General features: G+C 37.5%; 10 protein-coding genes, 1 non-coding gene and 2 pseudogenes across 13 annotated transcripts; 4 read left to right on the plus strand and 9 right to left on the minus strand.

Annotated features, from left to right (window-relative positions):
- Positions 1-11,262: 11,262 nt before the first annotated feature.
- MMD1 (RING/FYVE/PHD zinc finger superfamily protein) lies at positions 11,263-13,855 on the minus strand. Its single transcript, XM_089626438.1, has 3 exons — positions 13,510-13,855; positions 13,009-13,252; positions 11,263-12,911 (listed from the first exon to the last, which is right to left on the minus strand). The coding sequence occupies exons 1-3, from the start codon at positions 13,802-13,804 to the stop codon at positions 11,339-11,341; spliced, it is 2,112 nt and encodes a 703-aa protein (XP_089482564.1). The 5' UTR covers positions 13,805-13,855; the 3' UTR covers positions 11,263-11,338.
- A 2,661-nt stretch (positions 13,856-16,516) lies between these two features.
- LOC149406824 (U-box domain-containing protein 21-like) lies at positions 16,517-18,012 on the plus strand. Its single transcript, XM_089609029.1, has one exon. The coding sequence runs from the start codon at positions 16,565-16,567 to the stop codon at positions 17,879-17,881; it is 1,317 nt and encodes a 438-aa protein (XP_089465155.1). The 5' UTR covers positions 16,517-16,564; the 3' UTR covers positions 17,882-18,012.
- A 7,645-nt stretch (positions 18,013-25,657) lies between these two features.
- Positions 25,658-34,277, minus strand: LOC149406825 (potassium channel SKOR-like). 2 transcript variants are annotated; one of them, XM_089609049.1, is made up of 14 exons: positions 34,047-34,277; positions 33,591-33,900; positions 29,713-29,937; positions 29,481-29,544; positions 29,050-29,389; positions 28,398-28,693; positions 28,171-28,251; positions 27,875-27,973; positions 27,486-27,707; positions 27,194-27,382; positions 26,951-27,026; positions 26,548-26,842; positions 26,350-26,471; positions 25,658-26,125 (listed from the first exon to the last, which is right to left on the minus strand). In XM_089609049.1, exons 2-14 carry the CDS (start codon positions 33,854-33,856, stop codon positions 25,860-25,862), a joined length of 2,541 nt encoding a protein of 846 aa, XP_089465175.1. In that variant the 5' UTR covers positions 33,857-33,900; positions 34,047-34,277; the 3' UTR covers positions 25,658-25,859. The 2 variants fall into 2 exon arrangements, with proteins under 2 accessions (XP_089465175.1, XP_089465182.1); XM_089609056.1 differs by lacking the exons at positions 33,591-33,900; positions 34,047-34,277 and adding an exon at positions 31,323-31,364.
- An 8,829-nt stretch (positions 34,278-43,106) lies between these two features.
- On the minus strand, positions 43,107-47,954 carry LOC149406826 (zinc ion binding protein). Of its 2 annotated transcripts, none has more exons than XM_089609079.1 (8): positions 47,696-47,954; positions 47,521-47,613; positions 46,804-46,903; positions 46,127-46,313; positions 45,510-45,744; positions 43,788-43,863; positions 43,640-43,686; positions 43,107-43,539 (listed from the first exon to the last, which is right to left on the minus strand). In XM_089609079.1, exons 2-8 carry the CDS (start codon positions 47,607-47,609, stop codon positions 43,356-43,358), a joined length of 918 nt encoding a protein of 305 aa, XP_089465205.1. In that variant the 5' UTR covers positions 47,610-47,613; positions 47,696-47,954; the 3' UTR covers positions 43,107-43,355. The 2 variants fall into 2 exon arrangements, with proteins under 2 accessions (XP_089465205.1, XP_089465195.1); XM_089609069.1 differs by having other exon boundaries at positions 47,521-47,629.
- Positions 47,955-52,004: 4,050 nt separating this feature from the next.
- LOC149406827 (17.5 kDa class I heat shock protein-like) lies at positions 52,005-52,692 on the minus strand. Its single transcript, XM_089609091.1, has one exon. It carries the CDS (start codon positions 52,609-52,611, stop codon positions 52,153-52,155), a length of 459 nt encoding a protein of 152 aa, XP_089465217.1. The 5' UTR covers positions 52,612-52,692; the 3' UTR covers positions 52,005-52,152.
- Positions 52,693-55,998: 3,306 nt separating this feature from the next.
- Positions 55,999-56,741, minus strand: LOC149406828 (17.5 kDa class I heat shock protein-like). Its single transcript, XM_089609103.1, has one exon. It carries the CDS (start codon positions 56,630-56,632, stop codon positions 56,174-56,176), a length of 459 nt encoding a protein of 152 aa, XP_089465229.1. The 5' UTR covers positions 56,633-56,741; the 3' UTR covers positions 55,999-56,173.
- Positions 56,742-58,104: 1,363 nt separating this feature from the next.
- On the plus strand, positions 58,105-58,241 carry LOC149406829 (small nucleolar RNA Z247). Its single transcript, XR_016301853.1, has one exon. It is a non-coding gene; the product is annotated as a small nucleolar RNA Z247 (small nucleolar RNA).
- Positions 58,242-65,567: 7,326 nt separating this feature from the next.
- On the minus strand, positions 65,568-66,283 carry LOC149406830 (17.5 kDa class I heat shock protein-like). The gene has a single exon (XM_089609114.1). It carries the CDS (start codon positions 66,172-66,174, stop codon positions 65,716-65,718), a length of 459 nt encoding a protein of 152 aa, XP_089465240.1. The 5' UTR covers positions 66,175-66,283; the 3' UTR covers positions 65,568-65,715.
- Positions 66,284-76,883: 10,600 nt separating this feature from the next.
- LOC149406831 (18.5 kDa class I heat shock protein-like) lies at positions 76,884-77,673 on the plus strand. Its single transcript, XM_089609126.1, has one exon. It carries the CDS (start codon positions 76,997-76,999, stop codon positions 77,453-77,455), a length of 459 nt encoding a protein of 152 aa, XP_089465252.1. The 5' UTR covers positions 76,884-76,996; the 3' UTR covers positions 77,456-77,673.
- Positions 77,674-79,129: 1,456 nt separating this feature from the next.
- On the plus strand, positions 79,130-79,759 carry LOC149406832 (uncharacterized). Its single transcript, XM_089617808.1, has one exon. The coding sequence runs from the start codon at positions 79,130-79,132 to the stop codon at positions 79,757-79,759; it is 630 nt and encodes a 209-aa protein (XP_089473934.1).
- A 763-nt stretch (positions 79,760-80,522) lies between these two features.
- LOC149406833 (cytochrome C oxidase assembly factor) lies at positions 80,523-82,396 on the minus strand. The gene is made up of 3 exons (XM_089609137.1): positions 82,203-82,396; positions 80,952-81,256; positions 80,523-80,812 (listed from the first exon to the last, which is right to left on the minus strand). The coding sequence occupies exon 2, from the start codon at positions 81,226-81,228 to the stop codon at positions 81,013-81,015; it is 216 nt and encodes a 71-aa protein (XP_089465263.1). The 5' UTR covers positions 81,229-81,256; positions 82,203-82,396; the 3' UTR covers positions 80,523-80,812; positions 80,952-81,012.
- A 7,903-nt stretch (positions 82,397-90,299) lies between these two features.
- On the minus strand, positions 90,300-91,859 carry LOC149406834 (uncharacterized; annotated as a pseudogene).
- A 406-nt stretch (positions 91,860-92,265) lies between these two features.
- On the minus strand, positions 92,266-96,418 carry LOC149406835 (uncharacterized; annotated as a pseudogene).
- Between the last annotated feature and the right edge of the window lie 14,681 nt (positions 96,419-111,099).

Here is a 111,099-nt window from a genome sequence, read left to right on the forward strand (position 1 = left end):
ACCGAATTAAGTCAAACTTCTTAGAAGTTTATAGGCTCAAGGGATATCCCAACAATTTTTTGAGACGAGATATCCCAACTCAGACTCGTTCGGATTGTTGGATGTACGCATTGAATGATGTATTTATTTAAATATAATGCAAACTGAATCAGAATGGAGAAGTTCTGGTGGCATTGTAAGTTAATTTATTAATATTATTATTGTTATTATATGAATTAATCTTGTATGCTTATGATATTGTATTTCTCTACAGGTTTGCCTGATCGAATAATAAACATGACACACATAAAAAAAAACTTCACAAAAAATAAAGAGAAGAGAGTATGACACAAATGACCGTGATGACAAAAAGGTAATTTCTTCACTATTGCATTTACTTATCTATGTAATTTCTTCAAATAGTATACTTTTGAATATCACCTGATTTCCACAGGAGTCAAGGCGGGTTCGGATGGCGAAACAACATGAATGCATCACCGCAAAATTGATTAATGTGTTCTTTCTAATTACTAATCTACGGTCCTTTTTAATTACAAGTAGCTCGAATTGTTTTTTACCGATTTGTTTGTAATTCGCATTTAGATTCCAATGAAGATTCAAGAGAGAGAGAGAGAGAGAGAGAGAGAAAAGCGTTCCGGAACACGAAAAGGGAATATGGAAATCGGACGAAGAATATGATAGGTGGAAATAGGTACATCTTCTTGGGTTTATGATCATATACATATATGTTTTATATTCATAATGTTCGCTTGCTAATTCAATTGTGCGTGCCCTAGGTTCTAGGTAAAGGGCTAATTAGTTGCTAAGTTGGTACATTTTCCTGCTTGGCAAGTTGCTAATTAGTTAATAGCCCTTACTGTTCCCCTAAATTGATGAATGTGTTTATAATCGCAATTGTTTTAGACTAGTATTTTGTTGTTGTGATTGATCGGATGGGAATGAGGAATTAGTCGTCCTAGAACAACCGTGGATGTCGGTACGTGTGGTAAGTGATTAGTATCTATTTTGGTTGTTGTCTCTAATATGACATGATAAATAAATCCTCATTTTTTGTTTAGTGACTGATAGTTGCAATGATCAAATTATGCTTTTTATTTGTTTCAGAGGGCTCCCTTAGTGACAAATGCACTAGTAGTGTAGTGGCATTGAGAAGGAATCTGAAGAGGAAAAGTATACGTTAAAGGTGTACTATGAAGACTTTGATAAATTTGAGGTAATGTTGATTGTATAGATTCGTAATTCGATTTTACACAAAAGCATGTATAATTAGTGTCTACAGGTTTGATCAATCGAAAAATAAACATAGAGAAACTTCACAAAAAAGAAAGAGAAGACCGTGATGACAAAATGCCCGTTGCAATGGAATACGAAGGCATACGCAAAGAGATGATGACTGACGTTCTCGACAAATTGGTTGAATACGGATTTGAAATGATTGACCATGATCAGAGGTGCAGAGCAATTAGTGACTAACAGAATTTGACTAATCATAAAATGAAACCTGAGACTATAAGGGTTCATCTTATAGAGAGTGGTGCTGTAATTGTACGCATCACTCTCCATAACATGGTTCCTCATCGTTTCTAGTTCCATTCTATGATTCGTCAAATTATGTTCAATCACGTATGATCAAGGTCAATCACTTCAAATCCGTATTCAACCAAATTATCTAAAACATCAGTCATCATCTCTTTGCGTATGAACCTCTAAGAAGTTTGACCTAATTCGGTACACCCTGTTGATTCCAAACTCCTTCCCATACGCATTTATCACCTTCCATATATACATCAGTCTTTATCTTTGTTTTCTTCAGCTCCACATAATATTGCGAAGTGCTGACCTATGATGCCACCCGATGCATCTTTCACATAAGACTGTGTAATTTGTTTGGCTCTAACCAGATCAATGATTCCCTTTTAATATGAACAATACAAATTATATCAGCAAGTATCTACGTAATTTTTATATGAATAGAATTTTTAACTTCAAAAATATATTAATTGAAAGAAAAATAATAGAAATTACCAAAAAAATTCTCGGTTTCTTCCGATACGTAGAGCTCGTCAACTTCAAAACCTACATTAAGGACCACTCTCCATAAGATGATTCATTAAGGTCTCTGGTTCCATTTTATGATTAGTCAAATTCTGGTAGTCACTAATTATTCTACACCGCTGATCATGGTCAAGCACTTCAAATCCAAATTCAACCAAGTTGTCTAGAACGTCAATCATCATCTCTTTGCGTCTGACTTCGTATCCCATTGCAGCGGGCATTTTTCCATCACGATAATCTCATTCAAAAACTAAATTATATTTAAAAGAAGTCTCTTTCCACATCTAGCAACTCCTCCCGAACCCACCTTGACTCCTGCGGAAATCATGTGATATTCAAAAGAAGACTATTAGAAAAAAAAATACATTCATATGTATTTGCAATAGTGAAGGAATTATCTTTTATCATTACGGTCACCTCTGTCACTCTCTTATTTTTTGTGAAGTTTCACTATATTCACCATATTTATTTTTCGATCTGTCAAACCTGTATAGAAATACAATATCATTAACATACAAAACTAATTCATATAATAACAATAATCATAGTAATAAATTAATTCACAAGGCCACCAGAGTTCCTCCGTTTAGATTAGTTTGCGCTCATACTTAAATACACACTTCATCGTTGTTAGATCCTTCAACGCATACATCCAATAATCCGAGCGAATATGCGTTATGATATCTCGTCTAATAATATGTCAACGCGTTTGTTGCGTTGAGATTGTTGGATGAGATATTTAAACGTAAACTCGCTCGGATTGTTGGATGTACACGTTGAATGATATAACAATGATAATGTGTGTATTTAAGTATGAACGCAAACTGAATATGAACGGAAAAGCTCTGGTGATCTTGTGAATTAATTTATTACTATGATTATTGTTACTATATGAATTAGTTTTGTATGTTAATGATATTGCATTTCTCTACAAGTTTGACAGATCGAAGAATAAACACGGTAAACATAAAGAAACTTCACAAATAAAGGGAATAGGGTATGACAGAGATGACCATGATGACAAAAGGTAACTTTTTTTTCACTATTGTAAATACATATTAATATAATTTTTTCGATGTCTTCTTTTAAATATCACTAGATTTCCGCAGGAGTTAAGGCGGATTCAGGAGGAGTTGCAAGAAGTGGAGACTTTTTTTTAATATCACTTGATTTTCGAACGAGCTGATCGTGATGACAAAATACCCGTTGCAATGGAATACGAAGTCATACGCAAAGAGATGATGATTGACATTCTAGACAACTTAATTTAATATGAATTTGAAGTGCTTGACAATGATCAACGGTGCAGAATAATTAGTGGCTACCAAAATTTGACCTAATCATAAAATGGAAACAGAGATCATAAGGAACCATCTTATAAAAGTGGTGCTCTAATTGTAGGCTTTGAAGTTGACGAGATCTACGTGTCGAAAGAAGCCGAGAATTTTCTGGTAATTTATATTATTTTTTTCTTTTAATTAATTATTTACTTTTTTTTTAAGTTAAAAATCATATTCATGTAAAATTATGTAGATACTTGCTGATATAATTTGTATTGTTTATATTAAAAGAGAATCATCGATCTCGTTAGGGCAAAAAAAATTACATAATCTTATGGGAAAGATGAGCAGGGTGAGATCATAGCCCAGCACTTCGCAATATTATGTGGAGTTGAAGATGACAAAGATGGAGACGGATATATATATATATATATATATATATATATATAGAGAGAGAGAGAGAGAGATAAGGTGATGAATGCATATGAGAAGTAATTTGAAATTAATGGGGTGTACCGAATTAGATCAAACTTCTTAGAGGTTTATAAGCTCAAGGGATATCCCAACAATCCTTTGAGACGAGATATCTCAACGCATACTCGTTCAGATCCAACACAGATTGTTGGATGTACACGTTGAAGGATCTAACGATGATGTGTTTGTTTAAATAGTGTAAACTTAATCTGAACGGAGAAGCTCTTGTGACATTGTAATTAATTTTTTACTATAATTATTGTTATTATATGAATTAGTCTTGTACGCTGATGATATTGTATTTTTCTATAGATTTGACAGTTCGAAGAATAAACTTTGTAAACATAGAGAAACTTCACAAAAAAAGAACAAGAAGATAGTATTAATGACAAAATGTAATTTCTTCACTTTTGCATTTACATATAAATGTAATTTCTTCAAATAGTCTTCTTTTTACTGATTTCCGTAAGAGTTAAGGCAGGGTTCAGGAAGAGCTGCTAAAAGTTGAGAGGGACATAACCACTACCCATACCCATGGAGAAACAGTAGAGACATAACCCCAGAAATGAGAAGAAAAACAAAGTCTAACGAATATATAAACAATCTGTCTTACGGGGGGTGGCAATTTGGTCCGGACACGAAACACGAAACGGTTACGACACGATTTAAGGCAGATTTGGATCTCAATAAATGGGTCGGTTCTTAATTGGATCGAACACGCTAACACGATTAAATAATGGTTCAAAACGACACGATTACGGTAACACGATAAAAAACCGATTAACACGATTATTAAATGGTCGACACGAAACACGATTACGACCCGCACGAATATGATCCAATTAACACGATTACGAGTAATAGCACGATTACGATCCATTTAAACACGATTAATATCATATATGTCAAATTATAAATTTATAACTATAAACATAAAATTAATATTAGAAAATATGATGTAATAAAATAAAGTATATTCGTATAAATATCAATTCACGTATGATAACATATACTCAATAGTATATCAATTGACTTAACGAGAGCAATAAGAAATACAACTCATATCGAACAATCACAATTACTATAGTCTCATAATAACATATTAAATTCAATTTTATTTGATTTTAATTTTAATTCAATTTATATCGAATAATCACGATTCACAATCACAATAACTATAGTTTCATAATAATGTATCATATTCAATTTTATTGAATTTCAATTCAATTCAATTCATATTGAAAAATCATAATTTAAAATTGACAATCACAATAACTATATTATCATAATAACGTATCATATTCAATTTTGTTTTATTAAATTTTAAAGAAAGATATTCAATTTAATCTAATTCAATTCAAGGAGCCATAACCAATTGACTTCATAATTAATAAGAATCATATATATAAAGTTGTATCATCATAAATAAATAAATAACACATATAAATCAATCTACTAAATTAGTTTTGACATTTATATATATAAAGATACTCAATTAGTATGTAGCCCAATGTTGCTTAATAATTTTCATAACCCACGTTTCATTGTTAATAACAATTTCATGTTTTATAGTTAATTTAAAAGAAATTAAAAACTGGCTTTTATTGATGATTTTATATCTCGTAATTAGGGATTAATTATATTTAAAAAAATTAGTAACAAAAAAGACAACTTACGTTTATTTTTTAATTTTGAATACGTTAATCATTTGATAATAAAAGACTATTCATTTGTAACAAAAATTGTCCATGTAATTTTCAACTTTTAAATAGACTCATCAAATTTTTTGGTCAAATTGGGTCAAATTTTCACTAATTTTAGGAGGAGGGAAATTTTACCTCTAAAAATTTCGTTTGAAGTTTGAAGAACTCAAATTTTACTCGACTAAATTTTATAAGAAAAATTAAAAGTCAGATCTCTATCTATCTCTAAGAGTCTAACTCATACCTCTCCACCTCTCTCGCACTTTATCTCACTAATTCTCACCGACCTTTTCTCTCTCCTTCTCTCAGTCTTTCTCCACCATCTCGTGGATCCTCGCGACGAGGACAACCGAGTTCACATCAGCTACAACGCCGGCCCAAGCCATCAACTCCGCGACTCTCTCGCCTCTGAACCCGAGCCCGAACCTCATTCAGCCGCCGAGCACGAGGTTGAAGATCTTCGCGTCGGGTCTCATCGGCTCTATCCATCGGGACAGGAAACTCGCGACGAGGCACGTCCCGGGCTTGGTCTTCACGAAATGAAGCACGATCAATCGAACGACGTTCATCGGAGGCGACATGGAACGCTAGATCATGGACACCTTCTCAGTGCTCGACGACCACCGTTCTCTCTGCCATTCTCTAACACGCCTTCCATGCCATTTTGTGATGCAAACTCGCTGCGGCCTCTCTTCGTGTATCAAAAGATTTCGAGAGGTTAGGATTTGTTATTTGGGTTTTTTTTTTTTGAAATTGTTCTGCTCTATTTGTTTTTTTTAGCGTATTCGATTCACGGATGACTATTTGAATTCGATGATGAAATTTGAGTCATGAATGACTGTTTTGTTCATGCCATATGTTCTGTGATTTTTCTGCACAATAAGAACAAAGTTTGAACCGAAGCCATGGAACATAAAAGGGCAAACTTTCTGCGAAGACAGCACCAAGAGTGGTGAGAGTCTTAATCCTTTTTTTTTTGTTAAATTTGGGAACATAAAAGGGCCAGGGATTCAGTTCGACGATCCATCTTCTCAGAAGAAGTCCCACGTCGTGAATACGTAGATTATAAATTTTAATATTATGCAAGTTAGATACAAAATCTTCAGATAAACAATAATGTGAATATGTAGAAGTAGAACGTACAATATGTTGTTTATGATATAGTTTCACACAGCAAGCTCTCAAAATGTTCAAAATGAGCTTAGCCTAGCTGATCAGTGTTTCGAACTATTTTTCTAGTCTTATTTTTTTTTTTCCCTTGAACAGATCTTGAAGGAGATGGAAGTGGTAAGCCAAAACAGAGTAGAGCTGGGAAAAGTTGTAGAATTTGTGCTTACATATTTTTTAGGGAAAATATAGGGTGTCGATCTGAGTATTTGAGCCACTACAACACTACTCCATCTCTGTTCAATGTAACGGCTTCACCTGCGACGCGGTCTTTTCCACCCCGTCCTTCGCAAACGTTGTTGACGCCGTCCAGTATCAAATTAAGCCAAATAGAGAAATTGAGTTGCAATATCAATGTCTAGTATCTTAATGTTATTATAATGAGTTCGGTATTAGATCCAGTCATCCAAGTAGTAAAACAACTTCATGCTCTTCTACAGAGTGTCCCTTTTCGTAGTTATGAGTCCAAGTTGATTAGAAAAACTAAAAGGAAAAGTCGTATGCAAATGAAATTAATATCCACGTGCATTATGAAATGTTCACGTGTCAGTTTGCTGTGTTTGCAATTGAGAATTTATAATAAAAAATTCGCTCCTCTTTTGACAGGGTGAAACAGATTGTCCATTCTACCTCAAAATTGAAGTTGTAATATATTTTCTTCTTAGATTGAGATCAGTAGATTTAGATAACTGCATTATGTAATTCAAGTTTTTTGCATGGGCTAAAATTAATCACATTTTTATTTTATTTTTGTGTATTGGATAATTAAGGTTAAATGTTTAGAAACGATTAAAACACGATTAAATAACTCATTTAACACGATTATTAAATGATTTAATTTAAATGGATATGGATCTTTGATAAAATAAATGGTCGGATTTGGATTTAAATTTTAAACATGATTAATAAATGGTCGGATTTGGTTTTAACGATTTTTTAGGAAACACGATTAACACGACACGAACACGAAATTGCCATCTCTTACCACTATGAGTATTATCAAATACCAAGATTCAGACACTGATCATACAAACTAATTAAAATAGTGGTTAAAGCACATAAAATTAAAGGTACGGAAGGTGAAACAACATGAATGCACCACCCCAAAATTGAAATCGGTTTTTTTCTACGTCGAGAGATAATCTAAAAATTCAATTCAAAATATCCAGACAACAATATCTACCGACTTAAAAATGGAAATAAAAATCGTTTAATTAATTAACAAAATAACATAATTATTTTTTATATAAAATAAATAACGAAATGTATTCAGTAAGGACATATTAGACATTGTAAATGCTGTTCCAAGTGCCAACTCATCAACATGACCATTCGTTTCAAAATTCCTAAACGTCGGGCTAAAATTAAATTCTGAAGTTTGATGTGACCCAGACCCAGTTGATTATAAAATTCTATAACATAAGGTATTCTTTAAAAAAAAAATCAACATTTTCTCACTATTGCATTTACATATTAATTAATTTCTTCAAATAGTTTCTTTTGAATATCACCTAATTTCCGCAGGAGTCAAAACGGGCTCGGGAGGAGCGGCTAGAAGTTGAGAGGGACTTCTTCAATTTCTTTTCTTCCATTTCTTACCCTTACCCTTACCCATGGAGAAGCTGCGTAGAGACGTAACCCTAGGAATAAGAAGAAAAGCAAAGTCTGCTTTACTACCATGAGTATTATCAAATATCAAAATTCAAGCACTGAACACACAAACTAATTAAAATAGTGGTTAAAACACTTAAAATTAAAGGTACGGATGGCTAATAAATACACTTTTAGATTCAGTTTTTCCCATTTTTTTCAAAAACTGACAGGTGTTTGATAAGCTGTTTATAAAACAGTGATTGCTGGTAACAAAAACTGATTTTGCGTTTGGTAAAATAAATATATTATAGTAAAAAGACTAAAATAGACATAAAATAAATATTTAACAGTGCTATGGATAATCATGTGTGGATATTAAAGTAATTTTATATCAAATACAAAAACGCTTTTTCTAAAAGCTAAGATTCGTAGCTTTTGTGACTCATGTACAATTTTTAAAATCGTTTTTGAAATTTTTTCTAAAAACTGTTTTACCAAACAATAAGATTGCATTTTGGTTTTTGCTAACAGCAAAAACAGACTTATTACGCCAAACACGCCCTATATCTCCCGCTTAAAATTGGAAACAAAAATCGTGTAACTAATTAACAAAATAACATAATTATTTTTTATATAAAATAAATAACGAAAAGTATTTATTAAGGGCATATTAGACATTGTAAATGCTGATACAAGTGGGAACTCATCAACATAAGTCTTTGAATTTTGAATTTTGATGATTCGGTCTTGAGCTCTCCAGAAGGACTAAAACTCTGTCGAGATAATTCTTTAGAGTTCTGATAAATAAAAAAACAGAACTAAACAATCGTTAGACACCACCCATTTTCCACTTCCTCTGTTTTTTAGATCTATAAACACAACATTTTTTTTTTCTTTTCCGGTTGTTTTGGTTTAAAAACAAAAAAGCTTGCCCCAAGGCTTTGACATAGCCAAAATCAATATAAATTCTGATGTAAAGGAAACAAAGAGAGAGAAAGAAAACGAAGAACAAATAAAATAACACATTTATACCCTGTGTTTTAGTGAAATGTCGAGTTTAACCCTCGGTTTTCAAAAATGTCGAGTTCATACCTTCTGTTTAACTAAAATGACGAAATTTTACCCTCTGTTTAACTAAAATGACGAAATTATACCTTGAAATGAATAACAGCGTCACAAATCTCCTTTTCATTGATATTAACTCTTATATAAGAAAAATCAAATCAAATCTAAATCAGTGCCCTAACTTCCAAATTCTCAATTTTGAAATAAAAATAGCCTTAAATTGAAATTAAATAATAAAACTCATACCTCCTAAGAAACGACTTCATTCCGTGTTCGAATTGTAACTCTAAATCCTGGATTCTCTGTTCGAATATGCGATTTTGATGACTATCAACTATCGATGTTTACCTCTTTGCCTCTTTCTGTGTTCTTCACGATTAAGAGATTGCTCTTTATTTTTTTAGTTTTTAAGTAAATTACATATATGGCGCGAATGAATAAAGATAATTGGTCTTTATATATAAATATTATAGTCAACGTCAATGAAAAGTCAATAAAAAGAATATTCGTGACACTATTGTCTATTTCAGGGTATAATTTCGTTATTTTAATTAAAAAGAGGGTATAATTTCGTCATTTGAGTTAAACAGAAGGTATGAACTCGACATTTTTGAAAACCGAGGGTTAAACTCGACATTTCACTAAAACACAGGGTATAAATGGTGTTATTTTCCCTAATTTCCCTTGTTTTTTTCATTCGTTTTTTTACATATGGGCATCGTATACCTCTTTCTCTGTATAAAAAAAAATTATAATAAGTTGCCTTTGCTGGCTCTTTAGCTCCAATTTAAGACAAGACCAACAAAACAACAAAGTTAAAAGCTTCAAACTAACTAACATACAACTCTCCAAAACCAAACATGTATGCCAACACGCAAATTAACCTGACCTCCCTCGCCATCCTCGAGCTTAGCGATCCTCCGGCTCGGCGGCGGCTGGTAAATCGGCATTGCTCGATCGATCGGTGTTTTTGATAAATTAGGGTTTTGAGGAAAAAATGTGTATTTTGTGGTTTGAGAGGGTTTTGTTTTTCTTTCTTTCAAGACTTTTTCTTCTTTGAGCGTGGAGTCACAATCCACATCCACGGGACAAGAAACGTGTGGTAATTAAATCAAAATCACAAATCTCCCTTTTTCTTTTTCTGGTTAACAAAAGAAAAAAAAAAGAAAAAAAGGAAAAATAATAGCGAGGAACAGAGAGTCAAAGATACCTTTCCTTTGTTCTTAAAAAAAACCAGTCACACTAATCTCTTCTCAGCTGCTCTTCAAGCTCGACGAAGAAATAAAGAAGAAAAAAAAAGTTCGACATCATAGAACTTTAAGACTATACGCAGAGGAAAAAGAAAAAAGAAAAGGGTTTTGATGAGAGAAGGAAGTAGAGAAAAAAAATGTCCCCGAATAATTGAGAGATTGATTGGCAAGTATTCAAAAATACACGGAAGATGGAATATGAGCGAGAGAGAAAGAAGAGAGAGAGACTGGGGTGGAGGAGCTAGCAAAAGTGGGGGAGTGAAGAAAAATATAAAGATAAAACAATATAAAGAAAAAAAAAATGAACGGAGAGATAGAAGAGAAATAGATGACTTCTTTTCACGTGACCATACACTAACAGTGTATGAGAAAATAATGTAAGGACACACACACAAAAATGATATTGACAGGACAAACGTACAACAAGCGTGACATTTATTCATTTTTTATACAATCAAATTTGGGCTCTCAGCCTCTCACTCTCCCCATTTTCCCCCCCTTTCAAATTTCTTTTTAACTTCCACACATAATAGAGAATTCCGATGTCCCTTCACAATTTCTTTCAAATTTCAATTGTATTGGAGACTGAAATTCGAAACAAGTAAGAAAAACAATATTGAAACAATTTTACATCTAGTACAACAAATTGTCTGTGAAAGAATGTATGTTGTGTAGTAGTAAATGTACAGTTTACAAAGCTGTAAAAAAGAATGCCTAGCTATCATTCACAAAGAAAGAAAGAAAAAAATCTTTAATCGTAGTAATCCTTGGGACCCTCGACGGACAACCGGCGGTCGATGATGTCGGAGTCGAAGACGAGCAATCCGTCGGCCCAAGCGGCGGCGGCGTCGTCGTACGATAAGACGCGACGGCAGCGGTCGGGCGGCGCGACGAGCGAGGCGCAGCAAGCGGAGCAGACGAACAGCGGCGGGACGGCGTCGGCGTCGTCGATCCCGCAGCAGCGCGTGTGCTGCCACACCTCGCACACGTCGCACGCCACCATCCTCTCCCCGTCGTCGTCGCGGGCCCCGCACCCGCACGCCACCTTCCACGCGTCGCTGCCCCCCTCCACGTCAGCGTCCCCGAGCCCGAACCCCCGGGCCCGCAGCTCGGCCCCGGACTCCACCGCCCCGAAGAGGACCTCGTCGTCGTCCATGCCCTCGAGCCCCTCGATCTCCGTCACCGTCACTCCCTCGGCCGCGCAGTACGTGTCCCTCAGCGCGCTCTCGATCCCTTCTTTCAGGTCCTTCAGAGTCGAGTGCAGCGGGAGATAGACCACCTCTCCGTCGAGGAGCCCCGTCCCGGCCAGCCTCGCCAGAAACGCCAGAAGCTGGTCCTCCTCGTCGTCGAACGGCCATTCCTTCACGAAGTGCTTCGTGTCGAGAACCGTCCGGACCGCCGACTCCACCGCGGCCTCTTCCTCCGGGTACTCCATCAACACGTGCTTGTACAAAAACGCCACGTCGCCGTACACGTCGCTCCCCGGGACGACAGCTGGCGGGCGGAGATTTTTCGGAGGCGGCGGCGGTAGCGGTGGTGGTGGTTCGGGCTTGGTTCCGACTTCGGTGATGGTGTACTCCAATATCCTCGTGGCGGGGTTGACTTCGCGGCGGACGATCTGGTCGCCGACGAGGACGTTGTTGAGGGACTTGAGGACGTAGTCGAGCAAGCCCGTGTCGCCGATGTGGAGCCTCGCGGCGTCTCGGACGTCTTGCCTAGTCATTCCTCCGTTTCCGAAGTGGGTGTTCTCTTTCTTCTCCTTGAGAGCGCCGACGATGATGTCGGCGGCGAATTCGAGCCTCCTCTGAGGCCAACGACTGTCCATGTTCGCGACCACCGTGTTGAACCTCTTGTACTTCCCGGGCTTGCTGTCCTTGGCCGCGGGTCTCGGATGGGCGATCGATCTCGTGCAGGGCTTGGCGGCGGGGAAGGGGTAAGAGGAGGCGAGGGGTTTCGTCGAGAGGGATGTGATTGTCGGTATCTTTATCACCATCGTGATTGGGTTTTGGGATTTCACCGTGAGCATGAACTTGAGGAGGTCGTTGAGCGTCACGAGCAGAGTCTCGCTGCGGTCTCTGTATATCCGGACGATCTGAGAGATTTCCCGAGCTCTTTCGGTCTCGGAGAAGTCTTCGACGATCTTGTCGAGTTCCAAAGAGCAGAGGGTGTCCAACGCGCTTCTGTAGTGGTGCTCTTTCACTCCAAAGCTTCCATGGCAAAAGCTGTATCCCCATCTTCCGAACCAGGGGTGTCGATACGCGACGCCGTGAAGGAGACGAAGCTCCATGTTTCGCTTCTTCGAAGTGTCTGCTACGGTTATTTTCCTGCGTAACAGAAATCAGTAAGTAATCGAACCGAAAAAGAAAAAAAAAACAAAAAATTGCACAAGAACATGATTTCAGTTTCGGCTGTTATTATTACCGGGCTTGAAGGGTGGTGCAAATTCGGTTCCAGAGGTCCATAATTTCCCTTCCAAACAAGTGCCTCGAACCTCCTTCGACCCCGTTGATGCTCAGCAAGTGGCCGAAGCCGTTGCAATGAATGAGTCCGTGCAAAAGGTGTGATTGGGCATCGAAAACGCTCTCATCAAGAGGCTTGTTCCAACAGCTATCGTCTGGGATCAAAAAGTGGTATTTTCTCTTGCTAACGTAATGGCCACTCCATCCTAAACAAACAACCACACCAGATCGGGAAACACCCATTAATAGAGAAGAACTCGACTAGGGCAAGAGAAACTAGAAATGATCCTCGTGAATTCCATACCCAGAAGCAAAAATCAACAAAAGATTTCAGTTTTCATGTACACATGCTCTGATTTCTAACGCCGCAATATTAGAAGTTCGTCGAGATTTTTCAAAAACCCTAAAACCCTAAATCAGAATCGACAAACCTTAGTTCATGAATCAAATCAACTTAAGCTACCTGTGCATCGGCATTGATCACAGTAGGGCCTAGGAGAGCTCTCGGCTTCTTCTTCAATGGTGTAAAGAGGGACGACAAGGCTTCGACTCTCGTGAGCAAGAAGAGTACACCAAATCGGCATTCCTTGCACGTCGTAAACCTCGATCTCCGCGCATTCTTGAAGAAACATACGAACTTTGTCTCTGAACGGGCATTTCGGAAGAAGCACAGAGCTGGGTTCGCCGAACGCTTGAAAACCGAAAACCTTTGGCTTTCTCTTCCTCTTCTTGCAAGCTTCGATTATCGGAATCGACATTGCCGATTCGAAATCTCCGCGTAGGGCTCTCCTTTTCTTTTCCCAGAAGATTCAAGATTTAGCGTTCATGGGGTTCTCTGGGATTTTAACTGATTTTTGGAGTTTGTTAGAGCAAGTGTTGCAACTTGTTAGTTATGGACTTTCTCTCTCTTTATGTTTTTGGTTTGCCCGCTCAAATCTTCGCAAACTTATATAAGACCGATTTACGCTAATACCCCTAATACTCATACCTCGCTATCGTTAGATTGAATTTAAAACGCATGTCGTTCTTTTTAACTTCGATAAATAAACGTAATTATAAAATTTTACAGTTCGATTTGATATAATGCATTATTATAAAAACTTAAATGGTAATTTAAGGGGGTGTAGATTCTTGCATGAGAAATTTTGTAAATTTTAGCACTTGTTGCTGAAATTTTTAAAAAATCGGTTTTTTTATCTTGAAAGTGGTGTAACAAATTACAAAAAACTGACACTTTTGACAAAATACCTTTAAATGCAAAAATAAAAACATCAACCGGTCCTAAAGAAGTATACAACTAGATGCAATTTCTTTTCAAGCTTTGTGCTTGGCTAATCGTTGGGAGAGTTTTCTTCATTATCTTAGTCGTACTAAACTTGAAGGACAAAGAGTACTTTGATTTTCACAATAGCTTTTGGAGATGTGTCTCTAATTTTTAACTATCTGGCCAATTAAACAAAGGTAGATTTTCATAGAGACATAGAAAATTAGGTTGTATAAGATAAGAGATTCAATGATATTACCTTATCTTATATAAGCCTCCTGTCCAACTCCTATAAAATATTTATTGTGTATTATTTGATAGAGTGAACTTGACCGAAATCCGTTGAAGCGCATTATTTTTTTATTTGAGTTACATGTCTATTTTTATTTCAGAGAACCTTTAAATTTGTTGTCCGGCGAAACAGAAATCGCCCGGTCCCTAAGACAAGGGCTGGCCCTGACCTAAGGCGGGCAAGGCTTGGTCCTTGGGCCTTCAATTGGGTTGAACAAAAAAAAATTATTTTACACTTTTTGCCTATTTTTAAGAAAATTTATATTTGTTTGCCCTAAAAATTTACACTTTTAGCCAATTTTCTAAAAAAATTACATTTTTACCCTGAAAATTTAAATTTTTATTAGTATTATAGGTCCCCAAAATATTGAATCGCCTAGATTCCCCAATGAAGAGAACCATCGACGTCGAGTTCATCCTCAGAAAAATTTCTTCCGTTGGTCACTCGCCGAAATTATGAGGATTCGTGACCGATTTTTCAATTTTAGTTTATGAGCTCGTGTGTCTAGTGGAGTCAATTTACTCTCATTTAAAAGAATTTTTTTTTTATACTCTATGAATGCTATCATTGTTATAAGCATACATTGTTTTATAGTTTTATAAATGTATATTTACAAGTATACTCAAAATTGAAGGGTATTTTGGTTATAAAATATTTGAAAAACGACATTTTTTATATGTTTTGAAATAATTGTTATTTTGAAAAAGAATCTTAAAAAAATATCATTAGTTTTGTAATTCTCCAAAAGGAAGAAAAAAAAAACCCAACTGAAAAGAAGAAGCAGTGACTCCAAATACAGATACTACATCAAAATTCAACAAAACCGAACGAGCTGGAAAGAGCATTAGAAGAACAGATTTGTAATTAGATTAATAGAATGGATCTTCCCGCCTACTTTAGCTATAACTATAAGTAGAAGTTGAGGCTCATTGATTGAGGACAATTGATTCTTGAAGACATTTCACTCAAAATCAGTTAATTAGATCTCTTTCAAGACATCTTTAAGATAATGGCGATTCGTTTAAGGAATGAAGATATATCCAAACTTTAATAATTATTTTGCCTGCCTATGTAAGATTGAAATCTGAAATCTGCCTTAAAAAAAAAAAAAAAAAAAAAAGTTAACTAAGCTTAAAAAATAAAAATAAAAAATAAAAAATAAAATTTCTAGCGACAACAATATTTAAGATAGCTTTTCCTTTCCTTATTGCGACTTCTTTTTCAATTTAGCATTCATAGTAGTATAAATCGGATAAAATCAATAGAATATATATAATTTGGCATGGTTTGATTTTTTTTTTTTTTTTCATGTGGTCCAATATACTCTAGAAATTTTACGACCCAAGAGGCACCCCTATGGCCCTATCTATAAGTAAAGGAAAAGTCCTAGTCTCGCCCTGACATAAAATTAATTCCAAAAGTCGGTCGTTTATTAGTATTAAGAAAAAGTTCGAAACTTCGAATATATATTGAATATATATATATATATTTTATTAATTTTGATCCAACGGCGTGGAAGGCCTTCCAAACTGGCAAGTCAGACCGACTTGGCATTGATAAAGATCAGTCCAATTGACCAAGTAGATTATTGACCACACAGAGCCAAGCCATACCCGGCCAAGCAATTTCTGCCTTCAAAAAAATTTTCTTCCACAGTATACTCAGACCATAACACACCAACCTGTCAACAGTTGCCAATCACACCCTCTTCTTAAAATAACACTTTTAATTTAATGTAGTATTATTAACACGGCATTCAAACATTCACCGGTCAATATTCAAACATATGCAAGCTAAGAGAGAGAGCGCTTTATATAATATTACTATTTTGCCCCAAACCAAACCTGCCCTCTTTTTTTGACCGCCACAAACGGTCCGCGTAGTCAAACAAACACTATATATAAAATTATAAATACCCACAGCTCAACGCACACATAACAATCAAATCCATTTCATTACAACATGAATCTATCAATGAGAAGAAGAAGAGACAACAATGGCACAGCGATTAGGCCTCAGAGCAACGAATACTCGGAGATCGACGTACCGTCTCACTACCGGTGTCCGATCTCGCTCGACCTGATGAAAGATCCGGTGACGCTCTCGACGGGGATGACCTACGACAGAGCTAGCATCGAGAAGTGGATCGACACCGGAAACCTAACCTGTCCGGCGACGAACCAGGCCTTGGCGAGCTTCGATCAGATTCCGAACCACACCATCCGGAGGATGATCCAGGACTGGTGCGTCCAGAATCGCTCTCGCGGCGTCGAGAGGATTCCGACGCCGAGGATCCCGCCGGCGACGGCGGAGGTCGCCAAGGTCTGCGACAGAATCGCCGCCGCGGCGGAGAGGAAGAACGCCAAGAGGTGCGGCGAGCTGGTCGCGAAGGTCAAGGCCTGGGCCGGAGACGGAGATCGGAGCAGGAAGGTCGTCGCCGAGAGCCGAGCGGTTTTTGTCTTGTCTGCTTCGTTTGAGGCGTTCTCCGGCGAGGAAGGAGGCGATTTGGCGGAGGAGATCTTGTCGGTTCTGCCGGGGATTCTCGGCGGCGATAAGTACGGGGAAGGGAGAGCCAGGCTCGCTAGCGACGCGTCGTTGCGTCGATTGGTGTCGTTTCTGCGCGGGAACGACCTGTCGTCGAGGCAAAACGCGGTACTGGTGCTCAAAGAGCTTCTTTCCTCCTCCGAAGCCATAGCCGAGCCTTTCGCGAGAATCAAAGGAAGCACCGAGGGTCTGGTTGGGATCATAAAAGAGCCGATCTGCTCTAGAGCGACGAAAGCATCGCTGACCGCCATTTTCCACATGATGAAGAAGAACAACAAGAGCACTGTAACAACCGCTTCGTCGTTCGTCGAGCTAGGATTGGTTCCTCTCTTGCTCGAGGCGATTCTCGAGAGCTCGGAGCGAGGCGTGTGCGAGCGAGCCGCGGCGGTTCTGGACCGGATTTCCGACGCCGGAGAAGCGAGAGCGGCGGCGAGGGATAACGCGCTGACGACTCCTTTGGCGGTGAAGAAGATTCTTAGGGTTTCGGATTTCGCCACCGAGTGTCTGGTCTCGTTTCTGTGGAAGATTCTGGCGATGGAGAGCGACGGCGATGCGGTTGTGGCGGCGTTGGAGGCCGGGGCTTTTGAGAAAATGCTGTTGATGTTGCAGATTGGTTGCAGCGAAAGGTGTAAAGAGAAGGTGAACGAGCTCTTGAAGCTCCTCAATCTTCATCGCCGGAGATTGGATTGCGTCGATGTGTCGGTGAATATGAAGTATATCAAGAGATCTTTTTGAGCAAATTTTTTTTTTTTAAAGAAATGTATACGTTACATTACATGTACAAAACCATACACAGGATTCAGAACTGTTGAGAAACTATACAGTAGGTCATAGATTTTAATTAGCTTCCAAGTCATTTTTTGTTCTCTGTACTTACACAGTCCATTATCGCAAATCAAATTCGTTGGATCGATTACTGAATTATTGCATTATTGTTTCAATTAATGATGACGATAGACCAAAAAAAATGAATTTTTAAAGAAAAATTACACATATTAAGCCGGTTAAGTTGTTAGAATTGCAATTTATCCAACGTCTCAACTAAGTTTCAAATGTAGTCACAATTGATGACGTGATTTTTAGTAGCCATGTAACAAATCACATGTTTCTCCTTAATTCAAAAATCCCCTGAATATAACATGTAGCCAAAGTATAAGCACAACTAAATATTGAAGTTTTAATACGCATAGAGCTGATCGAGAGATTAAATTTTTCTTTCATATTTTGTAGTCAAATTAATTGATATTGAAATGTCTAGAAAATAATATGTAGTCAACGTTTTGGCTTAGTCAAGCTTCAACACTCTGTTGCGATAAAAGAGGGTTACATAGCTCACATTTGACAAGTCAATTTGAAATTCAGAAGGAAATATATCAATAAATGAATTGATAAATTGTAATCGAATACGTGAGATCATATAAATTAATAAAAAAATGATACAAAATAAACCGAAATAAACAAAGACTTACCGAACATAAACAATTTTTAATGAGAAACTGATACACGCAATTAAAAAGAGAAAGTGCATATGTTTGAAATCAGCACAAAACAAACATGTAGACATTTATTTACATAAATTAACTCTTATCAATCATAATTAACTTTGATCGAAAGAATGATACAAAAAGAAATGTAGAGATAAACCAAAACTTAAACCTAGACAATATGAATTACTGAAAAATGATACAAAATAAACCGAAATAAATAATAACTTACCTAACATAAATGACTTTTAATGAAATAGTGATATAGAGAGAAATTATTAAAATATACAAATAAATATGAAAAGAGTTATTTCTATGTTAAATAATAAGAACTGCATTACAAGGCGAGGTTACAAGGATTTCAAGCGTGTTGTTTTCAAGGCGAGGTTCAAGCTTAGTTCCCGTCAGATATAACACGAAAATACAAGACGAGGTTTGTTGCGATTTTTCCGTACGCAAGTGCACGTAGTCGCTCAAGTAGTAGAGTTCGTAAGTACGAGTCGATCCCACGAGGAAAATGTTTAATTAAATTGACAAGATTACTAGCACGAATTGAACCCAATGATTTGATGATTATGATGGTTATAAAAAACGAACGAAAATTAAAAGCAATTAAAATACGATAGATCACGATAATGAGAAAGCAGGAACTATGGCTTCACAAGTTATTCCTATGGTTTGGATTCGGAAATTAAGCACAAAACACACACTCTTATGTTTGCTAATCACGCTCACGATAATGGTAATCTAAGATTTCTCTCGAACATCTAAGAATCTAAACCTATGCCGGGATATCTTCTCTCGATCTCAACCCCTAAAAATAATGGCTAGCATTAAAAACAAGAACGTTCACACGACTCCGAAACAACCTAGCTATGTCTAGCCTAGGAATGTATCCCGGTAATTTAATCCTTGTGCACGACTAACCTAATCTCTTCCGAGCATTAAGCAATCCTAATATCATGAACACGGTAGCTAATCGAATTCAAGCATTACACCCGGAATTAAAATAAACAAACACTATAGAGCATATGAATATTAATTTGACATGATTGAATCCATAACCATATTCCTAACTTGCTACACCCTAGCCCTTAATGAATTTAGTGCATGATTGAACGGAGAATAAACGGCGATAAATATAAAGCAATCATGAATAAAAACTGAATTATATTAATAAAAACGGGAGTTCCAAAGATTCAGAGATTAGAGATGAAAACTGTGAATGATGAAAACGAGAATTGTGGCGACGATGATCCTCTCTGAACGTTTCTTCTCTCCCGGGATTTTTGCGGCCGAATCAAAACAAAACTAAAAACAAAAGCAAAGATATGTTTCTGAATAAATTAAAGTGTTTTTGTAGGTTTCCTACGTTTTTCGGAGCTCATATGAGCCGTCGGATGTGATCCGACGGCTTGGATTACAATTAAAACGCGCAACAAATAAGTTGGAATCGTGTCCTGTGCGCCGCACACCCCATCCTGTGCGCCGCACAGGTCTTTCTGAGCAGCCTGTGCGCCGCACACCCAACGCACAGGCGAACGCACAGGGTCTTCAAATGGCTGTGCGCCGCACAGGGACCGCACAGGGCAAACGCACAAGACTCTGTAAGTTTGTGCGTTGCCTCGAAGGTCCGATTCACCTTGAACGACCTATCTTGAGCTCCGGGTGTCGGAATCGAGATCCGAAAGATGTTCTGAACTCCTTGTGATTGCCCCGTCGTCCTCGAATACTCTATTTGTCATTTTGAACCTCCAAACTCTGAAAATTAAGGAAAAACACTCCAAAACACATCAAAATGCTCTCGAACCAACTTATTTTCACGTCCGAGAGTGTAAACAAACACGTTTATAACGCGCTTATCAAGGTTCAAGCTTAGTTCCCGTCAAATAGGGTATGTAGATGACGGTGTAGAATGTTGAGAGAGATGATAATTGAGAGAGTATCAAATGAGAGGAATAATTGTACTTATTGAATTACAACTATTTATTAAAGCTACATGAGATTGGAAAAAAAAAATGAGAATATATGTAGTAATAATTGCATGGGAACTAAGTAAATGAATAACTACAATACTAGTTCCAAGGTAGAGACTATTTTTGAGGTTGGGATATTCACGACGTTTGAGCTGAGTTGAAATGAGATCAATCTAAGCTATGATTGCTGTAAGTTTCGTAGTACTCATAGTCTTCAATCTTGTATGGACCCCATGATCGACCAGACTTTCTCCAAGAAATCGATAAATCCAAATCATGAGACGTATGAAAAGAACCGTTAGCTAGTAAATTCGATATCTAGCTAGGATATGAGTTTGTGCTTGACTCGTAGTAGTGTTTGAGCTCGGAGGATGAGTAGAGCTAGCTGGACTCGGAGGGTGAGATGAGCTCAAAGAGTAAGGTATCAAATTCAAAGAGTCGTCAGCTCAATTTTCCCCTAACCATCAAAGTAGGGATTCAGCTCTTGAAATAATGATATCTATTGAGACAATAAGTTTCTTGAGAGTTTATTCATAAATTTTTTACCGCTTTTGAGGAACTCAAATCTTCTGTCGACTTTTGGTGTCATTCCAATCAAAATAAATCAATTTAATCACTTTAATTTATTTTTACATAAACATAAATTAATAATTAAATAATATGATGACGTGGGTTATTATAATTGGAAGGACACCAAGGGAGACACCAACAAAATATAGAGGATTGGGGTTCGTTTTTTAGTAGAGAGTATCCAAGAAAAACATATTTAGTGGTTTTGGATCAAGTTTTTATTCAAGCAAGTGATTTTCATTAGGGGTGTAATCGGGTTGGGTTAGTAGGATTTTTCATGTGCTATCAATCCGAACCGCTATAACTAATTTTTTAATTTTAAAACTCAAACCAACCCGATTGAAAAGTAAAACTAAACCAAACCAACCCAAAAATATAATCGGGTTGGTTTGGATATGTTTTGTTAGATTATAATTATCGACAAATGACTTAAAACTGGCATAAAAATCATATATGTATATTATATCTAATACGTTATGTTAAATAAATCAAAATTTTCCTTATCTTTAAAAAAGTTTACATATTAAAATAAAAATTACGCATATTAGTAATTACTAAATCTTCATGTATTCGCAAATAATAAAGTATAATACTGAGTATTTTTTATTTAATTATAATATTATTAAAAAAATGATATTTTTTAACAATAGTACATATAAAATATTTGAATCTTAAAAAAATTAAATGATTAACACCATCGGGTTGATTTGGTTCAACCCAATCTCACAACTATAAAAAATCAAACCAATCCGAAAAAATTGCGGTTTGGATTGGTTACAACCCAAACTTCATCGGGTTTTAATGGAGCGATTTAAAAAAGAAGGCGGTTTGATTTAGATGATCGGATTGTTCGGTTTGGCGGTTTTTATGAACACCCTTAATTGTCATAGAATCTTTTAAGAGAAACTACACAAGTGAGCGCAATTTTTGGATTAGAAGTGAGATACCGAATCGTGATATGAAGAAGCCATAACCATAACGTTTTAAGAGGTCATTAAGATTCGATTGATTTTTCTTGTTGTTTATTGTTCTTGTTATTATGCACAACTTTTAAATTAACTTCAAGTTGAATTTTCAATATTCCGCATATGATAGTAGTAGTTCAATAATATATATCCAATATCGTTCAAACATGATACTCTATCACAACCCTTCTTCTAGTATTATTATTATTATTATTATTATTTTTTGCAGTTTGTCTTATTCATTTTAAAGCCTAGATATTTAAAATAGCAAACGGCCCATAACCAAAAACTTTAGGGAGATTTGCACCAAAGTCACTTCTTATGAACAAAATTGCATCTATGTCACCACCAAAAAACGTGTTGCAAGTAAGTCACTTTTATTTATTATTAGACCAAAATACCCGTAAAGTAGAACCAGAGTTGAATATTTACAAAACAAAAGTAGACTAGAAGAAGAAAGTAGAACCAAAGTTAAATATTTACAAAACAAAAGTAGACTAGAAGAAGAAAGTAGAACCACAGTTAAATATTTATAAAACAAAAGTAGACTAGAAGAAGAAATCGATAATCTGAAGTGCCTCGACTCCGACGAGGATTACGGCGGCGGTGGCCTCGTCGGAGCGGCGCTCGGCTCGGTGGTCGGAGCTTGAGCTAGAAAGATAAGGGTTTGGGAGGGAATTTGATGAGAGATTAGGGTTTAAGTGTGGATATGGATTCTTGTTGGATATAAAATAGAAGGGTAATTAAGACATTATATAGGTGACAAATATGAAAAAAAAAAAAGACACAAATGTAATTTAGACTCATTTGTGGTACAAATGAAATAATGTGTTGTTATTGTGACTTCAACCGCAAATTCCACAAAACTTTATGAATATTATGCATAAATTAAATTTCCAAATGTCCAAAAATAATCTTAAAAATGAGATGTTTGATTTTTTGCGAGTAAGAGTGTTGTCAATGGTGCCCATAAGAAGACTTGTAGTCTTTATTTTGTACATTTGATATAATAAAGTCTCACGAAGACTCTTGCTTGTAATTGCTTATTTATTTAATAAAAAGTTGAAACGTTCATTCATTATTCTTTGTCTGTTTGAAGCTTTATGATAAAACATTAGTCTTTAGTCCATAAACAAGCTTAACAACTTACGAAGAGACAAGTGTAGAATTGCATGAACAAACTCTTCGTAGTTTGCTTAAAACGATATATTCGCAATCTAAGGGTCAAATGACTATTGACCTCAGTACGATTGTTAGGAGAATCTATGATGTCTGGTTATGGGGCATTGAGAGTTGGAGACTCTATAGTTCTTCTGGGTATCTTCCGAAGGTACTGAATTGACCAGTGCACTTCTAGAGACAAGATAAGAACAAACCATTTAACCTCTTATGTCTCGAATTCACTGCGTATGAATTGCATCATGCTTACCTCAATCCTGAAATGAGACATGCCATTTCACAGCTTACATATTCTCATTTGAGAAAGTCAGAGTTCGGACTCACTATGTGATTCTGAACAGGACCTATTGGTGAAATACTAAATTGTGAAGATGTCATGAGTAACTTTGTGAAGTTCTCATAGATATGGAATTCATGTACAAGATTGCTGAAATGCAATGTATATCACCTCATGTTTTGTTCCTTAGAATGTGAATAAATGAACTGGCCAGTGTCCAAATTGAGTCTTGACTCTTTTGGATGAAACAATGTGACTTGTTAGCTCCTCGTCAATAATTTTTTCTAACTTATTCACAAGCGACAAAGGAGTAGAGGAAATAACAGCTAAAAGGGTAAAATTGTAATTTTGTAAATCCCGACTAGCTGATGATATTCATGAAGGGTAAACATATATTATATTCAGTGGATCCACTCATCATAATTAGGTTGAATTCTTGAGTAGAAAATAAATTCATTTGAACCGAAAGATTTTCAGTGTCAACTCTTTAGTAGAGTCAGTTGACATTAAGCTAAACTTGGAAAAGGGTTGTGAACTTTTGAGTCCAAGTATTTAGCTCAAGCTTTGTTCATTTGGATCCATGAGGTCACTGTCACAAATCACATCGAGTAGGAATAGTTAAACTAGAAGCTAAGTCAAAACAAGAACGAGACAAGTTTTACGAAAATTGTCAAAAGGGTATTTTTGTCTTTTTGGACATAGGATGAAATGAATGTCAATAAAATTTTTTGACAAGGTCATTTGATGGCTTAAAACCACTCGGCCAAGATTAAATGAATTGGGCCTTGTGGATTAATTTCATTTCATAAGAATTTTATTGAAAATTCTTAATGGGTCTTTCTCATGTTATCATGAACAAATGAAGAAACTTCTAGAAGCTCCTTCTAGAGAGACTTGGCCGCCCAACCCTAAGCAAGAAAAAAAGAGATTATTTTGTGCATTGATGTATGAAGATATTTGCCAAAAGAAAAAGAGGAAACAAATTTCCTATGCATGGCAAGAGAGAATTCGGCCAACATGAGTAAAGAGAGAAGCAAAACAAAAGAGGAAACAAATTCATGGCCTTCTAGAAGACTACATGGCCGTGTGACATAAAAGGGAATAAGGCAAATATTTGCTCATAAATATGTGATATTCTATAAGAGGAAACTACTTTTATGAAGGTAATCCCACCCTATAAATAGAGGCCTCATTCTCATTGTTTTCTCATCCCAAGTTTTAGAGATTGAGAGCTTCTCTCTCTAGCTTGGCCGAACTCCTCTCTCTCTCTTGTTTTCTTTCGTTTTTGTTTTGGCACCTAGGACCTCATTTGACCTAGCGCTTTTAGCTCTTCGACTTTGAGTCTTGTTCTCGAGCCGTCGTGTTTAAAAGTGTCCACTCACTAATTCCTTTTCTCTCGAGTGTTGCCGAGGAAAGAAAAGAGACGTGCTGCGAGGGGAGACGAACGTTGCAACTTTCCAAAAGCTTCTCAACGTTCAAACTTCTAAAAAGGTTAGTAAATTTATAATGCTCATAATAGTTTTTATTTACGTGTACTTGCTCTTTATCTAGGTTAGTAAAATCGTTTTACTTGTCAAAAGAAAATTTTTAAAATTCCGCCGCTTACCCGAAGCGTTAAACTTTTTCTTAAACCCTAGATCAATTCCAACAAGGAGGACGAAAGGAGATAATTGAATTAAAAAAAAACAAAAATTTAGCGATATAAACCACATAAACATAAGCGTTTGTGTTTTAACTAACGTTTTGTAAATTTTTCGTAAATAGCCAAAAACTATTGTAAATATTTCGTAAATAGTCATTTATTATAGAGATTTACTCTGCGTTTTTTTATTATTTTATAACGTAAATAGATTTACGTGACTATTTACAAAAAATTAACGAAACGTTGGCTATTTCAAAATTTTTAACGTTTCATATGATTGGATAACCACTTGACAAAAAAAAAAAAAACAAGAGAGGACGAGTTCGATGGTGTTTATTTTGAAGTACCCATACTCTATTCAGCGTCGATGGTATTGGTTTTTGTGTCATGAAGGCCATATTGACTAATTCTTTATTCATGATGTTTAAAAAAAAATCTTCTTTTACCATTGAATTCGTATTCTATATCAATCAAGTTCTTAAAAGGAAAACGAAACACGAAAGGAACTCCGCAGCATAAATGAGGATAAGGCACACATATACATAGATAGATGGTGATACATTTTCTTCGAAGGATGTCATCGTCACACAATTATGGTGCGAAAATTAAAATTGATTATTTCATCCGGAATGTGTCTCACTTTCACCTTCGCCGGATAAGTATAGCTTCTGACCATCATTAATCAAGTCCACGTCCAAAATTTTACCACCATCTTCTGTTAAAATATAAGTAGCACTTGAAACAGAGACTTGTAGTTTCTCTCCTGATGTTTTGATAAGCTCTTCCACCGAATTTGGGATCCACAAAACGATACCCGGTTTTCTGTCTTCTTTCGGATCCCAAGGATGGAAAGGGAACACTGTGCATTTCCTTGGGTGCAATTTCTCTGTAAGAACAATCGGATTGATCATTTTATATTGTCTCTAAATGTTTAGTTTATAGACTATAATGCTTATCTTAATGTTACTACAATTAACTTGCGCGCCAATTAACTCCAAGAATAAAACCTCACTAAAAAAGTGGTAATAAATTCGTACTTGGTAATTATGAGCAATCTTAAGTTTGATTATGGTATGTTTAGAAGCATTTCTATGAAGGTTTTGTCTATACCCGTGATTTCTCGAGCAAGATGTGGGAATTCAGACAACTGAGCGGACTTTGCTTCTTCGAGTAACTTGATCAAGTTCTTGTTCCCACACATCCTACCTTCATCGAGCGGAGTGTTTCCCCATCTGCAGCGTGGTAAAAACAATGTAACTTAAGATCAATGATATCAATGACTTGGGGCAAGGAGTTTCATGGCGATACCTGTCCTTCGAGAAAACGCTAGCCCCGCTTTCTATGAGAAGCTTGGCCATCAAGTAAAGTCCTTCCGTGGCAGCTACGTGAAGCGGGGTTCGGTGGTCATAGTCTTTGGAGTTTGGATCGATGCCATTCGACAATAATCTTTTGAGGAAATCCGAATCTCCTCTCGCCACAGCTGCACATAGAAAATTGCCAGAGTTTTCTATCTTCAAGGAGGCACCTTCTTCAGCCAGTAAAGAAGAGACTCGATCGTGCCCGTTCTTGAGTGCTTCCAACAACGGGGTGTTACCGAAATTATCTGCACATGATAAGGGAAAATAACATTCGTCACGCTTTTGAATCCAATAAATTAGTGGTAAGAAAAAAAAATCATATGAGAACCACTCTCATTGGATCAGAAACTTACCCGTCGGGTTGACATCGACTCCTTCTTGAATAAGAAGACGTGTGACGTCTTCATATCCTCTCGACGCAGCAAGATGCTATGTCGAACAAAACGTACAAAGATACAAGAATTAATATTAATTATAATTCTTCAAGAGTAGTAATAGAAAGCTAGAAATGCAAGTTCTGATTCATGAGACAACTTAATATAAGAGCCGTGCCAAGAATTGCCGAATGTAAATACAACGTCTGATTCTACTCTTACCAACGGTGATCGTCCATCATAATCCGTCTTGTTTGGGTCGGCACCGGTTCTAATGAGACCCTTGAGCTGATACAGATCGCCATTGTAAGCTGCGCTGTTCACCTTCAAGGCGAGTTCAGCTTCTTGCTTTCCGATGTGGAATGTAATGTCAGACTCCAGTTGCTTAACTCGTGCATTAGAGTCTTTCCCCTGAAATCGAAATACATTTGGCAGAACCATGTACACAAATTAATAAAAGGGTCTGGCCATGCACTGTGTTACGTCTCGAATTAATGACACAACAAGGCGTTACCTCGAGAAGGTTGTTCAAAATTTTGCGTCCATCTTGAAAGTAAATGTCGAGGATATCTGTGAACGACTGCTTATCAAGTCGTAGGAGCCTACACAGCTCAGAAACGCGGACGGTGTATGGCTGAGGAATGTTACAAAGAATAGAGATTTCTCCAAAAGAGCTGTGTGGCTCTAAACGTGAAACGGTTTCTTCCGACCCGTCTTCCTCAATTGCAACTCCCTCCTGCAAAAGAGCCATTTATTTTCAACTATCGTAGAATCCGCGGTTGTCAGAGTTATGAAGGAAAAGCTCAAAGATGTCAATTGAATGTGCTTATTCATTTTGATTTAGCTTACTGCGTAACCAGGGTTATTTGTTTAACTTAATGACGATATTGATCCAACACTTACCAATACACCATGGCAGACGAAATAGAGTTGATCAACAACATTTCCCTGTTCCATAATCAATTCCCCAGGAAGAAAAAATTCCTCATGCAACTTTATAACCTGCCAGAGGAAAGGAACATTCGTTATCAAGTGCAAGTTTCTTTGACCAAGACCACATCAAACTTCTGCTTGACAGTTATAAGTTTGATGTTTTAGATTAACACCAGTCATAATCTGAACCTACCCTTTTGTGTGGTCAATAGTTGAGATTACAGCCGTACATTTTAAAATAGCTAAAATGTGGATGAAGGTCTTACAATCTGATTGATGAACTCTTCCGAGCATCCGTTAAAGAGAGGAACTTTTTTTACGATGGACAAGTACAATGTCTGTGCGATCTGTAATCACAAAAGAAAATTATATTCGTAACAGATTAAAATTCTTGGAAAATATCAGTTTAAATTAAGCCGGCCAAATAAAGCATTTTTTAAAAAAAAATTGATATAAGTTGAGGTACAAAAAATGGGTCTTATTCTTGTTTAACCTTTGCCCGAATAGAAATCGGAATGTCCTGAAGCACAGAAGCTTCCGTGTAGCTACTCTCATATTGTAGCCGCAAGTGACCTTTGATCTGATTCCTGATGTCCTTTCCAAGTCTATTTCTGTTCATATACTTTATGACATCCGTCATTTTGTCCCTGAATTTCACCGTCTTTGAACCTTTTACTATCAACGCTGTCATGTTACCGATCAGATATGCACCGAGAATCATATCAAATGAGACATACACCATTACGAATATCATTTCTCGCAAATTCACTGCGTGTATATCCCCGTAACCTGCAAAAGAAGAGTGCCGTTATGGCTTAGTGTGAAACACAAAAGAATAGTGGTTGAAACTTGAAAATATTAAAGAACGATAAAGATCTCTTCCAAGTAATATCACTAGACAATACTAAATTTTTACACCATTCTTTGTCTCGCTTATCTAGTTATTACAATATCTATGACCCCGCCTATTAAAGAATCTTCATGTTTTGCACTGAATTTTGAAGTCAAACTCATTTCAACTAGACTCTGCTTGAAATCTGAATCCAATAACATTTTTACTGTTAACAAACGTCCTTGAGCACACATTTACGGAGCATTATCACACTTAAATGAGAAAAAAGAATACGATGAGAAAGAACGCTTACCAACTGTGGCCATGGTAACAATGGCGAAATATAAGGACGTTACGTAGCGTGTCCACAGATCAATATCTCTGAAGTGGGAATAGCTATAGTCTCCCAATTTCAAACTCCCGATCCACGTGTACCCTTCTTGAGAAGAAGGCAAAGTCGTCGCCAAATAGTAAAATATGCACGCTGCTGTGTGCGTGCAATACATCTCTACAACAATGAGTTTAATGATCCTAATGAACATGTAATTGATTCGTATATCCTTCTCCAAAGTCTGGAAGAGATCGGTAACTTTTCGTACTCGAGTCAGCCTGATCCACAGAAGATACCTCACTATCTCTTTTTTACCAGATAACTGATTAAGAAAAAGATAGATTCGTTTAAGTACTTGATAAGTTAAAAAAATATAACTTGGGAGTTATACCAGATCATTCATTGGGGAGTACCTTGTATATGATATCCCAAGGAAAACAGCCAAGCAAATCGAAAACAAAATGCGACTTCAGGTAGCTGGAAAACGAAAGGGCAACGATAGAAACATTAGGTTCTACTAGGTGAAAATGTTCCGGGAAAAAGATCTAAAATAAGCTAAAACTTTCTGATGCTATCTAAATAACGTCTAAATCACTACCAGCAATTATTGGTAAACGGATTGTATGTAGTTGCAAGAATTATTACCGTAGAGCGATAGGGGATCGCTTGTAAATCATTCGGTAAGTCTGTTTATCTCTGTAGGCGACACGGAACTGCAAAATAATGTCGACCATGAAAGCGACTTGTCCCACAATGTCGAGGACAAAGAGGTCCTCTCCAAGTCCCCTGAAGAACCCGAACTCCATAGGCGTGAAGAACGACGAGTACACTGCCCATATCAGTATGAACTTTGTCCATGCCCTGTACCACCTGCCAAACAAAAGCGCATAATTTCATTGATCATTCTCATTACCAATCACACATTTACTTTAATATCAGCAATCACCACACTACATATTGCTATCTAAACCATTTATCTTCCCAAGTAAATCTTTCCTTCAAAGAATTAATAAGATTCGTTTATTCATTACTAGATGAGGAAATAATTGTAAATAAATGGATAATTCACAACTATACAAAATGAGCATACTCGTTAGCCTCGTCTAATAGTAGTGTATTTATCATTTAACTTCTTATAAACAAAAAGCTTGTGAATACTAATAATATCATTGATCACATAACCTAGTTTGGTGACCCGCTGGATTTGGACGGATCCAAAAAATCTGCGGTACGACATTTTATGTAGGAAAATTGTTATATCTATGAATAAATTTAAGAGAATTTTCTTCTTTGTATAAAATACAAAATTTCTACGTCTATGGTCATTTTGTAACAATGTTGTCACAAAAACTGACTGTTTTGTGACAACATTATCACAAAATAATCAACTTTTGTGATAATAATTTTTGTTTTTATAAACAAGAACACCATTATATGAAAACATGTCACAAAGTACTCATAAAATTGGATGATTTTTCTCAATCTAGCTATAAATATGTCCATTTCCCTTTTATGTACTACAAATGTTGTAACCTATTTATTCTAGGGGTGTTCATGAGAATCGACAAACTAAACAACTTGATCATCCAAACTAAACCGCACTTTTTTCTAGTCCGCCCCATTACAACTCTTTTTTTTTTTTATTACTTTACAGATTTTTCATAAGATCTAGATTTTTATGGAGTATGAAATTTGAGATGAGACATAATTTATTTATTTTTAGTATTTGCATGATTTTTTATGAATTTGATTCAACAATTCTATTTTGTACCTTTGTTGTGGCAAATTAACCCGAACAAACCAACTTAAGCTACTCCAAATAAATCTAATCAAACCAACCCGATTAATATCGATTCAGGTTGATTTGGTTTCAGAACCATAAACGGTTCGGATTGGGTTATAAAAACGACAAATCGAAGATTTCAGGTCAGGTTCATGAAATGTACAAACTCGATAACCCAAGTCGATGAACAGGCCTAATTTATTCAGATCTTGAATTTTATACGTTAAATACTACACAATTATTTTTAAAAATTTGTAACATACTAAGTCATTCCAAACATCACGTTTGGGATATAGCCAACGTTTAAAAAATTATTAAAAAATATCCAAACAGATTATGTGACATTTGAATGAACCATTTGAATTTTCTATTTTATCATTTGTTTAAAGTAGTTTTTTATCCTAATTTATTTATTTTATCCTCTCTCATATTGTTTTTTTTTCTCATCAAAACTTCAAAAATCCATATCTACCTCATATGAATTCGAAATTGGGTAATTCCAAATCCTACGGATTCGTGGCGAGGAGAGATTCAAAAATAGACCCATTGTATTGGATGAAAAGTCCGGTCTACTACTGCAGAATTCCGCCGGAGTTCACCATTGGTACATTTTCTGTTTATCGGCGAAAGGTAATTTTTGATCCGCATTTTCAAGACCAAGGCATAATAAAACTTCAGGGTCGTCATTATCGTCGTCCTTTCTTCTTAGTGATACTCCAAGCTTTTCTATGAAAAACTAGAAATTTATGTAATTTTTTTATGGAAATAATTAAAAATTTCCGAATTTTTTTACAAATAAATGAAAATTTATTGAAAATTAGTCTGGGTTTTTTTATTTACAAATAAAAACTAAAAAACGATTTTTGTGAAAATTTCATTTTTAATTAAGAAAGTAAGTTGAAATTTTCTAGAAATTCGGAGTTCATAACACTTATCATTAATTTTTTGAATTTTTTAAATTATTTACATTTTTTTGTTAATTAATATGAAGATATTTAAATCAATATAATTATTATTGACTATTTTCCTAAACGTTTGCAAACGTTAACTACATTCCAATTTTATAGTCTAGTTTTGACTACAAATGTAAGTCCTCATTTTTATAAAAGAAATAACAATATAAACGAACATAAGTGGTTATACAGTTATATCACATATATTTAATCTTGTCCTTTTTTCAGTTACCACTCCCTGGATCCAAAAATACTGGGTGCTAATTTAACGCCTTGTCATTATTCTGATAGATATGATAGATAATCATATGATATTAGCCATAAAGTCAATGATTATCTTCGCCCTAAAATATCCTAGATACTGACATAATGTGCTTTTCACGCCACATGTTATCTGTGCACAACTTTGCCAGCTTTGCATACGCAATGACAAAACCAAAAACAAAAAATCAGATTTTTTACAAAATATACGAGCTCTTTGGTAAACAATTTCTCACATGGAATTTAACAGAATATTTATGAATTTGATTAACAATCCACCTGTTACGTTCAACAAGACAAGCTAGCTTCCATAAAAAAAAAAAAAAAAAAAAAAAAAAAAAAAAAAAAAAAAAACTAGCAAAATCAGAATTTCGGTCTTTAACAAGACTATAATGGTTTGGTCTGAATATAATTCCAAAATTTCGGCTAAACTAAAACAGAACATTATGTTTCAATTAATTGCGGCACTATCATGTAAAAAAAATTAAAACCTAAAATATAGTCTAAGATTCCAAAGTATAAAAGTAAAAATTTGATTAATAATACTCGGTACTAGAATTTCTAAACAGAATATCGATACTAAAAAAATATGGCACTATTCAAAAGTATGAGAAAATAATTTGAAAAAAAAGAGCTCTATATGTTAACTATATATATATATATACATATATATATAAATAACAATAATAATCATAGAATGTCACGTCTCATTAATGTCTTCCGTGTCTTAATGGTTATAGTTTAAATACGAAACAAGGAAATAAAAAAACCAGACAAGTGACTGGATAACGGCATATAGGATCAATCATATTCAATTCATGCCCAAATATTAAAATTGGTTCATATTTTCTTTATTTATTTCCATTAAATATACGAAGACATAGGACAGCTGGGCAGTGAATTCTGAATTGCACATGATAAACTTCCATATATCCAGTCCCACAATTTGCTCAATTTTTTTTTTATACGTGACAAGAACGCAGTGACTAATGAGATTAAAATATTAATAACTATATATAAAATGTCCATCACTCTCAGCCGAGGTTATCAAAAACGTGCCAATTCGTTTTTGTTTTATTTTTAGGCATATTCCAGATCCATTCAAACACAGCTTTTCAGCCATACAAGGATCACCAAGCCACAATTTTAGGTGACCAAACACTCGATCTAACCAAATCTCATACCTCCATTTGTTAAAAATTTAATCAACTCGGTTTTGTAGACTCACTCAGTTACTACTTTTATTTTATTATCGATACAAATATCACAAAAAATTGTTTATAAGATAAGTGAGTTGAAGTGTCGTATATATAACATATATTACAGTAACTCAAAATGAATTCATCAAGATCAAGTACGTATCCGTATCGTCATTAGTTAAATTATTTTATCAGGAAAAAAAAAAATTATCATACGTTCAATTTATTCGCTGGTTTCTTTCTTTTGATTAGCTCAAATTAATTTTTTTTAATAAGCTATAATAAACAAAAATATTTAAATGAAATAAATTAGAAGAAAAAACTTACTTATTATCGGGATGTATGACAATGCCATTGGAGAGGTCTTTGATGCCATTGATGACACTTTCGCGGCTGTATCTTCTCGCCGTTGTTCCGTCGCCGAACTCGTTGGCGATTAGGTTGAATCGGCTTCCTCTGGACGATTTTAAACGGTCCCTGATGTCCTGAAGCTCGTACTCCTCTTCCGGCGACGAGATCGACTCGTCTTCTTCCTCGACATTCCGACCACTGTCCGCCGTGGCCAAACGGTGATCCGCCGCTCTTCTGCTCATTCCGATCGCCGGCGATGGAATCACGTGCTAGCGCATTCGAGGATCTACATAGCAACAGAGATTGAATAGGCTTTTTTCCGTAAGAATCACCACTAAGCAACGATTTCGTTGTCTTTTTCTCTCCTTTTGGAGAGAGAGAAAAAGAGGAAAAGCGAAACTGAATAAAGGTGTGGGAGTTGTAGAAGCTAACCGTGCGTGGCGTTTCACGGGATTACTGGGATGAGAGAGAGAGAGATTCACGGGAAAATCGGGTCTTAATTAGGCGTAGCCGTTTTTCCGGGGGCTGGATTTAGTTGGCGGGAAAATGCTGAAAGTGGAAAGAGGGAAATTTTGGGGAGCTTGGTTGGGTAGAGGAGCCATAAAAGTTAAAACTCAAAAGAAGAAAGAACTGACAAAGCCGAGGAGTGTTTGGATTGGAGATACAGCCATAGATTTGGGTTCTGACTATTTATATACACCTTATTTTATGCTGACGTGTCTTCCTCCTCTTCTTTCTTTTTCTTATCTTTAATTTTTGCAAGTTTCTTTTTCCATTAATTTTTGTAAGGTTCTTAAATGGGGACTCATGTGAATGGGGAGTTAATATTTAAGCACCATGTTGCATTTTGTTTATTTGACTTCATTATTGTCGCTGTTGCCCCGAGTCTAATTTCCTAATAACTCTATTTTCTAATATATATTTTAGTAGAATTGTCCTAAAACAATTGCCCAAGGCTATTTGAGGAACTACCTATAATGTTAGAACTTAGTGTTAACTTGATTGTTTATGATCCGTATAAACTAAATTAGCAACTTAGTATTGGTGCTCACTACTCTCAATGCATGACACATATATAAGCAACACTGCATTAAATAGAAATAAGGAAATGTAGTCGTACAAAAATCCGATCTATGAAAGACCTTGATCCAATTTAGCTAAACTAAAAATTACATATCTTTTTGTGCGTTGAATTGAGACCTTGACTCGGGGAAGAAAAAAAAAATTGTATGATGAAGCAGTTGTTTGAGTAACCTTTTAGATGGATGGCACACCTTAGAGATCAAGAATCTTTCATAAAAATACAAATTTGGAATATGTATTTTTCGAGATACAATTTCTTCACGATTAAGGTTGAGGCAAAGAGTTGCTTCTTCTTCGGATATTGTGTATTTTTTTTATATGAAAAGACTCTATAACACCTCGTTCTTAAATATATCAATGTAGTTGGATATCTAAAGTAGTCACTGATAAGCTCATGAGAGATATCAATAGTCTATCTTCAAGATACACCATTGACTATAATGCGATTGTCATGTATCATACTTTAATTTTGATGTTGCTATAGAACCTTGTGGTGAATGTTGTAGAAATAGACTTAAATGAATGAATGGTCTTATGTCATCGATTTTGCAAGGCTATATATCAAGATGACACCCTACCACAAAACAATGATTCGCCGGCAACTAGAAATATCCGCGAGCGGCGACTTTTGTACGTCGTGCATCGCAAGGGAAGCTAATTTAGCTGCGATTTTTGTGCTTCAGCCGCAAAAAAATATGAAAAAAAATTACAAAACAACGGATTTTTTTAAATCTTACGAAAATGACAGATTCAAAAATGCGATGAGCTCCGCGCCGCTATGTCAGAGTCCGAACGCCTGTGGTAGGCCGTCTCCGTGGCTCCGGCGCTCCTCTCTGACGCTAATAGTATACAATAATCACATTATCAGTATATTGTATACAATATCTCCAACGCTCATCTCCGATGTTAACAGTATACAATAATCACAATATTAGTATTGATGTCTAAAAATAGATACAACAATTGTCTCGACGATTGTATAACCTGTAACAAATTGAATACAAAGACCGGACTTTTCTTATACTAGACGAATCTCAATACAAGAAGTTCTACAATAAGAATATAGTTTTTTTGTATATCGAATGCAGTGTCCGTCCTTCGTCCTCCTTTTATATCTTCCATCTGAAGGTAGGTTGATCAGACCCATGTTCTATGTCAGTTATTTTGTAACCGTGCAAAATAACTTCCATTCAGTTATTTTGCGGTTTCTTTTGTGCTTACGTGGCCAAGTAAGCGTTATCTTGACGTCTATTATTGTACCGAGAAGCTTTTATTAGAGTTAATCGGCATTGAAGCTCAACTTATGCTTCATTGTGTTTCTCATGCTAAAATACCTTTGGTCGGTATTTTATTTAGTCTGTTCGGTGTTATTAATATTCCGATTATAACAATTAGTATATTGTATACAACATCATAATCAGTATGTTATATACAATAATCAGTATATATATGTGATTGAATAAAATATATATGATATATATATATATATATATATGCTATTGAATAAATTATATATCTTTATTATATGTTACTCGTATACAAAAATATGTAATTTAAAAAAAATGTAAATAGTTATCTCGGTAAGCGGTTTTCTGTCGGTACCGATTTTCTTTTTATTGTTTGAATACCTCTCGGTTTTCCATACGATAAACGGTTTACCCCCAAAATTGAAGTATCAGTACATTAACGCTAAAGCAAACTTTGATTTTAAACTGATTACAGTTTTAATATTTAAATATTTAGACTATCATTTTGATTAAGAGTATAGTATTAGACAAATTCAAAACCGTTTCTTAAAAAATTTATCAAGAAATGGAGTTGAATTTAGTGATTTTTAACGACAATATGGCTATGGATATTTATTTATTTCTTTTATTGGACTTCCACCCATAGTACTGCAATCGCTATGAAATTTATTATTCCGATTTCCATTGTTCCTATTTCATTTTCTACTTGTCCTTGACCCTTGACAAATTTGTAGGTCAAAATAACCCCTTTCATTATGGTGCAGTATATATCCTTGTATTTTTTCTGTAATCAGTGGGTTGGATCTATCATAAGATGTATAAAATGTTAAAGCTATGTGCCAATTTGAGTGTATGCATTTTTTTAAGAAAGCATATCATCAACTTGCATTTTTATAGTTATGTGATTTTTCTTTTTAAAAAAATAACAAATGATGATGTTATCACAGTATGCTTTTTACAATTAACCTATCATGACCTTCTTCTAAATTTGTATTTATGACTTAATAGTAGCTTATATTTATATCTTTTTGTTCATATATATCTCCGGAATCCAACTATTAATTTTTTTTTGTATGAAATTTCCAAATAAAATATATTAACTTGTAGTATGTACTAATATTCTTAATATCTAGTTGGTTTATTTTTGTGTGAAATTACCAGAGATTTACTCATTCTTTTTTTTTCTTTCTTTAAAGCTGACTTAACCACAACTAAAGTTTATTTATATATTTAACACAGACTTCCCAAAGAGGGAATTAAAATTAATATGCAGTAGGACGTGAGTAGTATTAATGTGAGTGCATGGTCGGTCCAAAAATGAAAAACTAAGAGGAAATGGTGACAAAAATCCCTAAAGTTTCCAGAAATAGCTAATTAAGTTAGTCTCTATTCTTTTTTTTGTATGGTGAAAGTCCTTAATGTTTAGTTTTCCTAATTCCGTAGGTCCTTAACCCCATTTTGGCGTTAATATGTCACGATGTTAGGTAAAAAACGTTAGTTTTGACTGAAAACATATTTTAAGTAAGAAATTAAACAAATAAAAACAAATCAACTTCCTTTAATGAACAAGAACATACGCGAATGTGTGACGTTGCTCCAACAGTGAGCGAGGAAGGGGTTGTGCTGAGCAGCTTCACCGTACAAAAAAAAGGACTAATTTAGCTGTTTCTGGAAACTTTAGGGACTTTTACCGTCATTTCCTTAAAAACTAATAACACAACAAACGACTATGTCGTGGGACCCAGGGGCGGAGTTACTTATAGCTTAGGTGGGGTCAAGGCCCACCTAAAACAAGCATGTTTTGTACGCAGAATAAGTAATATATTTTAGTCTAGAGAAAGAAATATATAGAGATATGCTAAAAAAATATTCAGGTTTGGAAAAGAAATGTATATAAAGTTTTTTAGAGACATTTTTATATTTTTGATAAAAAAAAAAATCGATACGAATGAACACTATTTGTGTTAAGGGTCCAATCTCTTATTTAAAAAAAAAAACATTGTTCAAGTAGAAGTAAAGAGGATTCTTCTACTATGTGCGTATAACGAGTCATAAATTATTCTACCGACTAAGCAAGTTATATATTGCTTAATCGGTAGGATAATTTATGACTCTTTATACACACAAATCATGTACACAAGTTACCATGAAAAAACTGGTTTCTAGGATAATTAAAAATATTCAATGGTTTAGGATAACAATCAATCATCATCATTATTATTATTATTTCTTAACGGTACCCATGGTCATGGATTATTAAAAAATCTATAAATACACAACACTCACAATTAAATACAGCAAAGACTTGCAAAAGTTCTTGAAGTAAAAATAGAGTTTTTTTAGGCTATAATTTTGGTTGGATTTATGGCTCCGCCTCTGGCGGGTCCACTTTAATACTTATACTAAAAGTCTAAAACCATCTCACACTACTTCAAGTTTTGACCCATTTAGAACGTTTTAACTAGGGGTGTTCATCAAAACCGCCAAACCGAATAATCCGATCATCAAAATCAAACCGTACTCTTTTTTAAACCGCTCCATTAAAACCCGATGAAGTTTGGGTTGTAATAAACTCAAACCGCAATTGTTTCGGGTTGGTTTGGTTTTTTATAGCCGTGAAATTGGGTTGAACCAAACCAACCCGATAGTGTTAATTCTTTAATTTTTGTAAGATTGCAAATATTTTATATGTACTATTGTTAAAAAATATTATTTTTTAAAAATATTATAATTAAATAAAAAAATACTCAGTATTATACTTTATTATGTGCGACTATATGAAAACTTCGTAATTAAAAATATGCACAATTTTTATTTTAATATGTAATTTTTTTAAAGATAAGTAAAATTTTAATTTTATTTGACAAAACGTTCTAGATATAATATACGTATATGATTTTCATTCGAGTTATAAAGTCATTTGTCGAGAATTATAATCTGAAAAAACCAACCTAAACAACCCGATTATTTTTTGGATTGGTTTGGTTTGGTTTTACCTTTCAATCGGGTTGGTTTGAGTTTTAAAATTAAAAAATTAGTTGTAGCGGTTCGGGTTGGTAGAACATGAAAAAATCGACTAACCCAACCCGATTGCACCCTTAGTTTTAACTATCTAGCAAATTTCAAACTAGTTAATGTTTCGTTTATTTTAGTAAATTAGTCATTTACCGTTATTTATCAAAATTATATATAAAATATCAAGAACAATCAAGTAAAATACTATCTGATTAATGAGGTTACATCATCAAATGTGACTAAATTTTAAACATATCTAAAACATTGACTAAATTGCAAATCCAACGTTTCAAGTAGTCTAATCTGATGATTTTTTCATGATTTTATAGTCAAATATGAAAACCCAGCGACGATAAGACTAACAGAAACTTGTGTGTGTATGTGTGTATAACTCTATATATATATACATATTATATTTACATATATATACTCTCTCCAAGCAATTAATATAGAATTACCCTTATGAAGACACATCAATTACAGATCCTTAATTTTAGCGCTTAATTAAGTACCCACCCAGCCTCTAATCAGCTAGCATTTAAGTTAATATGGCTTGGTTCATTTTTATTTTTATTTTCTTCTTATTTTTTCCCTGGAAGATGAACTTTTTGAAGAACAACTTTGAGCCATAAAATATATAAGAACTTTGGACTTTAAATTAACTACGTAGTGGCAAAAACACTCAGTTTGTGTACATATAAACTAAGACAGCAGACGAATACGATAAACATATGTGCTAATGTGCATGCAGTGTTTCATAGTGCATGCAAATTTGACGTAGGACAGACATTAATGAGTTATTAAGAGAGAACTACTTGAAACTTCCCAATAGAGTTTGTGTCCAACTAGATAAAGCAGCGTCCTTGAAAGAATATGGCTCTTTTTAGTCCTCATCAACATAGAATAAAAATAAATACCCTCAACTATATGCTCTTATCAACAAAGACCTAACTAGCTCAATTAATTGCTTCCGGATTCCTTATATAGTAAATAATAATACGTGATCAGTTTGAGCGCCATGTCATATTTCGGCGCCAAAAACTGAATTCATTATTCCACGACTCCACACACACACGCACAGATTATATTATATTATATTATATATATATATATATATATATACATACACACACATATACTGCACCAATTTTTTTTTTTTTTTGGGCTCAAAAGTGTACTAGATAGTTGACGTAGCACTATATCCTATCTAGCTGTAATCCAATGTGTTGCATAAATACATGGGAATGCCACTAATCACAGATGTGTTATTTATTAAGACGCCTCATTTACAACTATGTATTGAGTGTAGTTCGTTAACTACTTATATAATCCCACTTATATAAAAATTAGTCCCACTTGTAAATTTGTATGGTTTTCCTATACAAGTAGATAAGTGATTAAGTGTATCATCTTTAACATGAAAATAACTGTGTGTAAGTATGATCAGTGCGCAAATGTAGCTTGTAACGTGAGATCGTGTTGGTTTTTTTTTTTTTTTTTTTCTTTCGAATAATCTCAAGTCAATTTAAAATTTAAATACATTATTATCATAGATGAAGGACAGAGAAAGGGAGACGAATGAATTTCATTCTCTGAACTCAATTGATACAATTCAAGTGTTGGCCGCTTTTTTTCCTTTCAAATAATCTGAAGTCATTTTAAATACATTACTCTCATAGATGAAGGACGGAGAAAGGGAGACGAATGAATTTCATTCTCTGAACTAAATTGATAAAGCTATCAATGTCAACAATAAGTGTGTCCACGTCACACAGAGTTCCACACAACCTTTTTGTGTGGAATGTCCTCTGACAAAAATTAACTGAGTTATTTTTAGCCGGTCAAAATTCAGTTAACTGATAATGAATCGAGATTTATCAAAAACATAATCTATCTAACCAAACCACAATTAAAAAATCACATTTACATTTTAATAAATAGTAAAAAGTTTGTAACATTACTTCTTTTAGGGAAATGGACATGAATTAAACGCAATGCTTTTTTTACCAAAATGATATATATATACATATATATTCCAAAAACTGATTTAATGATGAAACTCATCATCACAATAAAATACAATATTTTATTACAAATTTCGTCATAAAATATTATTAGTTTCTAAAAATAAAAATAAAATCAATTTTCCATTGATTTTTTTTTAATATTTGAGAAAGTATGCATTTTTTTTCATGCGTCTACTGTAAATATGTAATATGTAAGAGATTATTCTTATTCTATGACTTGTACAAAGATTTTGGACCAAAATCTACTAAACTCAAATAAATCCTAAACTATGACTACCTATTTTCACTAAATACAAAAATACCCTTACTTTTAATAACATTTGATTTTCTTTCTTATTTAATTATTTGACTTTCTTTTTCTATTTTTGGATTAATTGGATGGGTTATTCACGTCCCTCTCCCTTCCCTCTCTTTTCCTGCGTATTTCATGTCTATGTGTCTTCCCTCACGTCTCACGTTTCTGGGTTTTCGTTGAAGATTTATTGACATTGATGTCAATAAATATGCATTTTTATTGACATTAATGTCAATAAATCTTCAACGATTCTGGGAAATTCCTTTGAAGATTTATTGACATTGATGTCAATAAATATGCATTTTTATTGACATCAATGTCAATAAATCTTCAACGATTCTGGGAAATTCATTTGAAGATTTATTGACATTGATGTCAATAAAAATGCATATTTATTGACATCAATGTCAATAAATCTTCAACGAAAACCTATAAATTTTCAGAGCTGATCCCAGGCCTCCTAAACGACGTCGTCGAGCTATGCCTCCTCCGACCACCGCTGTCGTGCCCTCGACCCCGGCCCACCTCAGCTCCTCCCACCTCGCCGTCGATGGCACCGAAACCCTCTTCGCCCATGCCCAACCAAAAGAGTCGAGAGCGACGGCGAGTTTCGAATCCCGCCAGGCGTGACAGAGCAACGAACGCGCTGGAGCTCGACGATCGTCTCCGTCGAGTTGGTTTTCGCTCGATTCGGAAGCCGAGCCGCACCGCTTCCTCGCTCCGTGTTGTGCGTTGACTCCACCTTGTTGTGGACGTCGTTGATAAGCTTCTTCAAGTAGTACCAGCTTTCTCCAGCGAAGATTTGGGTTTTGATTTTAGGGTTTGGCCACATATTGAAGAACACACATCAAAAAAGAAGAAGATAGAATCATTGTAGCAGAGAGAGAGAGAGAATGACAAATGAGTGGAGAGTAAAAAAAAGGTAAAAGAGTAAGTTAAACAAAATGAAAGTCATATATTTGGATTAATTTAGACATATTGGATTTTGGTCAAAAAATAGTGTAGAGGTAATAGTTTAGGAATAATCCCAATATGTAATGTAAGTCATACAGATGCAACAAGGGACCAACCGCAATCCCTGGCCCTCCTTCAATGCGTTGACGAACGCTCTCCCTCCCCTAGACATCGCGCGGTAACTAATTCAGGAAACCGTCTGACCCTGGGCCTGGGAAGCCCATAAAGTTGCTGGAAGACTCTAAGGGAGCTGGGCCTCTTAGGCTTGCAATTACACCCTCAGCTGATCAGAAAGCCCAAGGGAAAAACAATCCTTACTCCTGATATGGCCCAAACCCGCCCCAAGTCTGTTTTCGGCCCAGTTCCTCTGCTAGTCGACTCGTCTACTAAGAAACGTAGGATGTTATCGGGGGAAGCTACGATCTGCACCCAACTCGGCCAAGTCAAGACTTCTCGTTCTCAGCGAAAATACAAAAGTGTAAAAGGAAAACGGGAAGAACTTAAAGATGCTAAAGACCTCATAGAAGTCATGGTTTTCGAATCATCATGGTTTCCGAATCATCGGGCTTAAACATCCCAAAAAATAATGGTTCTTCGGTGAACCAGCCAACAAGCTAGTTCTCCTTTTTCGGAGGGCGAGGGAGGAATCCCGTCAGATGTATCTCGACATCTTTGTTACTGTTTGTCTCTCAGGAGTTTTAGTTTTCCTTTCCGATAACTTCGTGCTCTTTATCTAAACAGTATCAACAATCTGTAGGAGTTTATCTCCGCTCGAAATTCTGTATTCTGTCTTTATCAAAATCATCAATAATACAGTTTTCGTTTAAAAAAAAATGCAACAAAGGGCCAAAGCCAAAACAACTAAGCCGAGTCATACGAACTTACTAAATTGCACCATACTAAAAATGTCACATTTCGTGCCACTTCAGGCTAGGCAATCTTAATCCACTTTAAAGTTGAAAATACATATCACTAACTATTAAATCACCTCGGTTTGCTTTCAGGTGTGAAAGGCCATACACTAGAGTCTGTACCAAACAGTTCCAGATAAGTGATATTTTAGGGTGAAAAAATTGACATCTTACCACAACAATTTTTTTTTTCTTTTTCTTTTTTCTTCTCACAAATGTTGTGCTCTCCAATCAACTGCAAAATCGCCTACGCTGTCATCATCATCACTTGAAGAATCATCACGGCTCGGTCTCTCTTTGGCATCGTCCGAAACTCTGCTCCGTTTGGCAGACTTAGCGGCCATCAGTTCTAGTCTCCTCTTCCGCAGCAATTCCAACTTCTCCCTGTAACCCCTGATTATTTGGGAGGAAAAAAAAAACCGTAAATATTCTGCGCGAATAAAGTTGTCTCAGATTGCACAAATATCGCGTGTAGTGACTAGACTAAACATACTTTTGCTCGGCAGATTCTTCTTCTTCAATCGTCTCAGCAGCATCGAACTGCAGCGGAGTTTTAAACGGCACGCATTATTAGATTTTTTAATATATAATAAACTAATGAAGAATATCTCTTAGACGTAAATAATATGAGAACCATTTACCTCATCCTCTTCCATTCGATTGTCCACCTCTTTCAAGTCCTCTTGGATCAACTTTTCAAATTCTTTGTACTCGTCCCTGAAAAAAAAAAAAATATCAATAAAGGAATGTGAGATGACCTGATATTCATTCTGCGAACTTAAAACATGAACCGACTCAAAGAATGAATCCGGGGATAGGCAGCAATGTGAAGAAAACTTCAGTTAACAATTAAAAACTAAAAAGAGGAAGAAAGCTTTAGATAGGCTAAATCAAGTAATACAAAACATAAAGTATAAGACCAGTTTCCCAAAAGATCGGATAAAGAGTAGGAATCAAAATCCAAAACTAACGGATGAAAAAAAAAACCCAGATTCTCTAACTGGAGATTTGTTCCTATGCCACCAGATTCCCAAGCACGAGGAGAGAAAGACAATCTTTCCTGTGTGGCTCCACTTCAAGTTCCGAATCAAGCTATAACCTGTGGAAAGTTCTGTCCCATTCGAAGAACAAGTGGTCTCTGTTTCCCTCGGCCAAATAAGGGAGTACCAGGATTATGTTGTCGTTTTGGAGATTAAGAGCCATCCACAAATTTCACCGTTTGAGGGACTTTGCGTTCCTTATCGAGTAGTCAAGCCCTGCGGTCGTGGAAGCCTTTCCATATATACATCAATTTGCGCTAACTTCAGATCCCGGGTCACCTTCCAGTGGATGGAGGATCTAAAGTGACGAAGTCTCTTTTCGGGTGGTTTGACGGCGCGAGTAATCTTGCCCTCCAGACTCCAAATCGTGAGAACAATCGGCCGACTCACTTGACAAACTCTTTATGATTCAGACATTCAAGAGAAGTTCCAAATGACACAGAGCATCAATGCTTGGAGTATAAGTAGCAGCATGGTTGATATGGGAGAAAAGGAACAAGTACTTGTTTCAAGGGAAGGTGTGGAATCCCAGTGAGGTAACTACAGAGCCTCAACCATTGAATGGTCCTATGGCTACATGCCAATTCTAATGAATATACAGATTTCTCTATGTCCGATTTAGCCAGGGATTGGGCAAGATTGCACTAGTGCTCTCTTAATGTAATCTTCCTTGTGGTGGTTCTAAGCCTCGGGGTGAAACTGCTCAATTCAAAGTTGTTCATAGCCCTTTCGGCTCTTTTTCAGTACACTCCTTCGTAATACCGTGACTGGGTTTCACATAAGTTCTCGAGTTTAGCTTTGTAATACAGTCTTTATAATTTTGGGTTATTAAACAATGGTCTGGTTTTGCAATTCGTTCCTAATTATATCAAGATGCCCCAATCACGATCAACTCTTGCATTATAGCTTGTGTCTTCAGCACTTACCCATCCATTTCTCCGATATGTTTTTACCAAACTCCGTAGCCATATCTGATTAATAGAAAGGATTGAATTGAACACTCCAACGCATATTTTTTAACACATACACGCATGGACGGAGGGAAGTCACGCCTAGGGGAGGCTTACGCCCTTATTTCAATTTTTTTTTTTTTATTTATTGTTATTCGGCTTCTTCTTATTATTATTTTTACACAGAAAATTTCATATCAGCCCCTCCTATGTCAACTTTTGTTTTCATTTCATCAAAACAAAACTCCTTGTTTTTTTTTCCTTCATAAATGATGCATGAAAAAAGCCAAAGAGCATACAGAAAGAATTTCATCACAAAAGAAAATGGAAAACTTTGCATTAGAGACCAACCAAGAGAAAACTAGAAACTTACTTGACATCCAGCTTAACTGGTTTAACGCCTCTTGCTTTCAAGTCAGCTTCCTTGTTGTCAAAGAAACCTTCCGGAAGAGCTCCCTTTACTTGCTTTGCTTCTGAACCAGCATTTTGAGCTGCTTGCATAGGCTCGGCTATCGGAGTAGTAATTTCCACACGGGAAAAACTACTGGAAGGCACTTTAAATTTTCCATGGTCCACTTCATTCTCCACTGTCTGAACAGGATTATTTCCTACAATTACATTTAAATCACTTGAGCTTAGGCAAATCTTGTACCATGAAAATACCACAAACTAATGAAACATATTCAACTTCTAACTGGTGAGCACCATAGAAGAGAAGGTGCTATCATATCAAACCAACTATTTCGGTTCCATCGTGCATACATGGACCAAATGAGGACGAAAATTGATGTTTTGAGAGTATATAGCATTACAGCATTCACCTTCGACTCTTGATCGGAAAGTTGGATTACTTGTATTAAGGAAAGGCTAAATAAACAAGTTCAGGAGATTATGTCATTCATTGCTCAGTTTCAGATTTTCTCATCGCATTATCAGAAAATTAAATACTAAAATATATCAAAGGCAAAAATAAAAACGTTTGTTTTTCACCATTATCAAAAAAATTAGGCGGAAGTCCAGATTGAGGTCTGGTGGATTCTCTAGAACGCTCCGGTGCCGTGTTTTGCACCACTTCAACATGTTCTCGTTTGGAATCCGGCAATACTTTTTGAGGCTCAGCTTTAGCGTTGTTTCCCGGGGCTTTTCCAGGCACAGTAGCTTTGAGATTACTTATGGCCTAACCTAACAGAAACTCTAATTAGTGTCGTCAAACAGAATAATGAGGAACAGTTTCTTAGTTCATGATATTCTATGAACACATTCCAAACTTAACACGTAAATGGCCTGTCAACTTAGACCAGTTTCTGTGCACTTTTATCGGAACTCTGGTTTTAACAGAGCGGTGGAATTCAAATGAAAACGCATTAGTAATGAAGAAGACAAATAGAAGAAAGTAAAACGTCAACAAGGAAAAATCACAGACCAACTAGATCAGGAAGATTGTTCGAATTGACAACGATGCCTTTTACTAAGACCTTGTTGTGGCAGCGTCGTGTTTGCTCTCACTCATCAACTATCTAACTAAGAAGCAATAAAAAGAACTATATCCCGTCTAATATATTTTTTATTCGGGAATATATTAAAAGCTTCTCCAATTCCCATACTCAAATATCCTAATCTTCTAGCCAAATAATGTCATGAACAAGAAGAAAAAAAAACTATCTCACCTCGTGATGTTTACGTGAAACTTGATGTGCGTCCCAAACGGCCTCAGACTTCAAGACCACATTACAAACTCGACATACTGGCTGATCCAAGTCGTTATACCTATATATTTTAGAAGAAAGCAGAAAGACATTAATAAAAAATTAAAAATAAAAAACAAACCGGAAAAATACGTGCTTATTACTTTTATCAGCCCATATAACTTCCTGGAGAAATAACACTAAATATTCAATACAGCCTTTGTAAAATGTAAGATGATAATAGCATAACATAGGTCCTATTAATAAGCCCAAAGATCAAGGGGAAAGTTTATACAAGGACTTCCATAAACCACCACTACATTCCCAAATCCAACAAATTCCTCGTCAAGAAATATAGCACGCTCTTATTGAGATAAATATGTCTTTAAATTGAAAGCTGAATGTAAATTTGAAAGTTGAAACGCATCATGGCTGAAAAACTCCGGAAAGTATTTTTAATCTTCGACACAGTCTCGCCAAATAGGAAATGAGCATAATGTTCTTCGAATTGTAAGAGAACCAAAAAAAAAAAAAAATTCAGTCAAACGAGTATTGAAACCTAAAACTCGTAGATTTCTATCAAAATTCAAACTCTGATTTAATCGATTCAACTACACATGAAAAAAAGAGCTTGAAAGTCAAGTCCATAAAATTCATGATATTTAGCAACTTGTCTACACTACTGAGTCTGAGAGTAACCTTACGAGAGGAGAATCTATTCGCTTATCCTTCTTCTGGGCATTCAATTTAGCTCGAAACGCAGCCTTTTTCTTCGCTTGAGAATCCATTATTCTATTGAAAAACAAAACTACACAGATTGGGTGAGAACAAATTGAAACAACTAGAAAATGAAACGAAATGAAATCTGAAATACCCGGCAGATGTGGATGTCAGAAGTAAGAACTTGAGCTTTATTTGATGAATTTGGGCGTCCCGTAGGGTTTCATCCGCGTAATTCTTAATCTTCTCTCTTCGTAATGTTTTCGTGGACGCGTGAGTTTTTGCCAATTCTCGAATGTTCAAGCTTCACAAATTGTGTGTGTAATTCTCAAATCATGATGTCACTGTGTCTACTAGCGGCTGCGCTGCTTCATGAACTAATTTCGTGTTTCGCATATTAATACGAGTCCAAATTAATTGTAAATTTAACCATCAAATAACAACGTTTTTTTAATAAACTAATATATTCAACTTCAAATTACCAGATTATCTCTGCAACTAAAATTCACAAAATTCAAATCTCTACACTTAAAACCAATCAACTTCTGTATCAGTTTTTTAATATACCAGATTATATTTATGATTTTTATATTAGTTTGTATTATATATATATATATATATATATATATATATGTAGGACTTTTATATCATCTTATTTTACTTTGATTATTTTCTACATTTTATTATTAGTTAAGACAACAAAAACAACGAGTCGCGTCTACCTTGCTAAAAAGAGGTGCGACTTCCTGCATTCTTTTGCTAAACATATGCGATTTCTCGCATTTTTTTTTTTGCTAAACTTGCCGGATAACAAGTTTAACAACAAACGCGATAAGTCGCATATGTTTTTAACCCTGTCAAATAGTGAGTTTGGCAAGAGGAACAACAAACGCGAGAAATCGCTTCTATTTCTTCTTTCGTCTTTTGGCAAGAGTTTGTTTTTGTGTTCTCATTCATTACCTACATACTGGTAGTTGTGTCTATTTGTTGCGTCTATAATCAATGCGTCGTTTGTTTTTAGGCACGGACCAACATACACAACTCGAGTCGCGTATTTTTGGGTAACATACACAAATTTTAGACTTGAGAGAGAGAGAGAGAGAGAGAGAGCGAGAGAGAGAGAGAGAGATGTCGCATATTTACACAATCGTGCGTCAATTCATCAACAAAAGTTAGAAGTGACTTAACTACTTATTAGTATTATTTATATTATAGATCACTTTATGTATTAATCAATATATAATTAAGCACCTCATGTAGAATTGACTATTTTCAAAAGAGTGCTCTAGCAAATAGTCAAATTAACTATCCAATGTTTAAATTTTTTTAAAAAATATTAGCCATCTGTTTTTATTAACTTCCGAAATTTGACACGAATGTCCCTAGTATAATTCCCGCCCATTTGCACATTTAACTATATAAAGAAAATAAATAACTATTTATCTAATTTGATTTGATTTGATTTGTTAACAGCAAACATATAAATAGAAATGACATAATCGATTTTTTTAGTATCTTGTCTAATCTTCTTCCACGTGTCAAATGGCTAGTTGGTTAAAACAAAAATTAAACGTTAGCTAAAATAAAATGCTAACATTTTAAGTGACTTAATCAGTATAATTTCTCTTTTCTGAATATGATTTTTTTTTAACTTGGTAATTATAGGTAAAAAAAAATGATAAAAAAATAGTGATATAAGCTACATAAACATAAGCGTTTGTGTTTTAGCCAACGTTTTGTAAATTTTTTGTAAATAGATTTCGTAAATAGAAAAAAATATGATGTAGTCAACATTATTTACACATATTTACTATAAATTTATTCGGCGTTTTTTTTAATCATTTTGATAGCTAAATAGATTTACGTGACTATTTACTAAAAAACAACGAAATGTTGGCCTATTTGAAAATTTCTAACATTTCATATGAAAGCCAAAATTGTGAAAATATTCCTTTTAACAAGAATAAGTAGCCTCTACTATTTTTTTTTTAACCTTTTTCATTATGTGAGGTGATCTATTTAGTGAGGTGAGTGTTACTTATTGAGGTAGTAAAATTTTATTATAATGGCCAAAATTTCTCTTAAATGTGTAATAAATATTAATATTGAATTTAAGCATATGGTTTAATTTAATCGTGAATATTTAGTTAGCGATGGATCTTTAAAATCTAAACTGTTAATTATCTCACTACAAAAGTGGTTGAACATTTCTTCAAAGATTTCCAGCAGAGTGTAGCAGAGTGGGACGATTTGGTCCACAAAACTTAAGCAAGACATCCAAGCATGTATTGTGCAAAAGTCCATCCATCTTATTACGTTTATTTTCTCTAATGAATTTCCTATTACAAAAATAATTCGTATCTTTATTATACATGATGTGTCCTTGATCCTTCAAGTAAAGCTTGGAATAATTTTATTTATACATGTTCAAAACATTAGAATATGAACTTTTTTTTTTTACAATTTTTTCATTCATACAGTTCATATATTTGATTACATAAAATATTTAACTTCAAACTAAAAAAAAAAAAGATTAAATATGGGGAAAAATTTATAAAGACTAAATAGGGAGAAAAATTTATAAAGATTAAACCAAGGATTAAACAAAGAGAAATAAATATCAGAAGTTGTCTTCCGTAGTAATGTATTGCATTTGGGAAGGAATGCATCCCTTTTATAACCATCAATGACATTAATAATTTTTGACAAATGGTAAAAGAGAAAATGACAACTCATCAAATGAAAGACTTGAGTTGAGTATATGGTAAATTACATGTAGCATTTCACATGTTCACACCATGAAAATATCAAACCTGTGAAGAAGATGAAAGATGAAAGAGACATATGTGTTTAATATTCTTTTTTGTTTCGGTCTAAAAGTGCAAGTAACAAATACCAAATACTGCAAATATATAATTTATACAATGCCCATTGATATGTTTTGGATCTAGATATACTCCTAAGTTTCAACTTCCAATATATCACAATTTTTTTTATTTCAATATCTATATATTCAATGACTCATTATGGCCAGGAGATAAAAATTATATCTAGTATTGATCTTATGAGAAAACATTAAACAATTTTTTTTTAGGAAATATAATTTTATATTTCAATTCAATAAATATATATATATATATATATAATTAATTTTATTTTATTATATTATAGAATCTCTCTCGGTATGTTTATCCATAATATCAGAATATGGATAGATCTGCTGCATCAAATCACATCACATGCATAATTAGTTGCAAGTTGCACATGGATATAAAAGTACTGAATTATTTCAAAATAACATTACTGAAAAAAAAAAGTAAGAATAAAACTATAACAATATAAATTCGTTTTCAGACAGCAATTATTTCTGAACCTGAGACTCAAAAATTAATGAAAAGGTTCTTTCTCAAGCACTGCTTGGTTTACCTTCTCTATTTTATTCGAAAGGGACTCCGGAGGGATTTACAAAAAATATTGAATTTCAGCCCTTCGAGTAGAAGTGATAAATTCCTGCGAAAGGGACGATATATTTACACTTCTACTCGGCGGGGCGAGACTCAATATTCTCCGATTATCTCTCTCTTTCTCTCCCAAACATGAAAAGGAAGTTTGGTTGGCTACAAGGTTAGAATTACTAACACAGCAAAGCAATGGCGTTTATAAAGAAACATAAACCAGAGTACACTTGGGTTCTCTAGAAGTACCGTTTATTTTTTTTTAGTACACTATTATACTATGGTACTACAATGCAGTACAAAGTGTACAATCATCAATGTTGATTATAAGAAACAAGTAGCTTGATTATATATTGGCTCTTTTATGAGTGGCCATAATAAGCGATACGTGTCGTGTAGTGTTGTTAGTTCTTATCAATTTTCTGGATTTGATTAGTAAAACAAAAAAAAAAATTAAGAGTTCACAAGCTAGTGATGTTGTGATTATAAAAATCTAAAAAAATTGACCTAAATTTACTAATAGCTTATAATTTCAGAACTATAATTATTTATTGTTAAGCTTGTCAATAAATAGTTGTATTTATCAAGCCATGTCAATAAAACAACTTTTTTTATTGATAAACTTATCATAGTTTTAATAATAAAAAACAATTAATGAATTTTAGTAAAAAAAAAAAAGTCATAATTTTGGAATTATCCCCAAAAACAACTTAAAAAAAACTCAAATGAAGATAAGATATATGTTCTCTGTAGTAAACTAGGAATAAAACAATTAAAACCCCTTGTTTTCTTTCTCGGATGATTATACTTTTATCCTAGTCTCTCTGAATTTTAACCAGGCCGGCAGTTTTAACATCTTCATATATTACTCCATCTTTATATTTGGATTATTAATCTGTTTTACTTTTACAGTGATCATAAAATAGATTCTTAACTGGCTCAGTATATCAGCTTTGAAATAATAGCGCTATTAGCGATCCTTTAAAGATTAAAATTAGGCACCGGGGATCGCGTAATTGAAAATCAAATTACATACATACTCAACACACGCCAGTCTCACATAAAATTTCAAACAACCACACACGAATTACTATCATATCAAATACATAGAAACACAGAGAGATCAAGAGAACTATAATAAACCATATATCCGAGTTTAACCAGATATATCAATGGCTTTGACTTCGGGCTTCTTGACCTCGATTTTGGGCACAGTGACGGTCAAAACTCCGTTCTCCATGGAAGCCTTGATCTCCTCCATCTTCGCGTTCTCCGGAAGCCTGAACCGCCTCTGGAACCTTCCGCTGCTCCGCTCGATCCTGTGCCACGTGTCGTTCTTCTCCTCCTTCTCGAACTTTCTCTCTCCGCTGATGTGGAGCACGCGATCGTCCTCGACCTCGACCTTGACCTCCTCCTTCTTCAGTCCAGGAAGGTCCGCCCTGAACTCGTGAGCCTCCGGAGTCTCCTTCCAGTCAACGCGAGCGTTGACCATGGCGGAAACGGAATTCTCGCGGGAGAGCTCCGGGAAGTCCTTGAACGGATCCCAAACGTCAAGAGAGAATGGATCGAAGGTGTTGCCTCGTCGGCCACCGAACAAGCTTGGAATCAGCGACATGATTTCTCAGTCAGAGATACTATTTGGATGATCGGAAAAATGTGAAAATTACGGGAATTGTTATTTCTGTTTCTTTTGTTTGAGGATGGATTAAGCCGATAATTTGAGGCGGTATTTATAGTAATTCTGAGACTGAGAAAGTTTCTGTTATGCTGACGTCTCTTCACTTTTCTAGGACATTCGCGGGCTCTCTATACCACGCCAGATAGTCGTCAAACAATAGAAAGAAAAAAAAAACACAAATATATTCTTTGGGATATTGATAGCCATATCACCATTTGAGTTGCACTAACGAATTTTCATAAAACAAAAAATTTGACAAATTTATTAGTAAATTCATGAGGAATAATTTTTTTTTCTTACTTTTAAACATTCTCCACTAAGGGTTTTTTTTTTTTTTTTTTTTTTTTTTTCACATGTTTTCTTAGTTCTCTTCTCTCAATCTCACGACCTAAAATTGTTAGAAAAATCTCGACCACAAAACTCGCCAGAAGCTCGCCAGAACTCGCGAGGATATTAGCGGCCTCCACCATCTCCGTCTCTTTCATTGTAGTTAATTTCTTCGTCCAAAACTCTGTTAACTCCATCAGAATATGGATAGATCGAATAACTCTACGGGAAGCTTTGGGTTCTGTCACGATGTTATACAACTTGGGTACACCAAGTTTCGATTTACCAAAAGGTTTCATGATTTGCGAATATTGCGTTTTATGAGATTTTGTGACTGATTTGTCAGACGTTGCATATTTCGTGACAACTTTCGTGGCAAGCTTCGTGACACGTGAGTCACGAAATATGGGAAATCAGTCACGAATTTTGAACTTTCTTGACTAATCGATCACTTATATCTAATTTGTGGGAATGGATGAATTATTCATATATGCTAAGCATAGTGATAAGTGGATACAACCAGACGTATACAAAGAGGATGGTACTCTAGCACTTTGTTTGCCTTCTACCTTGGATTACCCTTGTTGCAAACATTGTACGCCTCTTTGAAGCTGACTTATGCAAGAAATTTGATCATCGTCAAACACGAAGATGACGGTTTTATGTCGCCAATCATATAAGACAATGAAAGCTTGCGATGTTATTTGTTTGAGAAAAAAAAACGAACCTAATCGGAATAAATTGAATCTCCTAGTGGAGGTTAGTGACGTGTCATTTTTTAATCGAGAAATAGCTAGGGCCTCTTCTCCACGCGTTGAATTAACTCCAACTCCGAATAACCACGAGAGTGAATGTACCCAAAGTTTAAAATATCGATACCGATACCCATACCGAGGTTCTGATTTTACGGATATATCGAGTATCGACGAATATATCGACGAATATTCTATAATAATTTTAATATCGGCTATCGATTATATCGGTGATATATCAATTATCGACGGATATATCGACAAAAATCTTATAACAAAATATAATAAAATATGTACCATTATTTATATTTTTAAATTTCTAATAAAAGAATCAAATTTAAAATAAACCTATAACTTTTTTCTTATAGATATACATTATTAATATTTACATTACTTTCTCAATATTAAAAAATGTAATAAAATAATTTTTTTCAAAGAAATTGTTATATTTTTCTACTACATTACAAATATTCTTTAAAATAATTAAAAGGAATAGTATTATATATTTAATTATTTAGTCAATTAATATAGATATTATATATATATTAATACGTTATTTGTCATACATATATTTATATATATTATAAAATATAAATAAGAAAATATTGATATCAATATACTAAGTAAAATTAATAAGTAAAAGATAGAAATAATAAGAAATAATAAATAAAAAAGTATAAAGAAAAAATAAAATAAAAAACAAATAAAACGATATTTTCAAATTTTGACAATATTTTGTCGATATTTTGGATTTTTTAACTACTAAAAAATATCGGTATTTTATCGATATATTATCGATATTTTAATGATATTTATAAAACGATAATTATTACAACAGATATTTTACCGAGACTCTTCAAAAAACGATATATCGGCGATATATCACCGATATATCCCGATATTTTGAACATTGAATGTACCAATCTTCCAATCAGGATCATTCCCGAGATGCCGTATCCTATATTCGAGTATCGTGAATGGGAGTCACCAAGTCCGGATGCATTCGTGCAACCTACTGTTGGGATTGAAGACACAGTCACGAAAATATTGTATTTCGTGATTTATCAAATTATGAGGTAAAGTTTCCAAACACACAGTCACGAAAATATTGTATTTCGTGATTTATCAATCACAAAATTTCACATTCCATATTTTTTGCTGACAATGTGAGTTACGCTGATTTAAGATATGATTCGATTCACACTTGTCCCGCAGAAGATAGACAAAAAGGTCAACCACAAGCTACGGCAACATTGATTGGAGACATCGTAAAACATAAATACTGGGATCTAAGTCTTCAGAGTACTAGCCCAAATGAAATTCAGAGTTACATGGAAACAGAGATCGGAATCAGTGTGTCATACAGAAAAGCATGGAGGGCAAAAAGGGCAGCAATAGAGTCCTTATATGGCACCGAGGACGCGTCGTATGGCTCTCTTGCCTTTACAAATACATGTTAGAGCAAAAGAATTCAGGTTTGGTCATCGACTTAGTCACTGATCCTCACAAGTATTTTATGTACTTTTTTGTTTCTTTGGCTCCATTCATAGAGGGATGGAAGTATTGTCAGCCGGTCCTTATTATTGATGCAACCTTCTTGACAAAGTATTACAAGGGCAGCATGTTTACGGCGTGCGCAACGGACGCAAATGAGCAGATTTTTTCGCTTGCCTTTGGTGTTAGTTAGTCGGAATCATCAAAGTCATGGTTTTACTTCTTCAAAAAGGTAAAAGAATCATTAGGAAATAGAGCGAATATGGTTATTTTATCTGAGTATGTTACTGGGATCATTAATAGTTGCTGGATGCGTCAATACAAAATTCAAAAGTCTTGACAAGAAGCGATGTCAATAAACAACTTTATTTATTGATAAAGTTATCATAGTTTTAATTATTAAAAACAATTAATGAATTTTAGTAAAAAAAAAAAATTCATAATTTTTGGAATTATCCCCAAAAACAACTTTAAAAAAGATGAGGTAAGATACATATTCACTTCATTGCATTTGCATGTTCTCTGTTGGATTAAAACAACGTTTCCTTTCTCGGATGATTACACTTATATCCTAGGCTCTGAATTTTTAACCAGCCCTGCAGTTTTAATTAACATCTTCATATATTACTCCATTTTTATCTTTGGATTATTAATCTGTTTTACATTTACAGTGTAGTGATCATCATAGAGTCTTAGATTCTTAGCTCGGCTCAGTATATCAGCTTTGAAATAATAGCGCTATTAGCGACCCTTTAAAGATAAAAATTAGGCACTGGGATCGCCTAATTGAAATTCAAATTACATATATACTCAACACACGCCAGTCACACATAAAATTTCAAACAACCACACACGAATTACAATCATATCAAATACATAGAAACACAGAGAGATCAAGAGAACTATAATAGAGCATATATCCGAGTTTAACCAGAGATCTCGATGGCTTTGACTTCGGGCTTCTTGACCTCCATTTTGGGCACGGTGACGGTCAAAACTCCGTTCTCCATGGAAGCCTTGATCTCCTCCATCTTCGCATTCTCCGGAAGCCTGAACCGCCTCTGGAACTTTCCGCTGCTACGCTCGATCCTGTGCCACGTGTCGTTCTTCTCCTCCTTCTCGAACTTTCTCTCTCCGCTGATGTGGAGCACGCGATCGTCCTCGACCTCGACCTTGACCTCTTCCTTCTTCAGTCCAGGAAGGTCCGCCCTGAACTCGTGAGCCTCCGGAGTCTCCTTCCAGTCAACGCGAGCGTTGACCATGGCGGAAACGGAATTCTCGCGGGAGAGCTCCGGGAAGTCCTTGAACGGATCCCAAACGTCAAGAGAGAATGGATCGAAGGTGTTGCCTCGTCGGCCACCGAATAAGCTTGGAATCAGCGACATGATTTCTCAGTCAGAGATACTGTTTGGATGATCGGACAAATGTGAAAATTACGGGAATTGTTATTTCTGTTGCTTTTGTTTTGAGGATGGATTAAGCCGATAATTTGAGGCGGTATTTATATTAATTCTGAGACAGAGAAAGTTTCTGTTACGCTGACGTGTAACTTTGCTCTTGACTTTTCTAGGACATTCGCGGGCTCTCTATACCACGCCAGATAGACATCAAACTCGGGGTCAATTGATATAAATAATAGAAAGAAAAAAATATATATATATATATATATAATATATATATATATATATATATATAATATATATATATATATATATATATATATATATATATATTCTTTGGGATATTGACAGCCATATCACCATTGAGTTGCACTTACCAATTTTCATAAAACAAAAAATTTGACAGATTTATTAGTAAATTCATGAGAAATAATTTTTTTCTTACTTTTTTATCTTCAACCAATGAAACAATCTCTACTAAGGTTTTTTTTTTTTTTTTTTTTTCACATGTTTTCTTAGTTCTCTTTGTTAAATCTGCTATGTTAAATGACACAACATAAACGACACAACATAAGTGACAGTGTCGCTTATGTCACTCCATCTGATATCCTCTAGCACTTTCCAAAGTGTTGACTTGGAAACCCTTGACGTGGCTGAGCTTATCTCAATACGCTCCTGATTCCTGCGCTGGTGACCCCTGATTGGATAGCAGTATCCTCGTACACATCAGCAGCTGTCAATAGCTGTCAACACAGAAAATAATTTTGTCTCTTAGTTTATTCCCCGCTTAGAGTCTGTCATCAATGTTTGTGTATATAAGGAAAGCACAGTAATGAGAAACAATAAGGTTGATTTTACCTTTATTGCCTTCAACAGCTTTTATTTCTTTCTTCATATGGTATCAGAGCTGTTATCAGCCAAATCAATCAAACGAACAAAACCCAAATTTCAACCCAGAAATTCTCAACCCTGGTTTTGAAGAACCACAAAATGCTCAGCCTGTTGTTCCTATTGTTCCTCTACCCTTAATCAATCCAGGTCACCAAGTCCTTACCATACGACTCTCCGACACAAATTACCTTTTATGGCGACAACAAGTGCTCACGGCAGTCCGAGGCCATGGACTCACGGAGATCATGCGACCTACTGCTCCTCCGCCACCAGACTCGATCAATGGCCACCTCAACCTGGCGTTTGACCATTGGAAACGCCAAGACCAGCTCCTTGCTTCCTGGCTCCTTGCCTCCATCAGCGAACCAGTCCTCGTCACCACCGTGGGCCTCAACAGCGCACCAGACCTGGTCTTCATTGGAGCTAGCTTACGCTGGTCATTCGAAAGCCAAAATCCTACAATTCAAGCTTCAACTTCAGACCATGAAGAAAAGAGGAATGACAATGCGTGATTACCTCTCGAAGATGAAGTCTTGCATCGACGTCTTGCTCTCCGCCGGGCACACCCTCTCGAACGAAGATCAAATCCTTCATGTCCTCGCTGGCCTTGGGAGTGAATACGATCCCGTGGTCATCTCCATCACCACCAGGACTGAACCATTCACGCTAAATGATGTCAGTTCCCTTCTTCTTAGCTTTGAAGCTCGTCTCGACCGCAGCACGGGCCGTCATCGGATACCCACCTTCCGAGCGTCAATCTCACTCAGTCCGGTCCGCAACGGTACTCGAACTTCTCGCCCAGACCTGGTCAAAGCCATAACACCAACGCACGAGGAGGACGTGGTGGACGTGGACGGGGAATGAACAACTATAATCGCATCCTTTGCCAGATCTGCGGCAAACAATGTCACTCCGTTGCTCGTCGTTTCAACCGATTCAACAACTCCTTCTCCGGTTACACCAACAACGATGGTGGGTCAAACAATGAACCCATGTGTTAATGTGGTTCATGGCTCAACTAGTTTTTCATATTCCTAGTCTCTTCCTTTAAATTAAAGTGCTCAAGACACTGGCAAGAATGATGTAATGCATTGGCATAGGCGGTTGGTCACCCAACCGCCAAGATTATTAAAAAAATTATTTCTTCTTGCAATGTTGGCTTGTCACAAAATCATGATTTATGTTCTGCATGTCAACAAGGAAAAGCACACAAATTACCTTATTCCCAAGCCAGCACCATCACAAACAATCCTCTTGAAATTATCCATAGCGACCTTTGGGGGCCATCACCTGTTTTATCACGAAATGGATACAAGTACTACATTAGTTTCATTGATGCTTACACACGTTATACTTGGATTTATTTTTTGAAAAATAAGTCAGATGTGCTCCAAACCTTCACGAAATTCAAGTCCAAAGTTGAACTTCAATTAAATCATAAAATAAAAAGGGTCCAATCCGATTGGGGTGGGGAATATCAAGCCTTAAGTTCATTTTTTACCACGCTAGGCATAGAACACCTTGTATCCTGCCCACACACACCGGAAAAAAATGGCGTCGCCGAGCGAAAACATCGACATATTGTAGAAACCGGCCTCACTCTTCTAGCCCAAGCCAATATGCCACAAAAGTTTTGGGACGATGCGTTTTTTTCAGGGACCTACCTCATTAACCGACTTCCATCTAGCGTGCTCAATTTTCTAAGCCCTTATGAGAAACTCCTAAATCGTCCACCAAACTATGACATGCTAAAGGTGTTCGGGTGCCAATGTTTTCCGAATCTCCGCCCATACAACAAACACAAACTGGAATTTCGCTCGCAACCATGCACTTTCATAGGTTATACACCACAACACAAAGGATACAAGTGTCTAGCAAGAGATGGGAGAACTTATATTTCACGAGACGTTACCTTCAACGAGTCCATTTTTCCTTACAACCAGCCACCGACCTCACCACCTGTGAAGCCCGATACACCTGTGCTCACGCTGCCTCCGGTCCTGCTGCCACCATCTAAGGGAACGCCTTTACCCTCCTCACCTTCTTTATCTCCAATTCAGCCCATTGATTGCGTAGAACCTGTCACTCCTTCTTCACATAACTCCCCACACTCCTTGTCTTCTGCCTCTCATGCTCCTTGTAATTCCAGTGAGCCGCCCAATATGGAAATAGAAAATCATGTAGCACAAACTGATCACACGAATACTCATTCTATGGTTACACGGGGCAAGGCTGGAATTCGGAAACCAAAAGTTTTTGTTGCTGTTATCCCAAAAACTTACAATCTGTTTGAAGAAGAACCTAGATCTTTGCAGGAAGCTTTGGACACCCCCCCCCCCCCCCCCCCCCCCCCCCCCCACTAGCGCAAAGCAATGCTGGCGGAGCTCGGTGCACTCGACCAGAATCGCACCTGGTCACTAACTCCTGCCCCTGCAGATCGTAAAATTGTGGGTTGTAAGTGGATATACAAGGTAAAAAGAAACTCAGAAGGCATAGTGGCGAGATATAAAGCGAGACTCGTCGCAAAAGGTTTCCACCAAGTACCTGGATTCAACTTCACTAACACCTTCTCACCGGTTGTAAAACCTATCACCGTTCGAGTTGTCCTCACCATCGCACTGTCTCGGGGCTGGCGCATTAATCAGCTCGACATCAACAACGCCTTTTTAAACGGCGAGCTCACCGAGGAGGTTTACATGAATCAACCTCTCGGATTCGAAGTCTCATCGGCGCACCTTCGAGTATGCAGATTACACAAAGCAATCTACGGTCTTAAACAAGCGTCGCGTGCTTGGTTCGAGAAACTACGCTCAACACTCACTACCTTCGGTTTCGTAGAATCACGAGCAGATACCTCTTTGTTCGTGCGATTCTCCTCTACATAAACGGTCTATCTATTGGTCTATGTCGACGATATCATTGTCACAGGCAGCGATTCTCGTGAAGTCCAGCGGCTCATCACGGCTCTAGATCGAATCTTCTCCCTCAAAGACTTGGGCTCCTTAAGCTTCTTCCTTGGCATCGAAGTCCGATACACCGACTCGGGTATCCATCTCTCACAAAGGAGGTACATCACCGACCTTCTCCGACGAACCAACATTCTAGAAGCCAGCCCTCTGCCAACACCCATGACTAGCGGCCTCCGACTCTCCGCTCACCAAGGCAATCCCGTGAGCGACGCCACTCTGTATCGCAGCGTTGTTGGCGCTCTTCAATATGCCATCATCACGCGGCCCGAGATCAGCTTTAGCGTTAACAAAGCTAGTCAGTTTATGCATTGTCCTCTACAACCACATTGGGAAGTGGTGAAAAGGATTTTGCGTTACCTGAGCGGCTCTCTTCAATTTGGTCTGTTTCTGCATCGGACGCCCTCCCTCGACATCACCGGTTTCTCAGACTCCGATTGGGCCACCGATATTGATGATCATCGATCAACCACCGGAATATGTATCTATCTTGGGAAAAATCTGGTGACCTGGATCTCCAAAAAACAACCAACTGTCTCTCGCTCATCGACGGAAGCCGAGTACAGAAGTCTAGCCACCGCCACCGCCGAAATTATCTGGCTCAAGTCACTCCTTAAAGAATTGCGAGTGGTGTCGAGTCAAAGTCCCATCATCTGGATCAACAACTTGAGCACGGTCCTTCTCTCAGCGAACCCAATCCAAAACTCGCGAACTAAACACATGGAATTGGATCTTTTTTTTGTTCGCGAGAAGGTCCAAGAAAAATCCCTCCAAGTCCGCCATGTCCCGGCGCAAGACCACATAGCGGACATCTTCACCAAGCCGCTCTCCGCTGCCTTCTTCACCAACCTTCGAAATCGGCTCAGTGAACGGCCATGGGAGGGGGGAGCTCAAATTAACGGGGCATGTTAAATCTACTGTGTTAAACGACACAACATAAACGACACAACATAAGTGACAGTGTCGTTTATGTCACTCCGTCTGATATCATCTAGCACTTTACAAAGTGTTGACGTGGAAACCCTTGACGTGGCTGAGCTTATCTCAATACGCTCTTGATTCCTGCGCTGGTGACCCCTGATTGGATAGCAGTATCCTCGTACACATCAGCAGCTGTCAATAGCTGTCAACACAGAAAATAATTTTGTCTCTGAGTTTATTCCCCCGCTTAGAGTCTGTCATCAATGTTGGTGTATATAAGGAAAGCACAGTAATGAGAAAGAATAAGGTTGATTTTACCTTTATTGCCTTCAACAGCTTTTATTTCTTTCTTCATACTCTTATCTCAATCTCACGACCTAAAATTATTAGAAAAATCGCGACCACAAAACTCGCAAGGATATTAGCGGCCTTCACCATCTCCGCCTCTTTCGTTGTAGTTAATTTCTTCGTCCAAAACTCTGTCTCTGACTTCTGCAAGACATTTGATCACCGTCAAACACGAAGATGACGGTTTTATGCCGCCAATCATATAAGAAAATGAAAGCTTGCGATGTTATTTGTTTGAGAAAAAAAAAACGGACCTAATCGGAATAAATTGAATCTCCTAATGGAGATTAGTGACGTGTCATTTTTTGATCGAGAAATAGCTAGGGCCTCTTCTCCACGCAATGAATTAACTCCAACTCCGAATAACCACGAGAGTGAATGTACCAATCTTCCAATCAGGATCATTCTCGAGATGCCGTATCCTATATTCGAGTATCGTGAATGGGAGTCACCGAGTCCGGATGCATTCGTGCAACCTACGGTTGGGATTGAAGACACTAGGAATTTTGGCGGACCTACTCCACCATCTCAGCAAGCTATAGAGCCTACGCCACCGTCTCAGCAACCAAGACAGGCTTCGTCACCTATAGAAGGGCCTACTCCATCGCAAAGAAGAAAACTAGAAATGATCCAAACCTCTCCAACATCACTGATCCACGTCAAGACATTGTTAAAATTTTGAGTACGGGTCCAGAACTCGTGATGGACAACGATGTTGAAGTGCTGGAAATTTCATCCCCGATATGTGTCCTGAGGCGCACAGTGTATGTTAATTAAAAAAAGTATTGCAAAAGCATTTGAACATGGATACAATAAACAATCATTTTCATTTCAAAACGAATAATTCATCTCCAAAGTTCCTCCATGTCATTTGTGCCAATAAAAATTGTAAATGGGCAATCCGGGCGACTAAGATGAAGAAGACAAATATATTCCAAATTATGAGGTAAAGTTTCCAAATACACAGTCACGAAAATATTGTATTTCGTGATTTATCAATCACAAAATTTTGCATTCCATATTTTTTGTTGACAATGTGAGTTACACCGATTTAAGATATGATTCGATTCACACCTGTCCCGCGGAGGATAGGCAAAAAAGGTCAACCACAAGCTACGGCAACATTGATTGGAGACATCATAAAACATAAATACTGGGATCTAAGTCTTCAGAGTACTAGCCCAAATGAAATTCAGAGTTACATGGAAACAGAGATCGGAATCAGTGTGTCATACAGAAAAGCATGGAAGGCAAAAAAGGCAGCAACAGAGTCCTTATATGGCACCGAGGATGCATCGTATGGCTCTCTTGCCTTTACAAATACATGTTAGAGCAAAAGAATGCAGGTTTGGTCATCGACTTAGTCACTGACCCTCACAAGTATTTTATGTACTTTTTTGTTTCTTTGCGGCTCCATTCATAGAGGGATGAAAGTATTGTGGGCCGATCCTTATTATTGATGCAACCTTCTTGACAAAGTATTACAAAGGCAGCATGTTTACGGCGTGCGCGACGGACTCAAATGAGCAGATTTTTCCGCTTGTCTTTGATGTTGGTAAGTCGGAATCATCAAAGTCATGGTTTTACTTCTTCAAAAAAGTAAAAGAGTCATTAGGATATAAAGCAAACATGGTTATTGTATCTTACCGAAATACTGGGATCATTAATATTGTGAAGAAAGTATTTACAAGTGCTGATTATAGTTTCTGGATGCGTCAATTTCAAAAGTCATGACAAGGAAGCCATGTCAATAAACAACTTTATTTATTGATAAAGTTATCATAGTTTTAATTATTAAAAACAATTAATGAATTTAGTAAAAAAAAATCATAATTTTTGGAATTATCCCCAAAAACAACTTTAAAAAAGATGAAGGTAAGATACATATCCACTTCATTGCATTTGCATGTTCTCTGTTGGATTAAAACAACAAAAAAAATAGCAAAATAGCCAAATCAAACGTTATGATTTGCTATATAGCCAATGTTTTGTAAATGCTAAGTAAATAGCCGGATGACGTGGCCCAATAATATGTTTTTTCATATCCGAAATTTGCCCCTGTTTGCGTTTGAATTTCGAATTTTTATGAAATTTTGAAATATATAACTACCCGGAATTTTTGAATTTAAATTCCTGATTTCATGTGTGAACAAGATCAAGTCTACTTAATGATTCCCTTTATTTAGGAACTAATTTGGACGTGGCAGTTGCAATTTATTTGTTTCCTATTGTATATTATTTTCGGTTATTTACTGCTTGATTTATCTTGTCTCGATTTAATATTTCTTTTTACTTAATGATTCCCTTTACTTTTTAGTTTACTTTTCCTTAATAGTCGTTATATTGATCCTCCTTATTTACTCTGAATCAATCAGGTCTGTATTCTTTTTTCTTTTCTTCTTTGAAATTTTAGGCTATTTTCGCACAGGTTTTCATAATATTACTATTGTATTTACGTATATTTACTATCACTGTTATGTTGCAGTTAAGCTTTTTGAACGTCAATGGCTGGAAAACCATAATCCATTGTCAGGTGGTGTAAATAAAGAATGTAATCAACATGATTTACAAACTGTTTTCGGTAGACGGCGTTATTGTGAGCGTCTTAGTTCTTACGGCAGTTATTTTTGTTCTCGCCATCGTGGTTGAGTCATATTAACCCTGTTTGCAGTAAATACACGTTAATATTCCAATTTCATTAGATATAACAAATTCATAACTTGACATATTCAGCAGTAAATACATGGAAATATCTTCGTCACAACTTTTTAATTGACATTTTCGACAGTAAATACACGTTTTAACAAAGAAACAATAACATCTAAAATACCTAGACATCATATTCCTTTTCAACAACATCACACCTAAGTCATTGACATCTACATGCACACATTTTTCCTTTTAATTAGACCACAAGACATGTATAACTCGTCCACTAGTAAATACACACAAGTCATTGACATATTATGCAGTAAATATATGAATCTTTATCCTAAAGGAAGATGACTAGCACAAAATCCATGTTTTTCAAAAATCGAACCCAAAAACCCAGATTTATTTCATAACCGATTAAAAAAAAACACTTTTTCCATGGTTTAATGTGTAAATCGATGGTGAACATTAGTAAATACGAGTTACAATCGGAATAAATTACACATGCATACCTGTTTGAGATCCACTCGCCGAAATCGGTAGTCGGAGAAGATGAATGCAGTTCGTCGGAGAGAGTGACGCGTTTTGGGAACTTTTTTTGGGAGAAATTTTATTTTTTTATTTTCTTAATTGCCGAGTGAAAAACGGTTGTGAAGTTGATCGGTTTTAAATCTGCAGTAATTACTCTCCTCGATTCTCGTAATCACGTTTCCTCTAATTTTTTTTTTTAAAAGTCAACAGCTGTGACTTATGAGCTGTGACTTATGGGTGGGAAATCATTTGGGCGTTTTTGTAAATTTGGACGTGTATTAAATGATATATGGCTATTTACTTAATATTTACAAAACCTTGGTTATTTAACAATTTTAAAGATTTGAGTGGACTATTTTGCTAAATTAGCCTTAAAACAATGTTTCCTTTCTCGGATGATTATACTTATATCCTAGGCTCTGAATTTTTAACCAGCCCAGCAGTTTTAATTAACATCTTCATATAATACTCCATTTTTATCTTTGGATTATTAATCTGTTTTACTTTTACAGTGCAGTGATCATAATAGAGTCTTAGATTCTTAGCTCGGCTCAGTATATCAGCTTTGAAATATTAGGGACCCTTTGAAGATTAAAATTAGGCACCGGGGATCGCCTAATTGAAATTCAAATTACATATATACTCAACACACGCCAGTCTCGCATAAAATTTCAAACAACCACACACGAATTACAATCATATCAAATACATAGAAACACAGAGAGATCAAGAGAACTATAATAGAGCATATATCCGAGTTTAACCAGAGATCTCGATGGCTTTGACTTCGGGCTTCTTGACCTCCATTTTGGGCACGGTGACGGTCAAAACTCCGTTCTCCATGGAAGCCTTGATCTCCTCCATCTTCGCATTCTCCGGAAGCCTGAACCGCCTCTGGAACTTTCCGCTGCTACGCTCGATCCTGTGCCACGTGTCGTTCTTCTCCTCCTTCTCGAACTTTCTCTCTCCGCTGATGTGGAGCACGCGATCGTCCTCGACCTCGACCTTGACCTCTTCCTTCTTCAGTCCAGGAAGGTCCGCCCTGAACTCGTGAGCCTCCGGAGTCTCCTTCCAGTCAACGCGAGCGTTGACCATGGCGGAAACGGAATTCTCGCGGGAGAGCTCCGGGAAGTCCTTGAACGGATCCCAAACGTCAAGAGAGAATGGATCGAAGGTGTTGCCTCGTCGGCCACCGAATAAGCTTGGAATCAGCGACATGATTTCTCAGTCAGAGATACTGTTTGGATGATCGGACAAATGTGAAAATTACGGGAATTGTTATTTCTGTTGCTTTTGTTTTGAGGATGGATTAAGCCGATAATTTGAGGCGGTATTTATAGTAATTCTGAGACTGAGAAAGTTTCTGTTACCCTGACGTGTAACTTTGCTCTTAACTTTTCTAGGACATTCGCGGGCTCTCTATACCACGCCAGATAGTCCGTCAAACTCGGGGACAATTGATAAATAAATAATACAAAAAAGAAACACAAATATATTCGTTTGGATATTGACGGCTATATCACGCACTTACCAATTTTCATAATACACAAAATTTGACAGATTTATTAGTAAAATCTCTCACCTTTAACCAATGAAGCATTCTCCACTGAGCTTTTCTTTTACTTTTTTTATATTTTTATATTTTTTTTATTTTCACATGTTTTCTCGGTCTTCTCTTCTCAATCTCACGACTTAAAATTATCAGAAAAATCTCGACCACGAAACTCGCCAGAACTCGCGAGCGGACGTCAGCGGCCTCCACCATCTCCGTCTCTTTCGTTGCAGTTAATTTCTTCATCGAAAACTCTGTCTCTTACTCTTGTTTGCGAGATTTCGGTCGAGATCGAGATCGAATAACTCTACGGGGAAGCTTTGGGTGAGTTCTTTCAGTCATTTTGTCATGATTTTATGCAATTTTGGTACACCAAGTTTTAATTTACCAAAGGGTTTCATGATTTTGGAATGTTGCGTTTTCTGATATTTTGTGACTGATTTCTCAGACGTTGCATATTTCGTGACAACTTTTGTGGCAGGTTTCGTGACACGTGAGTCACGAAATATGGAAAATCAGTCACGAAATTTGAACTTTCTTGACTAATCGGTCACTTGTATTTAATTTGCAGGAATGGATGAATTATTCATATATGCTAAGTAGTCTTGCGCATCAGAAAATCAATTTTGTAGTAGTGGTGTATACAAAGAGGGTGGTACTCTAGCACTTTGTTTGTCTTCTACCTTGGATTACCCTTGATGCAAACATTATACGCCCGTTTGAAGCTGACTCTTGCAGCGCATTCGATCGTCGTCAAACATGGAGATGACGGTTTTATGTCGCCAATTGTATAAGACAATGATAGCTTGCGATGTTATTTGTTTGAGAAAAAGAACGAACCTATTCGGAAGAAATTGAATCTCGTAGTGGAGGTTAGTGACGCATCATTTGTCATCGAGAAATAGTTTGGGACTCTTCTCCACGTGTTGGATTAACTCCAACTCCGAATACCCATGAGAGTGGATGTACTGGTAATCCAATCAGGATCATTCCCGAAAATGCCATATCCTATATCTGAGTATCGTGAATAGGAGTCACCAAATCCGGATACATTCGTGCAGCCTATTGTTGGGATTGAACTGTGCAGAATATAAATACTATGCTAGCAGACTAATTATTTATACTATTATTAAAAACAAGATCTAGATTTGCAGATTTGAATAGAATAAACTAGAGAGCGATTCAACCAACCGATTAAATGACGAGTTTTCATATTACTTACATGTTTGACAATCTGCTACTGACTCCTTCAATCGAGCTCTTCAAGATCTCGTTTTGAACTCCAATAACTCGATCTTCAAGCTTTTGATCTTCGGGAATAACGACAGGACTCTCGTCGTTTGGATCTCCAGAGATGACACCGTAATATTCCGAAACGTAATCTCCAAATGGAATAAAAATAAAGTGTGGGCTCACTCGTTATCTCACTACGACTTGATTTAGAGATTCAGCTTGTATCGTATTTATGGGATTGACATCACAAAATTCCGGAGAGAGGGAGAGCAAAAGAATTCAGCCACAATGATGCTGTGATAGGCGAATTTTTCATTTTGCTTGTGTGTCTATTGTGTTCTCCTTGACCCCTATATATAGTAGTAGAATGGATATATTTTAGGAAGCCATTAGGGTTTCTTTATTCTCATATATTCTTTCATATTTTGTAATTAAGCATGAACCATTGGATCTTGACTACAAATCCTACTTTTTCTCTCGTCCATCAGATAAGAATCTAGGATATTATATTTCTTTATTATTCTCATATATTTAAGGAATCTAGATATTTGAGAATAACGAGGACAATATCTTATTTCCTTTTTTAATGGGGAGAATATCTCTACCATTATTATTCTCCTAGATATTATGAATATATTCATGAGAGAGAATACATGACAATATCTTATTTCTTATTTAATGGAGAGAAAATATCTCAACCATTATTATTCTCTCTCTTATTTATTTAGTTACCTGATTTCTTTTCCATATTGACTAGTACTAGGCTTAGGAATTTTTTAATTTTACAATGTCCATAAGGTCAACTTAAAATTCAATTAATTATTTACTTGATCCAAAATAAATAATTAATTCCACAATAAATAGTTAATTAAGAAAATAGACTAATTTATGAATGTATGCTACTAATACATTTTTACAGTTGTGAGATTGTAATAATAAATAATCTTCATTATTACTAGAGAGCTCTTATCCATCTTTATCAGAGCTGAATCAGGCACTATAGACCTAGCAACAGAAGCTCATACAAATCTTATTAAAAAAACAAAATAGTCATTTTTCTTTTTCAATCGATTCATCCATCTTAGGGATACTCTACAAAATAATCCAAAACTGCACTATTCTTATTACCAGTATTATTTTTCAATCATCGTAAGAGCGTCCACTGATATAATCAGTTCGTGATCAAAATCCTTCAGGTTCAACCCGCATCGAGAAAGGCCAATTATTCCGTTATAACTCTCTTGATGCATATATTCCATAAGCACCGTTGCTTCCCTAGCGAAAGATTCTTTCAGACGTATACTTACTACGAAAGTGCATGCAATCTATCGGTTATGGAATCAACCCTTAGGTGAATGAACATTGACATTCTGCTCATATCATATCCCGAACTCCCAAGACATAAGTATTCCAGCATAATAGTAGCCTTTAACGAATGAGTCAAAGAATTCGGTAATATGACCTAGAAGTCCATGATCACTTCAGGATTTAGATTAAGTCTTACTGTGACCATTTTAGTGATCCTGGTCAGTGTGTCGTAACGGTAATTAAACGACACATCAACAACCAAAGTTTGCCTAGTCGTACACTTACCAAAAGTGTAGAATGCTTCCACCAAGTGATCAACCTTCACTTGTGTTTCACATATATGATTTTAGATTCAGCTATCCAGACATAAATCAATCATCTACTATTGTTTTAGTTCACCGCCCGAATTTAGATGCCCACCATATAATACGGTTTAATACGGAGACTAAGGATTTGATGAATGTTTCATTAATTTTTAAACAGAAATAACGCTTTCGATTTATATAGATAAAATGTCATAACTTAATTTTATTGATAACTTCAGCGAAAATTACAAATAAATCTTCTCGTGGCAAAATTTCCTAACAACTCCACCATCTCACCAAGCTATAGAGCCTACGCCACCGTCTCAGCAACCAAGACAGGCTCCGCCACCTATAGAAGAGCCTACTCCATTGCAAAGAAGGAAACTAGAACTGAGCCAAACCTCTCCAACATCACTTATCCACGTCAAGACACTGCCGGAATTTCGGGTACAGGTCCAGAACTCATGATGGACAACGATTTGAAGTGCTAGAAATTTTATCCATGGTATGTGTCCTGAGGCGCACATTGTATGCAAATAAAAAGGTATTGCAAAAGCATTTGAACATGGATACATTAAATAATCATTTTCATTTCAAAGCGAATAATTCATCTCCAAATTTCCTCCATGTCATTTGTGCGAGTAAAATTTGTGATTGGGCGGTCCGGGCGGTGAAGATGAAGAAAACAGATATATTCCAAATTATGAGGTAAAGTTTCCAAATACACAGCCCCGAAATATCGTATTTCGTGATTTATTAGTCATGAAATTTATGCATTTCATATTAATAGTTGACTCTGTGAGTTACACTAATTTCAGATATGATTCGAAACACGCTTGTTCAGCTGAGGATAGGCAAAAAAGTCAACCACAAGCTACAGAAATATTGGTTGGAGAGATCGTGAAACATAAATACCGGGATCTAAGTCTTCATAGTACTAGCCCAAATGAAATTCAGAGTTACATGGAGACAGAGGTTGGAGTCAGTGTGTCATACAAAAAAGAATTGAGGGCAAAAGAGGCAGGAATATGGTCCTTATATAGCACTGAGGATGCGTCGTACGGCTCTTATGCGATTTACAAATACATGTTAGAGCAAAAGAATCCAAGTTTGGTCATCGACCTAGTCACTGACCCTCACAAGTACTTTATGCACTCTTTTGTTTCTCTGGCTCTGTTTATAGAGGGATGGAAGTATTGTCGGTCGGCCCTTATTGTTGATGCAATCTTCTTGATAAACTATTGCAAGGGCATTATGTTTACGGCGTGCGTGATGGACGCGAATGAGCAGATTTTCTCGCTTGCCTTTGGTGTTGATGAGCCGGAATCATTGAAGTCATGGTTTTACTTCTTCAAAAAAAGCAAAAGAGGCATTAAGGGATAGAGAGAACATGGTTATTGTATCTAGCCAAAACACCGGGATCATTAACGTTGTGAAGAAAGTATTTCCAAGAGCAGAACATAGTTTCTGCGCATATCATGTGAAGAATAACGTCATGGCAAAATTCAAAAGTCTTGACAAGGAATTCAAATGAAAGTTCTACGGTGCAACAACGACATATACTTAATTTGAATGGGAAAAGTTCATGTGTATGTTGGACAAGGAAGACTCGTTGATACGATTGTACCTTGTGAACGAAGTACGAAACGAGAAGCGGGCACGTTGTTACTTCAAGACTTCAAGGTACTTGATCGTAACTTTCAACAACGCTGAGTCTATGAATGCGCTGACCGTGAAAGCTAGGTAATATCCAATTTCCAGTTGCCTTGATTGGCTGAGGGAGAAAATGCAAGTTTGGTTATACGAACGAAGAATAAAGGCCTCAACAACTATGACTATGCTATCAGAGAAATATCAGGCAACAATGTTAACAAAAGTGGATGCGAGCATTGACTCTTCCTCCGATAGCAGCTCTAGCTTATCCACAAACCTTCGAACACTCGTAATGTAAGAATCCCAGACCAAGTTGCCCCATGGATGGCGGTTGAATTCCTCGACAAGCTTAATTAACTCCACATTTGGGGACTTCATTTTTGCGTTGACACCAAGGAGGACATTGACTAGAAAGTAAACTTTCAGGTACTTTACCTCTTTTTCTATTGGCCAGTCCTTGCTTTAGTGGAGGAAGGAATAATCTCTCTTGTAAAGGGAAGGCAAGAAAACAATTTCGTATATGCTCTCGAACCTAACTTTGCCCTCGAACGTGAACTCCTTGTACATATCCACGAATTTCAGATGTCTGATTTTCTGGAAGTGTTCGCTTGTGAAATCTTGAGCTCTCCATCATATCTCGATTTCTAGTTTTTCAAAAACTTCACCCTCAAACCTCTCGCTCCCTATGATCAAATGAATGATGATCGAAGATGATCAGACAATCTTTTCTAGACCCATAAACTGTCCAAATCATGATTGGTACAAACAGGCCTTTACCTCTGGCTTACGGTTCACAAACATGGTTTGAAAATTCTCCAATCCCTTCATGGATATTGAAACCACACCCTCTAATACTTTGTTTGGGAATATACCGTGTCCACACCTAAACAAAAATAAAAACCACATTGGCAAATAAGTCAATTATGAAACAATCATTGTAAAAAAAATTACAGAACAATCAAGCTTATCTATTCCATACTTGTCATTAATTTGTCAATTTTGTGACTCAAGTGTCACGAAAAAAACAAAATCGTGACCGATGAGTCCCGAAATATTTGATTCGTGAGGTAACAAAAAATGACCAATTTCGTGGGCATTCGGACCTAAAAATACATGCAACTCATCATTTTAACACATCAACACACCAATTTCGTGAAACAATTTTTCACCCAAACATACAAACATATTGTTCCTCTTTTTTTTGGAAAATATGTGTGTACCCTAAAACACATACCTTTTTTGGAACGGGTTTTGACGTTGTTGCCTCTACAACAAGAGATTTTCCGTTGTCTATGTTTCTCGGATTTCACTTCACCATGAAATCGTCATCGCTCTCCGTGGATCGATGCGTCGTCATTTGGATCTTGGGCTGGGTTATCGGCCTTATTTTTGGATTTTTGCTCGAGAGACAGAGCGTCTGTGGCCTTCAGCTTGAGAGATGGCACCGTTTATCGTGGTCCTTCATTTTTTACCATCGCCGCTTTTCGTGGGCTTCGACAGAGGGTGGACGACGGAGGTTGAACAACCTTCCCTTTCTTTAGCTTCGTCATTGGATTTCGTTGATTAAAGGGTTAGGGTTTTTAATGCTTTTGGTTTGGGTTTCGATGGAGACGAGAGAGAAGTTAAGAGAAGACGGGAGAGAAGTGGAAAGGGTGTGGGAACTGAAGAGACGGGGAAATGAAAATGAAAAGTGACAAAGTTGAGAGCGTTGTAAACGAAAATGAAAGAGAGCGTGGACGTTTTTTTCGGATTTTAAAATGTAATTGAGTTTTTAGGGTACAAAGGTCTTTACACACAGGGCATAGTAATAGATCTGTCCGATTTTTTGTTTGGTTGAAAATTGGTAAATGCAACCCAAATGGTGCTGTCAATATCTCATATTCCTTCCGGAATGTTAATTTCTTTTGTAGCATTAAAAAAAGAAAATATGCAACTGAAATTATTTGGCCGAAACAAATATACATTCATTAGAAAAATGTAAAAATGAAATTTTTTAAAAAAGAAAAAAAATATCAACTTGCCACCAATATTACCATTTAGTTGATACTTCTCAAAAATCAACTAAAAATGAAAATTTGACAGATCTATTACTAAATATATAAAAAAAAAAAGACTGTAATTCCCTTAATGAAATCTATCACAAAATTTTTCAATTTCATGACAAATTTTGTGACACATCTATCACGAAATTCCCTGATTTCGTGACTAATTGGTCAAGAAATCTTATAGATAAAAAAATATTGCAAAAGATATAAATCTAAAAAGATATTTGGGGGCCAAATCTTGAGATTGAAAAAAAAATATAAATTTTATGTTGTTTCGTTTACATCCTTTTTGGCCAAACCGAACATAATGTTATCAATTCCCTTTTCATTCCACTAAGAACCAAACATCCCAAATTGAAACATTTTCAATACAAACATGTATTGATCACCTCTAGAAATTCATTGGAGCATTTCATCGACCATCTCTTGCACAACGGTGAAAGCCACGTCGGCAACTAAATCATTCCCATATTCTAAGATTGCACGAACTCCCAAGACTCAAACTTCCTTGCTGCCTCTTCCCTTGTTGATGTCCTCGAGGAGGAGTCAAGAGAAGGACGGGGTCACGTTCGTCCTCTCTGAATTGAAATCAAAGTCCCAGAACCGCCTGACGGATCTCGTCCTCGTCAAGCTCTGGGGCTTCGTGTCGATTGTTGATATCGTTTCCGAACTTCAACAATCACGAAGAAAACAAAAGATAAAACTATGTGTGTTTGTTTCGATTTACTTGTGTGGATCTTAGAAAACTGTCATGTAAGAAACGAGAAGACAATTAAAAGCAATTGTCTTGAACAAATGAACTAAAAAAGAACTGTTTATTTAATCGGCCGATTTGAAATACAAATAGTCAAGTTCGGTTGATTATGAAACAAATCAGCGAACTCGGAATACAAGCGTTAAAGAAATAGGGTGCGATAATAATAGAAAAAGTCCCCTAAATCTTCTCAAATTGGGAAGATGTATACTTGGGGAGATGCGAGATCCTCGGAGACACGTATTGTTGACTTCGCCCTTCATTGCCTCGTCTGTTGCCACGTCGCCTCCTCGTTTGAATGGGTTTGGGAGAAATCGTCAACTCTCCGAGTTCGCAGGCGAAATCACATCTCTCGTGCTTACTTCGACTTCCTCAAAGCTTGTTGCGGAAGGGAACTGAGTTCATCTAATTATTTAGGCCATATTTTATTTGACATTTTTGGTGGTCCGATAATAATTAAATACTCAATAATTAATTAATCAAGAATTAATTATTTAATTCATTTTTATGTAAATGGACCTTTACGATATTGGGCTGGATGGCCGAATATCTCATTTACCTTTTGGGCGGAACTTTACCCCCACATCGATCATCAACGCTGTCTTTACCGTTCATGCTTGTTGTTGCTCTTTGTTGCTTCGGTGACTCATCCTTGAATTCGGCTTTTGAACCTACATATAATCGAATTAGTTCTCCATTCAATTCAACACATAGATGAAAAGGAAAAGGCGAATCGATGATTCTAAAGGAGTTCCTCTTGAACGATGAGATCTAGGCCTTTCTTTATCCCTAGGGTTTCGTAGCCATGGATGCTCTGTGATTTTTGCTTCTTCCGAAAAAGAAAGAAAGAAAGAAGATAAAGGGGTTTGCATTATGGCTTTGGCAAGATTTGTTTTATTTTTATGAAAAGGAAACAAAAAAACAGAATATGAGAAAGAAAAATAAAAAAGGATTGTTTTGTAAGGAAAAAAATTCACTTTAAAAAAAATAGAAATCTATTGTTAATCGCAGCGTTCCTGATTAATTACAGACTCTATCGAAGGAGGGAAATCCTCCAATCAAATGAGTTTATCATCTATGGAAAGAGCGTAAGTTGCTAAACCATGGGTTGCCATGTTGGCTTCCCTATAGATGTGAGACAACTTTACTCCTGGAAAGTTAGACAATAAACTATATACATCCGACGAAATGGAACCAAACTCATTATTGAAGATAGTGTGCTTCTAGAGAGCTTGTACCACCGTCTTAGCATCTGACTCCACAAAGTGGATATGCAAAAACACTTCCAAAGCCCAAGATAAGCCGTAGCGGAGAGCAAGAGCTTCAGCTTCTTTGATTGTGAATTTACCTGGAAGATTTAGCCAATGCAGCCATAACCAGTCCAGAAGAATAGCGAATCACGTTTCCAACTCCAATGCAGTTTGAAGATTTAGGAATTGAAGCATCGACGTTGAGCTTGTAGTGGTCGCAATTTGGAAGCATCCATCTTGCTTGGGAGTGGTCTAGTATAGGTTCAGGATCACTCGACAAACTATATGCAGATGACCGTATGGATTGGACAAACTGAAATTCAAGAAGAAAATTTGACGTCCACAAGGTAATCTATTAAGGGTCCTTCTTAATATTTTCATAGAGCCTTTTATTCCTAGCATTCCAAATAGACCATGAGATACAAAGAAATAAGGGTAAGTCCTTTTTATCAAGAGAGTTTTGGACCGAATTTAAGACGTCAGCAAAACTAAGATTATATAGAGCAATTTGTAACTCAGCTGAATGATCTTCCAAATTTCTTTTGCAAATTTGTAGTGAATGAGGATATGGCCAACTGTTTCTCAAGGTCCAGAGCATATGTTACATTTTTTTTTAAGGCGAGCATATGTTACATTTGGGTGATCGAATAATTTTGTGTCTTTAAAGTCCAACGACAGTGGGTATAGCGTCATAATATGCTCGCCACATAAAAGATTTCATCTTATTGGGGACTGTTTCAGAAAGACATAAGTGAGTTAAAACCTAGACAAAAAATAAATCCTCTTGATCTAATTCTCAATTGGCATAGGAACAAGTAAAAACGATAGTTTTAGAGCAAAAAAATTACATACAATAAATAACTAAATTTCACCAAGTACAAATGATTAAAAACAACTAAAGACATATTGTAACCTAGATCTTTAAAATTTATTTACCTTGAATATGCCATAAAATTTTTCCACCAGAGTTGATTTGAGGAAGAGTCCGATATAGATGCCTCTTGCGGTTTGTGACTGGTTAATTTGTAATATGATTTAACTTGATAGGTTCATTGATCTTGTAATGTCAAATTAATCGGTCGTTATCATCCCTTAGGTTTAAGGGAATAGCTTGAATTCGTTGTACGTCTAACTCACTGAATAAATAACAGAGTATAGACATATTCTATTCTTTGTTTTCCAAGCGTAAAGTGGGATACATATAAATTCGAACCTTTAGGTTTACAATTAAAAGGTTTGAAGGTAGATGAGGTTATAGATATCCTTCGATATTTTATTTTTAGTTGTTTATGATAGTATTTCAATATCCCATATCAGACAAAGCTTTCAAAATAAACCAAAGGTTAGAAAAAATCGTCACATCGCCACATCATGTGTCAAAAAAAAAACCTCACCCCACCACATCATCAGCTTTATTAAGCACAAATGCTCGGCAAAATTTGTCTTACTAAACAAAAAAGGAGAAAGAAAAAGAGAAATGGATAGTTTTGTAAGAAAATATTTGATAGTATTGTCAATAGATCAGGTAAAGCTTTCAAAATAAAAAAAAAATAGAAAAATCGTCAGATCGCCACATCATGGTAAAAAAAAACTGAGCCCAACACGTCATCAGTTTTATTAAACACAAATGCCACGCGGCACATATCTAGAAAGTTTCAGAAAAATCATGAATTCTCAAGAAAAGGGGAAGAAAAATAAAACGACTACACAGCAGAAGTATTCCCAAAGACTCGACTCTAGAACTCTCTGGCTCTCTCTATAAACGACATGCCGTAACCGCCAGATTGCACGAGAAACTTCACATCCTGCCTTATAAATAAACCCAATTCAAGCGGTCATAATCAATCATCAAACACATATCTGCAAAATCAAACAAAAACACTCTCTCACACAAGCAGTTTTTTTCTTCTTATCAATCATCATATCCTATTGATTCACAAATGTCTCTGGTTCCAAGCTTCTTCGGTGGCCGACGAGGCAGCGCCTTCGATCCCTTCTCTCTCGACATTTGGGATCCGTTGAAGGACTTCCCGGAGCTCTCCCGCGAGAGCCCCGCTTCCGCCATGGTCAACGCTCGCGTTGACTGGAAGGAGACTCCGGAGGCTCACGAGTTCAGGGCGGACCTTCCTGGACTGAAGAAGGAGGAGGTCAAGGTCGAGGTCGAGGGCGATCGGGTGCTCCACATCAGCGGAGAGAGAAAGTTCGAGAAGGAGGAGAGGAACGACACGTGGCACCGGATCGAGCGGAGCAGCGGAAAGTTCCAGAGGCGGTTCAGGCTTCCGGAGAACGCGAAGATGGAGGGGGTCAAGGCTTCGATGGAGAACGGAGTTCTGACCGTTACTGTGCCTAAAATCGAGGTCAAGAAGCCCGAAGTCAAAGCCATTGAGATCTCTGGTTAAGACTCTCATCGCTCAAAGGCTGGTTTAAGATCGTTGCGAGTGTTTAATAAGTATTGGGGAATTATATATGTGTTTTGTGTGCGTTGTTGTTTGTAATGAAGGTTCAAGTTAGTTTGTGTTTCCTTGTAATTTCACCGTCTGTTGTGTTCAATAAACATGTGTTGTAAATTACGTTTTTATGTGAGAAAGTAATATAAAGTTATCCTTCTGTCTTTTAAGTTATATTTTGTTTAAATTTCAGAATCGTTTTGCGGATCTTCCGTTTTGAACAAATATCATCGACTTTTCATAATAATATTACTAATTGGAGGAATGTCTTTTGAATGACGGGGTATTTTATTTTATAAGAGAACTAAGTATATTATATTAATTATTTATGGAACATAAAAATTGTTCATTAATATTATAGTGATTTCGACCTGATTTGACGCCATATATCACAATGATAATTAAAAGTTGAAAGTGTTCATATGCCAAATCCGATGCGTATATTTTATATATGTTTAATTTGTTACTGTCGTCGAACTAAAATGTGGATTTTTTTTTGGAAAATTAAAATGTGGATTATTAATAGGAAAGCGATGAGATATATAACCATTATCTGACTCAGTAAAATATAGATGTATGTATTAGCATTCCTTAAGGTTATCTATTACAATTAATTTAATACTATTTCTTTATGTCATATATGTTTATTTATTGGCTTCTGATTGTACTGAATAAACGAACTTCATATGAGAGACGTTTTTACATTTTCTTTTTCTTGTTTTCATTACGGTCTTTAATCTTTACCAATTTATCATTTGTAATGAGTAACTACAGTGAGTCCAATAACGGTATTAAACTTCTCAATAAGTTACATCGAGTCGGTATGGCAATTCAGTTTTGTTTCATCTAAGAACATCGCTCACGAATCACGATGACACTAAATTTTAATTGCCCTAAAAAAAGTTGGACAATGTTTAGATCATAACAATAACAAAGCAACCCGTTTACTTACGGTTTTTAGGGCATTTTTCTTTAAAGATTTTTTTAAAAGGTTTTGTTGCATGAATTGAATATTTGCGTGCTTCTAAACCAAGAAATATATACCGTGATTTTGTTATATAATATTGGGAGCGATAGCTCAGTTTGCTGTCGTATGGTTGCTGCTTTATTGACCGAGCTGCGAGCTGGTTTGGCGAGCTGGTAGCGAGCTGGTTTGGTGCTTGCACGCGAGCTGGTTTGGTTTATCACTGTGTCGTTTTTGTTCTGTTTAGTTCTTTAGCTCGGTTTGTACACGGTGGCTCCGTATATAAATAGCCCTTTACTGTTTCATTGTTTTTCAATAAGAAAGGTTCAGATGTTATTCAGAGATCTTCATTTTCAATTCTTCTTCTCTGTTATTCTTCATCTTTAGCTTAGGTTGTAATATGGTATCAGAGCTTCTGCGAAATCTCTGACCTAAGCTCTCTTTTCTTCTTCTTCATTCTCGACTGAGTTTTTCTTGCTTCTGTAACAATGGCGAAACCGGAAAACACATCGACTGAAGATTTCTCAAAGAAGATCGTTTCTCATTAATCCTCCGATGACGATCTCCTGGATCCTTACTACCTTCACCATTCAGATACTCTAGGCTCTCTTCTGGTTTCTCAAGTCCTCACCGGCGACAATTACGTTTCTTGGAGCAGATCTATGAGGATTGCGCTCGATATCAAGAACAAGCTTGGTTTCATTGACGGATCGATTCAGAAACCGGAATCCGAAGATTCGAAACTGCTGAGGAAATGGAGGCGCAACAATGGAATCGTTCTCGCGTGGATTCTCAACTCGGTCTCAAAAGAAATCTACGCAAGCCTCCTATATGGAGAAACAGCTGCTGAGATCTGGAAAGACCTCGAAGAAAGATTTCAACAGAGCAATGCTCCAAGAATCTTTCAGCTGCGTCGAGATTTTGTTCATTGCATCCAAGAACAGCAAAGTGTTGGCCTCTACTTCACCAAGCTCAAAGGAATTTGGGAGGAACTCAACAATCACCGCCCTAATTGCAAATGCGAATGCAAATGCGGAGGAGCTAAGGAATTGAACGCGTTTCTTCACTCGGAATACGTGATGCAATTCCTCATGGGACTCAATGAGTCTTTCACACAGGCAAGAGGCCAGGTCTTGCTGATGGATCCCACTCCTCCGATAAACAAGGTCTTTGCGATTACTCAAGAAGAAAAGCAAAAGGCGATCCAGATGGACATGGCAAATGGAGTTGATCAGACCTCTTCGATGGCGATGAATGTCAATCAAGATCCGAAGAAACTCAACAAGAAATAAAATGGGCCAACTATGATGCGTAACCAATTGGTGAATTTCATTCGTCAATTATAATGCGCTAGAAAGAAAACAAATAAATAAACTTTTGGAAACAATGCATGAAAGCAACAAAATTGTAATAATAATAATTAAAAAAAAAAAAAAAAAACAATCAACCACATGGAGGCCTGTAACAACTCTAGACAATCTCAGTAAACAACCACTATGAGTAGCAATCTTAACGAGCATTGGTAAATTTCTGCTTCTTTGTTTTTTTTTTCCCGTCCATTCTGACAACTAGGCAAAACATCATCGTTCGAGTTTCAACGTTCCATGTTTGAGGGAACCAAAACCAAGGCACCTCGTTCAGCCCTGCAACGCACTATCTTTCCATGATTGGACACTCAGTCTTAATCTAACCATAGTGACACTAAAATGTAAAATCTCTACTTCATTTTATCAGAAAAGAAGTCTTAAGAAGAGTTTATCCACATTGATGAGATGGAGAACATAGCCTGTACCAATCTCATCACTGTGAAAATGAGAAGAGGGATAAAAAATGGTCGCTATTCATTGCTGATCTTGTCAGGTCTGAGACAATTTTCGAACGAACCATGTGGTGATAATAATATTATGATTATGAGGCAATAGAATTGAGATAAGAAGGATCTAAACCTCGGGAGAGATCAGCATATAGATCATTTTAGCAAACAAAAATCTCGACCGCCCCGAATTCATAATGGGATCAAGTTTTATTACAATCAAGATGTTACAAAAAATAAAGTTGGAGAATGAATATTTCAGTATATAGACCATACCCAATGAAAACTTGGCTTGGAATAATTTAAGAGAGCACAACATGTATAATTTATTCAGTACAAAATGCCGTTCTGGCTACAATTGCCACATTTCTCGGCACAATAATTATCATTCCCTCTTATTGTTTGATAATGCGGGTAAGAAAGAAACTGTTCGCTGCCAAAGCTTAGAAGAGACTAAAAAAAAAAACCCAAAGATAAATCTTAACATGCCGAGCTTCATTTCACAAGTTCCATCCTTGAACTCAGAAATAACCTAAGATCAAGGAAAGGGAACATATAAATTTCACAAATTCATACTACTCCCATTTAAAAAAAAAAAAAAAAAAAAAAAAAAAAAAATCAACGGCACAACACCATACGTTCCATTAGTTTAGTAAAGCATAGATGTGTACCTCTTAAAATCGTATGAAATTTTTTGAACAGAGACTATGACTAGCGATATAACAGCACGCTCTAGTAGCCCTTATTCCCTCGTATTCGAGCTCTCATGTCAACCTGGCCTCGCTTGCAATTGAAATATGTTTCCCTCAAACCTACGCATTCGCTTGATATGCACGGACTCTTTTCGCCAGCACAGTCCCTGAAGCTCCGGTTCTCAAGCTTCATGCAATTGGATTCACTAAGGCATTTTACTAGTTCCTCCGCTAGGCCCTTGCACGATTTTGACATTTTTTTTTTCTTCTACCCAAAGATTTCACTGAACAGAAAGAAAGAAAAAATAGTTAAAAAGTAAAACGAGCGCTCAATTGGATTCACAAGGCATTTCACTAGTTCCTCTGCTAGGCCCTAGCAAAAGTTCAACATTATTTTTTCTTCTACCCAAAGATTTTACCGAACAGAAAGAGAAAAAAGTTAAAAAGTAAAATGAGAGCTCAATTGGATTCACCAAGAAGTTTTACTAGTTCTTCTGCTAGGCCCTTGCAAGATTTCAATATATTTTTTTTTCTTCTAACCCAAAGATTTCACTTAACAGATACGAAAAAAAAAATCTGAGTAAAATGAGAGCTATCCAAGAGAAACTAAAGAGTGAGATATGAGATTTTCCAGGTTTTCACAACTGAAAGCAATGATGAGACCCATCTTTATAGAATTTCGCTAATAAAAAAAAAACATTAACAAGTTCTATCAACTTTAAAAATAACCGTAATAGGAATCATTCGTTAATGAATACCAGCACGTCTAACCGGATTAATAATTCTTGATATGATCCCACTGAAAATGCTATCAATAGCATACAAATTTTCTCACGCAAAACAGGAAAAAGAAAATAATCATACATTTATAATGAAAAGTTCATGATATGATTCATCGCACACACGAATCCAAGTTTATAATGTCGTCTATGGGATTCAAATAATTCAAGATCAAATCCAACTAATCAATACAAACTCTAGGAAAACCCTAAAGAAACATATTAAAAAAGTTAACATATTGTTACTCTATTCTTGCCTGCGAATAAAACATCCATACCTTCAATTCCTAAAGTATACAACCTATGATCCCGTCCATTAATTAAAAAATCTATAGAACTACCATCAAATCGGAAATCAGACTTATTCGCATTAACTTAACAACCAACCATCAAATAACAATAAAAAAAAAAAAAACAATACCAAACCGGATTCGTTCGAAAAATGAGTTACCGATGCCTCTCGGGCCTCAAAAGATCGGAGCAGATAAGCACGGAAGCCAGCCTGTGGAGAATAATCGCCGGCGGAGAGAGACGAAACGCACCACCGATAAATAAAAAGAACGGGGAAGCAGAGAATAGAGGAGTACAAGCCCTAACGAGCAAAACTCAACAATCGAGTTGGGGCTTTTTTTATTTTTATTTTTTATAATTAAATAAGTTAAGGGTACTCTGGAGCCTATATATTCATACATTTTTTTTTTTTTTATTCTTTCTTTTCCGAGTTTTTTTAAAAAAAATGACCTAGTTTAGTTTTAAATAACGTGAAAAAATTGCTCTAAAATTTCTATAAGTTAAGTACCATATATAGGAAAGCATATTAACGAGTTAATGGGTATAGTTGTAGTATTTTTCAAGGTTTAAAATTTCGGGGTATTTCGGAGAAATAATGACAAATTTGCGTTTTTTTTTTTTTAGAAATCCGACAAACTTATTGCATGTTGGTCGTTTCGCGTCAAATTGTCGTCGTTTTGTTGCCCACGTGACCCTGTCGTTTCGTCGAAGAATGTCGTTTGTTTATGTGTTTACAAAGAAAAAATTCGCGATTTTAAACACAAAATCCGCAAGATGTCACGTCATCAAATTAACTATTTATTTAAAATTTACAAAACGTTTGTTAATTAAAAATTGCTCTAATTTAATTAGTTGGTTAATTTGTTAATTATTTGATTTTGTTACAGTCATTATGAGTAGTTAAGATTTAGTTAGAACGTCTATTCACTTAACACTAATAGATAGAGAAAATGTTGTTGAGTTATTCTCAAGATTGACCATCTCGAATCAAATTCAACCATATTATGAAAACCCCAAATTTCATATTCAATTTTTGGCCAAAAATGGCAAATTCGGAAACAACAACTCTATCGCACAAACTCAAATCAGAACGAGCACAACACGAGTCCAAACAGAAACAAAGCCATGAAACCATAAATAAATAAATAAAATCCCTAAAATTCCGAATCCGTACGTTGATGACCAGACGAACGAACGAAGAACATACTAAGAAAAGAAATCCTACCTCACACACGAGCATCAACGTTTCTCTTGGCCGTCTCTCTCTCTCAAATTTCTCTCGATCGCTCTCTGCCTCTCTCCCTATCTTGGAATCGATCAGAGCAAGCTTTTGCTCTTTTTTTTTCTCTTTCTCACAAAGGAAGAACCAAAAAAATACCCTAGAATAGTTATAGAAGAGAGAGAGAGATGGGTATGGATTGTAACATTGTATTTTAACTACACTTTTGAAACCCAAAATGGGATTTGCAACAGAAGATTCAAAAATTGCCAAAAATAAATTGTGCTTATTTATCTTGACTAATCAATTGATACCTGGACAAAGACGAAGATAAGAAAGGAAAAGCAATATTGGCATATCGGATCCATATTCTTTTCATAGTATTTGTTATATCATACTGCATATTCATTACAGAGTATTTGACTAAATTTTCTGTTGTGTAAAACAATTAAATTTTCACAAAAATGGAAATTAAGTTTGATAGCCATTTTAACGGTTTTTATATATTGAATAAGTCGTAACAATGTAATATGCTTAATTTATTATTATTAAAATATATCAGTAATATGATTAATTTATTAGTATTTAAATGTATCAAATAATCCAATTAAGTTTAATAGCTATTTTAAAGTTTTTATATATTGATTAAGTTGTAACAATGTAATATGCTTAATTTAATATTACTAAAATCTATCGTTTATATGGTTAATTTTATTAGTATTTAAATGTATGATGTATCAAATGATCCCGCTGCAATGCGCGGACGCATTTGCTTGTTAGAATATAAGAAAATTCTACTTGAAGCTAATTAGATAGTAGAATGTTAACGTGGCATCATAGAAATCACAAGTGGGAACAAAGAACCCATTCTTTTACTGACACATCCATGCATCCTCATCCATATCTACTCAGCTCACTCAAATAAAAAGAATCCATATTCATATGTGCCACGTCTCCAAACTTTACTCATCCATCCAAACTTCTCTTTTTTTTTTGCCCCCCAGCACAAAGAAAAACTCGTCCAAATATACAAAAAACGTGTTTAATTTATTTATTTTCTATTGGACCCGTCAACAAAAACACCAAACACGAACCTCTATATATACCTCATGCCTTCATCACATGAAGGGGATCTAAAAAAAAAAGAAGTCTCTCTCTCTCTCTCTAGCAAAAACTATGGCAAAAAATATACTCAAGAAAATTCTATAACTTGTATTCATTTGAGACTAGAATCAAGATTATCTCCACTCATACAAACGTCACCAAGACTAATGTTGAGCGTCGGAGCACGCGTCGATGGAAAACCCTCCGCGTCCTTCTAGTTCACGTTTTTTTTCTTATTTTCTTAGGAAATAAGGACGAAGAACGCATTCCCGACGAGGAACCAGGCGAAGCATTATTTCCCTCTTTACGATTCTAAGATCCTCTGAAGCTCTTGGACGCTTTAGGCCTTGTCCCGAACTTCCTCGAGCCCTTTGGACTCTTGAATAGTAATTTGGGCCGACCCGAGACTACGCGCGCGACCAATCCAAGCACGCCGCGTGTCCACGAACGATAAGTCTAAAAAACGGCTTAACATAGAACATCACAATTCAGTCCAGTAAGGCAACATATATCGGCCTCACTGCTCATTATTATTAGGCAGCTTTGATTGAACATCTTCTTAATAGACAGCTGACCGTCTTGATAATATTGGGGTGTTACATTTATTATGAGTAGTTAAGATTTAGTTAGAACGTCTATTCACTTAACACTAATAAATAGAGAAAATGTTGTTGAGTTATTCTCAAGATTGACCATCTCGAATCAAATTCAACCATAGTTCGAGATCTATGGTCCAAATTGGGGAGTCAATCTATGACAAGAAATTAGTAGATTAAACGCGTCTTAAACATAGATAGTTGTGACTCTCATCTAATATGTTAAGAAAGTACAAAAATATCATTTAACAATAAGTTTTTTAAACAACACGACTAATTATGAACTCATAATTTACTGAATCCTAAGGTGAATACGAAATACGATATTAATGGAGAACCTCCTGGTATAATAAAAAAACTACTCGAACTAAAGCTTACATTGACCGTGTAAGCACCAATAACCGTCTAAATAACTCTGTAATGGTTATTTAGACGGTTATGTCATACAATCTGAGCAGCTATAATACAATCGCTCGGGGCGTGGATCTAATCAACCCACGTTCACACTTGACTCCCATTTATAAAAAGCACAGGATCTAAACGGAAAGAAGGCTGGACACTCATTTCGCAAATTATACGTACGCTGCTTCCATTTTATTTTCACCTTCATACTGAATTCTTTTATAACAGTTGCTTATTGTATTGTGATTCGTCTAATATAAGAACAATTCGATCTTTACATTTAACATCGTATTAATCCTAACCGGTCTTTGTTGTGTAATGATGCGTGTCGTACCGCAACCAAAAATAACAATAAATAAGACTAACGTATAGCGATAAATAAGACTAATGTTGTGTAATCGGGTTTTTTTTAGATTATTAATATTACTTAAGAAAATCAAATGGAAAAAGACACGATTAAGGTTTCATTCGCTCCCGCAACAATCCTATCCAACTTTGGTTTGACATGCTCACACATCTCTATTGAAATCAACGTCCACAGAAAATCGACACATGCGGCCTATAATCTCCACAATCCTTTGATATTAGCTAATCATGACGTTGCGCCGATAAAGAGCCCTAATTGTTAAACAACCTAATGAACATGCGCCTAGATTCAATCTAACTGCAGCAATGAATTCAGAAAGCGAGACGAACAGAACAATATAAATTCAACACGCGTGATTCAATTAATTCGGGTTACTCTTTTCACTACGTGCACAAGATCCTTGCGAAACCCGTACCCGTAGTCGCACCACTAATTACTAGCAATCCTAACAATTACGGATTAAAATTGCAAGTATGGCAATGAATAATAATATTCCTATCTAGGTGATCAATCCAAACAGAAACACAACACTTCATGAACACTGAACGATTGGAAAATAAATAATAACTTCAATATTAGAAACAAAAGCAAAGTCTACACTAAAATCTTCAATTCATGTTCCGGGATTGAAATTCCCCTCAATCGTTTGGGAATTTAACCACTCATAATGAAATATGCACAAAGACAAATAGAATTCATGATAGAGAATAGATATAAGAAAGAACAGGAAAAACGGCGAAGATCGATGGCTCTAATCTTCGCTTTGGTGAAGTAATCCTCCAAGTCGAGTCCTTTGTCTCCAAAAGCATCTCTCTGGTCTTCTAAAGCTCTCCAAATCGCAATCTAAGTGTGCTAAGTCAAAATCCCGAAGTCCCTTTTTAATTGGACTCCGAATAGGCTTTACTTGAGTTGTATTGGGCTTTTAACGGAACTGTACCGTAGTACTCGCGTGCTGTACCGCGGTACTGCCATTGATTCTCACTCTTGTACCTAGGTATTGGACTGTTGTACTGCGGTACATCTACTGTTTTGCTCCTCTTCAGTGCGCTGATCCGTTTGCTACCAAAAATTGACATTTTAGCTTCGAACTCTCCCGAATTCACCTAAACACATGTAAACACTCAAATCAAAAGATGTTCGATTATAAGCGTGATTTTAAGTGATTACAATGACTAACATGGTGAAGAATGATCACAAAATAATAAGAATTATGCACTTATCAAATCCCCCCACACTATAGTTTTGTGCTTCCTCGTACAAATTTTTTTATTATTTTTTTAAATCCTAGAAATAAAAAAAACAGCAACAAAGAAAAAGAAAAAGCTAACTAAAAAAGATGAATCCGAAATACTTAAGAATCTCAACCCATATCTCAATTGTTAGATGACGTGAAAGAACATACCAATCATGACCCAATACCTCTCGAAAACAAGTTCCTAAAGTGCTTCACATGTACATATTGTTTTTGCTCGAATGAAAATGAGAATGAATCACTTTACCCGGTATATCTTTTGCAAAATGAACATGTCAACTCGCTTACCCATTGCCCTCAGTTTTAGTTTGTATCTTGAAAGGACCAGATGATATGCTCGAACTCCGGAACCGTCTCCACTGAACGAAGGCTCTGCTCGAAGTCATGAGGTCTTTCAAGGGTTGTAATGGGGTCAGGGGTTAAATGCAGGCTAAGTAACGGAGGGAATTTGGGATTCTGAAGTTTCACGACTTCATTTGACGCTTATGAGCTTTTTACCCATTTTCCAAATCCCAATGTCTCTCGAAGCACTGATACACAACCAAACACTGTTTTGTAGCAACAAGGACACCTGATCTTTTGTAATGATCGACTTTTTTTTTTACAATGAGACTTTTATTTCACAAGAGTATTTCTCGCAACATCTCTTTCAACTCAATCATTTTTAGCACCTCAACTCCCGAAATTCAGACTTTTTTTTCTCCCCAAAATAACTACACAAGTCGGAAATAATATCCGAATCCTATAAAACATCTTTGATACCAAGCAAAATGTCTCTCAACCCTAATTTCCAGGTAAGTAACACCCTAAAACGTCAAAATCACTCGTGAACAAGGGTTTGGAGGGGAATCATTTTTTAAGTGGCTTGGTCATGTGGATGGCTCAAAAGAAAACGGTTATAGCGTGAAAGGCTCAGAGGGGATTACTATTGGGATGCTCTCGCAGAGCATCAAGAGGGAACTTGGTCGATTTGCCCATGGTGTTATTATCCTAATTGCCTCAATCATTCTCTAAGCATCGGCACGATCGCACATTGCGCTTCGAACGGTTACCGAAGATGAGTTCTAGACTGGCCCTGGTGAGAACAAATGTACCAAAAACAGTTAAACAAACAGTTGACAAGTAACCATCGCGGAACATTAGTTCTCTATCCATGATAAAGTATTCAAGTGAATGATGTTTTGAGCAAAAACAATCCACATATTAAACAAGTTAGGTGAGTTGAGTTTAAGCCGTGTTGGGATCAATTCCGAAAATAATTTTTTTTTTAAAAACTGTTGAGCCAAGATTGAGCAAGTATTTAGGATTCAAAATCGCACAAAACGAGAAAATAAAGAAGTTACCCTAGAAAGCAGAATAATGTACACGAGTTATCCCCCCACACTTATGACACACATAGTCTTCGATGTGAAAATATAGCACAAAATCAAAGTGTAAGGAAACGAAAAACTCCCTCGAATGTCAAGGCCAGCCAGGTGGTGGTGGTGGAGGCTGGAACGGCAATTGTAGTGGCCATTCGACTGGCTCCCGATACTGGAACGGTGGTGGTATCTGGTGAGGTGGAAGCTGGTACGGTAGATGGTCGGGGTTGATGGAGGCGCGCTCGAAAATTGTGTTCAAAGCGTCGGTGTGGCGAGCCAACGTGACGTGGGTGTGGTGGTCGCACATGTCACGATAGTGAGCATGACTCAACAAGTAGTGTAGTGCGCGCTTGGTGAAAGTGGGAGGTGGCGCCGTTAGAGCTGGTGGTGGCTCATTGGTTGCGGGTACGTGGTTGGGGTCGAGATCCGTATTCTGGTCTTCAACGTCAGGTTCCTCTTTGTATGATCGAATGAGCTCGTCCGTGATGGGTTTGCCTAACTGTTGTCGGAGCTCAACGGGAGTGTGCAGAACCTGTGCATGGATACACAGAGCTGTGACAAGAGAGGGAAATGGGATACCGTCTGTGTCGCCATCGCCCGGTACTTGAACCATGCACTTAGCTCTGAAACGCATGAAGTCCAAAGTCAATCCTGAGAGTATAGCATACAGAATGTAGAGACGGTCTAGCTCGATGTACCGAAAGCTTGAGGTCGGGTAAAAATGTGAGCTGATGAAGTAGAGCCATGCTTTGGCTTGGCGATGTAAATCGGCTCGCTTGGGTCGTCGGAGACCCGTACTGGAGTGAGACTATCGTCTTCCTGGGCGTGCAATGACTGCAAGGATGTCATCGAAGTTCTTTTCTCCCACCAAAAATCTTTCGTAGGCATCTTGGTTCACGGGGATGTTTGGTGTCTCATAGAAACGATTGATTGCGGCCGCGGAGCGTGGAACTTCTCGTCCACGAACCAAAACTTTGTCATTGCGTCCCTCGGGGAGGATGGCGTAGAATTCAGCGACAATGGATGGAATTAGTTCTTGTTTTGGATGAGCTCCAAATTTGGTCCACCCACGATTGGTAAGAACTTTGTTGATGTCTTGACCAATGGGATCGCTCGAAGAAACCGTAAAACCACGCTCGGAATGAGAGGGCCGGGCACAGAGAGTGGCGTGACGAGAGGCAGCCTCGGGGCTCACGAATTAGTTTTTAACGAACACGGGCTCTAGCGGTGGTTGGGAAGATGAGGCGCGGCTCGTTCGTGCCCGCTTAGTGGACTTTGGAGGCATCTGAAAAATTGAGAAAACAAGCACATCAAACGATCACGATACCTATACACAAAATAGTTTACTCAATCTCAAATAATCTCAGTAAACTAACCACAAGACAGACTATAATTAAATTTCAACCAATTCCAAGTGAAGTATAATATCACGTCACATATTCATATATAATCTCAAACACTCAACGCAATTGAACAACACTACTAACCCACGCAAGTTAACAATTTTAAATCAATCAACAATATTCAACTATACCCAATTGAATTGTTATATCACTAAAACAAATTACATGCACAACACACATATCACCCAAATCATAAGTCTATATAAACTTCAACAAAAGAGCAGACTCAAATTAATTTGAAATACTCACTTACTTGGATTGAACAATGGTGGTGTGTTGGCGGATTGACTTACTGTGGCGTCGACGGAGGTCGCCGAAAGGTGCGCCGCGACGGGATTACGGGGGAAGGCTCACCGGAGAGAACGAGGAAGATCACGCTAGAAGGAGAGGTCGGAGGCGAAAGGCCGCTTGACGGTGACAGAGGTCGTAGACGGAGCGCTCGCCGGAGTGGGTTGTACGTGAATCGTCGGAACGGAGCTCGCCGGTGTTGTAATGCTGGAAGTGACGAAGAAGAAAAGTCGGAGTCGTAGGCCTCTCGACGATGATGTATGTTCTAGGTGGAGCACTCGTAGGAGTGTGGTGAATGGCTCTGCGGAGTGGCGTGGTGGTGAAGCTCGTCGGAGTCGAAAGACCGCTCGACGGTGACGGCGGTCGTGGATGCTCGCCGGCGCTGAGTGAAGCTTGTCAGAGTCGAACGACCGCTCGACGGTGACGACGGTCGTGGATGCTCGCCGGCGCTGAGTGATTGTTGGGGCCCGAGCGGTGGTTGATTGCAAAGAAGAGAGCTTGGCGGAGGTAAGGTAAAGAAGAAGAAGAAGACAGAGGAAAGAGAGAGGTTGAAGAAGAAGGCTGTAAGGTGACGAAGGGAGAAGAAAAGAAACAGGGATATAGGTTTAAAATTAAAACCTGAGTCTGATTATTATTATAATTGTTACTATTTTTTTTAAAAGGGTTGTACCGTGGTACAGAAAAATAGTACCGTGGTACACAAAAACGAGCTCTCTGGAAATTGTTGCAGACCGTGGTACATGCACCTGTACCGTGGTATTAATTTTTTTTTCCAGTAGCTGTACCGGGGTACAGTACCGCAGTACTGCTACTGAGGTAGACTTTTTTTTTTACAAGAAGAAAAGAGAAAATTACCAAAAATAAAAATGAGACTCGAGTTACCTCCCGAGCAGCGCTTAGTTTAACGTCCTCAGCCCGACGTGGATTGAAGAAAAATTGATTTATGGGTTGTAGATGGGGTTAGTGCGCTCTACGTCCTCGACGGTGTGCGCGTTGCTCAACTCATAATATGGTTTGAGACGGTGGCCGTTCACTTTAAAGATTTTTCATATACTAAGACTCTGAATCTCAACGGCACCATGAGAAAACACGTTAGCGATAAGATAAGGACCCATCCAACGAGAGCGTAACTCACGTGGAAAGAGCTTGAGACGTGAATCGAAGAGTAGTACTTTTTGGCCGATGACAAAGTTTTTCCGTGAGACATGGCAGTCGTGGAATGCTTTAGTTTCCTCTTTATAAATTTTTGCGTTGTCATATGCGTCATTGCGAATCTCCTCTAGTTCATGGAGTTGAAGCTTTCGATGAGTCCCGGCGGCATCGATATTCATGTTGCATTGTTTCACTGCCCACCAAGCTTTGTGCTCCAATTCGACAGGTAAGTGGCAAGGTTTACCATAAATAAGTCGATATGGAGACATGCTGATGGGTGTCTTGTATGCCGTGCAATATGCCCATCAAGCATCGTCTAGTCGAGCGCTCCAATCTTTTCGATTTGGATTAACCGTATTCTCTAGGATTGACTTTACCTCCCGATTTGAGATCTCTGTTTGACCGTTGGTTTGCGGGTGGTAGGCGAGTGATGTCTTGTGAGTGACGTTATAGCGCTTGAGAAGGGCCTCGATTGAGCAATTGCAGAAATAAGACCCACGGTCACTAATCAGCACTTTTGGAGCGCCTGCCTCGAAAACACCTGGGATTTCAGAAAATCTACAACAACTTTGGAATCATCAGTTCGGGTCGCACATGCTTCAACCCATTTTGACACATAATCAACAATGAGCACGATATAGAGATTGCCAAAAGAAGATGGGAAATGTCCCATGAAATCAATGCCCCAAACGTAAAATTTTTTGATGATAAGGATCGAAGTTTGGAGCATTTGATTTCGTGGGCCGATGTTACCTGTTCGCTGACACCGATCACATGATTTGCAGAAGAGATAGGCATCATTGAATAATGAAGGCAAATAGAACCCGCTTTCGAGCACCTTAGACGCTGTTCTCTTCGGTCCAAAATGTCCACCACATGCATATGAGTGGCAAAATTGTAGGATCGAGTTGAATTCGGACTCAGGTACGCATCTTCAGATGATTTGGTCAGCTCCTTGTTTCCATAAATATGGATTGTCCCAAAGATAGTGCTTGGCGTCGCTTTGAGCTTGTCTTTTTGAGCCTTGTGAATGACTCGGGAAACTCATTTGTGGCCAAGAAATTCACCAAGTCAGCGAACTAAGGGGTCTCGCTAGTGATTGCAATGAGTTGCTCATCGGGAAAGACATCTTGGATTGGTAGGGAGTCATCGTCGAGCACCATGCGACTCAAGTGGTCGGTCACCACATTCTCGGTCCCCTTCGTGTCTTTAATTTCCAAGTCGAATTCTTGTAAGAGAAGGATCCAACGAATGAGATGAGGTTTTGCGTCTTTCTTTGTCAAAAGGTACCTAAGTGCTGCATGATCAGAGTAAACCACAACTTTGGAGACAATTAGATATGATCGAAATTTTTCTAATGCAAATATCACAGCCAATAGTTCCTTTTCAGTCGTGGTGTAATTGAGTTGGTCGTCATCAAGTTTCCGAGAGGCATAGTAAATGGCATGCGGTGCTCTCCCGATCCTCTATCCTAACACTGCTCCAATAGCGTAGTCATTCGCGTCACACATAAGTTCAAATGGAAGGTCCCAGTTTGGTGGTTAAATGACAAGGGCAATTGTGAGATGGTCCTTCAATGAGTGGAATGTCGTCAAGCACTTTTCGTCAAATTCAAATGTGACATCCTTCTGGAGCAGCTTACAAAGTGGCAACGCAATCTTCGAAAAATATTTTATGAACTTGCGATAGAAACTTGCATGACCAAGAAACGAACGGATCTCCTTCACCGAAGTGGGTGGTGGTAAGGAACGCAAAGTGCCTATTTTAGCCTTATCAACCTCAATTCCTCTTTCAGAAATAACACATGCCATAACAATATTCCTTGTTTAACCATAAAATGACATTTTTCCCAATTCAAAACAAGGTTAGTTTCAGTGCAACGTGTAAGGATCAGAGAAAGATTGTCTAAGCATTTATCAAAAGAATCTCCATAAACACTAAAATCGTCCATAAACACCTCAATAATATTTTCCAAGTAATCAGAGAAAATACTTACCATGCATCTTTGGAATGTGGTGGAGGCGTTACACAGCCCAAATGGCATTCGGCGATATGCAAAGGTACCGAATAGATATGTGAATGTCGTCCTTTCTTGGTCCTTTGGCGCAATGGCAATCTGGTTGTAACCGGAGTAGCCATCGAGGAAGCAGTAGTTAGAATGACCGGCTAGTCTTTCAAGCATCTGATCAATGAATGGCAATGTGAAGTGGTCTTTGCGTGTCGCAGTGTTGAGCTTTCGATAGTCGATGCAAACACGTCACCCGGTTTGAACTCATTGTGGCACTAACTCGTTCTTGTCGTTCTCCACAACCGTGATTCCCGACTTCTTTGGTACCACTTGGACCGGGCTTACCCATATGCTGTCGGAAATAGGGCAAATGATGACCACACTGAGGAGCTTCAATATCTCCTTTTTCACCACATCCATCATTGGTGGATTGAGTCGTCGTTGTGCATCTCGAGTGGATTTAGAACCTTCTTCCATGAATATGTATGCATGCAACGAGATGGGCTTATTCCCTTGATGTCGGCGATTGTCCACCCAATTGCTGTCTTATTCTCCTTGAGTACCCTAATGAGTCGCTCCTCTTGGGTCGAGGTGAGACCATTGGCGATGATGACAGGTAGTGTTTCGTTCTCACCCAAAAACACGTGCTTGAGATGTTCGGGCAGTTTCTTGAGCTCTAGAATCGGTGACTGCACAACATAAGGTAGAGGTTTCTCGTTAGTTAATTGAAATTCTATGAAAGACAACTCATGCCTTATCGATGATGTCGTGTATTCTAGTTCTTCCACCATATGTCGCACTTCTTTTGTGCACAAGTCATTTTTTCGACATTACTTTCTCGAATTGCAACCTCTAACTCATCCTCGCCACTAATATCTAACAGTTTTTGGGAAAGGGAGTCGATGACATCGATGGAACAAATTGTGTGGACGTCGCTAGGATATCTCATCGCCTCGAATATGTTGAAGCTAATGACATTTCCATCAAACTCCATTGAGAGGATTCCGCTATGAACATCTATTTTTGTTCTGGCGGTCTTCAAAAATGGTCATCCCTACAAGATATGACATGGATTGGATGATTTGTCATCATCCATCTCCAAGATATAAAAGTCGGCTGGGAAAACCAATTCGTTGACATGCACTAAGACATCTTCAAGCACACCTACGAGGTAGACATTAGAACGATCAGCAAGTGATATAACAAAACCAGTTTCTTCTAGAGGTCCTAGATTTAAATCCTTATAAATAGAATGGGGCATGACATTTATTGATGCTTCAAGATCGAACATGCATCTATCAAACCTTGTATTGCCAATCTTGCAAGGTATAGTAAACGTACCTGGGTCCTTGCATTTTGGGGGAATTTTTTGTTGAAGAACGGCAGAAACATTCTCCCCTATACTTACCTTTTTGTTCCCACATAATTTCCTTTTGTTGGTGCATAGCTCTTTCAAGAATCTCGTATAGCGGGGTACTTGCTTGATGGCTTCAAGAATCTCGTATAGCACACCTACGAGGTAGACATTAGAACGATCGGCAAGTGATATAACAAAACCAGTTTCTTCTAGAGGTCCTAGATTTAAATCCTTATAAATAGAATGGTGCATGACATTTATTGATGCTTCAAGATCGAACATGCATCTATCAAACCTTGTATTTCCAATCTTGCAAGGTATAGTAAACGTATCTGGGTCCTTGCATTTTGGGGGAAGTTTTCGTTGAAGAACGGCAGAAACATTCTCCCCTATACTTACCTTTTCGTTCCCACATAATTTCCTTTTGTTGGTGCATAGCTCTTTCAAGAATCTCGTATAGCGGGGTACTTGCTTGATGGCTTCAAGTAATGGAATGTTCACTTCAAATTTTCGGAAGATGTCAAGAATCTCTTTGTCTGCATCATCCTTCTTTGATTTTCGAAGCCTACTAGGAAAAGGAGTGGCGTGAGATAAGGATTGACAATAGGGTTAGAGACACTTACCCGAGATTTGAGAACGGAAGAATCTTTCTCGGGGAGTTTAGATTCCTCGGTGGTTGGTCTTACCACACCTTGTGAAGGTGGTGCCAAAGGTTGGGCATTTCCCACTTGTGTCTCGCTGCGAAGTGTGATCGCGCTTGCATTCTCCCTCGGGTTCTTCTTTGATTGTGATGGTAATTTACCAATCGAATTTTGTGCTTCCAAACGGCTTAAAGAAGTGGCCATTTGTCTAATTGTGTTCTCTTAGTGTCGGAGTTGGCTCTCAGTGCTTTGTTGAAATTGCAATGTATTGCTTGCAAGAGTGTGCACAATGTCTTCGAGTGATTGCTTTTGACCTCTGTATCTGAAATTTGGGTGATCTTTCCATCCTTCATTGAAAGTGTTGGAGAAAGGATCTCGCTGCCTTGGTTGCCCTTGGAATCCACCGATAGCATTTGCTTGTTCTGATTCACTTTCTTGAAGTGTTGGGCACGCATCCGTCTGGTGGCCCATCATGTAGAAAATTCCACAAGTCTTGGGATTTTGTGCCAAAGCCAATGGTTGCACAAAAGAGATAAGTTGTGAGACTTGTTGTTCGAGTTGATTGTTACTTACCTCTTTCACCGCTCGGGTTGCATCATTGCGGACATAAAATTGTTGAGAGTTTGCAGCCATATTGGCGATGAGAGTCTCGCTGCTTCTGGAGTCTTGTCCACTAGTGCTCCTCCACTTGCCGCGTCGATCATACTCATTTCCATTGGTAGAAGTCCTTCGTAAAAATATTGAACGAGGAGTTAATCGGTGATTTGGTGATGAGGGAAACTAGCACATAACTTCTAGTACCGCTCCCAATACTCATAAAGCGATTCTCCATGTTGTTGTCGGATTCTACATATCTCCTTGCGGATGGTAGCGACTTTCGATGCAGGAAAATTTTTCTCGAGGAAGAGACGCTTCATTTGGTTCCATGTCGTCACTAATCCGGAGGGTAGATAGTAAACCCATTCCTTCACAGCATCCACAAGTGTGAAAGGAAAAACGATGAGCATGATTTGCTCATCCGCGATACCAGCCGGTCTCATACTTGAACAAACCATGTGGAACTCCTTAAGATGTTTGTTCGGATCTTCTCATGCGAGACCATAAAAGCGAGGCAAGAAATGGATTAGTCCAGAATTTACCTCGAGTGCCAGGTAGGTGATGCACAACGGCTGCACATCACCATCTGGTGTTGCTAACTCTTTAAGAGTCCTTTGTTGGTGTGCCATTGGATATTCCGATTTAATTGAGTCAGAGTCGGAATCGGAGTCGGATGGCAAGAGGAATGTGATGTGCTTTGAAATGTGTCGGGGCAGTGAGTGTTCTGGACGAACTTGAGGTAGAGATGTATTCTTTGAGTCGTACGACTCGTTCTCTTAAGTCGTCTGTGGACATAAAGATCATGAAACAAGAAAATCAATAAGATTAAATAAAAGGTCCCAGCCAACGGCTCCAAAATTTGATGTTGTCGTACCACAATAAAAAATAACCTTAGATAAGACTAACGATACATAAGGGTCGAACCCACAAGGACATAGTGTAATCAATTGATTCTTAATTTCATGAGAAACAAATAAAAGCAGAGAAAATATGGGTTTTTTTAGATTATTAAAATTACTTAAGAAAATTAAATGGAAAAAGACACGATTAAGGTTTCATTCGCTCCCGCAACAATCCTATCCAACTTTGGTTTGACAATGCTCACACAACTCTATTGAAATCAACGTCCACATAAAATCGACACACGCAGCCTATAATCTCCACAATCCTTTGATATTAGCTAATCATGACATTGCGCCGATAAAGAGCCCTAATTGTTAAACAACCTAATGAACACGCGCCTAGATTTAATCTAACAACAACAATGAATTTAGAAAGCGAGACGAACAGAACAATATAAATTCAACGCGTGATTCGATTAATTCCGGTTACTCTTTTCACTACGTGCACAAGATCCTTCCGAAACCCGTACCCGTAGTCGCACCACTAATTACTAGATATCCTAATAATTACGGATTAAAATTGCAAGTATGGCTATGAATAATATAAATTCAACGCGTGATTCAATTAATTCCGGTTACTCTTTTCACTACGTGCACAAGATGCTTGCGAAACCCGTACCCGTAGTCGCACCACTAATTACTAGCAATCCTAATAATTACAGATTAAAATTGCAAGTATGGCTATGAATAATAATATTCCTATCTAGGTGATCAATCCAAACAAAAACACAACAATTCATAAACACTGAACGATTAGAAAATAAATAACAACTTCAATATTAGAAACAAAAGCAAAGTCTACACTAAAATCTTCAATTCATGTTCCGGGATTGAAATTCCCCTTAATCGTTTGGGAATTTAGCTACTCATAATGAAAGATGCACAAAGATAAATAGAATTCATGATAGAGAATAGAGATCAGAAAGAAAAGGAAAAACGGAGAAGATCGATGGCTCTAATCTTCGCTTTGGTGAAGTAATCCTCCAAGTCGAGTCCTCTGTCTCCAAAAGCGTCTCTCTGGTCTTCTAAAGCTCTCCAAATCGCAGTCTAAGTGTGCTAGGTCAAAATCCCGAAGTTCCCTTTTTAATTGGGCTCCGAATGGGCTTTACTTGAGTCGTATTGGGCTTTTAACAGAACTATACCGCGGTACTCGTGTACTGTACCGCGGTACTACCACTGATTCTCACTCCTGTACTGGACTGTTGTACTGCGGTACATCTACTGCTTTGCTCCTCTTCAGTGTGCTGATCCGTTTGCTACCAAAAATTGACATTTTAGCTCCGAACTCTTTCGGATTCACCTAAATACATATAAACACTAAAATTAAAAGATGTTCAATTATAAGCGTGATTTTAAGTTATTACAATGATTAACATGGTGAAGAATGATCACAAAATAATAAGAAGGATTATTTACATCAATGCCCCCTGAACTCCTGCACGTGTAACAATGTGCCCCTTCAATTTGAAAAACGTACACAGCCAACCTTAAAATCCTGCGTCGTGGCAAACTTAGACCTTCTGTTACAAATTCTTGACGGACGTTGGGTGTGTGGTCACATTTTTAGCACGTGACAAGGGAAAGTATCAAAATGCCCCTATCCTTGACGAGTATAAGACGTGATTTGAGAATTTAGGGTTTTGAAATCCCCAAATTAAATCGGTCTCGATGAAAATGGAATCCTCTACGTGTAGAAATAGCGAGTTGATGAGATGTGGTCGGCATGATGAAGCCCAGTCTTCTGGCGATGCTCGTCGACGACCTTATTGTTTCTGTGGATCGCCGAGCCTTCAACGCACAGCGTGGACCGATGAGAACCCAGGACGACGGTTCTATGGTTGTGCTCGGTATAAGGTAAGAAAGACTAATATGTATTGGGACCTTAGTCCTTAGTCCGAAACCATAGAGCCTTATTATCTTAGTCCTTATTGGGACCTTGCAGAGTTTCAAAATGTCTAATACACGACCTTAGTCCTTTCTGTGGATCTCATTGTCATTTGATTGAATTTGCAGAAGGGTGCTTTTACTGGATGTGGTTTTATAGACTGGATCGATCCACGAATGTGTAAGAGATCGATTGAGGTTATACCTGGATTATTGAGAAAGATAAATCGGTATGAAGTTGAACTCGGCAAGGAGAAAGAGTTTGATCGCAGCGACGGAGATGTGAAGGCTTGCTAAAAGAAAGAAAATTGGCGACAAATTGAAGTTGAAACCAAGAAAGTGAAGCTTATGTTGATGATACTTATTGTAGGAGTACTGTATTTAATTGTAGTGAAGTAAAATTAGAGGCCTATGTAATCTAAGTTTTTCTGCTTTGGAATGTAATGAAAATGAACTTAGTCATGTTCAGCTACGTTTTGTATGTGGAGTTGCACTTTAATGACAGTGAACTTATTTACAGCTTTTGAGATAAGAAAGTACCAAAATACAATATGGTTTATAAAGTACCAAAATAGAGGTTCCATACATAGATGTAATGTGCCCGATAGGTTTTAGTACACAAAAAATATGATAGGTTAATCAGAGTTGTTGTTTCACAAAAAAGACATTGATCTTGGCTTCCTAAAGTTAAATCATCTAGAATAGGACCCTTGGCTGCATTCCATTCTCATTTCTTGGCACCATGTTGGTCTGGAATCGTGGACTCCTCTGCACAAGTAATAAGATAAGTTACAAAACAAATGTTGCTTGGCTTTGACTCTGATTGTCACTTACCCTTAAACTTGGAGTCTGGGTTGGAGCAAATGTGGTTTGGGTTTGTCTCTGACTTTGTTGAGTTGGACCAGTAGTGGTTTGGGTTTGTGTTTGACTCTGACTCTGTTCAGTTGGACTTGCAGTGATGGTTTGGCTTTGGGTCTGACTCTGACTCTGTTGAGTTGGACCTGCAGTCGTGGTTTGGCTTTGACCCTGTTCCTGGCTTTGATTTCCATTAGCACTAGTTGTTTGGCGTTGACCCTGTTCCTGGCTTTGATTTCCAGTATCACCGGTTGATTGGCGTTGATGATGGTCCTGGCTTTCATTTCCACTAGCACCGGTCTTCTTTTGTCGTCTCTGTGCAAAGAAACAAGTAAATTAAAGACTGAACAAGTAAACAACAACTAAAGATGAACAGAAGCTTACCAACTGTTCTTGACTCCTTCTGAAACAAGTCTTTACATTATGTCCATTCTCACCACACTGTGAGCATTTTATGGTGATGTACTTCCTTGCTATCCTAGTTGCACCAGGAGGAATAACTTCATCATGCTCAACACGTCGAAGCTTTTTTGGCCTTCCTGGTTGAGCTCGGTCAGGTGGGCATGACATTGGTGTTTTCCCTGTTTTCGGCCATTGCTCCTGTGGATTAATCGGATTGATCTTGTATTTGTACGTGTTTTCATACACTTCCTTTTTGTACATGTCGGATACATATGTCACTGGATTCTCTTGCTTTTGCCAGATGCATGAAATGGCGTGTACACAAGGTATACCTGAATAATACCTGAACAACAAGTAATATTGTTGAAGTTTAGAGAGAGAAGATAAAGAAAGAGAGAATCGGAGAAGAGAGAGAGAGTGTTCCGAGACTTTGAATATTTCTTGTATTTAATATTAATTTGTATCACCTATTTATACATAAGGTGGGTACAAGAGAGAGTGTAATAAATACATGTGTAAAAACTACTTCTAGGAAAAAGAGAATAATAAATATACACAGAGAGCAAGACATCGGAAATAACATGAGAAATAAATGCAACAATTTCCCATGAGGAATGAGTTCCAAGGAGAGGACTTCCGAGGCAAGCTCGACGCGGAAGGGCGAGCTGACGAGCTCGACGCGGAAGGGCGAGCTGACAAGCTCGACGCAGAAGGGCGAGCTGACGAGCTCGATTTCAAGACTCCCCCTCAAGCTTGACTGTATATGTTGAGGAGGCCAAGCTTGCTACATAGCTCGGAAAAGGTTGCTCGCGGAAGGGCTTTGGTGAGAATGTCGGCGAGCTGATGACCTGACGGAATGTATTCCATATCGATTATTTTTTCTTCAATCTTTTCACTGATGAAGTATCGGTCGATCTCGATATGTTTTGTTCTGTCATGATGGACTGGATTTTTGGCTATGCTGAGAGCAGCTTGATTATCGCAAAAGAGATTGATTGGACCTTCGGTGATGATCTTGAGGTCGTCGAGAACTCTCTTCAGCCAGATGCCTTCACATACTCCACTTGCTAAGGACCTGAGCTGGGCTTCAGCACTACTTCTTGAGACAACGGACTGCTTCTTGCTTCTCCAGGTAACAAGATTTCCCCAGACGTATATGCACATGCCTGATGTTGATCGTCTGTCTGGAACATATCCGGCCCAGTCTGCATCTGTGAATACTTCGACACCTCGACTTCGTCTTTTCTTGAAGGAGAGACCAGTCCCTGGGGCAGATTTGAGGTATTAAAGAATCCTCATGACTGCGTCCATGTGAGTTTCTGAGGGATTACTCATGAATCGACTTACCATACTCACTGCAAATCCAATATCTGGTCTCGTGTGAGTTAGGTAGATGAGTTTTCCTACGAGCTGCTGAAATCTTTCTTTGTCGGTGGCGGCCTCATTGGTGCGAGCTAGAAGTTTCACATTGGCATCCATCGGAGTGTCAACTGGTTTGCAGCCAAGCATGCCAGTTTCTTTGAGGAGATCCAACGTGTACTTGCGCTGGGAAACAGAGATGCCCTTTTCTGATCGAGCTACCTCCATGCCGAGGAAGTATCGTAGGCTGCCGAGGTCCTTGACTTCGAACTCAGATGACAAAGTTTGCTTCAGCCTCCTGATCTCTTCCAGGTCGTCTCCGGTGATGACTATATCGTCCACATACACACTAAGAATGGTGTGCTTGCCTTGTGTGGAGATTTTTTAGAAGAGTGTTGGATCAGCTTGACTCTGCTCGTAGTCACAACGTTTGAGCACGTTGGTGAATTTTCCGAACCATGCTCGAGGGGACTGTTTTAGTCCATATAGTGACTTCTTGAGTTTGCAAACTTTATTGGCTCCTTGATCTTTGTCAAATCCTGGTGGGAGTTGCATGTAGACTTCATCTTCCAGTTCGCCGTTTAGAAAAACATTCTTTACATCGAGCTGGATGAGAGGCCAATCTAAGTTAGCTGCTAGTGAAAGGAGGATTCTGATGGTATTGAACTTTGCAACTGGAGCGAATGTTTCTTGATAGTCAATGCCATACGCCTGCGTGTACCCTTTTGCGACAAGTCGGGCTTTGTATCTCTCCACTATCCCATCTGGATTGTGTTTGATGGTGAAGAGCCATCTACATCCAACAGTTCGCTTGCCTGGTGGTAGCTCGACGATATCCCACGTATCATCTTTTCGAGGGCTTGGATCTCAGCATGACTTGCGTCTCGCCACTCGGAACTTTGAAGGGCTTCCTCGATGGAGTTCAACACTTTTCCATCATCTAACTTCGCCACATAGGCTTGGTAGCTCATAGATAAATTCTCATAGTACACGTAATCTGCCATCCTGTATTGAGCACACGACCGAGGAGGTTTTCTCAATGCAATGGGTAAGTCTGGAGATTCGATGTTACCTTGTTCAATAGTGTTGTGGTTCAGGTTCGGAGAGACATCTTGGTCGCGAGCTTGTACCGGACTCTGGGTGATATTCAGTTCGCATGGAGAGGGTTCAGAGGCTTGCGAGCTGGGAATTTCTTGAACAGGTGAGGTCGGCGAGCTAGGAATTTCTGGAACATGTGAGGTCGGATTTTGAGGCGAGCTGGGCGAGCTAGGAATTTCTGGAACATGTGAGGTCGGATTTTGAGGCGAGCTGAATTCTGGGTTTATGATGAGCCAATTTGGGAAGTCATTTTCGTCATTCTCCCCCTGACGAGCTGAATTGGCGAAGTAAGGACTGAACTCATGAAAAGATAGATCCATTGAGACTATGAATTTTTGTGATCGGGGTTCATAGCATTTGTAGCCTTTCTGGGTTGCTGAATAGCCAAGGAAGATGCATTTGAGCGATTTTGGTTCAAGTTTACCTTGGCCATAAGAATGGGTGAAGACTGAACAGCCGAACACTTTCGCAGGTAGGGTATGTCTCTAGTAGGACTTGAGATGAGATTTTATAGCCAAGGACACGAGATGGCATTCTGTTTATGAGGTAGGTGGCTGTGAGGACTGCTTCTCCCCAGAAGTGAGATGGGACGTTTGAGGAGAACATGATGGCTCTGGCGACCTCGAGAATGTGTCGATTTTTCCGCTCGGCTACCCCATTTTGTTGCGGGGTATGAACGCACGAGCTGGAGTGAATTATGCCATGTGTTTTGAAGAAATCGCCGAGCTCATAATTAAAGTAATCTCGAGCGTTGTCAGTGTGGACAATTTGAATGGATGTGTCGAACTGTGTTTGGACCATTTTGTGAAAGGTTTTGAATAGATTGGATGTTTCAGATTTTTGTTTCATCATGTATATCCAACTGAGTCTAGTGTGGTCGTCAACAAAGAGAAGGAACCATCGAACTCCAGTGATATTGGGAACTTTTGAGGGCCCCCATATATCATTGAGAATTGTGGCAAAAGGACGAGATGGTTTGTACGAGGTGGGGTGATACGAGCTTCGAGAATGTTTAGCGAACTCACACATGTCACACTGAATGGAATTGATATTTTTATTGATAAACAAAGAAGGAAACATTCTTTTTAGATACATGAAATTTGGATGCCCTAGTCTAAGGTGATTGAGCATGATCTCTTTGTACTTGGGTGAATGTTGGGCGAGCTGACACATGGCGGGCTGATCTGGCTTGATGACATAGAGTCCGGTACTCAGCTCGGCATTACCAATCTGTCTCCCCGTGACCTGTTCCTGAAACACACATGAACTTCCATAAAAAATAGTTCGGCACTTAGAGTCTTGGTTGATCTTATGCACAGATAAGAGATTGCATTGCAGTTGAGGCACAAAGAACACCGAGTCTAGCCTCATGGACTTCGTCAAGACAACGGTGCCAATACCAGTGACTTGAGTTTTGGCTCCGTTAGCGATGGTGACTGATATGCTTTTATGGCAAGCGGAGTAAGTTGTGAATAGATTTCGATTACAGTCATGTGATCAGTGGCACCGGAGTCGACAATCCATGCTGTGGGATTCTTTGAGCTTACCTTGAGGGCTCTAGGAGAGTTACCTAGAGGGCCAATGCTCGAGTGTTCTCCACTGAGTTGGACTTGTTGAAGAAGCTTCTGGAGAATAGCGCGCTGGTCGTTGCTGAAGGGAGATGAGTCTGAGGTCGAGGTCGAGGCAGCGGACGAGGTGGATACTAAGTTTCCAACTGAGTTAGGATCCTTAGTATCTTGGGTAGACTTCGAGCTCGGTGGTTTCCCATGCAGTTTCCAGCAGGTTTCTCGGAGGTGTCCAGGTCGTCTGCAATGATCGCAGTAGGGGCGAGGTTTGCGAGGTTTCTCTGTTGAGACGCGGGCTGCAAGAACTTCGTCTCCATGTGTGGTGAGGGCGGACGAGTCTGAGGATGAGCCCGGAAGTGAGCTCGATTTGATAACTCCCAGTATGAGTTTTCTCGTGTCTGACCGCGGAGAAGGCTTCACGGAGAGATGGTAGTGGTTTTGTACTAAGTATCCGACCTCTGACCTCATCAAGGTCTTGTTGAGGCCGGATAGTAGTTTAAACACACGTTTGGTCTCCACTATCCTGCGGTAGATTTTTGAGTCTTCGGAGCTGGTCCACTGGTGCTGTTCGTAGAGGTCGATCTTCTGCCATAGATGTGTGAGCAAGCTGAAGAACTGAGTAACAGACATCTCTCCTTGACGTAGGTCATGGAGAGTGTTCTCAGTTTCAAACAGCTCGGACATATCTTCTGAGTTGGAGAAGATTTCTCTAGCAGCTTGCCAGATTTCTGCTGCCGTTCGGTAAAGGAGGAAGGTTTCTCCGATTTCGGGGAGCATAGAGTTTATGAGCCAGGACATCACCATGCTGTTTTCGGCCTTCCAACTCTTGAACGTCGGATCTTCGATCATAGGAGATGTGGCCACGCCTGTGAGGTAGTCATCTTTACCTCGTCCCGATATGAACATGAGCACAGATTGAGACCACTGTAGGAAGTTGTGGCCATTGAGTTTGTGGCTCGTGATATGTTGGGAGAAGGATTCAGATTGCGACTGAGTGGGCGTGGTCTGAGTGGTGTTCATGATGGTTGATTTTCCCTGCTCTGATACCATGTTGAAGTTTAGAGAGAGAAGATAAAGAAAGAGAGAATCGGAGAAGAGAGAGAGTGTTCCGAGACTTTGAATATTTCTTGTATTTAATATTAATTTGTATCACCTATTTATACATAAGGTGGGTACAAGAGAGAGTGTAATAAATACATGCGTAAAAACTACTTCTAGGAAAAAGAGAATAATAAATATACACAGAGAGCAAGACATCGGAAATAACATGAGAAATAAATGCAACAATTTCCCATGAGGAATGAGTTCCAAGGAGAGGACTTCCGAGGCAAGCTCGACGCGGAAGGGCGAGCTGACGAGCTCGACGCGGAAGGGCGAGCTGACGAGCTCGATTTCAACAAATATCATTACCATGCCATAGACATACCTGAAAGATCCTACCTTTTGCAAGAACAACTTTTGTTGTTTAGGTCAACTGCATACATTGACCCGTACATATTTGTAACCTGGTACCGACCTCCTCCAGCCCATAATGCAATATTCTCGGCCGATTGAATTTTATTTTTCTCATAAATCTTTGAGACCCGCTGTCCTAACTCACAATGCCATTTGGAAGCAGCAATTCTCTGTTTTGTGAATCGTTGTAGGATGTATAGTCTGATTCGTTCAAGCATTGAAAAAATTGATTTTTGTCTTGCTATAAGGATGGACCTATACAGTAGACATTAAACACTTGTTAGTTCATGTATTGGCTCCAAAGAGAATGCAACTTGTTATACCTGGTTCCATTGAAGCATTCACATAGATTGTTCAAAAGGATGTCACATTTCGGAGTGGTTCTAAACCCACTCCTTGCCCAATGGCTTGTACCCTTCTCGATTAGCCACTCATATGCTTTGTCGTCCTCGGCTTTAATGAGATCCATTTCAGCATGAAATCTCTCAACTGAATATTGCATTGATGCTGTCATCATTTGTTGCTTTAAGAACTGACCCTTGAAACCCTGTAAAGATTTTGTTTATCAAATTAGTAACAGTTATGTTATGTTTACTAAATACAAGTAAGGAAGATGTTCTAACCTTGGTAAAGTTACCCTGCAGATGTCTTGCACAATGGCGATGCTCAGCCTTTACTGAACCTTCTTCCCATAGACTATTTAAGGCCTCTTTCAACCCCTTATGCTTGTCTGTGATGAAAGTCCAATGATGGCCATTGTTTATTTGCACATCCTCTTTAAGCCACTGAAGAAACCACGTCCAAGTTGATTTCCCCTCGGACTCAACAACAGCAAATGCTATAGGGAACATACTGTTATTAGCATCAATCCCTATTGCAGTCAACAGTTGGCCTGTATGGTGTCCTTTAATGTGGCAACCGGAACTCACCAATGACTGGTCTGCAACTTCTAAACCCACTCTTGCACCCCTCATAGCAAATGTATACTCTCTTGAACACATGGTTTCCTTCATGGTCAACATCACAGTCAAACTCAACAGTTGACCCCGGGTTAGACCTTTTGATCTCAGCTCCGTAATCCCAAAGAAGAGCATACTGCTTCTCATAAGTCCCTTGAATAACAAGTTCTGCAGCTTTCTTTGCTCTATATGCCTTCATCCTAGAACACTCCAAAATATAGTCTCGTTGTACCTTGCTCATAAAATTTGATGCTGACCATGACTCATTGTCTTGGAAGTCCTGCAAATACGTCTTCGACAGCCAGACAGATGTTGCAAATCTGTTTTTGTTCGTCCTTGCACATGTATGTTCACCTCTGAATGTTTTGATCATCCATGTTGATGTATTGCCAACACATGATGCAAAGCATACCCAATTACAATTAGGGCCTCTGCACTCGGCACGTACTTTGTTAACATCATTCTTCTTAAAGTATATTTCTTTTCCAGCCTTTATTGAATACTCTTTGATTGCGTCCTTAAACACTTTACCACTCGGGAACACTAGTCCAAGCTTGAACTCCGGATTGCGCATATCAGTGTCTGGTCTAAACTCCGGGAACTTGGGTAATTTCTTCTTTGGATATCGTCGTGACAACTTATAGTACTACTGCCTCCTTCTTCTTCTTCACTCTCTGACTCGTCACGTATCCTCACATCGAACTCATCTTCGTAGTCACTGTCTTCAATCAGCTCTTCAGTGACTTGGCATTTCCCTTTGTTATTCACCCTACCGAGTCCGACATCTATCCATTGTCCATCAATGCCAACTTCATCTTCACTGCGTTCATATCCACTATCTTCTTCTACCGGACCTTGCTCTTATACATCATCTTCTTCTTGCTCTTCTACATCATCTTCTTCTTGCTGATCTTCTTCAACTACTTGGTCTTGCTCTTCTTCATCATCTTCAACTTGCACTGGTTCAGTGGCTTGTTCTTTATATTGCCCATGAGGATGATCACAATAAACAACTACTTCTCGTGAGATGTCAATTAACTTGCGCAATGAAATAAGAAGGGCTTCATCAGTACAAATGTGCTCTTTCTCAGTCGGGAACCCTACTATAGGTAGGTAATACTTTACCCATTTCGCGTACCCTAATTTTTTTTTTCTCAGAAGGCTGTCTAAAACGACGATGGATATCAAATCCAAGTCACACTTTTCTATGAACAGATGAACCCCACCAACATACGTCATAACTTCATCGATCAATTCCATAGAACCCCCGTGATAAAGTTTGATGGTCAATAAAGTCGATGTCAGATCTGAAAACGTCAAAATATTCCATTTTAAAGTACTATTATTAAATTACCTTGCATTTCAATACTAATATTCCAGTCACATATACGACCGAATATAAAATGGGACCACAACCACCACCAACAACTCGAGGACAGCAATTAAACAGACAAAACCCTAAATCTGGGACCACCAACACGAATACTCACTATAACAACACCAGACAAAAACCTAAGATTGGGTCCACCACAATGAACATTTACCAACCAAAAACCAGACAAAAATGACTCGATTGCAAAAACCTTTTTCATAGAAATACGTACCATATTCATGCATTTTTTTCTTTGGCGGCGGCTTTGCAGGAGCTTCTCGAACTGGGCTCTTCTTCTTTGCCGGCGATTTGGCTTTGGATTTTCGAACCGGGGTCTTCTTCGCAGTGGACTTCATTTTCCCCAAATCGCGTTTCCAATTTTTTTTCTTCTTAATTTCGTTATTTCGATACAATTACATCGTAGCAATTTTATTAGGATATTCCTGCTATTTATCCAATTACATTTTTAACCTTGTCACGTGCTAAAAACGTGACCACACACCCAACGTCCGTCAAGAATTTGTAACAGAAAGTCTAAGTTTGCCACGACGCAGGATTTTAAGGTTGGTTGTGTACGCTTTTCAAATTGAGGGGGCACATTGTTACACGTGCAGGAGTTCAGGGGGCATTGATGTAAATAATCCTAATAAGAATTATACACTTATCATGAAATCATTGAGACAATTGTTGTATCTATTTTTTGACAATTAAATGACATTATTTATATTGATAAATGAGATCTGTGTCTTTATTTGAATCTTGTACTTGTATATAGTCCATGGTTTCAAAAGTCGACGAAAGTCGCCGAAAATCGGCGGCGGCGTCGTTTTCGGACCATGAACGGCCGGCGATACATGATACGTCGTTTTTCCACTCAATATCATTCGGTTGTCGGCGAAACGACACGCAGTTCGGGAGAAAAACGAACGATCACTTTCGGCTCCTTTTCTTCACAAAAGCTTTTAAATGTCGTGGGGTTTCTCATAATATCGAACGAAACGAAAAAAAAAATACCCAGACGCTTCATCTCCATCGGCGGCGGCGAGGTTGGAGACGGCGAAAATCGGCGACGTTCAGTGATTTTCCTTTCGTTTCGTCACACCGGAGTATAAATTCAATATTTTTTCGGTGAATATCGAAGAAATCCGATGTTGAAGCTCTGTAAAAAATGGCACTGGTTCTTGTTTAAAAAAAGTTTGAGAAAAACGAAGAAGAAAGAGGAGGAGAAGAGAGATGCAATAAAGACATAAAGAATAATCAAAATAAATACAATAAAAAAATTGATTCAAAACACTGATAGAATTTAATTCGAGACAGCTAAAATTGATAGGGGCATTATTGGTAAAAATATATACAATAAAAAACTGATTCAAAACACTGAAACTGAATCAATAAAGACGTGATTGTATATCCTATCATAATACAATAGAGTGGACGTGTAATATCTATATATATGTATAATATATATATATATATATATATATATATATATATATATATATATATATAAGAGTATTAATAACGTAAGATAAATAGAAAAAAATATAACATTTTAATAAAAAAAATGTGTATATTATTACATTTTAATAACAAAAGTAAGATAAATATATTTTATTAAAAATTTGAAAATAAAAATATTGATAAAATCATACATGTAAAATCATACATATTTTTTAATATATTTTACAATACTATTTCCGTTCGGTTTTTCGTCGGCACGAGCGTCGGTTTTCCATCGAAAACGGCATTTGAAAACGGCATTTCACTTGCCATTTTCCACAATTTTTCCGTTCGATTTTCCGTCGGTATGACGATTTTTCGTAAATCATGAAGCTCGAAACAGCAACGAAAACGGTATTTTTTTTCCTTGGTATATACCATTTGGTCCCAAACTAGCCGGATTTGAACCAGACATAATTTAAGCAAAATTGGAATAGGGAGAAAGAGAAAATAAAAACTTGTTTTTTCTTCTTCTTTCTAGTCTTTAAGAAACTATGTTCATGCTTAATTGATAATCATTGTACTCGAGTTTTTAATGTTTTATTATTCTTGGTATGGTATCAATAAACTATGTGTGAAAGAAAGAACCATATCTTATACAGTTCCATTTTAATAATAAGAGATGATCTGGTTTTAATTTTTGTTATACGGTTGGCAATCAACAAACATAAAGCGATAAAAGAACAAGTAAACGAATGTTACTTGTTGTAGACAGGGGCGGAGCCAGGATTTCAATTAAGAGGGGGCAAATTTGAGAAATTTTTTTGAGGAGGGGCATTATTGAAAAAAAACTTACAAATTTGGGTAAAAAACATAATTATTAGTAAAATTTAGGGGTAAAATTATAAAAAAATATAAAAATTTGGGTCTAAAAAATAATTTTCAAAAATTGAGGGGGGGCATTGGCCCACCCTGGCCCCCACCTGGCTCCGCCTTTGGTTGTAGATGTATTCATGCCGGGAGGAGCATCGGTCTTGATTTTACCAGCCAGCATATGAGTACTTACATTTCGATATCATAATATTTCAAATCGGTCTTTAGATCATGGCACAGAGAACATTTTCTCAATCTAAAAAACTAGGGTTTTTTTCTCTCTAACTTCTTCTTCTCCTTGTAGCAGTCGCCGCCGCCCCCCAGGATGCTGCTCGCCGACGTGCTCTCAGCCCCGGCGTCGGTCCTGGGGGGAGCCCTGCCCTTAGGGCGTTCGACACCAACTCCGGTCCGTCTCCTTCCCCTCTCCGACCCCCGTTCTCGTTTTGGGTGTTACCCCGCGACGTTTTTCTCCGATCTGAAAACCTGCTCCTCCGGCTGTCCTCGTGTGGTCTTGCTCGGGTGCTCCCCCCGGTCTAGGTTTTTGCAGGTCTCGAGAGCGATTGAGTTCCGGGAGATCTCCGGTGCCCCGAACCCCCTCCACCAGTGGTCCTCGCGATTCCTCTCCAATCTCGGTGGCTTGGGTGTTGACAAGCTACCAAGATGCAACAGAGGCTTCTGCTCCTTCACGCCCCACTCGCCCTCGTCGGAAGCCACCCTCGCCGGCGAGGGTTCTCCAAGCCGGAGATCTTCTGCGGTCGACGTCCCCGGCACCGGTTCAGCCCCGACGGTGTGGACTAGCGTTTTTCGGAGGTGCACAGCGAACCCCACCCTCTCGTGTGTAGATCCGAAGCTCCGACGTGGTCTCGTCGACTCCGATCCTTATGGTCCCTCTTGGATGGATTGGCTGGAGGTGCTCCGTGCCACGGGTTCGAGCCATCAAAGCTTGATGCCGAGTGACAGTTGTGGCTCGTCGACGTTCGCGACGCGGCCGTGCTCGCTACTGATCTTGGGTGCGGGTGTTCGCCTCTTTTTAGTTTGTTTCAGTTTTAGTTTTTTAGTTTTTTTTTTTTTTTTTTTTTTTTTTATGTTGGCATGGACCTATCCTTTTCTTGCTACGCTTTGTTTTGTGTTGGACTCGGATTAGCC

The sequence above is a fragment of the Urtica dioica genome, chromosome 1, assembly GCF_054948205.1.
Source record: "Urtica dioica subsp. dioica isolate 48M chromosome 1, U.dioica_male_clone48M_v1_H2, whole genome shotgun sequence".
Lineage (NCBI taxonomy): Eukaryota > Viridiplantae > Streptophyta > Magnoliopsida > Rosales > Urticaceae > Urtica > Urtica dioica.

Coding starts and splice junctions, on each gene's coding strand:
- LOC149406830 (XM_089609114.1), bottom strand. CDS start 66,174: ATGTCGCTGATTCCAAGCTTATTCGGTGGCCGACGAGGCAACACCTTC.
- LOC149406833 (XM_089609137.1), bottom strand. CDS start 81,228: ATGTCAAAATCGTGCAAGGGCCTAGCGGAGGAACTAGTAAAATGCCTT.
- LOC149406832 (XM_089617808.1), top strand. CDS start 79,130: ATGAGGATTGCGCTCGATATCAAGAACAAGCTTGGTTTCATTGACGGA.
- LOC149406824 (XM_089609029.1), top strand. CDS start 16,565: ATGAATCTATCAATGAGAAGAAGAAGAGACAACAATGGCACAGCGATT.
- LOC149406831 (XM_089609126.1), top strand. CDS start 76,997: ATGTCTCTGGTTCCAAGCTTCTTCGGTGGCCGACGAGGCAGCGCCTTC.
- LOC149406828 (XM_089609103.1), bottom strand. CDS start 56,632: ATGTCGCTGATTCCAAGCTTATTCGGTGGCCGACGAGGCAACACCTTC.
- LOC149406827 (XM_089609091.1), bottom strand. CDS start 52,611: ATGTCGCTGATTCCAAGCTTGTTCGGTGGCCGACGAGGCAACACCTTC.
- LOC149406825 (XM_089609049.1), bottom strand. CDS start 33,856: ATGAGCAGAAGAGCGGCGGATCACCGTTTGGCCACGGCGGACAGTGGT. Junction 28,694..29,049: donor TGTTACCATGGCCACAGTTG/GTAAGCGTTCTT, acceptor CTTCTTTTGCAG/GTTACGGGGATATACACGCA. Junction 26,126..26,349: donor TCTTGCTCGAGAAATCACGG/GTATAGACAAAA, acceptor TTGTTCTTACAG/AGAAATTGCACCCAAGGAAA.
- LOC149406826 (XM_089609079.1), bottom strand. CDS start 47,609: ATGGATTCTCAAGCGAAGAAAAAGGCTGCGTTTCGAGCTAAATTGAAT. Junction 43,864..45,509: donor CCAGTTAAGCTGGATGTCAA/GTAAGTTTCTAG, acceptor TTTTTTTTTCAG/GGACGAGTACAAAGAATTTG. Junction 43,540..43,639: donor GAAGAATCTGCCGAGCAAAA/GTATGTTTAGTC, acceptor CCAAATAATCAG/GGGTTACAGGGAGAAGTTGG.
- MMD1 (XM_089626438.1), bottom strand. CDS start 13,804: ATGTCGATTCCGATAATCGAAGCTTGCAAGAAGAGGAAGAGAAAGCCA. Junction 13,253..13,509: donor TGATCAATGCCGATGCACAG/GTAGCTTAAGTT, acceptor TTGTTTGTTTAG/GATGGAGTGGCCATTACGTT. Junction 12,912..13,008: donor TGCACCACCCTTCAAGCCCG/GTAATAATAACA, acceptor TCTGTTACGCAG/GAAAATAACCGTAGCAGACA.